General features: G+C 27.3%; 6 protein-coding genes across 7 annotated transcripts; 3 read left to right on the forward strand and 3 right to left on the reverse strand.

Annotated features, from left to right (window-relative positions):
- Positions 1-27,305: 27,305 nt before the first annotated feature.
- Positions 27,306-31,323, reverse strand: LOC135931293 (ribosome biogenesis protein NSA2 homolog). The gene is made up of 7 exons (XM_065468293.1): positions 31,210-31,323; positions 29,496-29,846; positions 29,353-29,437; positions 29,129-29,223; positions 28,772-28,898; positions 28,327-28,392; positions 27,306-27,512 (listed from the first exon to the last, which is right to left on the reverse strand). Exons 1-7 carry the CDS (start codon positions 31,210-31,212, stop codon positions 27,445-27,447), a joined length of 795 nt encoding a protein of 264 aa, XP_065324365.1. The 5' UTR covers positions 31,213-31,323; the 3' UTR covers positions 27,306-27,444.
- Positions 31,324-47,754: 16,431 nt separating this feature from the next.
- On the forward strand, positions 47,755-49,770 carry LOC135931354 (transmembrane protein 184C-like). Its single transcript, XM_065468403.1, has one exon. It carries the CDS (start codon positions 47,866-47,868, stop codon positions 49,342-49,344), a length of 1,479 nt encoding a protein of 492 aa, XP_065324475.1. The 5' UTR covers positions 47,755-47,865; the 3' UTR covers positions 49,345-49,770.
- Positions 49,771-68,353: 18,583 nt separating this feature from the next.
- Positions 68,354-71,631, reverse strand: LOC135931092 (homeobox protein 2-like). Its single transcript, XM_065467966.1, has 4 exons — positions 70,197-71,631; positions 68,643-68,758; positions 68,441-68,569; positions 68,354-68,362 (listed from the first exon to the last, which is right to left on the reverse strand). Exons 1-4 carry the CDS (start codon positions 71,629-71,631, stop codon positions 68,354-68,356), a joined length of 1,689 nt encoding a protein of 562 aa, XP_065324038.1.
- A 3,612-nt stretch (positions 71,632-75,243) lies between these two features.
- LOC135922888 (uncharacterized) lies at positions 75,244-103,014 on the reverse strand. Of its 2 annotated transcripts, XM_065457397.1 has the most exons (17): positions 102,778-103,014; positions 93,769-95,171; positions 93,507-93,655; positions 92,144-92,229; positions 90,984-91,112; positions 89,996-90,144; positions 89,244-89,361; positions 88,120-88,431; positions 87,243-87,542; positions 86,920-87,048; positions 83,546-83,734; positions 82,644-82,823; positions 81,433-81,694; positions 81,216-81,305; positions 80,892-81,122; positions 77,289-77,585; positions 75,244-75,634 (listed from the first exon to the last, which is right to left on the reverse strand). In XM_065457397.1, the coding sequence occupies exons 1-17, from the start codon at positions 102,865-102,867 to the stop codon at positions 75,480-75,482; spliced, it is 4,269 nt and encodes a 1,422-aa protein (XP_065313469.1). In that variant the 5' UTR covers positions 102,868-103,014; the 3' UTR covers positions 75,244-75,479. The 2 variants fall into 2 exon arrangements, with proteins under 2 accessions (XP_065313469.1, XP_065313470.1); XM_065457398.1 differs by lacking the exon at positions 80,892-81,122.
- Positions 103,015-107,007: 3,993 nt separating this feature from the next.
- On the forward strand, positions 107,008-108,132 carry LOC135931102 (galactoside alpha-(1,2)-fucosyltransferase 2-like). Its single transcript, XM_065467980.1, has one exon. The coding sequence runs from the start codon at positions 107,008-107,010 to the stop codon at positions 108,130-108,132; it is 1,125 nt and encodes a 374-aa protein (XP_065324052.1).
- Positions 108,133-109,420: 1,288 nt separating this feature from the next.
- LOC135932033 (galactoside alpha-(1,2)-fucosyltransferase 2-like) lies at positions 109,421-110,834 on the forward strand. The gene has a single exon (XM_065469373.1). The coding sequence runs from the start codon at positions 109,508-109,510 to the stop codon at positions 110,768-110,770; it is 1,263 nt and encodes a 420-aa protein (XP_065325445.1). The 5' UTR covers positions 109,421-109,507; the 3' UTR covers positions 110,771-110,834.
- Positions 110,835-121,896: the final 11,062 nt, after the last annotated feature.

Raw genomic sequence — 121,896 nt, forward strand, 5'->3', positions numbered from 1 at the left:
AACCTTCCTGAGGATCACTCGAAATTAAGCGCATTTTTTGGCCGAGTACTTTGAAGAAATTTAGGGCTTTGGGTCCAAAATAACCGATTGCGTCAGAAACATGGGGGTTAGAGTGGTGTAGGAATGTTAATAATATATTAATTAATTTTTCTAATTTCCATTCTTACTAAAGAAATGGAGCTAAATAAATGGTGCAAACCGATCAATACATGTATAATCCCAGACTAGCTGGATTGCCTTGCTCCATGGAATAAGTGCCATTCCGTCAGGCCCCGAGATTAAGTCCTTTTGGTTCCAAATTTGATGGAATATTGGTGAACGAAGAGTTCTATAAATGATCAAATTTACTACTAGATGGTGTAGGTGGCAGTCTTTTGAGATACGGCAGGGGAGAGGGTGATGGCTCAGACTGACGACAGGGCTCAGAGATAATTTGCAAGATGAGAGTATAATGATACCACAGCCTAAACGAAGGCTTATTCCTATCCGAATTGTAAAGAGGAAAACCAAGGTTGGAGCTAGGAATGGTCTCAAGCCATTCATAGGCCCAGTTGAAATGTTTAATTGATGATGGAGAATCACTACTTTGATTTATTGGGAAGGAGATATCTGAGTTAAAGAGCGAGAGGCCCTTCAAAGCTATGTTCAAGTAAAGAAATTCAACGGAATGCTGGATTAAAGGTAAGCCTCAAACTTGTTGTCCGGAGGATAAAGGCAAGGGAGCATTTGGGGTGTTTGACGTCAATAGGTCTAATGCCAATCCCAGGTGGGGATCTGGAATGGTGGTAAAGATGTTAATAATTCAACAATAGATTTTCATTTTTGGCATTCTGTACACTTGACGTGATTATAATTTTTAAAAATAATTGTATCTTGTATAAATTATATATGTATTTCGACACATTTTTAGACCATCTATCAAGATACATGTAAATAGTACTCTTTTAACAACTCTGGTTTAAATTATAAAATATTTGGAACCTTTGAGTTATTTTAAATTTATATATTAAAACTAAACTAAAATTGCAAGGATTGGCTCAAATATTTTGCATTGTCCCGTTAATGCACATTGAGGATAACATATATTATTAATCAAATAATTCCAAACATCTATTGAAGGTGAGTTAATATTACCTAAATGACATAATATTTTAGTTTGAATTTTTTTTATATCATTTTGATGACATTAAACCCATTTTTATTTAAAAATAAATAATCGATATTAAGTAGAACATTTATAGGTGAAAAAATAAATTATCTGTCAAAATATCCTTAAAAATAAATGAGTTTTAAAAATATACGTAATAAAATAATAAAAAAACATATTCATTTGGAAGAGTAAAATACTTAGATAATTAAATTATATATAATAAATTTAGAGAAAAATATTCTTTAAGATGTATATTTTTAATATGGCAAAATTTTTTATCATTTTTAATTTTCCAAGCAGATATTTTTTTTCACCCTCAATCTATAGAAAATTAGTATTTAAAGCTCTATATAAAAATAATGACTCTTAATTTTCTTATTCCATACACCATAGTCATAATAGTTGTAGGTTGCCTTTTCAACGGTATGGCATTTGTAGTATTCATCTTACGTGGCAACAGAACGGGATTCAGATTTCATAGTGCCAATTACAATTTGTACTTAGGAGCCTTATCAGTCTGGGACACATGCGTGCTAATCTTCAACTTTTCTGTAGGTGTCGGCAGAGCTTTATTTCCCGCTTTCAACGCTTTTTTTTTGCATTCGCAAATACTGTGTTCCTGTCACGGTATTTTAGTGGAATTTTTTAATCTTCAATCAGCTTGGACTATTGTATCATTTTCGGTTGCACGACTCCTCACCACGTATTTACCTTTCACTTTTACACCTAAGAGTCAAGAATCTCGATTTTTTAAAGTCATGGCATATTTCTTCATCACTAACCTATTCTTTTCTAGTTTAAAGCTTTTGGCAAGTGGCTTCGAAGGTAATAGCGTTTTCAAGTATGCACCCTGTAATAAAATCAGTCTTATAGATGGCGGAAATATGAAATCTGTCAATATTACTGGCTATAATTCTAGCCAGCAATACGCTAGGTATGTATTAACACTCTATTATGTGTCAACAGATATTTACCTAGACGTTATCTTATATATTTTAGTAGCTCTCAATACTTGGATACCCGTTATGTGCGTGTTAACGTGCAACATATTCATAGTGAGGAAAATATGGAATACTCATAGCAAAATTCATGCCACCACGTGTGCATCCACAAGAATTAATTCTGTGTCCAGGGTTGCAAACAACAATGAATACAAGAATACCATTGCCATATCATCTTCACCTAATCAGTTACAATCACTATCCTTAAAAATTTCTCAAGCAAATTCATTTATCAAATTATCTGGGATAAAGACAAATAGAAGTTATAATTATCGCAGTGGTTACGATTGCAATACAATATTGATAAAAAACCCTAATGAGATTCGAAATATATCGCTTGTTCTAAAACCATTAATGAAACTGTTTTTTAGAGTTAAATTTCTAATTAAAAAAATGATGGTAAAAAAGATAACACCAAGTTCTTCTGCCAAGGAATTTCGAGCGACAAAATTATTGCTGTTGGTTTCGACGGTCCATTTGATATCTATAACCCCAATAGGTGTTGTGCAAACTTTGGAGTTGGTGTTGAGTAAATCACTCTTTTTAAAGCAATTCGTGATAACGCACCCTTATATTCTCACCAACACCAAAATAGTGAGAATATACCTTTTCGCTCTTTACGAATTGACCTTCGCCACTAATTTCATATGGTATCTCATTTTCCCTTCTAACAAATCATTCAGAAGTATTTCGTGTATAAAATAAATTATTTATATACTATAAAAAAAAGTAGTAAAGTCTATATTTTATAAATTACCATTTTGATTTTTTTTTCTGACGAAATTATTTTTGAACGCAAAACATTCATAATTTAATTTGAATATCTTCTCTTTATTTTATTTTTTTCAAATAGACATATTACAAAATAAGACTTTCTATTTCTAAATGACCAAATAAAAAATTTTTATAATTAATTAGTTATTGTGTTTATAAATAAAAATGTGTGTATTTTAATTATATCGATTTTCTAAATATGATTTTGAATGATTTCAATATAAAACTAGTTAATTTTAGAATAATAGTTAATAGAGAAAAAATAAGGATTAAAGTTAATAAATCCGACCTTTGGGTAGTTATATAAAAAAATTCAACATTCCTATCTAACATGATTTCACCCCCCCCCAACCTCCCCCCCCCCCACAAAAAGACTTATATTTCGTAATCGATAAATGTATATAAATTGTTGCTTAAGAAAAATTGGTTTCTAATACAATCTGGAAAGTATTTTCTACAAATGCAAATTTATTTATTTATTACTATCATTTTTATGTTTGTCATATCTGAATATGCAATTAGTTCAAGACATGGTGGCTAAAAATCCTAACCTGAGTTTCCCTATACATATTGGAATGGAATACTCCATTCAAATCATAAATGGAATTCCCATGGATTCCATAAGCCAATACGCCATATAAAATCTACCAAAATTTAGTTTAGAAATTTTTTCATCTTTGACACTTTTTAATTTGTAAGAAAAAATATAGTTATGAAAAATGTTTTTTTGGACCGGATAAAAAGTTTTAAGCAGTAGATAAGTTTCAAAAACCTTTGAGAATAGTTTGAAATGAATTGTGCCACTTTTCTTTTTACTCTACTTAGGAAAAAGATTTTAAAATTAAATCTTATTTAAAACCCATGTTTAAAATTTTTTTAATAAATATAAGTTTATAATTTTCCAAAAAATATCGTCTTTTAGTTCCAAATGTTTAATTTTTTGAGCAGTAGAAATAGCATGAAACAATTATTTTATAAAAAAATATTAAGTTTAATTATTTTGGTAATTAACTGATTAGTCATATATCTAAACATTGAAATTTTACAAACCAAGGGTAAGGATTTCGGACGGGTCAGGCTAGACTTTGCCGATCTCTGATTTGCATATGTAACACCATCTTCATTTTTATGTAATTCTTCAAGGTTACAAGCTGTTAATATCCTTTGTAATTTATAAAATAAAGTAAGCCGTTGAAAAACCATTTAAATTAATTTGGCTATTATAATATGAATTTTAAATTTGAAAATTAATATTGAATAATATACTAAAAAATGTATTTCATTACAAAATCTACATATTAAAATGCCTCAAAATCAGGCTTGGGCAAAATTTTCAAAAAGGTGTAATAAACTATAGCAAAGGCTGCCCTACAAAAAATATCAATCATAGCTATAACCTTAGGCACCTCCGCCCTAGCCTTCTTCATTAATCTAGAGCATCTCATTAACGAGTCCAGAGTGTTGATATGTAATCTGAGGTAACTTTATCGAGTTCGTATTCTTCCTTGATGGATAACATTTATTAATTGATAGATTTCAATAACCAATTTGTCACATCACCTCCTAGTATCCAAGAACAAATTATCTCATCCAATGATATATGTATACTACTAAATTAGAGATTCATTAATTTAAAATGCCCATACATAGGAATCAACTATAGCGCCATTTTGTGGTATGTATTTTTACTAATTTTCATTTACCATTATATGAATGCCCATTATGTCATTAATTAGATGTGTAAACCACAAAATGGCTATACAATATGGATACTTTTATTGCATTTAATGAATGAATCGCCAATTTAGTAGTATATATATCATTGATCTCATCATTCTATCCTTTTAGACTTAAAACCCTCCCCAAAACCGAGCTCACAAAAGGATTACCCATATTCCTACTTGCATAAATTATATTAAATCTATATTGATACTCGATTTTTCTGAAAATAAAATACAAAATATATTTTGTGTTGTATACCAAATTTGTCTTTGAACAATTGGCATAATGTTAATTTAAAATTTGTCAAAATTTATTTTATTTTTGGCAAGTCATCATAGTAGAAATTATATAATCATTATTTTAATTTTTTAGGTTAAGGTTGGTTCAACCTAAGCTCTTATAAAAAAGATGAATCATATTATTTATATTCAAACGAAAGAAAATTTTAAACAAGCTCATATAAAAAAAAATTACTTATACTAGCTGAAGATTTTAAATTGGGTCGTATAAAAAAAATAAAGATCAAAGTATTTTATATGTGTTTAGGATTTTAAACAATATACAGTATAAAACTTTATTTTTTATTATATGTGAAAAAAAACTTGTGCTATTTGAGCACTAATTTGGAATTCTTTTTTTTATATCAGAAATTAGAAATATTTGAAATTGCCATTCAATTAACATTTTAATGATGTATATATCGAAAATGCGTATCCAGCGGGTAGCAAAAATATTTGATAAAATATCTAAGGTTTTCATGAATTGTAAATTGCAAAGTATTCTATTTCAAATAGGTTTTATTCTATTTAAATTGGCAAAAAGTTAAAATTTATTTAAATAATTATTCATTGTATATAATAGTACTTAATATCCCAAAAATTTTCTGTTTATTTTCTTATTTTTTAACAATGAAACACTTGTTGGATATAAGGAAATTTTATCAACCCAAAAAAAATACTATTTAAGTTATCTTTTACTAATAATTATGATTAGGCAGATTTCAATAGTGTATGAAATATTCAGATATCCTAATAGACAGAATTTTATGAATAGAATTCATTCGGAGACTTCTTGTGCTACAGGAAGAAAGAAATTGCAAAATGCATACCGACATAATGGAACCTTCGACATCACCCCCCACTCGTCCCGTTAAACCAAATTTAATATAAATGTATATATTTTTAAAATATTTCTATATTTATTTGTGATTTCTATTCAGCTACTACCTGTATACTTTAACTAATTCTAAATATGTGACAGCAAACCATTTTTTCAAAAAAATTAGGTGATAAAATCAAATTATCCTAATAAGATATAATTTCTTCCTTCAGAACATAGATATGGCAAAGAAAAGACGAGGAAGGAGTTATAATTCAAAACCTTTAGGAAAAAAACCCAATTAAACCACAATGATTTTAAACAAAATATAACCCATTCAAAAGCCTGCGAATAGTGGAGTTAAAGTCATCCGATAATTAATGGGGAAAAAATAAATCTAATAGTTCCTGTCCACTTTTAAGAAAAATTATGTCTCTCTATACTTCCCGGGGATTTAAAAAAATCCAAATCCTTTCTTTGAAAAATGGATAACTTTGGATATTTAATTCCTAATGTATGAAAAGGGTATATGACTTTGATTCGCCTCTTATTGCTATTAAAGAAGACTTCACTAATATCAAAAAAAATGTAGAGCGCATGTGTCTTTTTGCAGGGATATGTTTCCAGCAGATTTAGACTTTTCTATTTGATCATTTGATTTGTAAGAAGTATTCAATTTAGTAGCACAACTAGATTCAATCTTATTAATACTAAATGACAATTCCGTTAGAAATTTTAGCTAACATTATGTGGAATTAAACTCAGATCGCAGAACCGTTGCCTTGAAATTCTTAACAGAAAAGATTATAGTTGGAGAAATATTAAAAAGCAAAAATAGATTTAGAGTTTAATAACTTAATAATACTAATTTAGCGCATAGTAATCAATCCGCATATAGACAATGAACACCTCTGACAAGACTTAAAAGGCATAAATGAGTATATAATAAATAGTATCAATGATAGGGTTAAGGCTAAAACAACGTAAACTCCCAGAGGCTCATTAAAGTAAGTGGACGAAATGAAGCTAGAGGATAAATTAGATAAATTACAGCGCTGAAAAAAATATACATTTTCAAAATAAACTTCGGCCAATTACAAAGTTTTTAATCTTAATCAGATTTAACTCGGGGTGTATTTATTAATAAGCAGGGCCTATGAAGAGGATAAAAGTGTAGTTTAAAATAAAGGCTATGGAACTAGGCAAGAGTTGTTAAATGAAAATGTTACTTTAAAAATCCTTTGAATATAACATCCGAGTAGATTTTATTTATGTTGGCCACTGAATATTTATGGTTCTCATCCACTCAGGGGCGGCGAAAGTATCTTCCCCGCAAAAAAACATGCGTCTTACGCGAAATGTAAATCTTTTAAATCTCGAAAGATTTTCGCATCCAGCTACCACCGCTTCATCTGAACTGGGATCAGAGCTATCGGTACTTCTTCCACTTTTTTCGATTTGCCGAGTATTATCGACATCTAACCTATGCTTCAAAATACCTCCAATAGGCTTAGAATGGGGATCATAATTTAATTTGAAATCAAAATCATTTTTATCGTATAGCGTTATTTGATCTTGACTGAAAGAAATGCGAGAATAACCGGAACTTCCATCTTTATCTTTATCTTTATTGCTATTGGTGCTGCTACTGCTAGATTTATTTAACGAGATTGAGCGTATCGTGCTCCAGCTTTCATTGGATTTTTTATCTGCTAAATTTTCTGAAGTAATTCCACCTTTGACTCTTGTTTTATACTGATATTTCAATTGATCCAAATAAGACTCGAGCATTTTATAATGACATCATAAAATTATATATTCCAAAAATATATATAATATATTATTAAAAAAAATTTCTTAATATATTTAGTATTTTAGAATACAAATAAGCGCTTTTAAATTGATTTTTACATAAAATTATAAATATTATATGTGTAATGTAATTTTTTTCCTCCATTTTCTTTCTTAAATTTAAAATTTTTTATTTGATTTTTCCCCTAGCTAGTAAGTTTTATTAGTAAATATATAATAAAATATAAAAGTAGATATGATAATTTTTACTTTACATTTAACTAAGACCTAAAAATCTGTGCCATAGCTCGGTCCGGCTGGAAAAGGATATGATTTTTTTGTAATCGTGCTCGGAATGGGTTGGAACATAGCAAATGTCCGGTTAAATTTTTCCCATTTTTAAGTTTTGTTTTTCTTATATTTTCGATTCTCCCTTTGAAACCCATATATAAAATATGATAATTGTTTTTAGAAATTATATTGAATTATTCGAGATTAATATGTTGTTCGTATTCTGTTATTGAAAAGTATATAATCAAAGTGTGACTTATAAATATGTATCATTTTATTGGTAAATAGTACATATGCTATGAGAAGTAAAGTATCGGATCTGTTATGAAGTCATATTGATATGGCTATAATGATAGGGTTGGTATGGTCAAAGGAAAAATAAATTCGCGTTTGTCATAATTTACAATTAATTAAAAACATAAAATAAAATGACAATTGAATCAGAAAACGACTCTTCCCACAGAAAGTGAAAACGAAGCAATATTTCAAGAATGAATCAAAATATTTATACAAATTTAATAATATGTATTTATTTATGAATATAATTTTTGGTATTTATTATAACATATACCCAATAAAGTAAAAGCTGTCATAATTTGGCCTTACTCAACCTATCAAATATCGGTTACTTGACAGAATCGAATTTGACCGGCCAAATACCTCAAAATTATATAAAGGTTTAATTATCGATATCTCACGAAAAAAGACGACTGTTACCATTACTACTTAGAAAAATGTACAATGATTAAAGGTTGTTATATAAAATACTAAATGAAAATAGGAAATAATTACAATAATATCAATATGGGACAAAAATTTATATTGAATTCTCATATATGTTTAATTGGGACATTCTTTTTGTTATATTTTGGGGAATAAAGGGTAGGGGGTAAATGATATTAAAATACACTCACCAAAGCCTCATTTCCCCATATTTTTTAGGGAGACATACTCTTAAAATTTTAAGTGATCTAATATTAATTTTTTTTTTAGGCTGCGTTTATATTAAAAATAGCGATGGCAGTGATATAACATTGTCAATATTTCAAAATGTTTTATTTTAAATAACTTTCAGCCTATTAAATATTTTTTTTAATAAAATGCAAAACATCTCTTTTTTTAACACATAATAAATTTTTAATAATAAGATTTCGAAAAGGGTAAACTTTAAAAGATTGCAAAAAACATATGTTACGTTACGTTACAAATTTTAACAGTTACAAAGCTCATCGTTACATTTTCATAATGATAATTGCAGGAACGGCTAAGTTATATATCCTCCTACCATAGTGCTAATGTAACTTTTATCTTATGTCTTCCCTAAGGAGAGCGACTATTAAAAATTTTAATGAAACACTATCCGTTTCACACAAAAAGACAATAAACTTCAACCATTTTTTTGGTATATATATATTTTTTTAAAAAATTTTTTTATTTAATTTACCATCATCCATCTGTGCTTTTCAGAATTTATTTTTCAACCATCGTATCCAGTATAAAAGATTGATACGTTTTAAACGCAACCAAACATCCGTTTGAGACGTAATTTAAATCGTTTAAATCTTGACATGTTTTGAAACTCATCTCCATTTTCGGAAATTATTTGTCCCGATTTGTCAACTTTACTGCTTATCACGTAATTCTTCCCTTTTTTTTCGATTATGTAACGGGATTTATCGGTGTTGAACGGGGAATATGGGAAATCCTTATTTTTCAGGATGCTTCCCCTTGGCTCTGAATCGGGGTCGTACTTTAAGTCGAAATCACGTTTCGATTTGTCGTACAGAGTTATTTTATTATCGGTAAACGAAACGTGGGAATACGCCGAATCGTAATCGTTATTATAGTAGCCACTCATGCTACTGCTGCTTTTGCTGGATTTACTGCACAAAGTGATAGAGGATCCCGCGGTGCGAATCGATTTATCCGATTGGTTATCTCTTGATACAACATTTTTGGGCTTTGTTTTGTATTGAAAATTCAAGTCTTTCAAATACGAATCAAGCATTTTATATATATACAAGTTAATGCATTGAATTTTTCCTTCCAATATATATTGTGATATATATATATAAAGGTAATAACAACTAATCGCGTTTTTTTAATTGAAATGAAATTTAAATATTTAATTTAAAATATATGTTTAAAGATTAGAATAGCGTTATTTTATTTTATTTTTTTCAAAAAATAAGAGAAAAAAAGAATAGGTTTTTCAAAATCAATTTTATTTTTAAATTTCTTTATAATATCGATAAAAGATTCTATCAAAGCATTTATAAATGTAAGGGAGAAAAGGAGAAGTTTTTAAAAAGTAAATATAACAAAATTAATAGGAATAGTAAAGCTGATTAGGAAGAATTTGTCTTAAAATAAATAGGATTCGTCTGACTGACCGATCTTGTTTTACGCCAAGGTATGAGTACCTTGTTTATTGTTTTGACTGGTGGAATAAAAGATAGATATAATGGAGAAATGATAAGAGTTGAATTTAGCTAGATTTGTATTAATTTGTTGGCCTAACAATCACGCCATTTAAGATATAATTCAACCTAAAATATTAGTAATCGCCTGTCACTTTTTTTTTAGATTGTATGCCTATCAATTTCAGTGCGACGTAGAATTGTCTGAGAACAGTCCCCTAATTGGCAACATGGATTTGCAATTAGGACCTATATGACACTTAGTATTAAGGTATATATAGAAAGACCATGTTTTTAAACCTGCCAAAGTCTTGGCCTTACTATATTGAACTAATTTTAGCACTCGAGAGCCCCCGTTTCTATAATAAGAAAATTCAAAATACTATAATACTAAGATACTTGATCATGATTAGATCGTTTACCTGTTCCCTTTTCAATCTAAACTGATTTACTTGGGTGAAAAAAATAGGTAAATGCTCAAGTGGGGTCTAATAGACCCCAATTTCAAAATCTCTATTTATATGCATTATTTATTTTTTTATGAAAAAATGCTTAAATAGAGGAGAAGGTTACATTGATTATTGCATATCCATCTTATTAAATATGTTTTAATCATCAAAATTAATAATTTTTTTAACTAAAAAAATATAAAATCTTATTTGTTAAAATTTAAAAATAATAAATGTCATAATATGATTAACTTCCTTTGGAATAAAAATCTTTTTAGTGGTTTCAGGTGAGATAGCTCCCGCTAAGTAGCAGGAGGAATATGATTTTAAAATGGTGTTAATACAAGATAAAACTAACCTTTAAAACGTTATAAATATTTATTAATTTAATTTACTATTCTTAAATATAAAAAAAATGTTGAGGTTATAACTTTTGCCAAAAATTTTTCTAAAAAAGGGATTAAAATAATTTTATAGGCTTTTCTTTTTTTTAGGGTCTATGTTCTGGGGTTAGTGCTCAGAGCTGGTTTAATCGAGTTTTAGACCCAAACCCAGGGTCTGGGTTTACATCAACCAATTAACAACACTAGATGTAAGACTGGGAACTCAAAAAATGTTTTTAACACATCGAAACAAAATAATAAGATAACAAGAGTTTATAAAGGCTACACCGCTAACTTCTTTTGGCACTTACGCCCTAACTTTCTCCAAGGATCTATGGAATCGCATTACATCGACTGAAAGTTCAAATAAAAGCTTTTATCTGAGACACAAAGAATAACAATTAACGTAACTCAATCTTAATTATATCAGTTTCCTATTTTTCTGTTAATGAATAGAAACAATATATAAATTATAAATATTTAATTATATTTAAAAGAAGAAAAAAGTTCTAGATATTAATTAGGGGAAGACCGGGGAGCATGCTAGCCCTAAATGGCAAATGTAAACTACTTGATTATATTGAATAAATAATATCTCATTTTTTTCCACTTATTTACTTTTATGGTATACAAAGAAGATAATTTTTTTTTAAATTGTACTTTTTTTAACAATATTAATGAATTATTTTTCTGACATCCCCTTTCCTTTAAGGCCTGGCATAATTCCCTACCAAAAATTAAAAATACGTATTTTTAATTTTTGGTAGGGGATTAAAGATTATTCTAATCTGCTGAATATTATCAGCAATATAAGATTTGCAATCTAATTTTTAAATAGTTAAACTTTTTAAAAGAGAAAAAAATATATTTGGGAAATAATGAGCTACACCCGGGGTAAGGATGAGCTTTCCCATGAGGCCGTTTTCGAGCTGATAATTATAAATTATTTTTATTTATAAAAATAATAAATAATTTATATTATAGCAACTACTTTATTGATAAAAATAAGGCATAAATGGAAAATAATTATAAAAAAATTAGTGAAATTTATTGACAATTTAAATAAATGGATTAATTGCATTAGGAATCCATGCGAAAAAAGGCATTTACATGGGGCAAAGACTCATAAACATTTTGGATGGATTTATTAAATAATTTAATATATTATTTTCTTTTACTTTATTGAATATTTGTCTTGATGAATGTCATGAGTGGGGTTCTTTTTTTAAAAAAATCTTTATTATATTTTTGTTTACGCGCAATAATTTTGTGCCGTGACAATAGAGCGAGAATTTGTTTATATTGATTGTAAGGCTCATGGTGAGTCTTGTTATATTATTTTGAAGCATTATCTTGATTATTATTGTTACTATTTATTTGCATTTACCGTATAAAAAAGAGGTAAAAATTTCCCCCAAAATTATCATTATTATTATTATTATTTGTGTCCTAGAAAATAAAATTTCGTCTTAGAAAATAAACAAAAAAAAACAGTGTAGAGTAGTGAATTAAGAAAAGTATTCATAAAATAATTATTTTAAATATTAATATAATCGGCACAACCAATTAAAAGGATACAATTTTAAATCTTGATGTTCAATCTTAATTTATATCTATTTACATGTTGCATAGCCTAATAAGTTTGTTTCTCCGTAACGGCTTACAAGGTCGGATTTTTATTAAATTTATTAATGATCTTATCATTAGTTGTTTTTCTGCTTGCCGGAGGTCCTATAGACCTCACCGGAGTATTGAAAGTTTAAGGCTAATCTTATATGCACTTTTTTTTTATAGTAAATTAGCGATTCTTATATTTATATATTTGTTTTGGCATTTTTTCCAAAGGCCGAATATCACATAGTGTTTTTATCTCATGATATTTAAACGATTTAATTAGGAATTCATGTTCTTTTGTGAAAAAGAAAAATGTGCTAGCAACATTCATATTTTATCATTCACATCAACAACCCGAACCGTTATATAATAGAAGGTTCGATTATTTCAGGCTCTTAAAATTTTTATCGGTTAGGTGCGGTGCACAGTTTTACTTAGAAATTTCGGTTTCCATCTTATTTTTGTATAATCATGATAAGGTCTCGTAAAGTGGCCAGAGGACGGGCATCAGCCGACATGAAAGATATTAAAAAATATTGGGTGGGTTTTGTGGGTTTAAAAATGTTACGATTAGAATTTCTCTGGGATAAGAACAAAGCAATTTAGTAATTTTTAAATTCATTTAACATTTCATAAAAATCCTCCTAATTTACGTTAATAAAAAAAAATTTTGGGTTGGATCGCACTCGAGACTAAGAATAAATAAAAAAAATTTAAAAACAGCTGAAAATAACTACGAATCATAAATATCCAATAAAGACCTTTTCGTATTCGATTCTTCTGAACGAATCGAATAATTTACTATACACCAATCGAATAAGAATAGTATGTTTTCATTATTCTTATTTCCGGTTCTGTTCAGGTTTTGGATTCCTTGATTCTTTTTTTACATACGTATTATATTAGATATATCACAACATCCAGTATTGTTAAACGGCTCAATTTGAGCCGTTTTTTAAAAACGGCTAACTCAATATTTTATCCAGAAAAATATTATGCAAGCCTAGAGATTTTGCTCATAGATGGCACATAGGATTGAACATCTATTGGCAAAATCTCGACGCTTAAGGAATATTTTCCTGGCTATAATGTTGAGTTAGCCGTTTTCTTAAAAATCGTTCAAATCGAGACGTTTAACGACACTACAACACACATGTTAATAATTTTTACGAATATATATTATACTATCGAATATCTCCGAATTTCATAAAAATAAAAAAATTTGCTAATTTATTTATTTATATTTATATCATTTATGCCCTCAAAGTATTTAAAGTAATACTATAACTTCTAATGAACTTTCAAAATTGTGTTATAAATATTTATATAATTTATAAATGATAGTGATTGCGGTATCTCGAAAATGTAGGGAAAATACAAGGAAACATTCTGGATTGTAAAGGAATGGATTCGGCCATATTGGCGCGATAACCAATGTTGTACTGGTTGATAAGTTTGTCAAAGTTATGAGGTAATGATTTATAGCGGTAATCGGTTTTATTGAAAGTCGTTGCCGGGTATTTATCTGCTAAACCCGTATCTTCTAGCTTAACTAGGAAAGACGACTCACTGGTGGATTTAACTAAAGGATTCGGATGTAAGAACGTCATCGTTTCTATGTTTATGTTTTTTTGGTATTTATTTTTTGGTGAGTGAGAAAAAAAAAATCATTTTTTATATTTAAACCCTCAAGTATACACAACTATTTATTTTTTTAGCTTGTACTTTTCGTTAGCTCTTAGTCTAACCTATGTTAGATGCATCGGTTCAATGAACAACTTGGGACAGTTGTCTCAAATAGGTCTCAGCAAGATATATCAGCTACTATATTTAGTAAGTGATGCGATGTTTAGTAAAATCTATACTTAAAGTTGGCTTCTATTTTACGTATTTCTCATGATTTATCATTATAAATCTTTTTTTTTGTTTTTTGATTGATATCTGTAACTCTGAAGGTGTATAGACTTAAATTAAGGAGGTGCGGCAAGCTATTTTGACCAGAATTCGATGCTCTCGTTGGAAAAAATTTCTTTAAAACCAACTTCTTGTTCGCGTTAGCCTTATGGGAAAAAATAGTAAGTTAGGCATTAATATTTGGTCGTTGTTTAGTAAATTGCTATATACCGTCATGCAGTGCTATCTCCAGTCACGGGCTCATCAAAAAATTCGAGCCAACGAAAAGTTAAATTTAACAAAAAAACTTCATTGGGCCAAGCCTTTAAGAAAAATAAAATAATATATTAATAATATATCATCGGCTGAGTATTATAAAGTTCTATATCCTTTTATTTTTTTAAATAGGAGATCAAACTATCATAAAATAATACAAATATTAAGTATTTTTTCAAAATTATATTTTAATATTTTTTGTTATTGAATATGGAAAGAATAAAGAGGAAAAACGCATTTTGTATAAAAATGTGGATATGGAACACTATAATACTCAGACAGACGAATCAAACGTGTTAGGAAAAAAAAGGAGTATTTTATTAAGTTACTTACTTTTGGTAGTATACTTTTTAACCGTAGCAAGCAGGGCTTCGTCACATTCGCGCTCGTAATCAAAATAATAATCTCCCTTTTTCTTGAAATGCTCTTGGGCGTAAGAATATTTGAAATCCGATGGAGAATATCTTTGCAATATCGAAAATAAATAAATTGACATCATAAGGCCATGTCCTAAATCTGTTTCAAAAATTCGCAAAAATAATTTTAAATATTTTCTGGAATTATACTTAGGACACGTCTTTATTTTAATATTAAAAACAGCTTATTCCCTTTTTTTTCGTTAAAGTTTCGAAAGTTAACTAATCAAATTTTTGATATTTAGGACACAGCCTAATGCCTTTTTTTTAATGCCAACATAGAACCATATTTTTAAAAATGTCTCACCCGAATAAGGACACTATGTGTAGAAAACTAAATATCAAAATATAATAAAATATAGTCCTACAACTACGAGATCGGTCCAAATAGTTCAGGCTAGGCCGGGTGTATGAGCTTAAAAACAATTTGGTTTGGGATCACGGCTAAATAAAAATAATTGTTCGTGGTTAGTATAGGCTTCTACACCCCATTAAACCAAAGAAATACTTCCTACCCCTTAAATGGGAAATCTAAAATAGAAAAAGCTACCCACGCCCTTATACACCCTCTTTCAATTTCAATAACCATCTTGCGTCAAACCTCCCTTTCAACCCCCGTGGTTGAAGCTCATGTGGCTCAAGGCATTAAAATGATAATTGGAATATTCTTCCGTGAATTAGAACAAAGCGATTGGTAATTTTATATTTTATTTTAGTTGACTTTACAATTATTCTTCACATAAATTCTTCATCGCGGAGTCAGATATCTTGACGCTATGAAAAGCGTGAAAAAAAACATAAGGAATGTTAAACCGGAAACTAGTATTATACCTTGATTCTTCCAGGGCGTGAATGTTGACCGGATAAGGAACGTAATTATTAAAGTTTTTTATATTGGAGTCTTCGGCATAACTAATCTCAAAAATGTCCGGATAACTGCGGTATTTGGACTTACTCACAAAATCGGTAGCGGTTTTATATAGCTCGAACTCTTCGTTAAGAAAAATTGAACTCCCGGCATCGCTTGTTGTATCCCTTTTCTCAATTTTCGATATTAGCTTTTTGAAAAGGCTTATAAATGTTTCTTACGTTATGCAAAAAATAAAATTAATAAGAAAGAAAGAAAGAAAGAAAGAAAGAAAGAAAGAAAGAAAGAAAGAAAGAAAGAAAGAAAGAAAGAAAGAAAGAAAGAAAGAAAGAAAGAAAGAAAGAAAGAAAGAAAGAAAGAAAGAAAGAAAGAAAGAAAGAAAGAAAGAAAGAAAGAAAGAAAGAAAGAAAGAAAGAAAGAAAGAAAGAAAGAAAGAAAGAAAGAAAGAAAGAAAGAAAGAAAGAAAGAAAGAAAGAAAGAAAGAAAGAAAGCAAATCGAAAGCAAAGAAAGAATCAAATCAAATCAAATCAAAAATTTTTAATTTTTTTTTACTTATAAATCTATAATATAATGCCAGGCCTGTTAAGATGATGCAAACAATCGATGCTGAATATAGAAAAATATGAAATATTAGAATCCAAATGGTTGATATAATAATAAATTACTAAAAAAAGATAATGATAGAATTCTAATTTGATATATATATTTGTTTTTCTAAAATTGTTTAAGAAATAATTTAGTTTAATTTATTATCTGTAAGGTAGAAAAAGAAACTTAGAGATGAAAAGAAGTGCGGGAAAAAGAAATCTCAATAAAAAAAACTTTGTTGCTATAAACTTGAGATTAAAAAATGTGCAGCTAAGTAAATTTTCCATATTCTAAGGTAGAAATTAATATTTGAGAAAAAGCATCCGGGGTAACCTTTAGCCTTCCGCGGTAAGTGGTATAACGTCTCTTTACTTTTTAAATACTTTTTTAGAAAAAAAAGGATAATTTTGTGCAAATATTATATATAGCACCTGGTAGACCTTGTCCCCTAAAACTGTCAAATAATTTATTTTTAAAAAAAAACAAGTCAATCATGTTCGTCAAAATCGTTGCACTAACTAGTGGTTTCCGGTATTCCTAGAAATATGGTGGAATTTTTTTAAAAAATTAAAAATAAATGGCTGTTAAGAATATGCTAATAAATACTCTGCCAAAGCTTGTCATAGGTCTGCACATTTAATTAAAAGTTAACATACTGCCCTAAAAAAAAATTTCTCATTTTGAGCTTTCCCATTGGTGAGGAGTTTATTTAATTTTTTTGGAGAAATCGCGTCTAGTAAAATTGAGACTAGAATTAAAACTATCCTTATACATCCAGTTCATAGGCATTGTGTGGCATCAAGCCACTCTGCCCCTCTAATTACGGTGGTCTAGGTTTACAGGTCTCCATTATCTATCTCAATCTGTGCCTTCATCGCAAGCCAAAGTGCAGACACTATTAACAACATATATGAGTTCTCGGTCCTTTTTTTAAGTGATGGAACTGACAAAATCAGTTGTAAATAAAGTCGAATTTTCGAATTCTCCAAGACAAAAAGATTGGTATTACTACGTGTGAAACACTTCGTTGATTACTTTATTCAAAGTTTTCCACCTTTGACTAGATACACATTCATGAACTCATTAAGGACAGAGGATACGAATTCTCAGAGGTCATAGTGTCTAAAAATCTCAAATTTTAATAACCATTTTTAGCTACCATATGGAAGCATCAAATTCTTAACTAACGAAGACCGTTTTGCAGAGCATTCTCTACATTGTAACAGTAATCCTGAACGGCAACCCAACATGTTAAATTTAACCAAATAATATCGCTCGTATGCTGAGGTCAGCAGGCTTTTTCTACTACCGTAGTCTCTTCTAATATATTTCCTGAAATTCGATGCCCTGATGAAATTACACGAATCCACATGGATACTTGGAAAATTTTAATAAGGGGATTTCTTGTTATCCAAAAAGTATGCAATTAACAGGTACCAGAATTTAAAAATCGTCAAATATTCTGCGGACTAGTCAGGTCACATGTTTATACCAATAATCAGCTTACCCTAAAAACATATTGTTGGCGAGGAATTTTTCACAGCCGTTGGTCGTGTAATCATAAAAGTGAGGAAACTTCGCATAAACTTTATTTGAAACAAAGGATATAGCTATTCTTAACCCGTAATTCATAGTTAGCATGAATTGTACAAAATACTTTTTATATTTTCCTCTCTGAATTCGCGCTAGCTGTTAATGAGAGGTTACCCTGCATTCACAATTATCACAAATTCGAGACATACAAAATGTGCGCTATAATTATATACCCCACCGTGAATTCGTGCTAACTGTGAATACAGGGTAAGGCAAATTTTATATTTTTTATTCAATGGCCAAGAAGATCAGAATTCTCATATTGTTGAAATTGTATTAATATCCACATTTATTACATGATAAATATTTCACATTTTTTATTGATTATCATTTTATTTTTAATCATAATTTAAATTTTATTATATGATAAATTACATTTTTATTTTCAAATATAAATTACATTTTTTTATCCTCTTACAACAAAAACAATTTCTCTTTATATATCCTTTTTTTTTAAACAATAATAAAAAAAATCACTAATACAAATTAAGGGAATGACTAAAATACGCGTCCCCAAAAACTACGCGTCCCCAAAAACTACGCGTCCCTACGCGTCCCTACGCGTCCCTACGCGTCCCCGGTCAAAACGATTTATTTTTATTAATATTAATAGGAAATCTTATTAAGCTTTATAAGATGAGTTAGAAAATGTTTTTTTTAATTTAAAAAAAATACGGTAACTATATAAAATTTACAAAAATTTATTTTTTTAAAAAATAAACTACGCGTCCTTACGCGTCCCTACGCGTCCTTACGCGTCCCTACGCGTCCCCGGTCAAAATACAGTTTTTTTTAAAAAATCAAAACGGATTCATATTTAGCTTATTAAAAGAATACAGAATATGTAAATATTATATTTTAAACTATTTTATAACTTAGTGATTTTTTCAAAAAACACTTTTTTTTTCAAAAACACTACGCGTCCCCGGTCAAAAAACCGTTTTTTTAAAAAAATAAAAGCAGATTCATGTTTAGCTTTTTAAGGAGATTCAGAAAATGGTATTAATAAAAAAAAAATTTAAAAAGAAATTTTTTCCAAAAAAATTTTTTTTTGGCTAAACTACGCGTCTCTACGCGTCCCCGGTCAAAATACACTTTTTTTAAAAAAATCAAAACGGATTCATATTTAGCTCATTAAAAGAATACAGAATATGTAAATATTTTATTTTAAACTATTTTATAACTTAGTGATTTTTTCAAAAAACACTTTTTTTTTCAAAAACACTACGCGTCCCCGGTCAAAAAACCGTTTTTTTAAAAAAATAAAAGCAGATTCATGTTTAGCTTTTTAAGGAGATTCAGAAAATGGTATTAATAAAAAAAAAATTTAAAAAGAAATTTTTTCCAAAAAAATTTTTTTGGCTAAACTACGCGTCCCTACGCGTCCCCGGTCAAAATACAGTTTTTTTAAAAAAATCAAAACGGATTCATATTTAGCTCATTAAAAGAATACAGAATATGTAAATATGTAAATATTATATATTAAACTATTTTATAACTTAGTGATTTTTTCAAAAAACACTTTTTTTTTCAAAAACACTACGCGTCCCCGGTCAAAAAACCGTTTTTTTTAAAAAATAAAAGCAGATTCATGTTTAGCTTTAAGGAGATTCAGAAAATGGTATTAATAAAAAAAAAATTTAAAAAGAAATTTTCCAAAAAAATTTTTTTTTGGCTAAACTACGCGTCCCTACGCGTCCCCGGTCAAAATACAGTTTTTTTAAAAAAATCAAAACGGATTCATATTTAGCTCATTAAAAGAATACAGAATATGTAAATATTATATATTAAACTATTTTATAACTTAGTGATTTTTTCAAAAAACACTTTTTTTTCAAAAACACTACGCGTCCCCGGTCAAAAAACCGTTTTTTTTAAAAAAATAAAAGCAGATTCATGTTTAGCTTTTTAAGGAGATTCAGAAAATGGTATTAATAAAAAAAAAATTTAAAAAGAAATTTTTTCCAAAAAATTTTTTTTGGCTAAACTACGCGTCCCTACGCGTCCCCGGTCAAAATACAGTTTTTTTAAAAAAATCAAAACGGATTCATATTTAGCTCATTAAAAGAATACAGAATATGTAAATATTATATATTAAACTATTTTATAACTTAGTGATTTTTTCAAAAAACACTTTTTTTTTCAAAAACACTACGCGTCCCCGGTCAAAAAAAATTAATAATTTTCATATTTTTATGGCTAAAACCATAATATTATAACTATAAAATATATTAATATAGTATAAATAATGTAATATTGTTTAGCTAATATTAGAGAAAGTTTGTACAGTTAGAACAATGCATCCAATTATTTTTTTGTAATAACAATATAAATAGTTATTTTTAAGTTTAAATATTACCAATTATTTAAAGTCCTATAATTTGAAATTTTTGACTATAATTATTGAAGGCAAAAAGGCATATAAAAATAAATATATTATATTATTATATAAACTATAAATAGATATCGAAGATGAAAACAACATCATATTATAGTTTGGTCAATGATTGAAATTGGAAAACTAAATCGTGATACGTCGGAAACAACATTCTATAAAGACTACCGTGATTGAAACACCCACATTATTTTACAACAAACGAATATTTACATTTTTTTACCTATTACGATTGTATATAATAATATGTAATATAAATGGTATTTTATTATTGACAAATTATGATTGAAATATTATCTAGATATAATAAATACACATTGAACTTTTCCAAATTATAGAAGAGTGTTTAAAATTAACTATAAAATTTAATTTAGATATAAATGATTATACCCCAGTCTCCCATATACAAAACATATAAAATGATAAATTTTAACTATTAATGTAAGATTAGAAAGTTATTTTAAAAAACTTATTACTAACATAAATGAAAAATAAATTAATAATTATAATATTTTCTAATTCATCAATCAGATTTAGAACCCTCAACTTTGTTTGATTTTTTAGCTTTTTAACACATTGATTTAATATGATATATATTTATCTATCTATAAATGTAATCAAGAAATGAACGTTTTCGTATTTTTTTTCTATCAACTTTGATATTTTCTTAACGTTAATTTCACTTTCCTATCTCCTAATGTTAAAATTTTTTTTTTCTATCAACTTTCCTATCATCTTAATGTTAAATAAATCGAGAGCTATTATTATCACGCTAATGTTAAAAATTTTTTTTTAAATTTTTTATGGCAACACGGGATTCGAACTCGCAACTTATCGTTCGGAAGGCATACGTTCTAACCATTGAGCCCCCCGTCAATTTTATATTTTGATATATTTGTATATATATATATTAAAATTTTTTTTTATAAAATTAATTTAATTTAATCAGAATGACGAGGTTGATGGGTAATTACTAATTAGTTAGGTGTATACGATACTAAATATGCTTTATTAATATATTTCATAAAAATATTAATATTTAGGAGAAAAAGAGGTAAAAATGTTGCAATGTAAGGGTATTAGAAATATCATAATTTACATTTATGATAGAAATCAACTTGGGTAAAATTTAAAATAGATATCCTTGAAAATTTTTTAATTTTAAATATGGGCTAGACATTGGCTTTTTTAAATATTTTATTTGAATTCTCAACTACCAAAATTATTCTGAATCTCCTTGAAAAGCTAAACATGAATCTGCTTTTATTTTTTAAAAAAAACGGTTTTTTGACCGGGGACGCGTAGTGTTTTCGAAAAAAGTGTTTTTTGAAAAAATCACTAAGTTATAAAATAGTTTAAAATATAATATTTACATATTCTGTATTCTTTCAATGAGCTAAATATGAATCCGTTTTGATTTTTTTAAAAAAACTGTATTTTGGCCGTGGACGCGTAGTTTAGCCAAAAAAAAATTTTTTTGGAAAAAATTTCTTTTTAAAATTTTTTTTTATTAATACCATTTTCTGAATCTCCTTAAAAAGCTAAACATGAATCTGCTTTTATTTTTTAAAAAAAACGGTTTTTTGACCGGGGACGCGTAGTGTTTTTGAAAAAAAAAAGTGTTTTTGAAAAAAAAAGTGTTTTTTTAAAAAATCACTAAGTTATAAAATAGTTTAATATATAATATTTACATATTCTGTATTCTTTTAATGAGCTAAATATGAATCCGTTTTGAATTTTTTAAAAAAACTGTATTTTGACCTGGGACGCGTAGGGATGCGTAGTTTAGCCAAAAAAAATTTTTCGAAAAAATTTCTTTTTAAATTTTTTTTTTATTAATACCATTTTCTGAATCTCCTTAAAAAGCTAAACATGAATCTGCTTTTATTTTTTAAAAAAAACGGTTTTTTGACCGGGGACGCGTAGTGTTTTTGAAAAAAAAAGTGTTTTTTGAAAAAATCACTAAGTTATAAAATAGTTTAAAATAAAATATTTACATATTCTGTATTCTTTTAATGAGCTAAATATGAATCCGTTTTGATTTTTTTAAAAAAAGTGTATTTTGACCGGGGACGCGTAGGGACGCGTAGTTTAGCCAAAAAAAAATTTTTTTGGGAAAAATTTCATTTTAAATTTTTTTTTTATTAATACCATTTTCTGAATCTCCTTAAAAAGCTAAACATGAATCTGCTTTTATTTTTAAAAAAAAACGGTTTTTTGACCGGGGACGCGTAGTGTTTTTGAAAAAAAAAGTGTTTTTTGAAAAAATCACTAAGTTATAAAATAGTTTAAAATAAAATATTTACATATTCTGTATTCTTTTAATGAGCTAAATATGAATCCGTTTTGAATTTTTTAAAAAAACTGTATTTTGACCGGGGACGCGTAGGGATGCGTAGTTTAGCCAAAAAAATTTTTTGGAAAAAATTTCTTTTTAAATTTTTTTTTTATTAATACCATTTTCTGAATCTCCTTAAAAAGCTAAACATGAATCTGCTTTTATTTTTTAAAAAAAACGGTTTTTTGACCGGGGACGCGTAGTGTTTTTGAAAAAAAAAGTGTTTTTTGAAAAAATCACTAAGTTATAAAATAGTTTAATATATAATATTTACATATTCTGTATTCTTTTAATGAGCTAAATATGAATCCGTTTTGATTTTTTAAAAAAACTGTATTTTGACCGGGGACGCGTAGGGACGCGTAGTTTAGCCAAAAAAAAATTTTTTTTGGAAAAAATTCTGAATCTCCTTAAAAACTAAACATGAATCTGCTTTTATTTTTTAAAAAAAACGGTTTTTTGACCGGGGACGCGTAGTGTTTTTGAAAAAAAAAGTGTTTTTTGAAAAAATCACTAAGTTATAAAATAGTTTAAAATAAAATATTTACATATTCTGTATTCTTTTAATGAGCTAAATATGAATCCGTTTTGATTTTTTTAAAAAAAGTGTATTTTGACCGGGGACGCGTAGGGACGCGTAGTTTAGCCAAAAAAAAATTTTTTGGGGAAAAATTTCTTTTTAAATTTTTTTTTTATTAATACCATTTTCTGAATCTCCTTAAAAAGCTAAACATGAATCTGCTTTTATTTTTAAAAAAAAACGGTTTTTTGACCGAGGACGCGTAGTGTTTTTGAAAAAAAAAGTGTTTTTTGAAAAAATCACTAAGTTATAAAATAGTTTAATATATAATATTTACATATTCTGTATTCTTTTAATGAGCTAAATATGAATCCGTTTTGATTTTTTTAAAAAAACTGTATTTTGACCGGGGACGCGTAGGGACGCGTAGTTTAGCCAAAAAAAAATTTTTTTGGAAAAAATTTCTTTTTAAATTTTTTTTTTATTAATACCATTTTCTGATTCTCCTTAAAAAGCTAAACATGAATCTGCTTTTATTTTTTAAAAAAAACGGTTTTTTGACCGGGGACGCGTAGTGTTTTTGAAAAAAAAAGTATTTTTTGAAAAAATCACTAAGTTATAAAATAGTTTAAAATATAATATTTACATATTCTGTATTCTTTTAATAAGCTAAATATGAATCCGTTTTGATTTTTTAAAAAAAACTGTATTTTGACCGGGGACGCGTAGGGACGTGTAGTTTATTTTTTAAAAAAATAAATTTTTGTAAATTTTATATAGTTACCGTATTTTTTTTAAATTAAAAAAAACATTTTCTAACTCATCTTATAAAGCTTAATAAGATTTCCTATTAATATTAATATAAATCGTTTTGACCGGGGACGCGTAGGGACGCGTTGGGACGCGTAGTTTTTGGGGACGCGTATTTTAGTCATTCCCCAAATTAATGTATATAAAAAAATGTTAATATTTCACCGATTAAATTTAAATACAAATTGATATATAAAAAAATATATCAATTGCCAAAATAAATAATAAAATAACATCGATCAACATATTCAACACATATCCCATTCAATAATCGATTAGTTAATTTTATGTTCATTTAACTGTTTCTCATATCTAATATTTTTTCAATAAAATTTCATATATATTCTTTACTTATAATAAATATGAATTAATATTGATTGCTTGAAATGATCTGTAAAAATGAGTTGTAATAAAATATGGATACTAAAATTAGCATAAATTTTGTCAATAATTTTATTTACACGATAAAATTGAAATTATTTTTCATGAAAATATTTATTAGTAAGAAATTTAAATTATTCCTATTCATTGCGCAATCCCAAGAATAATCCATAACTAATTCTTTATTAAATCGAGAAATTCATTTAACCTAAGAATCCCTTATTTTATAACTACAGCCACCCCCCCCCCCTTAGAATTTCAAATCTTCTTTCTTTTCCAACTCTATTCCTCTATACTGGGATCCATAAAATAATTTCAATGACAATTTCCAAACCTAAAAAATCTATTGGACCAAGTTACAAGAAATAAAATTTATCCTAAGAATAAACACAAAAACTCATTTCATTGAATATGAGTATCAAATCGAAGGCGACATTTTCTAATCATTGGTAATTTATGATTGTGGTTGATTCTATAAATAATACTTAATAAGAGAAGACATAAAGATTTCTAAAAACGGGTAATAGGAAAAAAAACCCGGAAAAAAACCCCGGAAAAAATACCCTGGAAGAAAAACCCCCAAGAAAAAAACCCCCAGAAAAAAACCCCGTGGAAAAAAATTTAAAAAAAAGAAAATCGTAATTTTTAAAAAAAAATTTCTTGTCAATTTTTCTTAAATTTTTTTCTCAATTTATTATTTTCTTCCAATTTTTGCTTCAAGTCATTGTTAATCTTTATTTTTAACCTTTTCTCAATTTTTTTATTCTCAATTTTCACTTAATTTTTTTTTATTATAACCTAGCAATAATTAATATTAATAAATAATTTTATAAGCGAATGCCACAATCATTAACAGCTAGTAGACTCAAAAAAAACACAAAAATTTACGAAAAAATATTTGAAGTAATAATGTCTAAATGTCAAGAACGGGATTTATTTCCTGATCCATTATATATATACATAAATTTCGAAAAGTCTGCTATGAGCGCGGTTAAAACTGTCATTGGTATGATTTAATATGTTATATTATTTATATTTATTTTTTCAATTAGGATATCACATCATAATCAGATGATGCTTTTATCATTTGTGTCAAATTACCCATAGAAAAATTTAAAAGCTAGTTCTGGAAAGCCAATACAGAATCGATGAAGCCCTAAGCTTCTTTTGTGGAATGGTGGACAGCTTAGCATTTGTTCCTTTATGTGATATGGGCAATGCAATGGTATTCCTTAGATCGGTTACTCCGAGCAATTGTAAGGATATTCTTGAATATTTCGATAAAAATTACATCAATGGAGTATCAAGGGAGGTCACAAGAAGCAATTCTCAATCCCAGACAGGTCGAATTTGGCCTCGATTTCTTCCAGAAACTTGAATCAGACTATATCCTACTAATAACTCATAAATAATCAATGCGAAGGTTCGAATCATCGTTTTTCTAACTGGTTTAAAATAAAAACTTATCAATCTGGGTATTGATTAAAAAAAATGAAATGCGAGATGGCTGCCGGTGAAACCAAACTTGAACGATGGCGTGGTAGGTAGTTGGACACTGAAAACAAAATCGCAGTGCTTAAACAAGAAAAAATGCCTGCTGATATTCAAATTGGTACTGGGGAAAAAAATACCCCAGGAAAATAACCCATGTATTACTTATTTTCGTAAAAATTTTTGCTTAATAAATATAATATCCATCCTTAATTACTATATTAAGTAGACTAAATTTGACAATATTTGCAATATAATCTGTTTATTTTATTGATAAATCATTATTATGTATAAAATTTATTATTAAATTATATTTTTATAATATTTTTTTCTAAAATACTAATTTGTCTATACCTTATATAAATCCATAAAAATATACCTTTATTATTAGATCTAAATTCGAAAAAAAATTTCCTGGGTTTTTTTTTCTGGGATTCCTAAAAACAATAACAATTTGTCATTAAAATAAAGAATAGTATTATCATGCGAGCCAAATGAATTATGGGAATAGTATTCGATTTTATGAGAACATAGGCTTAGCTGGGAGGGAGGAATCCCCACTCAGAAATTTAATTTTCCTGTTCTCGTAAATATCATTCTAAGCATATCATATTTTTATAGTCAAAGAAATCATTGTTTTTAAGCTTATGCCCAAAACAATTTTTTTTGGAGAGATCTAATTGAACACAACCGCAGAAAGTGGAGCGAATTGTGTAAATAGTTATTGGATGTGACAAATATAGATTTGGATTGTCTAAAAAAGGAAGGCTTGAATTAAAATGGGAATATGTGATAGAAAGTGAGATTAACATGATTGACAGGTATAAATACCGAAATAGAAATGTGTTTAAGACTTTGGAAAAGCTGAAGACGACCAGGTTAGGTCATCCTAAAAATAACACGAATAAAACTATTTTTTTTTAAATCAACTAACAATTATGATTTAGAAAATTTTTGATACGAAAATTTGATAAAGAAAATTTTAAAAAAAAAATAATGAATAATCAGAGAGTAAATAGTTCTAATTATAAAATGAGACTAGAACGTTTAAATTTTATTATGTTTGTAATAAATAGAACTCACATAAAACACGCTTACATTTACATCTATTTCATTTTTTACAAAAAAAAAGATTTCGTATGATAAAATTCAATGTATTTGCGATTGATAATCCGAATATTTTAAACGAGAAGAACTGCATTTATACAACCATCATTTTCTGGAACATTCGTGACTTGAGCATATTTTCCTATATTTTAATTTTTTAAAAAAATGATGTAAAATATTATTTATAATTCACATACTTTCTAACATATTATCGGTAAGAATCTCCTAATTTATTAAAGAAAATATAGTATAACTCGTTTATATAATATTTTTAGATTCCTAGAAAATTTAAAATGTCTCTCAAGTTTATTATCTTCTTGGTTTACGTTTTTAACCCCTTGAAAAATGTTACAAGTGGATTATACTGTGCTCACCCTCGACATCAATCTCAACGAAATTTGCCGTTACAACAGCTGATTCGTTTAAATTTCTATTCGTTTTTTTTATAATCAAATGCTAGGTTTGGAGGGCTTTTAATTAAAAATTAAAATAAATTTCATTCTAAATACTAACCTACATCTCTCAAACCTTTAGATATTTCCTAACCCATAACTCTCTAACCTGTTATCCCACACCTAAGTTCAAGTTAATTCATTTCAAATATATTCCACCTAATTAAAAAATCTCCAGTTGAACATTTCTTGAATCGAGTAATTATCACGTGAATAATATGGCTTACAAATTCAGTAAAAGCTTTTAACGTTTTTTTTTAAATAAAACGCCTAGTTACTGTTGGTGTGATATACATTTAATAATAAAGTAATATAAAACATACTAATATGGACGATTTCATATAAAATAATACAGCAAAACAAAATGGCTTAAATTTGTAAGGGCTAATATAATGGGAGATAGAAACAATCTGTCTTAGAGGGCAAGAATATTTTAGAGGGATAGAAGGTATATCCTTGCAGTAAGCAGTGAGACTAAAAAATAAATTTAAAAAATTAAATTACCCCAGACTATTTTTCCTCCAGGTGTAACGAGTCCTAGTTCACTCACGTTTACCTCAATAACAGTTCCTTTAACAAAATATTATAATATAATTTTTGGAAGAAAAAAATAATAGAAGGAATAGTATGCAACATATTAGATACATTTATTCAAATAAAAAAATATTTACACTAACTTTTTTTTATTAATATATTTATCGAAATTTGTGTGCTGTTAAAATAATTAGACATGTAAATATTTTGTCCGATCATTTATATTAAAAATGATGGGTTATATAAAATATTTATAAAAGTAACTTGTAATGTAATATTTACTTTTCAAAAGTAACTTTTAACTTAGCTACAAAACAAAATGAGACGAGATACAAATTTTATCAAATAACATTGGAGTGGGAAAAACAAAGATCCAACGTCTAAATTCTAAGCAAGAAATTTATGTAAAAAAAACCTTTTGTGATGACCCCAAGTGATGTATAAAGGGCGGAATTTGGGTTCTTTTTAACTCCGATGATGGGTAGCTGAAAAGTGGCTTTTAACTCTGGATGTGTCACATGAGCTTTGTTAAATCTTAAACCCTATATTAATGATAGATTTTAAAAATATAAATGTATTTCAAATTAGTTTGATAAAACAAACTATTCATTAAGTTAATAATCAAATATTAATCCTGGAATATTTTAAATTATATTGATTAGGGAGCACGATACCTGAATTTGGCAGACTTATTTAATTAAGAAAAGTGAAAAGGGAATCAGTATATTAGTAATTTATATTAAAATATTTTATCATTGCAGTTATAATTTACCATTGGCCTTATGAAGCGTTCAAACTTTGGTGGTTTTCTTGTAAAATTTTCGCCAACATAACATACTTTAGTAACCATTCTTTTCCAAGCTTTTTCTAAAAAAAATTTTAAAAAAAATTTATCAAAAATCAACTCTTTATAAATAGATTAAACAAAAAATATTATTATAATAATAATAAATTATATATTTGATTTATTTTTTTTCTAATATATCAGGCTAATACTTTTTGATTTCCCAGTTCGGATAACTTTAAATACTTCTTTTTCTGAAATTCCTTTGACTTTGGGTATATGCACATCCCATTTACCCTACATATTTTAGTAATTAATAAATTTATCTCTTAAAAAAATATTCAAAAAATCATACCGCTTTTTCTTTCCTTTTTTGTTTTATCATATTTGATAATACTTTAGATGAGTTTTGATTAAAAGCTTCTCTATCCAGAAGATATGGTGGAACAGCTCCTTTAGGTGTCTTTTGTTCATTCTTGGATTTATTATTGGTCTGTTTCAATTGATGTGATTTAATTGTTTTTTGCAAGGCAATTTTTTCAGCGTGAAGTTTTTTGTTGTAAAATTTAGCTCTTAAACCCTTTAATTTTTTAGCTTTTAATGAGCGTTTGTGACCTTCTCTGGATTCTTTTTTCCTCTTTCTTTCTTCATAATCAAATCTACGACCATGTTCTTTTCGAAACCGTTCTATATATTCGTTTTGTGGCTAAATATATATTATATAAAAAGTTATTCATTTTAAAACAATTTTATTATAATAATGAAAACTAATCTGTGCCTTAGTTTCAATTAAATATTTAAAAAACTAAATCACAGGTACCTATATTGCCTGGAAAAACAAGCATACCCCCCTTCTCCTTAAAAGAATACATTTAAGATTCTTTTAATTTCATAGCTGAAATTTTGTTTTAATAATGGTATCAATGCAGTTAGTGTTAAATGACTCAATTTGTGCCGATTCTTGAAATGTCTAACTTAATATTTTCGCCAAAAAAATATTACCTAAACCTTGGGATTTTGCTAATAGGCGTCCAAATCTTTTTGCCATCTATGAGCAAAATATTAAGATTTTCTAATATTTTTAGGATAAAATACTGAATTAACTATTTTTTAAAAATCAGCTCAAATCAAGCCATTTAACAACACTATGCATCTTAACAATTATATAAGCTTCATCTAGCTAATATGGTAAAATCATCACAATAAGTTTTATTTTAAATAGTTTTTTGATAAACTTATCAAAAAAATATTCATGACCCATTACCCTTTCCCCTTCCCTCCCAAAAAGTCTATGGGCCATTATGCTAACCAATGAGCAGCTTATTAACAGTCTATATAGTATTTAATGACCTGATTTTAATGTCATAGATTGAAAAATTTAATGGGAAATAGAATTTATAAAAATTAACTTTGGATAAGTTAGAATTTATTATTTGATTTAATCATATTTGTTGTGAATCTCTATAATAAAGGTCTATAAGTTTTAAATATCTAATTAAAAATTGCAAAGATATTGTAAAATTAAAATCAAAATATTGAATCAATTTTAAGAATTTGAATGGATCAAGTACTATCTAAGGTTTAAATATTTTGAATACATTTAGTAAGCATCAATGGTATACTTCCAAAAAAATCAGGTAACATATCATTATAGCAATAAAATTTTGTGTTGTCAAATTTATTTTGCCATATTACCACAAAAGCCTTGCCATCTTATCAAGGGTCATTAGTAAATAGTAAAAACCACAACTTTTAATAACACCTTAATAGCACCTATACTTAGGATGTTTGGTTTATTTTATTTTGGTCTAATGAGGCTATTCAATGATATAATTATTTCATCCTCTAAATAAAAATTTTATTGTAAAAGAGCAAAACACCTGCCAGATAACATAATTATTGGCCCTAATTTCAATTAAATATGTCGGCAATCATTGTAATTTTCTTTGAAATGAAAAAGATTCTATCACTAATCTATAGTAATATTTTCCAAATGGCAAGCGAACAAATGAAACCATAAATTTAAATAGCGGAAAAATAAAAAGAGTTATTTATAAAATTACGATTACCATGGTTCCTACGGAATATGAATATAATAATGACACCTAAAAATGATGAGTAAAACCTGCCTTCTATCGGGTGTAACTAAACTGAGAGTTGACAGGCAAACTGAGAATAGACAGGTATAAATTTATTTATTGCCCATCAGTTATATTTTAAAAATATAAATAATGTATTTGTATTATGTAAATCAAATTTATTTTCAAAATTAAAATTATCTAAATATATAAAATAGAATATAGAAGAAATGACTTTTTCAATCATTACAATAATCTTAAAAGGGTGATAAATTTCATCAAAAACAATTATAACAAAGTTATCATCAACACGAGATTCAATTCCCCGCCATTTAAAAATCATAATAAGATAAAGATGAATAGCAATAGTCAACTAAAGGGTTATTTTCAAAGATTAGGCCAATTTGCCAATATTCAACCCAATCTCGGTGATTACCTCAAAGCTGCAAGTGACATTTAGCTCGAGTGTGGAATCATTTAAAGCTTGCAAAAGCTAGGAATCCATATTCGATAACTGCTATCAAAATTTTTGGCATGATCCATCCAAAGTAGAATCATCCGATAATGTTAATATGTTGAATTAGTCAGATCTAACGAATAAGATCTTGATGACCTACTAGTAACGTTAAAACGGATCCTGCCAAGGCATCAACTCCTTTAAGATAAAAGGGCAACGCCTTTTCTTCTAGCATCACCTCGTTTAATAGTTATATCAAAAGAAACAAACTTAACCAACAAACGATCCCGGTGCCTTAATATGCTATTGATAAGTGGACAGAAATTGATTTGGTATAAAAGAAGTGTATTAATCCCATTCTGTTACTCCCTCAGCATTGACATGATAAACGCCCAACTTTGGTGTTATACAAACGCATGCAGCGTCTACATGAGCGGGAGGGGTAGGAACAGTTTGCATCCTATTTTTTTGAGGGGGTAGGCTGCTTTAATGGGGGTATGATAAATTTTTTGGGGGGTTATCTATTAAATTTTGAGATCAAATAGGACAAAATTTATTGCTGTAAAAATTAATACTTTTATTATAGAATTATTATAATACAATTCATCGACCAAATCTATATATTGTAAACAATCATACACATTGTTTTCCACATAAAACTTTCTGCTATTCTTTGTAATGTAATTTAAAAGGTTTAGATATTTTAGCAAACTCATAATGCCATAATAATTAATTCATTGTTAATAATGGAGCTTTTAATTGAATTTATTATCTAAAAAATAAATTCTTTATATTCACAAAATATCGATAGTTGGTAGTAGAGATAGATTAATTTAAGTTATACTTTATTAATTCTCTAAAAAGTGTATCAAAAAATTAAAAAGGTGAAAATAATAATGGGGGGGGGGGGGGGTAGGCACAGGTTTTTGAAGGCGCTTTGCATACAGTGAAAATCCTGTCATGTAGACGCTGAACGCATGGATATAGCCCCAATTCTTTAGTCTTTCATATTTAAACGTATTAAAATTAAGAGGGCTCTGATAGTAAAAATGGACCTTTATCCCGCTTTATTTTTTGGTGCGGTTCAGGCAGGATGCTGGTATTAAGACCATGAAAAATATCGAGCATCTCAATAGGAAGCTATACAATTATTAAGGTTATTCTAATGGTATTAATATTAATCTCGCAACTGGTACTAATCTCTATATTATTTAATTATATGATAAACATTCAACCATGCTATGCTTGATTTCTTAGTTTCTGATATAAACTTTGAACAAGTAAATCATAAAGTATTTACAATTTTGTGATATAATAGATTTTAATTGCCAAAACGTAAAATGTTATGATAGAATCAATTTACGCCATTACTTAAAAACCTTTATTAATTTATATCTTGATTTTATTTTTGAAACTTTATTAAATATTTAAAACCTTATCCAAATTTAAATTAATAAATTTAAATCAATCTTTAAAACATTTATCAATTATTTAAAATAAATATAAATAAATAAAGCGATAACAAGAATAAACAGCAATTATAGATTAAAAAATTTTTCCTTATCGATAATATTATATTATTATCATAAAGAGTTATAGACAATTCATTGTAGATGGTTAAATTATTTATCACAAGATTTTATCCGAAAATTTAATGCAAAAAAAAAAATTTAAAAAATAACTGACTGATTAATAGAAATATGAGTATTTTATCTATTTCTAAACAGGGCAGTCCCTCTGTCTTATTATAATTAGGCACTGTCATAGCCGTAGCCAGGGGGAAGGACAAGCGGAAATCCCCCCCTTCAGAAATTTATCACTTTTTGTGAATATCATTTTAAGTTAATAAAAAATACACCCCTTAGTCCTCCCTTCATTCCCTGACCCCCCAAAATGTATTCATATATCTCAAACAATAATTTGAAAGAAAGAATGTAAAAGTTGATATTTTTTTAAACAAAACTATTCAACATAATTTATACATTTTTGGAAAAAAGCATTTATATATAAAAAAGTGAACTATAAATGTTTATGAGAAATGGAATATAAGCCAATGAAAAGTCTTAAGACAAAAGTGAGTATTATAATATAATATATCCATAAAATTACTTATTATATAAAATATATTTTTTTATAAAGTGACAGTGAGTAATTTTAATTTATTTATATTAATAAAAGTAAAATATAATTATAAAACTATTGATAAAATTAAATAAAAAATTAAATAAAAAAATTAAAACACAATACAAACAGTGGAATATTATATGTCGTAGATTTAGAGTATATTTAATTTTATCAATTATCGTAAGACAATCAAATAATTTATACCAATATAGCAAATTTTATATTTTACAGAAAACTATAAAATATTGATAAGGACATTAGAAAATATCTTTTAAAAACATTGTGGGATAAATAATATGAAGATTAATTTTTAATATCATTTTTTATTTAAATAAATAGATGGCGTTAAATAATTGAATAAAATTGTTGCTATATTTATTATCAAGCGCTTTGATTAGTAAAATTTGTAAAATATTAACTGTAATATATTGTCTAACTGTCAAATATGCCTGTAAAAGTGGGATTTTACCTAGTATTTTGTAACTAATTCTATATAATATAGGAATATCAAGTATATTTCTACTTACTTTTTATAAATTCTTATACTTGTTTGGAATAAATTATTACCATGCTTTTATATTAACGTATATACAAGTAATTTATTATATATTGTATAAACTAATAAAAATATATTTCATATTTGTTCCAGGTTAATATTTTTTATTAAAATAAACCTCCTATCTTGTAAAAATATGTTAAAGCTATATATAGACCAAAATAACCGGGCCGATGGCCCACCCAAAATGGGATCCCCCTTAGGAAAATCATGGCTACGCCTATGGGCACTGTTTTAACCACCTTTCACAGTTAGCCTAAATTTGGGTACAAATATACAAATTTGTGGAAAAAAGAACATACAGTATTTTTATTATTGATCTTATGAGAGAAAAAAAACCTAAGCATAGTAAGTAATGAATATACGAATTATTATACCTCCTTATAAACATTCTAAGGCATATGTGTCCATGCAATAATTGTATCATGATGTGAAATGCCTTATATTAAACCATGTTTCTTGCTGTTCTTATTCATTGAGCCTGGTAAAGCATGTTTCAAAATGCAATATAGTAACTATCGTTTTTTTTTATTTAATTCTTCAGCTTTTATTTTTTCATCCATCGGTTTATAGAGATAGATAGAAATGAAATGCCTTATGTAAATTCTTGTTATGCCTTATAAGAAGTCACGTAGTGATGTAACTCAATAAGGCTAATACTCGGAAATAGCTTTGAGGAGAGACAATCTTTAAATTATTACCTTAAACATTTATATTAGAGTTATCATTGAACATCTTATTTTCGTAAACATTTTTGGACTAATGAAGTGACTACGCTATGAAATCCTCCTTAGCGTTGATTGGTATGACTATATACTTGATTTGGTAAATTGCATTGCTAAAAACCAATTAATCATAATCAATCAAAATTTTATTATAAAATGATTTTATAAAAATAATTTTCAGAATTTTTCTAAATACACTTAAATAAATTTTTTATTAAATAAAAACTAAGATTATATATAATTGTATTTTTATTTAATATTAATGGAAAAAAAAATATATTTACTAGCTTATTACATCTCAAATTTTATTTTTCAATTTAAAAATTAAACAAATATATATCCATAGGATAGGAGAGCGTTAAATGCATAAATATGAAAATATCATTTTAGAAAAAAACAATGAATATTGGTTAGCGCTTTTTTTATATTTATACATGTGGAAAACCTAAGAATTAAAAAAAATAATAGGTTTCTTTGACATTTAATTTAAGAGTAAGTTTAAAATCTAAAAATAATAGAAAACTGTAAAGCACATATTGCTGACGTTATTGATCAAAATTTATTCATTTTTGTTTCCAATGCTTATATTTGCGTGTAATCCTAAAAAATCTTTTAAAATATTTTTATTTGTGCCAAGCTCAAAACCCACCACTTACTAAATATTTCATTTTTCCTTTATTATATATAATCATAAGTACGACATCTTAAAAATGATTGAATAGACTAACTTTTTATTATTTTTGATGAGATATAACAACGAAAAAATAAAATCTTTGTAAGTAATCGGTTTTGAGCTCGGCAATCGGTCCTATCATTATATTTTTAAAATTTTATGGGATAATGTTTTGCATGTAATTATAGAGATACAAAACAAAAATGAACATTTTCAATTGATATTATTAGCAAATTTGTTCAATCAAATATTTAGTAAGTGGTTTGGTTTTGTTAGGCAATCGGTTAAATCAAAATATTTTAATAAAATTATTTAAAGATAATGCTTAACACGTAAATATACGCATATAAAACAAAAATGACGTTTTCCATGAATAACGCAGTCAATGCAAAATTTAGTCATCGGGTCTGTTACGAGTCGGTTATCGGTCATATAACAATATTTTTAAAATATTTTTTGGGATAATTTTATACACGTATTTATAGATATAAATTTATTTATTTATATGCATAATCCTCCAAGAAATACAATGGAAGCATTGCATACTTTAAAATATATTTTAAAAGTTTTCCAAACATATTAGAATTATTATATTATGTATATTTAATTTTATATTTTATTGTGATTTACACGCTGTTTTATATAGCTATAATATTTTTTAAACAGATAATATTTTATTATATGTTTTAAAAATTAACATATTTTTAAATATGGCTGATCTAATAAATTTTTAATACTCCAAAAACAATCATAAATTATCCCGCCCCCCTTAGAAAATTTATTCTTGGCTATGCGCCTGTATTTACCTACTCTACTTATTACAGTCGAAAAAATCAGGTAAACATTTAGTGGTAGTGAAGAACTACTAAAGTACTTTCAATTGAAAATAATGTAAACCTTTTGTGGCAGGCAGGGAGTTGAAAAATTGTTACACTAAGGAATTTTACAAAAAAATAATAACCTTAAGCACCTCCCCCACAGTGACCCCTACAACGAGAGGAGTCCGAAACAACTGTCTAAAAATTTAAGTGGTAATACTTTTATTGTTTTGTTATATCCTTAACGAAGTGATTTCTGCTTTATGGTATCGGACTCGACCTCGTGATTCTGTTAATACATATTAAATTAAATAATAAGTGAGATGTCTTATTATTAAATTTTGATAAATTTTAGTCAATGTTAGTCAAATTTTTGAAGAAATGTTGGGAATATTTACAAGAAGGCTAAAACGGAGGTTGTAATTATTACACATAAAGAATCTAAACATTTGTCAGATTCTGAGAATTGTAAATTTATTTAATTAAAATATTTTTACTAATACATTATTTAGCTACTTCTTCTTCTTATAATAATAATTCTGAGTGTCAAAATATGTGTAACCATTTTCTCAGGGGGGGGGGGGGATTTTTTATGGGATATTCTGCTTCCGTCGCTCAGGGGCCAATGCTCCCTCCGCCCTCCTCTCTGGAAATGCACAATTTATAAATTTATAAATAAGAATTAAAATGCAAATTATTGATCTCATCAACCTGTTCTTTCTTGACTCGTGCTAAAGGCAACGGATTTGGGTTATTACTACATATTGGAAAAATATTTTAAGCTATATATATTAGCCCATTTAAAAAAAAATATAATATAGTCTTTACTCATATAGAAATTGTAGGTATAATCAAGCAAATAAGATAAAGAATCCTATATTAAATAAATTTATAAATTATGCAATAATATTTGTAAACCTATGGGATCAATTATAAAAGTCATATGAACAATCATAAAAAGCTATTTAAACCCGATGCAACTAGTTTTACTTTTGTAATATTTTAATAATTTTATCTTTAAATTTTAATTATCGATATGATTCAAAATAATGGAAATGTTAAGCATCTTCTCAATCTTGAGGAAAATTCTTTCAATAATCTTGATAAAGCTTTATCTCAAACAAAGAAACTATTTGACAACATTAAATTAGGTACACATGAAAAAACACTTGATATTAATGGAATTATTTCTTCCGATATTAATGGAATTATCTCTTCCGAGAAAGATTCTATACTTAAATCAAATGGTATTTTAAAGAAAAAACGAGATATTTTAGTTGAACCTGTTATTCAGATAATGGATAAAAGTTCCCCTGACATTGATAGCCTATATTCCGAATCTCATAATAGCAACATTGCTCTTAGCCAAACAAACGTAGATAAGAGTAATGAATCACATTTAAATAATAATGACACCACAGTTTTAAAAATGGACCAAAGAAATAATTCCATGAAAAACAAAATGGGTGAAAAATTTATACCTACTACCTTAGATAATGAGGATTCTTTAAAAAATGATTTTAAAACAAATGATTGTACTCTTGATATTGAGTGTATACCCACAACTGAATCATATTCAAATTTAAAATCAACTACCAAAGGATTTAAATGGCCATTGTCTACTATTAGGAGTATATTCTTTTTTATTTCATTATCACTTCCAATAATCTTATCATTCACATTTATTTATGTACTTCCATGCCCATCTACTATACAATGTAGTAACTGTTCTGGAAATTTTTCAAATTTATTATCTAATAAATTAAATACAACAAACAAATATCAAGTTTATCAATATAGCAAAACCTTTCCTATAACTTTTAACCAAAATGAAACTGTTAAATTGATACCTAAACCAAAGAGAGTTATAACATCTAATAGGAATTCTAATAATGTTGACAAAGAGTTTAACTCCAATCTAAATGTTGAGACAATATTTTTAAATACAACTCCATTCCTACCAACAAATAAATTATTATAAATATCGTTTTTAAAATCTCTTGATAATATTTATTTAAAGCATGAAATCATTTTAATGTCCAAATTATTTATTTTTATTCAAATTGTTTATATGGTATATATTATGTATCTGAAGATATTTTAAATAAATAAAACAATTTTTTAGTCAAATACTTGGAATTCTAAATAATCATTATGGCTGTGCTAGAATATTTTCATGGACCAGACCAAAAACTGTATAAATATGAAAGTCCTACACAATTTGACCAAACTCATGCTGATCGTAATCTGACCTTGTTGGAATTGATAAATTATATTTTGGATCAAACTCACCAAGTGCTTTTAATTTGTCAAATTTTGATTCCAAAATTTTTTAACAGTCCAAAGAAAAAAAATATTAGATAAAGTTTTCTATTTTAAAAATAAAATTTTGGACTTAATTTGTTAAATAAAATTTTTATGGGATTCTTTTTATCTTTTCTATTTCCAAGTGTTAAAGCACACTTACTATTTAGTAATTACTTTACTAAACAATGGCTAAACTAAATGTTTGAGGGAAAAATTATATATTCTATTCGTTTTTTATTTCACCATAACTAAATTCCACAAAGTCTATTTGACCACATTTTTATGCTACCACTTGGATTGTTATCGATTTTTAAAAATCACTTGATTAAAATCTTAGCCAAAATAAGGCAAATAGAGGTCCAAACCTTTCTCCTATCTATGAGCAAAATCTCCAGGCCTTCCATAATGTTATTTTATCTAAAATCTTAATTGGGTCCTTTCTAGTTGGGTTTTTAACAACCCTACTAATGCTACTAAATTATAAACATATCAAATACTATAATCAAAGACTTGAGTCTCATATTATTTAAGATAGAAAGTTAAATTTTAGTAATATATATTTGCTATATTTCGTTTATTTAATTTATTTTTTTAGTTATATTTGCTTTAGTTTGATTCTAAACTTTTTTTTTCTGCCATTGAATCCTGATATCAATTTTAGAAATTTTTCTTAATTTTTATTTATACTGCTATTTATCAAAGCATTAAGATTTTTATTTCGCTCAGAATAATTAGTGAAAGTCTGAAATTTTTTTTTTATTTCTCAGAATTTAAAGATACTTTAAAGCTCACAATTTTTACTGTAAGATATTTTTCTTAAAATCTAGGCCGATTTTCTGAGCGCCTCCAAATATTTTTTCTAAGAGATTCCTTCTAATATGAGCATGTCAGTTTTATACCTAAAGCTATCCCAACATTAAGAAATAATTCTGAGAATTCATTATTTTTTTCTGAGCGTCCTTTAAACTGTCTGCCAAATGGGTTGAAGCGGTAAAAGTGTCTGATTACGTCATAAATATTGATATGGAGTTAATGCTTATAGATTGGTTATCGTGATATCCCAGATTTTTTTGGCTTATTCGGTCACTTTTCTGTAATTGGCGAAATTGACTGAAGAACTATAATTAATAAATATTAATGCAACCCATATATTTAGAACTTCTATATTCTCTGTTCAGATATGATGCCAATTTTAACAAATTTTTTTCTTATTTTACCAATAATTTTTTCTTTCCCTTTAAACCATATGCTAAACAGATAGCAATAAAATTTATTACGTCTTAATAATTTGGTATTAAAATTTACAAAATCTTGGCTCACTTCACTCAAAGCGTGACATCAGTTTTCATTTTGTTTGTAACTTTTTTTACATGGTCCGCAAAACTGATTAAATAGTAGCGCAAACCATATATTTAGTTCTTCTATATATTTGCTTTTTGGCATGATACCAATTTTGACAATTTTTTCTTAGTTCGCTAATAATTTTTTCTCTCTTTATATTGTCTACCACAACGGATTAAAATTAATATACATTTATGTACTAAACATTCAGTAACTTTTGACTCATAAGGTGAGCCAAAATTTGTTGCTATCCTTTTATAATGGCTACTATATTGATTCAAAGAACTCATATGTACTAATAAGGCACAAGCACTGTCATAGATTTTGGAATGCTTCCAGTTGTTTTATCGTGGACGATATATTTTTTTTTATTAAATAGGACCTGGCCTAAAACAGGGTGAAAGTAGGTTTGCAGGCGAACCCCTCCCTCCCCCAAATCCTGACAACGTCATTGGCTTTATTACTTACTTTTTATCCACAATAAACAAAATATAATTTTAAAAAAATTTGGGTATCATTCTCGATGGAACAGTTTATGCTGTACTGGAATGAGTTCTCTTTTATAAACCGGGAATTCGCCCTTGAATGCAGGATTAGGTGTTTATTTCTCTCCACATAAATTTTATTTGAGGCCTTTAGGTCCACTTATTGCAGGGCTTTTGGCTAAATTAGATTTTTTTTGAAATAAAAATTAGTCAAGTTTTTACTTTTTTTTTAAATAAAAATTTTGAATTATATAGTATTTATTTTAAAAAAGTTAATAACTTTAATTTTTCTTTCAAATACTGATATAGTAGTGTATACATTTTTGGAAGAGGGGGGGGGGGGGTGGGGGGTTGGGATTGTTTTTGGTAAACCCTCGCCTAGCTACGTATAAAACAAATGTTACAGTGACTCTTTTTTGAATTTTGCCTATATTAAACCATAATATAATTCAATATTCAAATTATTAAATGAAATTTCTATCTCATATGAAAAAATTAAATTTTTCATTATTCATCACTCAAGGGCTAAATTGAATTTTTTTTTAAATTATCGATTTTAAAAATTAACGTAATTTTAGATAAATTTGAATATTAATGTCATTTCAATTTAACTGAAAAATTCGTATAACATTTTTATTTATATATAACGCAAAAAAAGGCTTAAATGGAAAATAAAAAAATACTGCTACAATTTTTCCTCGAGGGAGAATTTTCGTTTTATCGAATTACATCAATTAAAGTAAATTTGTTGTTTTTTTTTAAAAATCAAGAGATAAGCCGTTTGATATTTCAAGATTATGACAAAAATGTAAATAAAATATCAGTCTATCAAACCCCTCAGGAAAAAAAAAATTTAAATAATTTAAATGACCAAATATTTATTGATTTTAATATTTTAATAAAAGAAGAATATTTTCTAAGTTTTCGCCACTTTTTGTTTATCCATGTCAAAATTTCTGCCAATTTTTCTCGCCCAGAAAGTTTTTTTGAAATCTTCCTGTGCTGATTCAGAATCCCTCAATTTTGGATTATTTGTAAAGGGAATTTTTTAATAAAATCTGATTTTACCAGAAATGAATTCCAGAAATATTTTGCTGAGAATTTTTGAATCAATTTAAATTTCTTATGTAAATCGATTTTTTTTATCATATAAATATTTTTAAAATTAAGAAAAAAAAATATGGCGAAATTGTTTAAAAAATTAATATGGTAAGTGTACTCTTCAAAACCTAAAAATGAGTCTTTTTAGTCAGTCTCTTGAGAGTAGTGTTGCTAAAAAGTTCGATTAGGGTCAATTTTTTAAAAACGACCCTAATTAGATTAGATCCAAAATAATATTATGTAAGCCTGAAGTTGTTTCTCATAAATAGCAGAAAAGTTTGGACATCTATTTACCAAATTTACAATTGGGCAGTTTTTAAAAATCGACCCATATCGAGCTTTTTAACATTACTCGAGAGATATAATAAAATTAATTCATAATATTGATGTTCTGTGTTATTGTTATAGATTACAAGTAATTATATATTTAGCTTACTTCAGGCCCGGCCCTTAATCCGGCCCAGGCTATATTTTAATTTTTTTTAAATATCCAGGCCGGCTTGAGAATTCTTTTTTTTTAAATACCCATCCGGGCCTGAAATTTTTTTTAAAAAAATACCCGGGCTGGGCCGTATATTTTAAAACGAAATATTTGAAATCGCCATTATTAGCCATAAAAATCAAAAATAAATATATAATATAAAAATATCTGGGCCGGACCTGAAAAATAAGCCAGGCCTGGCCGAGTCTGAAAATAGAAAACCAGTGCCGGGCCGAAAAAGTTTTTGAAAAAAAATCCTGGTCGGGCCATGCAAATGCTATCTCTGCAGGTCTCTAGTAGGATAGTCTGGGAGTAAACGATAAATTGGGTACATATGTTAATCGCTTGTAATATCTCTTCTTTTTTTTCTTTTCCTCGTGTTAAAAAAAAAGGTTCACATTTTGAGGTTATATATATTTTCATGCTATAAAAATGCCATCCTAGTTTGAAAAATCTTTTTTCATTAATTGTTTTCAAACTTGATTTAATATTAGATTCGAGGGATATCTAGCTAGACTATCAGATAAATGGTGTTCCCGAAGTTTTTACCTCATATGGGAATGGCTCTAGAGTTATTTAAGTGAACTTGGAGGCGGGTAAAACGTATACGTTTTGATAAAAAAAAATCTAGAAACCTTGCTTGGAATTGATTGTGCACAATTTTTGTTTAACCTTGAATTCATAGTGGCACGATTGCGATCGCGATTTAACAGCTGATCGATTTTTAGAAGCTGTTTGTGAGATCGATTTTTCTTTATTAAAATCATTTAGATTACTATTATGAATTGAATTAAAGATTTAAATTAATATTAATAAATAAAAATTGATATCATAAACACATTTTAAAAATCGATCAGCTGTTAAATCGCAATCGCGCCACTATGAATTCAAGGTAATGCAATGCAAATATATAAGTTATTGCTATGCTGTGGATAAAACAAAAAGTGAATATAAAACTTTTTTTTTTAAATCACAATTATTTTACTCCCAGTGTTGTGCCGTTTTACTAGATGGGTTGGCAAAATGCCCGATTCGGGTCAATTTTAAAAAAAATGACCTGATTAAGATTTTAGCCTAAAATATTTTAAGTAAAATGATTTGACATATAGAGGTTCAAACTTTTCTGCCATCTATGATATAAATCTCCAAGCTGGAGTCGTTTTTAAAAATTTACTCGAATTGGGCTTTTTAACAACCCTACTTGGGGATATAAACTAATAAAGTATTTTTAAATATATCTAAGGGTATGTTCAGGTTCTACATGTTTTTGATACTTAATATTGTTAGCCAAGGCCAAGAAGCTTTTGAACTAGGAAACACTATTTTGGTAGGTTTTTTTGGTCTATTTTAAGTATTTTATTTGGTTGTATTGTTATTTTTCTTTTGGTTCATTTGGTTTTTTAGGCTTTTTTAATGTTTATTTCGTTTTTTTGCTATTTAGGCTGTTTAGTCAAAGTTAAATAGTTTAGTAATAATAAATCGAACCAAGATACCCTAAGTGTTCAGTATCTTCCCTAAGATAGTATTATAAACATTTGTTAATACATCATAGACGTAGCCAGGATTTTGTCAAAGGGGAGAGGAGCAATATTAGATGGGGTCATTCCCCGTGAATTCCATGGGATGTAGACCTTTGGCTACATTACATTAAATTTATATGAAAATAATTGAAAAAATACTGAAAGAAAGAAATAAAAATTTTAAAAACTTTGCATTATAGTAGTAAATTTTTAAAGTTATCTTCTACTAATTTTTCTTTCAAATTCTTTATTATAGTAATATATTGTAAACATTTTTTGGGGAGAGGGAGGTGAAGGAGCATATATTTCTTAGCTTAAAATGATATATACGGAAACGAGAAAATTTGTGATGTATGGGGGGGGGGCAATTATATATCACTCTCCTCTTTCCTTGGTTATGCACCTGAAATGCATTTAATCTGTACTGTATGGAATCCATTGGGGTTCGAAATAATTTTTTGTTTAATCATTTGTCGATCAATATTAAAACTCGATTTAACAAGTGTATTGCAACATGTCTAGAATACCTACCTTCCATATGAATTTCAGACAGTTTTCACAATAAATCTTTGGATATATTTTAAGTAATATAAAAAATTCATATAAAAAATCGATATAAATTAAACAGATAAAAAGTTCACAGCAAAGTTATTTGATGTCATGCTGAACTAATTTCCGGTTGTCAGGTGCTCTCAAAGTGATTTAAAATTAAGAGATCTGGAATCCCCATGGATTCCTTATCTCAATATGACTTATTCATACATTAAAGTCCGCTGTTAAAATTCATTTAGCCTAAATGTTAATATCGTTATCTAATAGAGCCAGTGAAATTTACAGCTGATGTCGTGTAATGTATGTGAACTTTTAATAATAGAATCTTCAGTAAGGTTAGTATTAATATTATTGGGCGGCGCACTATTTTTTTATTCAATAATTTCGCATACATGAGCCAGCCAAGGAGTTACACCAGCAAATATTTTCAAGTTATAATGTATAGTTTTCAATTATAGGTAGAGAAAATTTTTGGAAATAATATTTTGCAATGCTCGATTTTTGGCTTACTATCTTTTAACAATATAATCTTAAGTCTAAAACTCTCTGAGAAACAAAAAATGGAGTTATTACTCCTAAATTTTAAATCTTTATATTTTGTTACATTGGCTATGAGATTCATTAAATATGGTTAATAAATAAAATTTTAATATCATATGTACAAATATTAATACTTCTACCATATTATATATTGGATTGAAAATAAAATCATTTTACTATTTCTAAGCAGAGTATTTAATTTCAAATAAGTATTAAAATAAGTTTAGTATATTGCATAGATTTTTAAATCCTATCTTTAACATGTGCCTAATCCTTTTTAATGAAATTGGCTTTTGACGAAATGGATTTAAAAATCTGATTCGTCTCCACTATAAATGCAAAAGCCAAATATAATAATACTTTTGATAAAGTTGATTATTGTTACATGTATGTAACGTTTCAATTTAAAGTTTTTTATCTATTATTGTCTTAAGCGTTATTATACATGTCTTAAATGATTACTGTTTAAGGCATTATGTTATATTTGGACTTGTTATTATATTATAAACAATATATTTCATTTTATAATAATGTTTATTTTAGAAATCACGATTTAAGACTTTACTTTAAATGGATAAGTTTAAACGTTAATTGTTTTAATCGGAAATGAAATACGTATATATATATATATATATATTATTTTAGAAAAAGATTATCAGAAAATCTTTATACTTTCGAATTTACTTATTGTTAATTTATAAATACTGTGTTGATAAATAGTTAATAATAAAACATATATTTTCAATCAATACTACCGATATCCAAGTTCTTTTATTATCAAGCACTACTACCGATCTACAACAAGCTATTTCATTAATAATAAAGCAAATTTTTATAAGTGTAGGTTTAGTCTTAACCGAGGAGAGAGATGCCCAGCCACAAATGCGACATGCAACTAATGTAAAAAATTGATCATTATACAGTTTGTTTTAAATCAAAAAATTTAAATTATATTAGAATGTCATAAAGTGATTCCATTCATAAAATGGAATATTGTTGTTAAATGGCTCGAGCCGATTTTAAAAAACTTCTAACTCAATATTTTATCTAGAAAAATATTATGCAGCGCAAGCCTAAAGATTTTGGGGTGGTACAAATGTTTGGACATCTATTACCCAAACCTTGAGGTTTAGGCAATAATTTTCTGACTATAATATTGAGCTAGTCGTTTTTTAAAATCGACTAAATCGGGCCGTTTAACAATACTAATATGGAAGATTCAACAGAATCGAGCAAATTTAACTGCAGATATGAATGTTTTATTTGATAGTAAAGATATGGTATTACATGGATTAATAGCGTTAAGCACCTTGGCGGTGGAAGAAAAAAGAACAAGATTCCTTTGAAAAAGTTAAAATATTATTGTCAATAGAGGAAACGTCAATTTCTTACAACCCGCAGTTGCCGATAATTATTGAATGTGATGATTATGAATCAGGATTAGAGTGTTGTCACATCATTAGTAGATAGAAGGACAAAACTTATCGAGTTCACATCACGTACTTTATTCGAATCGGAAACACTATGATCTAGATATAGAACCTCATACACTTTATTTTGGAGTGAACTTTATTTATTTAATTATGATAGGAACTGATAACAAACCATTAAGGCGATTATTTAGAGAGAAACGGTCTCTAAATTTCTAACTGGAAGATAACTTCTTATGATTTCCAATCGAATATAGGCCCGAAAGTAAAAGCCTGGCAGATGCATTATCAAGACTTCCGATATTGAACGAAGCCTTGGAAGATTCGAAGGATAAAATTAGTGGATAACTTTTAAAAATAATTATATTCCTCACCCAAAATTTCTAATGTTTAAAATTAATTCAATGTAATTTTAAATATGAATTAGTCAGAAAATAGTTTACCAAAAGATTTGAAGTGGACTTAACATTAAAAAATATAGCATGTCATATTGAGCAAAAATAAGTTTCATCGTCATAAGGATGAAGAAAAATTTAGTTATTATAATCAACGGGAAGAGTTATCTGTCGATCGTGATATCATAGAATGGAATGGGAGATTTGTGTATCCAATAAATTAAGGAATACACTAGAAATAATTCATAAAGAACATCCTGATATAAATATAATTAAAGCATTTTTTAGAATTGTGGTGGCCCAAGTGCTAAAAGATATAGAAAATTTTATCAAGACTTGGACCAAATGTAGAACATGAAATTGAAGAAGAAAGTCAAGATCATGATTTACATTCGAAAGGGAGGGAATTTAAGATTTTACTATCTGTTATGAGAATACGCTGGAAGAGGAGTGATAAAAGAGAGGACAGGACAGGATTATATTCATATATCGTAAAAACTTCCAAGAGAACTTTGCGGAAACATAGAGATCAGCTAAGAGATTAAATTATTCCGAATGAAAATTCATTAGAAGTTACAGTGTTTTGTGCCAATAAATGAAGCAGGTATGAATACTACATTACGTTGTTCAACAAGAAATCGTAAATTAACAAAAAAAGTTTATTGAGGAGGTTTCCCTTAAAAAATGTTTAGAGGGAATGTAATAAATGAGCATTTATGATAAAAATGAATATTCTAGAAATTGATTATTATTATTATTATTATTAAAATGTAGAAATAGAATATTTCAATGTAATATTTATATCTGAAAAAACTATGAATGTAACAAAATAAAGTCTCTAACGGCTATTATGTTAGTTTACTATAGCAGTCCTATATAGATTTCTATAGTTTTTATATTATAATGTAATGTTATTTGATTCTTTCCTATTTATATTAATAAATGGCTCCTTTTAATTTAAAATAGTTTTTTGAAAGCCATCTAAATAATGCCGATTATTATCATATGTTCCAACCGCAAATATATTTTCATCAAATTTTTTTTAACCAATATCTTATTTTTCTTCTCTAAATAATAATGTTAAAGTAAAGAGATAAATTTGTTGATTTCTAAATAATAATGTTACAATTAAATATATTTTAATGATGAAAATGAAAATTATATTTATTCGATTTATAATATTTTCCATATGGCTCTCTATATTTTTAGGAGCAGCCTTCATGATTTCTAAAGAAATCAAGACTCAGAAATTTTCAAAATTGATCAAAATATGGATGGTGTCAACGATATTTATTCTTTTAGCCATTCCAATTTCTTTACTTGGCATATTACAACATTTGCTTAATTATACTAAACCATATCTGCAACTTTATATTATTCGAATTTTATGGATGGTCCCAATTTATGCTATGAATGCATGGGTTGCTTTGAGATTCCCTAAATCTGCAATATATCTTGATACACTTAGAGAATGTTATGAAGCCTATGTTATATATAATTTTACATCATTCTTATTAAATTATCTTAAATGTAGCTTGGATTTAATAGCAACTCTTGAAGAAAAAAGGGCAGTATCACATATATTTCCTGCAAATCTTATATTGCCAAAATGGAAACCAGGATGGCCATTTATTCAAAATTGTAAAAGGGGAGTATTACAATATACTGTCATTAGGCCTCTTATGACTATAATAGCATTGATCACAGAAATGTTTGGTGTGTATCAAGATGGTATTTTCTCATTTCGCTATACTTGGATATATACTGTAATTATTAATAATATCTCTCAATTGTTTGCTATGTATTGCTTAATATTATTTTACAAAGCCACATACCAAGAACTTAAACCTATGAAGCCCTTGGGAAAATTTTTCTGTGTTAAGGCAGTTGTTTTTGCCTCATTTTGGCAGAGTGTACTGATAGCTTTTTTTGTTCATAGTAAAATTTTAACTGAAAACAATACTTGGAAAACATATGATTCTCAAACTTTGCAAGCTAGTCTACAAGACTTCTGTATTTGCATTGAAATGCTCTTTGCAGCTATAGCTCATTATTTTTGCTTCTCTGCCTCACCTTATGCTCTGCAAACAATAAGTGAGTATTCAAGCAATGATAACATGCTATCTAATAATGATAATCTCAATTATAATACTGATAATATAAATAATAAATTTAAATCCTGTAATCTTGGGACTAATGAATACAATGTAAACCAAATCCAAAGTTCTAACAATTATTCTAATATTGATCAAGATAGCATTTTGATTGCTGATAATAATAATATGAATAGGTCCTTTTTTGGATCAGTTTGGCATTCTGTCAAGTTGATGTTAAATGTATCAGACGTTTATGAAGATGTACATCAACAAGTTAATTATATGATCAAATCAAATAATTTGAAAAACCGGTATCGAGATAAAGTTGCACAGAATACCAATATTATGACAGTATCTACTGTTCAGCCAGATGATAAAATCCTACTTAAAAATAATTTTGATACAGATGATGACAATAAACTTTTTATGGATTGCTGCTCTAACAATCATAACACAAACATAAAAAATGACAGTAAATATACAGTTAAAAGAGACCCAAATGGATTTAAAAATCAATTAGCCTAATTTTTAAATCACAGTAAAATATATTATATTCTCTAATATAAAAAGAACTAAATGATTTATAATATGAAATTTATATGATCACACAGTATCTAGTTAAATATTCCATTTTTATGTCATGTATGATAAATACTAAATCAATATTCAGTCCAACTCATATTATTTTATCGCGAAATATTTTTTCTGCCATTATTGATTTTAACCAGATTCCTAAATTATATGTTTTTTTAAAATCAAATTTTCAAAACACATACTCTTATATCACTATACTGCACCTGTGAAAAGTAATCTGTATATTTTTTTAGTATTAAAACAACAATTTTATTTTTTGCAATATAATAATATTTTGTTGAATATAATATAAACATAAATTTTTTTTAAAATGAACACGATATATCATCAATAAAGTTATAATATATTACAATTTTTTACTATTTTAATTTTAATAGAATTATATAAAAATTCAAACCTTTTCACCCCAAATAGATATAAAAGACTGGACTAGAACAATTATTTTAGTGTAGTGAAAAATCTCCATTTATTCTTTAATACTTAAATAGATGTCCTAACCTTTCTGCTATCTACATAGTGTTGCGTATTTGACGAATTTTAGTAGTACATGAGATTTTTTAGCCACGTGACACTACATCTACAAGAAAAATCTCCAAGTTTCATAATTTTTTTTTGGATAAAATATTGGGCTGACCGTTTTCGAAATCGAGCCTTTAACAACCATAGTTGGAGGTTAAGTTTTGATCTATATAAAACATGTTAGATATTTTAAATCGGGTGAGTGAGCCAGGAATTTGCTCGGGATGAGGATGTAGGGATAATCCCTAAAAAAAATCATCTTTGAAGTTTTTATTGAATATCTAAGATTTTCTAAAAATTTATTCTAGTAACTAAATATTTGGACAGATACTGATCTGTAAATTTACCAAATATTAATTCAATATATAATTTTATTCATAAAAAATGCTGTTTTAAATGATTAAATGTAAGCTAAGAATATTTTTAGGCTAAAAAGAAACGGCTAAAAATGCAGTTATTACTATTATGAATCACAAAAACAAATTTGTACAAAAATGAATTTTTTTGAGCATTTAAAATGTATATAAATTTAGAAGAATTACTTATTAGATAAAAAAAATGGCACATTTATGTATAAATTTTGAAAAAAATTTAAATCTTATAGATTGAAACATTGCATATAAAACAACCAATATATTTACAAATATATATATATGAAGTCTCCTTTGTGATTGAAAACATTTATTTCATAAATATTTTAAAAAAATTACTAGATATCTGAATTTAAAATTACAAAAAAATTCGTAATTTGATAGTTTTCTTAGTTACCTTAAAATTAGACTTATTCTTGTTTTAAGGTATCTAGTTGTTAAACGGCTTAACTCAATACTTTATCCAGAAAAATATTACCCAAGCCTAAAGATTGCTCATAGAAAAAACATAGGTCTAGACATATAACGAAATCTTGAGACTTAGGCAATTTTTTTTTGGCTAAAATATTGAGTTAGCCATTTTTAAAAATCACCCCAAAACGAGTCATTTAATAACACTAGAGGTTTCATTAATTTTTACCCATGATAATGGTTAACTTTCAATACGTACAAATATTTTAACTAATTATACATGTAGGTTATGATCATTATATATTTTGTTAAATTAATTTTTTTTTAAAAAAATTTTGCTAAATAATAACAAATTTAAGGTTTTTTTTGGCTCTTATTATTACATCCTTTATATAATAAAAGCCTTTTGTATATTAATCATTATTTCCTTCTTAGTTTCTATTTACTATTTTTCCTTTTTAGAAATCCTCCTTTTAAAATCCCTTATTCTTTTTCCTAAATTCTATTTTTTTTTAATATTTTTTCGCCGTTATTAATTTTATCTTAGAAAAAAAAATTAATTATAATACTTCATTACATTTTAACAATATATTATTTTATCAGTTAGTAGAATTCAAATAAAGAAATAATTGCATTGAAATAAAATAAAATAAATTAACTTATGTTCATTTAAATAATTAGGATTTAATAAAATTAATTTTTTTTTGTTATTATTGGATCAAATTTTTAATATTTTTAGCGCATTCATGTATAAGATATGTAAAAGGCTTAATTAACATTAATAATAAATATTATAAAAAATGAATACATTAATATTAATTTTATTTTAACATATTAATAGGGACAACGGTTCATCAACCTCATGTTGGCAAATTTGAGAATTTTTTTTCTACCTCGGTAATGAAGGGTGACCACGAATTAAATATTAACTACATTTTGTAGTGTGAGATAAGAAATGCATTGTCCTCCTTCCCATCTACATTATGTGATTTGCCTAATTTGAGTTCCAAAATGATGTGCTCTGATCTGAGAAAATTTTATATATACTTAATTTAAGAAAATGGCTAAAATTTTTATTATTTACAAACCTTAATTCAGTTTTTTTTATAATTTTTCTATCAGATCCAGACAATTAGATTTTTCAAATTTAAAAGATTCTTATTTAGTTCGTAAGATGAACTTTTAGAAATTTTTGCCTTGGACAAATTTCACAGAAAGATGCAGCTGAAATTCAGTGTAAGGATACTGATTCTGGAATATATTTCCGGTCACAGATTTTTTAAATTAAAATATAGTGAATGGCACTGAGAAAATGATTTAAAAGCGATTCCGAATCCCATAGATTCCATATCCCGAAGACATATTATGTTTTGAAATATTAATAAGACTTAATATCAAGGACCCTTCCAGGACCAAAAATTTCATATTTTCGAGAAAACTTTAAAATGGAATATTGTCCGGAATACCTTTTGAAGGTTCTAGAGTTTTTAGGTTTTCCCATAAACCATGTTGGCTTCTCGTAACTTTTTTGAATATGAAACTAACGGAAACTTAACATTTTTTTAAAAAAATTTTTGGAAAGCGGTTTCTTAGGTGTGTTTTCGAAAATTTTTAAAATTTATTTCCAAACAGATTTATAATATGCAGAATATTTTTTTAATATAATATTTAATTTTTCATCATATTTTAAGCTTTTTATCTAAAAAATTTTTTTTCTAAAAATAAGGTTTATTTAATTAATGATCTTATGTTATAAAATTACTTTCATAATTGTTGTATTAAGAACTACTTTCTTTCTGTCTTTCTTTCTTTCTTTCTTTCTTTCTTTCTTTCTTTCTTTCTTTCTTTCTTTCTTTCTTTCTTTCTTTCTTTCTTTCTTTCTTTCTTTCTTTCTTTCTTTCTTTCTTTCTTTCTTTCTTTCTTTCTTTCTTTCTTTCTTTCTTTCTTTCTTTCTTTCTTTCTTTTTCAAACAACCAACACATGACTAAGTAAAATCAACCATTTTTTTCCTTTTTTTTAAAACAATTGAAATATAATTCTATATTTAATACACATAAGACGATTCACAGTTTCTATCTAAATATCGACCGAATTTTTAAAATTTCATCCATTTTATATTTGCTCGCCAATATTTTAGTGTCCACGCTTTTAAGTTTTGCCGTACTTTTTTAATAAAAAAAATCCCTTGTTTAAATCGAGACGGAATTTTTAGTGTTTGTTATAGAACAAAAAAAATGATGTCATGGTTTTTAAGGCCAAACGGTAATTTGGCCGATTTGCACTATACGATTTAAAATGCATTATTTGTGTTTGCAACATGGCGTTTAAAAAGGTAAATTTTTTGCTCAAACTATAAAGAAGGAGATACTAGTAAAATAAAATTATGGTATCATCCTTTTTTAAAAAAAACGTGATATAAATCAGGGATCCAAACCGAACCGTTAAACCGCTAAAAACCGGTATTTTTTATCAAACCTAAACCGAACCTAAATCTCTAAAAAATTTCTAGTCGAACCTGAACCGAACCGCTAAAATGCCTCTGAACCAGTTTGAGTCTCATAATTTTATGCTTATAAAATAATGTGTAAGTTATTACTAGAAGTATATTGCAAAAATTTTAATTATATTCAAATTGTTTTAAAAATTATTATCAATCACATTTGATTGATAAACCTCAGTCATAATTTTTATAAACTTTAGTATATTGCCATTTTACAACATTTTTTAAATATTTTAAGCTTATAAATTATAATGCCTAGAAAAAAATTAAATCTAATATATAAATTATTTACATATAGTATTATAAATGACACATCAAATGTGATATGCCAACTACCCAACTTAGTGTGGAAAGATGTTTTTCAACAATTTAATTTATATTATCTCCTTATAGATGTAATTTGGGTGAGACTAATTTTGAAAATATATTAATTGTGCGGCTTAATAAAATTTTTTAAGTAATTGTTCATATTAAAATTATTCATTGATATATTTATAAATTTAATATTATTTTATAATGTGCAATTAATAAAAATGAAGGTTTTTATTTTAATTATGAAATAAAAAAAAAATTTTCCTTATACATAATCCTAAAGTAGGTTTGAATACAAAAGTGTTCAAACCGGTGTTTAGAGGTTCGAACCGAACCCATATTTTTATTTTTTGCGAACCGAACCTGAACCTTGAACCGTTATTTTTATCCGAACCTGAACCGAACCGATATTCGTTTCGGTTTGGATCCCTGATAATAATACATATGTACTCATCGAATGTTTTGAATGATCGCAAATCACGAAATTAGAGATGATTTGCAATATTAGCTTCATATAGTGCTTTCTGAAAAATTATATTATTTCTTGGGATAATATTTATATCTACTAAAAAAAGAAAATGTAGAAGATGTCTTTTTTGGTCATCTTATGCCGCATCTTTAATATTTATATGGTTAGATATTTAAGTCCCTAGCAATATTGCCACTGAATATCTAAATTTGGTGTGTGGTAGAAGCGATTTTATTGTTTTGCTTGGAGAGGGGCCATTCGTAACCAATCTTTTCTATAACCAATGAACGGAGGTTTGCAATCCGTGCGTCGTTACTCAAAAGTAAATAGTCAACGGAGCGCGATACGATAGCTACATTCCAATGATTTGGTGAGCTGACTGTAGGATAATTTGTTACCACTGTTACACTTGGTAACCAGTTAGATAGCTCTAGATTAAGCAACAAATCTTCGTTTAATTAGATTAAAAATAAGTTCTTGGTTACTTAAAGGAAAGCGCAGACCAAGTCCTTCAGATTTTTTGGGAAGGATAATTTGTAATATGTATTCTGACTAAATTTTAGATTAAATCCTCCGACATAGATTTTGTTTTATTTTAGTAAATTTGGATCTGAAAATAGGAATACTCCCATGGCAGTAAAGAATTTTGGGAATGTTTATAAGGGTTTTAATCATTAATAAACCTGATACGAAGGTGATATTTTGTATTGATGTTAGATTCTCGAGGTTCCATTCGGAATGTTTGAGTACTGGTCGAGGAACTTATTGGTAACTCAAAGACGTGGTCTTTGCTCATAGGCTTAAATAAGTTTAGGTCGGGAGTAGATTATTTTGAGGAAAATGCTCACTGTTATGAATTTACCAAATCTTGAAAAAGATTTGCAGTCAAATTCTCTCCCAGGTTTAGACAGATAAAGTTAACAAACCTGTTTCATTCAGTTATATTTCTGACCTAGCTATTGCGAATGAAAGAACTGAGATGGATAAGGGTCATCAATATGGTTAATGAATTAAGTCAAAATAAAACTGTCGGAACATTCCGAAAAATAATTTTATAATGATTATTTTAATAATTAATTATAGTTTGTTATATATTTATTTCTTCAAATAAATTAGATAGATCTCGCATTGAAAAAAAATGACTAGCTTAGGATGGAAAATCCTAGGAAATTGGGAAACAGGGATTTCAGGGTTTCTATCTGCAATATTTGTTGGCGTGGCTCAATATATTTGCCAAATATCACATTATTTTAAGTCGCGAAATCATATTTTAAATTTTACCATAATTATTAAATAATATGCCATCCATTTAAGATATATTATCTTTAATAATTTATGGAGAAATATAAATAGGAACATAAATAGAAAAAATTTATAAATATTAATGGTACAATAAAAAGAAAACTGCCGATTGCAAAAAATAAATATGTGTTTTCTAGCTGTATTTTTTAAAAACATATTTTAAAATTATTTCATACACACCTTGCCTCACCTAATTTGAGAATTAAATTGATTGATTTTTGCTTAAAATTAAGCTAAATTGGGCTAATATATGATACAGACAGATGATAGAATTAGAATATATTATTTTTAAATTTCAAGTCAATAAATTAGTAATAGTCGTAGACGTATTCAGGATATTCATAAAAGGAAACAACTTTTAAGTGCCCACCCCTCATTTATCTGCCAAAAACCTATGGCTAGATTACATTTTTTCAAAATAAATCTGGATACACCTTTTTTTAAAAGATATTATTTTAAAAAATTAGTATTTTTAAATTATATAATATAATGACATATTTCATAAGATACCAAATATCATATTCACATTATTAATACATGAAAATCAATGGGAAATTAATACTTTGATAAACATATAACACAGAAGTAATAAAATACATTAATTTAAGAAATTGATAGCATACTAAGTTTTATAAAGAGGTGTGACTTCGTCTTTAGGAGGATAAAGAAAAAAACACCCTAAATATCAGGAGTCATCGAATTAATTAAAATAAACATAATTAGCCTTAAGAATGGCTATCGATCCTCTACTTTAAGTAAATGCCTACACGGGGCTCCCCAGAATTATTCCTGATTTGGGGGCCGATTAAATTTTTGCTTAGCCAAATCCCCATAGGTTGTTAAAACGGAGCTAATGATCGGTACGAATATGTAATTAGAAAAATCAGCGCTCTATTTGGCGATCTCAAAATTTTGCGCTCTGTTTAGAGCAATTTTGTTAAAATTTGTAGGGGAGTTGGTGTTCAGGCAAAAGCGGAAGGTAGGGGAGAGCAGGGAGTGATTTTTTTTATTAGCAAAGAATGATATTTACGAAAATTTTCCAATTTTAAATATACAATGGAATCAGAGTTTCTTTGACATGCTATTGCAATAAAAGCAACAAAGAGGTAAGAAAACGGGTGACAAGAAGAACATCAGATCACATATTAGAAAATCAAATCCGAAACAAAAGTTTGGAATCGGAAATTGAATCTAAGCTAGAACACTCGGAACATGGATTTATGGAACTCTGTTTTAAAGTTTATAGGAACCTAATTAACACATTTAAAAATTTCAAATAATCGTTTCTAGCTAAAGTGCAAATAATTTATATGAAATCGTTTAAAAATGTGTTGTGATTTCATTTTAGAGGGTTTATATATTGCTGAGACTTTTTGATTAACAGTTTGAGACAGTATCCAAAACTTTCGGAAAGACGTCAAATTTAAGAACCGGAACCAAAACTCACTAATCAAAACTTTAGAAACCCAGAACCAATTTTTTTTATTTACAAATGCAGAATCGAAATGGTGGAGTTTTTTCCATAACATTACACGGAACACAATATGAGCATCGCATATGACCTTCATTTCAATAAATAAATTATCATGCCCTCTGTAAGGAATTTTTGAATATATGCACAGACCTGTGTGCCACAACGCCATCTGGCTAGTTTTTAATACTAATTTAAAAATTAACGCTAATTGACGGCATAGCATAAGAAAATTATATTTTTTGCTATTAGATTTATAATTAATGCATTAATATTAATGATATGATTGTTAATTGTTTTAATGATATAATTTTTAATTTTATCGAAATTTATAAATATAAATGTTTAAATTTATGGAAAAACCAGTATATTTGAATTCGATAATTTTTTTTCTAATTTATATTAAATATTTCCGTGAAATTTGTATTAACAATACAAGTTTAAATTATATAATTATTTCTTTATAATTCCCTTAGAAACTTTAACATCTAAGAAAATATTAATTGTATCGGAGATCGAATGTCAGGGAGTCCGGATAGATAAATATGAACACCGCTTATTTTTGCCCCAGTGGTTGGAATCAAGAAAGCCAGTAGAATAGAAAAATATTGTTTAAAAAATTTGAGAAATTATTGTAGCGGTAAGATTTAAAACTTCAGAAAGGAGTAATTGGATATGAAAATAGAAAATGCGCAGAATCATCCACTATAAGATCTGGTGAAACATTTATATTGAAGAACGTTATTATCAATGTCATAATGATGCTAATAAATGTGAAAAAAAAGCCGATACTTTAAAACGAATGTTTCCACTTGGCATAACATTTTCATAAGCTAAAACCTGACGACTAAAAGTTTAATTGCTATCATAGAATGGAGAAATACGAACAACAAAAATTTTGAATTGTATAATTTAAGATGTGATTTGTAAGATTTCTTGAAAATTTAATGATAATGAATTTTTTATCAACTCGAAAAGAATGTAACATAAATTTGCAGCCAACCATTTGACCGCCACTAATAAAGACTCTTCTTATACATAATAATTAGGATGATAGATTTGAAATATCTTCTCTAAAATATCACAGAGTATTTGCATATTACAAGGTATTAGCCATTATTAGACTGCATGTTGCAAAAGTTAAATATCATGACGTGAATAGAATTTCGGTACTAGGCAGAAAAATATTATATATGTATATCCCTATCCCCACAAACATTTAATAAAGTGTATCTTTTATTGATCTGCATCAAGCCTAATTTTGCAAACCAATTCCGTTATTTTTTTTTTGGAAAAAATTTGTCCGGCCCCAACCCTATCCTGAACAAATATTTTTTATTTCGCCTGAAAAGTTGTACCCGAAATGTAAATCAAAATAATTTGTCCAACCTGCCCGAATTAATTTATATAGACAAATTTAATATTTTTTTAATTTTAAAAATAATATTCTGAAATAAAAAATATATTGTCAAATAATTTTTTTTAAAATTGTCATCTGCGATTAAATTATTCCATCTCCCCTTGTAATTTTATGGGGTAGCAAATTTTAAAAATATTGTTTTTGTTTTTAATAGGATGGTTAACCTAACCTTTATTGGTGATTTTGTTTTAAATATTTTTGACGGGTAAATTCTCTCTTTATTTCAATAGTTGCTGATATAGTATAATTATAAAAAATTAATTTACAAGTCATATTTGACCAAAAGTGGATAAGGTGGAATAACCTAATTCTTGGATGGTGATGATATGTCATTTATTTCACAAAATTAAATTTATCCTGGCCAAATTTTTTTAAAAAAATATTAAGCCTTAACCATACCAAACTAAATTTTTTTAAATAGCCTGGCACAAACCTGTTACAACCAGTGTTTGCAGATCTAATGCTTATATCCTTGTATGAGCTAACTAAAATACTAAATCTATAAATAATGTAATAAATACACAAAAAAATGAAGTTATTATATGATCCCATTACAAATATAGATATTAAACACAATTGATTAATAAAAATTTAAATATATTAAATCAGTTTTTTTTAAAGTTGGATAGTATTTTTACATCCCTAATTTAAATATACTAAATGGATTTTTACAATGTTGGATAGTATTTTACATATAACTACTTTTTTTTAAACAAAACTGCCAAGGTAATTATAAATCTGTTTTTGGGTGAATATTAACACAACCCACATATTATTCCTGATAATTTTTATCAATAGAAATATAACTTTAAAATCCAAATTAAGCCCATAAGATTTGTGATATCTGGTGATTTAAGTGCAAAATAAGATATTATCTCTAGAAAAAATAATTGTTATTTTTTAGGCTCGATAATATTTGATCTATGTAAATTAAAAGTATTTAAAAAAATATAATTTCTTAAGAATCACAAATATAGTGGGTAAATTAATAATTTCTTAAAATTAATTTATTACAAGTTTAATATAGTGAGTCAAAATTTAAATAAGTTACCTAGTCTAAATTTTTTATTCTGAATTATTTTTCAAGAGCTACCCATCTCATAAGTTTGGCAGTTCTCTAGTACAAATAATTTATGAAAAATATTTACACCATGCATTAACGAAAAATAATTTATTTGTCCATAATTTTGCACTTTACTTAAAATAATTTTACAGCTCAACAGATCTTTATAACTTCTATTTAAATTCATTCTCCTTATTCTATTATGGCCACTCTGGGAACAAGGATCTAATATGATTAAAGAACTAAGTATCCACCCTATTTTACTTGCTCTATATATTATTCAAAGTATCAAATTACAATATAAGATCAGTGTATAATGCTATGCATTTGTTATACACAATGTCCTTGTATACATTAAAAAAATTGTTAATTTAATATCTAATATAAAACATTCAATAAGCTTTATATATTAATTGAGACCAACACAATTAGGAAAATATAAATAACATTTTCTAAGCTTTTATTAAAATATTTTCCATATTTATGCTTTTCTAAAATTAATTCAACAAGACAATTTATTTTTTAGTGTATTTCTATAAAAAATATATATCTATATAATTTAAGCCTTTATTGCAAATTTTCTCATTGGATAAATTCTTTCTCGTCTTATTTGTTTTTTGGTCTTGAGGTTTAATTCATGCTTTGTCATATGTCTTCTGATAGCTCTTGTTTTCTTTTTTCTTAGATCTAAAGGTAAACGTTTTTTCTTGCGATAAAACTTCCTTAAGTTCTCTTTTTGAGTTTGATTAATAATAGTATAGACTCGAGCTATGGATTTTCTGGTGGTTCGACTAAAAATAAATTGAATTGATTATTGCAAACCTATCAGTGAATCATTTTTACAAAAAAGTGACAATGGTTTTGATTGCAATTTATATAGCATAAATTTAAAAAACTATAGCAATTGTGCTATATTTTGGTAAAGATTATGCAATAAAAAAATAATTAATAGTATACTTACATTTTTGAAAGTTTGGATGGGGCTCCCCCAGTGACCTTAGCGACGCATAATTCAGATAATTCTTGCTTAAGATCATCTATCAGCTTAGTTAATTCAGTCTTCTTCTTTCCTCTTAAATCTCTAACTTTAACTTTACCCTAAAATTCAAAAAATAACAAATTGTGAAGAAGGAAAGTTTTACCATTTAGTGAGAGATATTTTAATGTGGTGCGTTTGAGGAACTAACTCGGAAAATTATATTTTTTTTATAGTATAAAATTTTTAAAATTATTTATTTTAAATGAATTAACTTATAATATAAAAATAGGTAAATTTTTAATTGCATGATAATATGTGTGATAGAATTTATTTGTGGCGAGTTAAAGATATATGATTATTTAAGAAAATATAATATAAAAAAAACAATTATATATCCTAGTTATAAAAATAGTCTGCCCTAGGCTATTTTTAATTAAATTCAAATCTTAGGCTTACGCTTAATAAATAAAAATTGACCAATGAGCTAGGAAAGTTATCACAGTTTCGGCAATGTTAGTTTTCAATTGTTTTAAATTAAAAATGTTGAATGATATAATTTAAAATAATCACTGAATAATTTCATTAAAATTTCTGTATATTACATAAAAATGATATAAAGTAATACTTAGGCTCATTTAGGGTTCTCATAGGAATGAAAGGGGGGTCTTTTTCTAAACATTTTTTGGATTAATCATCTTTGAAAGATTTAAGTCAAATTATATTTAAAAAATTGTGATTTTACATTTTCTTAATCCGCTATTTATAAAGCCTTTTACATTTCACTAGCTATATTTGACTTTTAAAAACAGTCTTAAAATTTTTTTGCTTAAAAATGTTACAAAGATAGATGTTTATATTAATGAAAAATGAAAGTAATCTAAAACTGCCTTGGACGCAGGGTAAAATGAATTTTTTCTGACAATATACCATGCATTTAACGCAGGGTTTCGAACCGTTAAGCATAACGGTTCGGTTTGTTCCGGTTTTTAGTTTAAAATTTTATAAAGGTTTTGTTCCATTTCGGTTTTTTAAAAAAAAATTCATATCGGTTCGGTTTATAATTTATAACGGTTCATTTCGGTTTGTTCAGGTTTTTGTAAATTTGATTTTAAAAAAAATTAATCATTAACCATGTATATATTAATTTTAGAGAAAAATCTTTTCAATTTATAATTCCTTATTTAATTTAACCATGATAATCTAATAGATATTTTTATTAAACTTAGTAAATATAAATTAGACAAATTAATTTTTTTATTTCATAAATAAATAAGATATAAACAAACATGAGTAAATACAATGATGAATAAAATAACACATAAATATAATAAAAGGTATACTATTTATGTTTAAAAAGAGAATTAGAACGGATGACTAAAATATTGTATAATATTTCAGGATTTAATTTAGTTCCCTGCGCAGAGAGTATAATCTTAAGGCTAGAAAAGGCTCTTTCTATAGATACCTGCATAACTGGAACTGCTAGCACAGTTATAGCTAACTTATAAAGTTCTAGCATACTATTCTTTACATTTTCCCAATAGTTCAAAAGATTAGTATCTTTTTCTAATCTCTCTATATTATCAAATGACCGAATTAATTAATATATTTTTATACATTTATTATAATTTCTATGCCCTGAGAATTATTCTTATTAAGACTTCATGCGACTTTAATAAATCTTCAAAATCATCATCTAATTATCTTTCGAATGCGAACATGTAGGCATAGTATTTAGAATTTTAATATTCTGATTATTTAGACTTTGTATAAAGTTCCAAGTTTTACAAAGATGTTTTCTGGCGATCTCTCTTTCTTCAAATGTTAAAAATATTATTTTAATAATAAATAATTATAATGACTTAAATGAATATTAGAATTCTGAATTTAAAAAAACAATATGATTATAAATAAAAAATTATCATATCATAAAATATGCTGACCATTTTATTTATTGTCATTTAAATTCTATGATCCAAGTTTTTATAATGAGATAAAAAATAAACCATATAATATAAAAATGAATGTAAAAAGTACTTGATTTCTATTAGAATAGTAGATTTATTTAATTTTTTCCTAAATTATTAGCAAGTGTTATTATAAAAGCTTATTAATAACTTATATATATAAACTTGTTAATTTAGCCAAGAATAATTATGTGTGATTTCAAGATATCTTATCTAATTAACAGATTGCCTAATCTCTAATAAAATAAGTATTTAAGAAAAAAACAATAAACTTGATATTAATTGATATATAATGTTTAAATATAAAAATATTTAATTTGAAAATAAATCACCAATTTAAAAAATTCAACCAAGGAAAATTAAAATTTCAAATTTAGGATAATAATTTAAATTTTTAAAACCGTTTTGAACCGGTTTAAACCGGTTAAAAATATTTATAACGATTCGGTTTGCTCTTTTTATATTTTCTTTATAACTATTCGGTTAAGGTTACGGTTAAGAAAATCATAATGGTTCATTCTGGTGGCGGTTCGGTTTGAAACCCTGATTCTACGATCTAAGGACTACTTCTGTTTTTAAATATCCTGATGAAGCGGGAATCAAGAAACTTACCGAAGAGATCCTAAATCTTAAGTTCGAAAAAATAGCTTGGGTTTAAGCTTTTTTCCCAAAAAAATTTGGCTTCTTCATCAGATTTCCTTCTGATTTAGCTTTAACATCTTTTATCTTAAGTTGCTTATTAAGAAAACCTATTGTTACCGGTCACTCTCCTGTGGACGATTCGTCGTGCACTTAGGCATTAGATCTATCTTCTTAACACCCCTTTTCTTACTACTTGCAAACAAAAGGAATGGGTATTCTGGTTGCCTGCTGCGTCGTAACTTTACTATCAAACAAGCAACTCATAGATCTTCCTTTCTTTTTGTCACTGCTAAATGGCTCTGGGCACGAGTTTCCTATCCCTTCTGTTAATCTCAATTGCAACTCAATAAAAATGAACTTACTCATGCTATTGGAATCTGTTTTAATTGCTCAATAGCATTACCTTTGCTCTTGATGTAATGTCCCTGTTGACACAAAGGGACGACAAAGCCTGCACAGCCATTCATGCAAAGTATGTATTCCTAGGCCTAATCATTGCAATTCCGTTTTCAACGTGCCCTTAAATTTGAGCAGATTTCTTCAATCCTAGAAGCTAGTTGCTTTTTAGATCTGATGAAAAACGTCAAAATGGCATTACCCAAATTCCTTAAAAGAGAAGTGAATTTCTAATTTGAAACTATCCCTGAATAGATCCCCTAGCTCTTACAAATCTTTGCACAAACAGATCCAAAATTAATAAATATTCAGAAATATATATGAACACATTTTTATATCTATTATCTCCTCTACATTAGCCACATTTAGTAGCCTTGCTTTAACCTTCCTCAAGGAACTTGGTTTTCTTGTTCGTAAAATCTTTTATGCACAGGGAAGGTTTTTAGCTTAAGCAAAGACACTCCATTGCCATTCATAAATCGAATTAATATCAATTTCATTGTAAGCCTCCTTCCTAAGGAGCTAACCTAACTATTTTTTGAAATCCTCTTTACATATTTTATATTTTTTTGTATATAATCATCCTTTTTACATTTTTTATTATATGTTCTTATTTTTTAATAAATTTCCTTATACTTATAAATTTATTTTATATATTTTTGGGAGAGAGGATGGGAGAGCGAATGTTGGAGGAAAAATATTATTTCGTTGGATAATAGTTGTGCAAAATGGCGAATGTGCTTGTATATATAAATTATTTAGGCCATTTATAAATCCATGGCATAGTTGTCAAAGGAAAAAGATCAAAGAATCGACGATCCTGGATTCTCCTAATTTTATCAATTTACCCAGATTTATGATTTTCTCTTAAATTAAGGATCGTGATCGAGATCATTTTATTAAATCCTTCTTTTAAAAATTCTATCTCCATCATATTTTAGCATTCTCCGCCATATTTTATAATTTTCTCATAAATTTTATCAAGCAACATTTACGAATTTGATCTACAGCCTACAAGTTTTAGTTGAATTAAAAATATAATAAATAATTTTAGGTATTTACTTTGTCTATTATAGATCTAAAAAAAAATACACATATAGTTATTGAAATGACAGCTATAAATGAGAACATTTTACTTTTTCCTCAGCTCCGTATAATAATGTTAGTTATCGTTTCTTAAAATATAGATTTCCTTCATTGTCTGAGGACAATAGCATATTAGCAGCAACAATTCACCCAAAATTTATTCTTAATTGGCCTTATATCAATCTGCCACAAAATTTGGAAAACCTGCAGGATCAACCACATGCAGATGCTTATTCAAATAATTGTACAAAAAAATTTTCGCAAAATGCACCTTCCCTTAAAATTTTTTTTTTATTCAAATGATGATTCAATTATTATTTTAAATATTGATATAAATAAATAAAATATATAATTTGCCATTAAGCGCTAATGTGGATCCCTTGATTAATAACGCTAAATATACTTTTAAAAGGATCGATTAACAAACCTGATCTATAGATATAGGGCTAAGTAAACTATGGATAAGTACTTAATTATATCTATCCCAGCATTATTAAACCAACCCTCTCTATATAAATTAAAGATGGATAAGGAAGATGAGGGGAAAAGGGGGAAAAGTAAAGGATAAGAAGGCGATGAAAGAGGGCACGAAAAGGGGGGGGGGGGAAGGGAGAAGCAGTAGAAGACGAGAAAGGCTGGTGATTGGTGCTATTAATTCCGATTTTTTATATTTTTTAGAATAGTAAATGCTAGATCCCTATGGGGGTATGAATTAAAGATATTTTTAGGCTAGTAATAATTTATGACTGCTACCTACACTATAATTTCTCATTAAAAGAATCACTCTGAATAAAAGAAGGAGATAAAGCATAATGCATTTTAATCTGTTGAAAGTTTTCCCCGGGTATAATTTTTGACCATCAATTCTGGTTTGTGAAGTTAAAACCCATCATGCTCTTTTAAATCTATTATAGCTCTAATTTATCTTTAAGTTCTTACTTTCCATCTTTTTAGTTAAACACCTGATAGATAACCTCATTTACTTCTTTTTTTAAAAAAATTTAATAATAGTTATTAAGATGGCCATAAAAGTAAACGGGTTTTTTAGCGCATCGGCTTGATATATTTTGAATATAAAAATTGATTTATAAGCATATTATATCTTTGTAATTATTTGTAATTTAGATTTATTTGTTTAATTTCTTTTAGTATGGATCAAATGTCTATTCGGAACAGGATGTATGAGCATTTGGGATACTTTCCTCTAAGATATAACACCATTGGAATCTTTACGTTTCTCAAATAATCTCAAAACAAATTTTTTTAGAAGCAATTTCCTTAAAAAAAATTCAATTGTCACATCTTTTGAAAATAAATATCGTTAAGCGATCTTATAGAACTAGAAGAAGGAATAGATGACGACATGGGAAATATATTTAACAAACTAAATATAGTAAAATCCTCGAAAATTTTATATTTTTGTGGTTAATTATAAAATAGTTATTGTTAAGCACATTTATATAAAGAAAAAAGATTTAATAGGTGTACTAGATGTCTGGCATTAATAATAAAAAAAATTGCAAATCTTCATATTAACTTGGAGGACAATAATTTGTCAATTACATTTAATTTTATTTCCATCCTAACAAATTCTGACAGATCTGAAATCAAAAACATAGAAGGAGCAATATAATATTATAGATTTTTTAGATGAGATAAAGTATAGTACTAATGAAAAATTTATCAGCTGTATTAAGCAATTAACAGTACACATCAGTGAAAATTCCTATGTGAAAGAGTTTTTTTAAAAGAATAAATGCCTCTCTTAAATAAAGCTTTTGGAAATATAGAAGTGCCCTCTTTCTTAATAAAAAATTATAACATGATCAGTAACTTGTTAAAATTATCTTACAATAGTGCAAAACAATTTACGGGCTAGGCCCAAAAACCATATCAAAAAAATCGCTCAGGCTAGTATCATTGTTGAGAGCATACAAATGTATTTTGGCTCACATAAGGAATAATTAAAAAAAATTATGAATGTGTTTGAAATTTTCAAAAGAACTATACGCTCACAATGTTGCCTACCTATAAGAGCCCCAGTATAAAAGTCAACATCACGTGAATAATTCATTTAGCGAAGCTTGGGGTGATAATGGTGAATGAACTATGGCGCAAGATAATGAGGTAATCAACCATTTTAGCTGATATTATATATTTTTGATGTAGAAACGATATCTCTGATGTGGAATATGGTATAATCAATATATAATCATATATCGGCATCAAGTTGATGGAAGGAAATTTGTCCTCCTTACCCTATAAGGATAGAAAAAAATATGTTATTAACCCTTCCAAGTTCTACTTCTTCAGAAATGAAGGGGCTCACAATACAAAGAACAGAGACCTATTAAAAACTTTGCCTACAGGAAAATTAGTTATAACTTATAATTAATTATTTATAAATGAAATGGATAACGATTATATTTTTCAACCATAAAATTATTAGGAGAATAGAACGACATACCACATCCAGTGTAGCATATTTAAGGCGTCTTGTCCAAGATATAGTACTTTCGTTGCGATTAAGGTAAGGAATTTTTAAAGATGCTTTCATTTAAAAGAAAAAACGTGGATAACGTTTAATATATTTTAGATAGACATAATTTTGAATTTACACCAACTACATTCATTCATTATATTATATTATTGAAAGTTTTGAAATTAAAAATTTGTCGGCTCGTAACTTTTTTTAATTTTGGGATTTTGGTATTGTTGAATTATATATAAGTATACCTACAAAAATATGAATCGAATCGAATATTTGCATTGGTATTCGTAGGAATCGAATAATTCCTTATTTGTATTCGTAAAAATAATAAAGACATTATTCGATTTGATTCGTCGAATATTCGATGTTCAGATTTGAAAATTGAATCATTTAAAAATATTTTCAAAATGAAAAAAAAATCAGAAGTATGAAAAAATCTTAAAAATTTAAAAAAAAGGTATGTGATATCTTGAAAGATTTCTTGTGCATGAAAACTACAAAAGTACTAATAAAAGATTTTTTTTTACTATAAACATATTTGGAATTTTAAGTAAAAATCAAAAATCTTCAAAGATTTTTGCTCAAAAGATATCATTTCAAACTCCGGAAAAATTAGATCATTAAAATTTAAAATATGATTATTTATAAGATGTAGAAAATAAAGTAAAAAAAAATAAATTTTTTATAAAGAACAACTCAAATTATACGAATAATTTTATGGAATAATGGATAAAAAAATTAAACGACAAATAATATATTTCCCTTATTTTGGCAATTTTTAAGTGACATTTTATTGCGAATCGCAAGTGTAGGACGTGATTCATCAAACATTAATTACCGGTGTCTTTATTAAATTTAGCATATAATAATATAAAATATTTTTATTATAACTTTATTTATTTATTATTATTATGGTAATATGTTATAAAATAATTTCACATGATAGTACAACACACAGCTTCGTGTTTCTTCTGCATGGGAAAGGCATCAAGGACTAAATCCCCTTCTTTATTAATCCCAGAATCCTCAAAATACTGGGTTAGAATACAATCAGACTGATAATTTATCTCATTCTTTTCGGTAGAGTTTTGGAGCTACAAATTTTATTTTGTAAAAAAAATACAAAAAATTAACATTTAAAATATTTCGTTGTTGGAAATTATTTATGGGCTTTTAAAGTGATATTCTCATAGTTTTTGAAATTTTGATTCGACTCGTAATAATTAAATTAATTTGGTTTTCTTTAAAAAATTGCAAAATTTTAAAGAATAAATCCAATGTAATAGATATTGATCAATTAATTTTTTACTTGTTTAAAAAATATATGTATGTTTTTTACCAAAGACGTTTGTAATTTATAAAAATTAAAATTTCAAAAATCATGCTTATTTTAAATTTTTTTTAATATATACTATTTTTAAGAGAACTGTTATGATAATAGTATTTTATAAATGATGTCTTTTTTGAGCAATGATACTTTGATTTCTTCGTTATCGATTGACGCTGGTTTAGGGATTTGTTTGAATTCCATAATTTCTAGCTTATTTATTCTTTGTATAAGCAAAAAAAAAGAGCATATAATTGTTTAAAATTAGAGATATATTTAACTCTTCTAAAATTTCCTTAACTGGAGCTGGTTCTGAATTTAAAGATATCTCATAAAAATTATTTATTAGGTCTAAGGAAGTTCTTGTCGTAACAGCAGTTGTGGTGCCTTTATCATCAGCAACAATGTGATTTTCATTTTTATTATCCACCTTTTTAAGGTAATAAATTCAAAAAAATTTTTTTATTAGTAAATTTAGAAGCCAAAACGATAAAACATTATACCTTCTGCTTTATAGGTAAATTAGTTGCGCATTTATGGACCTGAGGAATTTGGTGATTTAGGTGTTGTTGTTTGACTGCTAAATGATTGGCGTTCTTGTCAATAGAGTTGTACCTTTCTAGCAAATTACCAAAAAATGTTTTAAAATTATTTTGTGTGTATCATCATGAATAGATTCAGATTAAATAAAACATAGACATATATAAAAAGGGAGAAGGGAGGTGGTAAAAGGAAATCTTCTCTTATATACCTGTTTTCGGAAATACCATTTTTAGTTACCCCCTATACACTCATTACTCCCTCCTTCCCCCCCCCCCAAAATTGTATACAAGGGCCAGGGCTAGACAACGTCTGAGAATTTTTTAATAGGCCGGACTGAGCAAAATTTAGATTTTTTTTCTGTATATATGTTAGCAATGTGTTATTTTTTCAACTTTCAAATCATTTTTTGAGCATGTTTTTAAAAATTTAAAAATATAATTTTACCGAAAATATATGCCATCATGTTTTGAATACCTACCCTACGAATTTCAGACAATTTTTTTCCATGAACTTTAAAATCCATATATTTTTTTATATAAATTATAAATAACTCAAAGGTTTACAACAAAATTGCCTAAAATTCATGAGATAGGTATTCCAATGATAAAATACATTTCAGGTATAATCCGATTTTTAAATTTTTAAAAACGCCCTCAACAAAATGATTTAAGTTGTAAAATATAACACATAGACGCTAACATATATATATTTATATTTAATAGAGTGTTTTTAATTTAACTACTCCCCCAAGATTATAAATGATTTTTTTTTATTTTGGTATTCAAAATATATATTTTGGTTAGGACCTTGGTAATTAAATTTTAAAAACTAGGTCGGGCAACCTTAGCGAAAAATTAAAATTCTGTCCGGGCAAAACCCAAATTCTCAATGGGCCGGGTTTGACCTGATAAATTTGCCATTTAGCAGACCTCTACAATATAATAACTGAGTTAATGAATTTTTAAAAATAATGACTATTTAATTTAAAATATTTAGAAAAAAAAGTATATATATATATATAATGTTAGCATGAATGTGTTCTTTCCGGCAATGTTTTATTTTTTCAACTTTAAATCATTTTTAAGCGCGTTTTTTTAAAAAATAAAAAAATATAATTTTATCGGAAATTTCCATCATGTTTGGAATACACCTATCTTATGAATTTTAGAACAATTTTGTTGTTAACCTTAGAGTCATTTATAATTTATATAAAACTTTATGGAAATTTAATATAAATTTTATTAAGTTCTAAAGTTCGTGGCAAAATTGTCTGAAATTTATAGGGGTCCCCTTCCCCTTCTTAGCAAAATCCTGACTACGTCTATGAAATAAGCATCTATTAACAAATAAATGTCAGAAATTTGGGTCAGTGTATGTTGTACTAAATTCTACAACAAGCTAAATTTAATTTTCAGTAAATATACTGATATTCTAAATAGTACTATCTTGAATAGTTTATAATTCGTTATTTATTCCTTAAGCTTCTAAATAAACTTTTTAGATTAAAATTAAACCTCGTTTTACATCTGAGTTGGTATATTGACTAAGCTTGACATTTAAAGGTGATGCAAGACCGCCATAGGAACTATAATTTTGTTGAGTCATTGAACTGTTCCAACCATTATCATTAGATGTAGTAAAAATATTATTACCATTATCATTACTAACACTTTGGTCAAAATAGCGATCTCTATCCCAATAAGAATCTGCCACTTGTTCATAACTGTTTGCACTGAAAGGTACTACATAACTGGTTCCTTTAACGTTTTTTAGCTTAAAGTATTCTCCTTTAGCGTTGACAAACACTTTAGCCTCTTTAACCTTCTCATTCAAAACTTTATAAGCCGTTAGTCCGGGCAAATCTTTACTAGTAGAGGTTGCAGAATTTACTTTGTTATATCCAGAGTCTAATGCATAATTCGCAGAGGTATATATCCCATTTTTAGGGGCATTAAAATGAATATTATAAGGGTTATAATTTATTGTAGATGATGTTAAATAAGTGGTGGTCACGACATTTTTATTACAATTATCATTTTTTGAGGGGTAGGGTTGATCAATATGGGTATTGATGTCGCCATAGTTATTTTTGATATAGTAGATCCCTTTTATGTTGTTTAGGTTTCTGTTATTGTAAACGGGATTATTGACAGCCACGTGATTACGGCTTAGGCCATAATTATTGTAATTAATATTGTTATAGTAACCGAAACTATCAAATTTTGGATAATGGCAGTATGCATTGTAGTTATAATTTCCGCTCGACATATATTTTTGATCGACGCTTAATATACCCGGTTTAACCGAGGAGTTAATTTTTGCATTAAAAGAAGGATTCAAAAAAAGAAAATTTTGTGGGTTTTGATGATTAAAATAATTTTGACCATGATCGAGATTGGCGAGAATAGGATATTTATTTGTGCCAATGTAACTATTAGCGTATTTACTGTTTACACAAAAACCTTTATTAAGATTATTATTGTGTGGATACGGAAAATTGATGTAATTTATTCCCCAACCCGAATAATCATTAGTATAATTTCCATAACCATACGAGTTAGCTTTAACCCTCATATCCAATAGAGGTTTGGTCATTGTAAGATGACTTTTAGGGGTCATTTTAATTGGTCTGCTAATGGAAATTGGCTTACCTCCCGTAACACGATTACTATTATGACTGTTGCTAGACATTTTGATAAATGTATTGCTTCTCCTATTTATAGAATGGTTAAAGCTTTTAACAGATGTTGTAGGGGTTGTTACCAGAGAGGAAAGAGAGGAAAGAGATGTTTTCATGTTTTCATCATTCGAGTTTACTTCCATTTCACAACTTTTATCATCTGAACCATACAGGGAATTATGATCAGGATTGTCCTTTAATAAAATTTTTGAGTCCAATTCCAATTCGGAATCTAATTTAGTTTGGAATAAAGTTTCTAAGGAAGTCATAACAGTTAGGATAGAATTTCCCCTTTTTTTCTTCAAATGTTAAAATGAATTTAATCCAATAATTTCTTAGGGGGGGGATCACGTTTTCTGAAAAAAAAATATATATACTCTTTTACAAATTATTATTATTTTTTGATAAATTTCAAACTTATGGCTATATTTTAAAAAATAAACAATAAATTGTTTAAAAATTTTTAATTTAACTGTATAATATTTTATAGAATTTATATTATTATTAGCTAAATACTAATCCTCATAAAAACTTCATTTTTAAATAAAACGTTTATATATTATTTTATAAATGTGAATGTCCTTCTTCAATGAAACGATTAAATTTTAAATTTTAAGTTGGATTAATAAATAAAAAGAAATAGATTATTTGATTTGAAATTTTTTAAATTAAATGAATAATAATATTAAATACCAAAAATTATAGATAATTAATATTTTTTAATAGATAAAATAACTTGAAAAACTATAAAATAAAGTTTTCTTTTTTCTAGGTGATTATGATAGACAAGTAGAATGTGCTGATTATATAACTTGCGATTCAGAAGAAGAAAAAAACAGCTGTTATTATACTAAATATAAATAAATTTTGCATGTTATTCCATTTCTGATTCAAAAAAAAATAATACAAAATCCTGTTATTCCATTCAAACAACTTTTAATGAACTGTAAAAAAAAATAGGTATTAATCGCCTATAAGCGCCATATATATAACAGTTATATATATACAACAAGAGCAAGCTTGGTTCTCTCATGAAAGCCCATCAGACTGGGATAAAAGATGGAAAGAATTAAGAGGACCATCTACATTTTTTTGGCAGACCCCAGCTACCTGAGCGCGCAAGAGGCAAAGCCACTTACTTAAACGGCCATGGGAAATAAGAGGATAGGTAAACGGCCATGCCCGATCAAATAACAATTTGAATATGGAAGGATTTTGTTGGCATGTTAATTTTAATTTAGCATTGTGAGAACCTAGAAATAAACATATGATTAAGAAAAATTAAAAACACCAGTACAGATACAATCACTTATCAATAAAACTAGTTATATATATACAACTTTTAAGATAATCAATAATTCCATATTCAATATCTAAGGTAGAGGAAAACCCGAACCCGAACCCAAACTTAAAAAAATAAAAAAATATTAAAAGTAAATAGCAAAGAGTTTCTAGATAATGGAATAGAACGAAGCTGGAATAGAATTACTTCTTATTTGTCAATGTCTTATATTTTTTTAAAAATAAAATTATCCCTCGAAATCGACATCCTCGGCTCTATGCCTGACATATCTTTTAACTTCCCTCTCCCGCACCTCCCCCCCCCTCCACTTTTTAAATATTTTATATTTTATATTTTATATTTTTTCAAATTTTAAATTTTAAATTTTTTTAGTTACATATTTTTTTTAATAAATATTAATTTTTTAAAAATGTTTTCGACATTTGAAATCAATATTTGAAATTGAAAATAAAAAAAATGATTTGGTCAATAAAAAAAAAAGTCAATAGTAAAAAAAAAAAAATTATTATAATAAGCGAAGAAAAAAAAATTTTGGAAAGATATAAAAGGTTTTTAGATCAGAATTTATTGTAGAATAAGGGGTGGATTGGGTTCTTATTAGTGTTGTTAAAGGCCCGATATGGGTCTATTTTTAAAAATCGCCGAATTAAAATTTTTGGCAGAATAGTATCATATAAGCCTCGAGATTTGGCAAATAGAGGCCCAAACCTTTCTGCCATCTCTGAGCAAAATCTTCAATATATACATTGCCTTTGCTTATATATTTTTTTCAAAATATACCTATATTATTTAATCCTGGAATACTTAAAATTAGTAAATTCGACGATAAATCTAGTTACTGAAATGAGACATTCTTTTAACATGAATTTTAGCTTTTAGATACATATTAACATGAATAATTTAAAAAAAATATGGCAAGTTCCTAGAGTAAGATTATTCTTGCATCAACGGCGCTGGCTTCTATAAACCTTTAAACAAAAATCTAATTCGTAGAAAGTTTGAAATGGGACAAATATATATGTCGTATCACTATCACTTCGTTCTGTGCATCATCTACACACTCGCAACTTTTAACTCTCAAGCCTAAGATTTAATCTTTAAAATCTGGGTAGATGAATGTCGGTCTAAACAGACGACCCGAAAGAAGGTCCCTACCTTCCTCAAAGACTTGCAATCCAGGTCATCAAATCAAATATTATTTGTCTTATTAATTCATCCCCTATTTTACTTTCTCTTTATTATGATCTCTTCCAAACCTTTCCTCCCAAACTAAAACATATTGCCTACCCATAGAATATTTTTTTCCCAGAGGGGGGGGGGGTATTATTATTTTCTAAATTCAGCTTTAGTTAGCAATAAGAATATAATTAACTTAAATCATGGCCCCCTTTATATATATAATCATTTATTAATTAAAACTATATATTTTTAAAAAAATAATCGAGTTTGATAATCGATTTTTCGATAATATTTTACTAGCGATAAGTCAAAAGGTATCAAAATGTTTAATATATTTTGCCTTTTCTCATTTTTAGGAATAAATAATGTTACCTGTATATTTAAATGATTTTTATTAAATCTTGAATAATTTATAATCATAATCATATACTAAAAAAACCATTTCTAGGCACATTTTATGGTAAATAGTCATAAAATTCGGGAAGAATTGTGGTTATAAATTTTAAGAAGGTTTTGTAAATAAAAGTATTCGAATAATTTTTAATTTTGATAGCAAGGATGAAAGCCAAAAATTATTGTACATTAGAAATCTGGAAAAGTAGGCCCGACTCGTACCCGGCCCGGCAAACGGGCTTCGGGCTGGGTCCGGGCCTAATATTTTTAAAGAAAATTCGGGCCGGGTCGGTTGGGCCTTAAAAATATTTTAAAATATAATGTTGAACTTTTAATGTTAAATAAAAGTATTCGGGCTTGAAAATTAGACTCGATGCAGATCACTAGTGTACATATCGAACGATTTTCAGATTGTATCCTTCTGAACAATGACTATTGACGGCAAATCAGTGTGATCATTGCAAACAATATGATATTTTTTGTGCTCAATTACCTAGCGAATTATTGAATTAAAACTAATAGATAAAATTATTTTTCACTATATTTATATATTTTCTATAAATCTGAGACCAGCAGAGACACCTTTGCACGGCTCGGCCCAGGTTTATTACAAATATATTACATTTATTATTAATTTTTTTTTAGCTAATAATGACGATTTAAAATATTTGGTTTGAAATATAGGGCCCGGGTATTTAAAATTTTTTTCCCTTATATTTAAAAAATTAAAATACCGAGCTTATCGGGCATACAGATCTGATATAAATTAAGGATGTATAATTATTCTGGAAAACAAATTCAAAATTTTGTTTACTAAAGTTATAACCATAAATGTTTAGTTCGATTTTTACGAAGATTCCTATCTGTATTCATTTTAATACTAATTTTATTTTTTATATATTAATATAATTTATAATAACATAATCATAAAACATTCGTTCCCTAATATATATAATAAATTTGCATTTTTTTGTAAAAAAAAATAAGTATATAATAAATATTTTTTTTGTAACAATAAATGTAGGGGTAAGAGTAACATCATTGTTCAAAATAAATGTATATAATTTAAAGCACGTTTGTGGTTAATGTATAAAAACATATTTATTTGGCCATATTTGTGGAAGAGGGGCAGAGTGAATCTATTTAGCTTAGAGACCATAAATTATGTATTTTACAAAAAATTACAAGTTAAAATCCAGAATTTATAAACTTAAATAACACATAATTTTATGTTATTTAGCTTCATAAAATCGTGCAAAATCTGGATTGGATTTGACTCCTCAAGTGATTACGGCGATCAGTTATCATCTTGACAAAGGAAAAGCGTCTGTGTTCATTAAGAGGAGTAATACTACCTTCTTTGTTAGTTGGCAACGGCAAGGCGTCTAGTGAACCGGCTGAATAAATTAAATTTTTAGATGAATCATTAGACATTATTATTATTAATATATATATATATATGTAATTAAATAGATAATAAGTCAATTTTCAAAGATATAAATCATTACCCACAGTATTTTACCTGGTAAAATATCATTTCAATCTTATAAAGTGTCATAAAAAAGAGATATTTAGGATTTGGTGTTGTTAAACGGCTCCTTTTGAGCCGATTTTTAAAAACGGCTAACTCAGTATTTTATCCAAAATAATATTACGCAAGCCTGAAGATTTTATTTGTAGAGGGAACAAAGGTTTGGATATCTATTAGCGAAATCTTGAGGCTTGGGCAATATTTTTCTGGCGAAAATATTGAGTTAGCCGTTTTTAAAAATCAGCTCAAAACGAGCCGTTTAACAACACAATTTAGGATTATGATATAGTAAGATCGATAAAAAGAAAGGTTTGTGGGGGGGGGGGTAACTTGAGAAAGATTTTGATTAAACTTACTCACCAAATACGGTGGATAGATGTGTTTGGCCTCAGGGGAAGGTAGGCAAGACCGGAATCTGCACCTCCATTGCCCCACCCCTCATATGAAATAAATGCACATTTTTTTGAAATTTGTTCTGTTCTTGTATAAATACGTATATGAATACTTATTTTTATGATTTAAAATTATTTTTGTTATAGACGATGTTAAATTTCAAATATTAAGAACAAAAAATAATTTTATCGGCCGAGTTTAAAATCAACCTACTATTTTAATATCTTAAAATGAATCACCAAAAAAAAATAAAAAAACAATTCAGAAAATAAATAAAATAAATTAATTTTTAATTATATTCGTTGTAAAATATATATTAGACCTTGTCGCATTATTCGTTAACTTTAAATGCGTTTGATTTATTGTAAAATAGACCGTTTTATGTGACATTTTTCCCAAATAAAATTATATTTCATACCCTAATCCCGTCTGTTTTATGCGTTGATCATGATTAATTCGTCCTAAAATTTTATTGTTTCACATATTTTTGGCAGACAAACTGTTTAAAATTTATATTAGATCATTTTTAGGTTGCCCCACCATACTCCCCCCTTTATTTTTTGAGCCTACGCCAATGGTGATAACTAGTGTTGCTAAACGACTCAATTTGAGCCGATTTTTAAAAACGGCTAACTCAATATTTTGGCCAGAAAAATATTGTCTAAGCCTCGAGATTTCGTTAATAGATGTTTTCAAACCTTAGTGCCACTTACGAGCAAAATCTTAAGCTTGCATAATATTTTTCTTAAAAAAATATTGAGTTAGCCGTAAAAATCGCCTCAAAATGTAACGTTTAACAGCACTCAAGCATTAATGACAAAAGGAAAGGTAAAGGAAGAAAGAAAAAATAAGCCTATTCTAATTGCATTTTACCTTGTAAAATATCGTTCTCAACATGAAATGTATCATTTCAAATTTGAAAAGTATACTCGTGTATCATTTCTAATATGCAAAATGAGTTTAATAAAATAATACTTTACAGATTTGAAATGAAAGTTTATAGGGTAAAAAAAAGAGGCTATATAATCTATTATATTTCGTAATATATATACAACTTTTATATGCTTATGTATTATATATGAAATTTAAAAATTATTTATAGAGAAAGAAAGAAGAGAAAAAAAAACTTATTCCGGTTTGATGGTGTTTAGCAAACAAGGACTTATTTCTAGAAACTTTCAATTCTCTCTTATTCTTTTCCTCCACAATTTCTTTGTTATTTATGTTATTGTAATCGGGCTTGTCATCCTTATCTTTGAGATCCTTCTCTTCCTCTTCCTCTTTCTCCTTCTTCTCGTTATCTGTATCGGGATTACTAGGAATATCATCTTCTTTGAGATTGTTCTGGCCATCTTTTATTTGCGAAGAATTTTTTCTTTCTATAATCATCGGGGTCGGTAAAATTTTCACTTGCATAATTTTTGCTGGTAACAAATAAATAAATAAGCAGATCAATTTGTAAGATATAGAAAAACTCTAAATAAAAGATTAATTTTTTTTTTTTATAAAAGTCTCTAACATCATCTAAATCGATTCCAAGACAGTTCTGCATATATACACCTTCCTTTAATATAAAAAATAAAATGGTATCTATAATATTTTCATGAGATCTGGAAATCTATGGGATTCTTAAAATCTAAATTTTAAATAATTTTCTATGGGCGAATTTTAAATTTGAAAAAACAAAACAAATATTGATTTGAATTATACTATTCATTTACTCCCCCCCCCCCTCCCCGGACTAGTGTTGTTAAAAAGCACTATTCGGGCCTATAAGGTTATAATCAAAATGATATTATGTAAAGCTAGTGTTGTTAAACGGCTCGTGTTGAGCCGATTTTTAAAAACGGCTAACTCAATATTTTATACAGAAAAATATTACGCAAGCCTAAAGATTTTGTTCATAGAAGGAACAAAGGTCTAGACATATATTGTCGAAATCTTGAGGCGTAGGCAATATTTTTCTGGCTAAAATATTGAGTTAGCCGTCTTTAAAAATCGGTTCAAAATGAGTGGTTTAACAACACTATAGAGCCCTGGAAATTTTGCTCATAAATGGTAAAAAAAAGGTTTGGACATCTATTTGACAAATCTCGAGGTTTGCACAATATTATTTTGGGAAGAATCTTATCCAGGCCATTTCGGGCCAAATTGAGCTTTTTAACAAATGGGACCACTCATTATAGATTATTATTTTGAAAAATGTTTTTATTATAAAATAGCAAATATATAAACGAACAAAAATTTAATATAAAAATTATTATATTTAAGAAGATATCAAAAAATATATAAGGATTTGAAATGTGTAAACTCTATTTCAAAAGTATTGACCTATTTTAATAAAATTATATATATCTACCTTTGCCTTTATAATTGCAGTGATTCTTTGTGGAATTGAATAAATAAGATTTTGGCACATATTGTGGGATATTTATTTGCAAAACTCTGATTTATTCTTCAATATATCCTCTTTTATTTTATATACTGTCTTTTAAGCTTTAATTTAATTGAAATTTTGAGAATGGTAACAGATGGATATTGTGATCTTTGCAAAAGTTATTGTAGGCGATAGGCGCTATATTCTTGCTGTAATATTTGCATTCATGTCACATTAGCCGAATTGAGAATCAGTATCGTTGAGTGTATCTTGATATTTAGTTTGTTATAAATCAAATACATCCTAGGTCTTTTGCATTTATGCAACCTCATATCATTATACTATACGGAAACTTCGAATCTTAATGAATATATAGGAAGCTTTTTGCTTTGGGGTCTTTTAACCATATTTCTTACAAATCAAATATTTGTAGTTCGTGATTGCATCTTTATTCAATTAACTTAAAACCCTAATTTAATCTTTTATTCTTGTTTTATGTTGTTAAAATGAGTTTCTTCTCAGGTTATATTAATTGGTATTATAATTTTTTTTTCTCTTCTGGAATAAAAATATAAAAATATAGTTTTCGTTGATAAGTTGATATGGAAACGTCTCCCAATTGCAAAATTTTCATCTAATCATTATTTTTGAAGTATCGACATGCCGATTTTTAAGAACAATTATTATAGAATCCTTTCATCTTCTTCTCTTTTGAATTAGATATCTTTAGATACTCGAAATACCCTGGCAAAAATAGCCCGCCATTTTTATATTTATCCGAGTATGAATATTTGAGATCTTAACTCTACCTATTAAAATAAGAATATTAAATAAAGAGCACTAGAAGCACTTGAACCGTCATTTGAAGGGGTTTTTCATTTTATTGCTGTTAATAACTTTCGATTTTTCCAAAAATATATCTCAAGTTTCGTGACCTTCATTTATTTTCAAACTATTTGGATTTTCACAAAATTCCGGTTCGCCCAGAATAATATTAAAAATTTGATTAATGGATTTTTCCTATGATCACTTTGACGATTTAAAGGCATACTCCTGGGCCAGAAATTTACTCAATGTATAGAGTAATGAACCAATATCTGCATTTTAGATTATTGCGATGACTAAATTATATTCAACCAGAAGTATGAGTTGGTTTATCATAGTTTTTATAGGATCTTTGATTATCTACTAACTAATTATGTAAACAAATATCTCTAGAAAATAAATTTTCTCAATTGCTGATTAAAAATATTAACCTAAGAATATTAATAATAAAATAAAAGGTTATAAAATCAGAAAACAACGTAGTAACGGTCTTTTTAGCAAAAATCGAACTATTAATACGTGCTTGTGTTTTTAAACGGCCTAATTTAGAAAATGGCTGACCCAATATTTTTGCCCAAAAAATATTATGGAAGGCCTGGAGACTTTGCTGATGGCAGAAAGGTTGATATCAATTAAGAAAATCTCACGAGGTTAGCGTGCTATTATTTTGGCTAAAATCTTGATTTAAAATTGGGTAAAATGAGCCGTTTAACAACACTACTACAAATATAGGAAACCTGTGTTTGAAAATAAGTTTATTACATTGTCCAAAATATATGCAAAATCTAACAGAATTTTTATTTTCTAATTATATTGCAATTCATATAATATTTTTTAAAAAAATCATAAAATTAAGTGAGAATAATTGCAGATATTTTATGAGTATAGACAACCGACAATTGACGGTTTTGCTGTTTTAGATATGACAAAGTTTTGGTGCTTCTAGTGTTTATAAATTGATTAAATTAAATATAATTTTTTTAAAAAATAATAAAACGGACGATATTTAATTTAAAAAAATTGAATAGATGAATTAACAATGAGAAAACATTTTGGCGATAGCGTAAGTGGGCGGATATTTATGCATAAGGTGCGATTTTTAAAACACATATATTATTCCTATAATTTTTTAAAAAAAGTGAAATTATAAATTAAATTTCTACATATATTGATATCATATATATTTATATTTAAAGTTATTAATAAATTTTTGAATTTGAAAATTAATTGATATAAGCTAAAAAATGAAAGGTAGCTGAATATCAATGAGATGGGTTGTATATTAATTAAAATTATTATATAGATTTTTCCTAAATATTAAAAAAAAACACAAATGTTCATTGCAAAAATAATTATTCCTCTATATATGCTGGAATTTATTTACGGTTCAAATCATATTTTTGAAATTTAAATATTGCCCTCAGTAAATAATTTATAATTGCCAAACTGCGAATCCCTATGCGATCTAATATTCCGCTGATTTAAGAGTATCAAAAAATGTTACAAAAATTTCTATAGGAAAAAAAACCAAAATTATGTATGGCTTCATGATTTGCGTCTTCTTGTTTATTTTGGGTGTCAATTTTATCTGTATTGTCAAGTGTTTTACCCTCCTTAGCATGAATAAAATCTTTATTATTTTGATTATCATTTAGAATTATGTTATCGTTGATTGGATTATTATCATCCGCCATTATATCGAGATTTGCTTCACTTAAATCAGGGATTTCCTTAGCATCTTTTTCTATTTTCATTACCTCTTTATAATATTTAAAATATCGTTTATAAAAACGATAAAATTTTATTAGTGGTAAAAACTGAATCGCAAAATGATAAATATATATATATATACCTCTCACAATTTGGTAAGTGTTGGAAGATCTAGGATCACTCATTTGCGCCAGATGGAATACCCACGTGGAAAAGTCTTTGTTGTTTATATCTTTGCAAAAGTTAACCAAATAGAAGTATAATGCAAATAAATCAAGCAAAGCTAGCTTAGTTTAAGCATTTAAATGATTTAATTTTTTTCAGTTTATGGTATAAATTTATTTAATTAAAGACTAAACTATATGTTATGTTTGATATTTGATCGATGATGCTTGAGTTCTCTTCTTCGTTAAGTGTTGCAGATGCTTCCTTTTGGACAGAATTTTCGTAATAAACTTGGAAAAAGTTTTTAAAAGTAGATTCCTCATAAGGATCTTTGGAATTTAAGTTGATTGTTGAATCAATATCTGCCTGAGCCTCCGGAGAGTTTAATTCTGAGGTGGTATCGCTGCTTAAGATAAGTTGGCTTTGCAGTTGATTGGGATGACATTTGAAATAAGTCTTTAATAAATATTAGCATACTTAATTTTTAACTTTTTTTTGATTGAGTTATCATAAATTGATCTAACTTTAAACTAAAAGAAGAACTTATGAGTATGAATAATAAATCCAAATAGATTGATTATCAACCCAAAAATATATTTTATAATAATATACATCAGATACCTATAGGCTCGGCCCTAAGCAGGCTCGGCTCAGTCCGGAAACACGGGCTGGGACCAATTTTTTAAATTTAAATACCGAACTGAATTTTAAATTGTCATTATTATCTATAAAAATTCTAAATAAATGAAATATATTTAAAAATTGTGTATCATAGAAAAATATATCACGTTCATTCACTTATCATATTTCCTATTTCCATTTTTTCGATCCTAAGAAAATATTTATAGTAAAATAGTATTCAAATCAATTATTCAACTAATCATTATTTTAGGTAATATCCAATCAAATTAAAAACAATAAAGATACACCCAATATTCAAAATAAAATATACTAACAGGAAAAATTTCTTTTAGATAAGTATAATTTTATCGCACTATTTATCTGTCCCAAATTCGGGCAATTACTTATTCTGCCAGGGAGAGAGAGCAAAATGACTGATACATATTTAAAAGACTATATTAAATTAGAGGAACAGGAAATAATGGAATTACCATCGACCATACTAATTGAAAGTGTAAGTGATATGCTCTAAGGCCGTAAAAATTTTACGTCTTGACCATCTCACATCCGGGCCGTGCAAATTTTATCTTTGCAAGTCTCTGATATACATTCTAACATGATGAACATTATATACATAAAAATAATATTTTCCTGGATTTATGACATGATTGCAATATTTACAATTTTCCCTTTTATTTATTTTCTTCGTGACTTCTAGGCATTTATTTTACTTTTTTTTTTGATTATTATGTTATTAATTATTATCAAAGAATTTATTTATCACTTGATAAAAGCATCCGGGGTAAAGTTGCAGAAATTTCTCTATCCACGTCAACAACTTAGCCATCTCCCGACACATGGCTTTTACCAATCTCAAGTTTCTGGTGTTATCTGATATCTTGATATTGGGATGTATTACATCTATGGATATTACATTATCTTCTAATTTGATAATTTCCATGATCTTTATAAAATCATATTTAAAGGATTATAAATATTAACATTATAAAAAAAATATTTTTTCATTATTTACTTCAAATAATTTTTGAACCGTTAACTAAGTTTAGAAATGGAATATTTCCTAAAGTTAGATATTTAATTATTTTATAAGACTACATCTATTTGGTATGAGTCGTATAATAAAGGGTATATTAATCAACAAATTGAATAAGTAGAAATTGCCATTTGAATTGGCAAGTGTTAATAATAATATATAGCTATTTATCCTTGTTAGTCAGTACAATGAATTCCGGTGCGTAATCAGATGGGGGGAGGAGGAGAAAATTCCTCATTTTTAAATTTTCTTATTCTCATAAATATCATTTTAAGCTAATAAAAACTTCCCCTCTACATAAACCCCCCCCCCTCCTCTCCCGAATTTGAAAGAAATATTAGTAAAAGTTAATAACTTTTTGAAATAATTACTATAATTCAAAATTTTCAGAAAAAAAATCTTTTTATTATAACTTAAATTTTTTTACCTGGCTACTCAATATAAATCAATAGCAATATAATACGATTATATGGAAAATATTGTTTAAACTAATATCAGGCATTGAAAAAAGTCTGTAAGTTATTATAGTAATAAAGAAACCCATAAAAAAACTAGTACATACCAGCCCCATATTACACATCGGGGTAGACCTATACTATATATAATATACTTTTCTAAAAAATAATAGTTACTTTATTCTTTTGAATCACGAATGTATTTCCGTTAACGAAGATTGATTTTGTAAAGGATTTTTCCATGAATTTCATAATCAAGTAATTCTTCATATAAAGAAGTAAATATTGGTTTTCTGGCATCCAAAATCGGTATTCCCATGAAAGGGATAATCTATTTGATTCCGCCATTTTGTCGATGCTATTAACCTTGTTTTTTAAATAAAAAATGTTTAAATGTAATGGAATACATAATGTATTTCATAAAAAATTTTTATGTTAATAGATTATATCCTTTTTCAACCTATTTCCCAAACAGCCCGTTGATAGCTTCGACTAAACCACCTAAAAAGTTAAGAGAAAAAAAAACAAATAAACGAAAACAATTCCAACAAACATTTAAAACAAAATCCAAATAGGGTGTCCTAGTTCAAACGCTGTTTTACTATTTGTTCTTTTAAACAAAATTTAAAATATACTTATATATTTAATGATATCATCGGTCTCCCATAAAAATAAAATAACAATAGAGTATACATGAGATCGCGAATATGACACGTGGGTATAAAAATCCGGATATAAAGATATAATGGCAGAAAATAAAAACGCCTAATGTTGTATGAACCAAAGATGAGTCGTGATTTAGTCATTATTCACAATTAGTGTGGGTAATCAATGATTCTATTCAAAAAAATTTATATGCAAGGCTGGGATTTTATTCATCATATATTAATAAAAAGGTTTGGCATCTATTAGAAAAATCTCGAGGCTTGCCTAACATTATTTTGACTAAAATCTTGATTTAAAACTCGCTAAATCGAGCCGTTTAACAACACAAAGAGCAATTACTTCAAAGAAATCTTGGGGAAATCTTATAATATATGTGTCCAGAGAGCCCTATCTAATATTGAAGAAAGAAATTAGAAATGTGAACAAAATTATGACGTCATATCTGGGTAAAACTTAGATTTGCAGCAAAAAATGTTGCCAATGAGATCCAGATGGCGTGCAATTTAAAAAAAACTGGTAATATAGCATATAGAGAAAAAATGGTGAACATCTAGAAAATAGTAAAAAAATAATGTAGAAGTCTTTCAAAGAAAAAATATCGCATTTTAAAGATAAAAAAAAGAAGATAATAAGAGGTGTAAGAGGAGAAGCAAAAGCAGTAATATATGTAAGCATTATAAACAATCTGGTAAATATGACGTAAAAATAGTGTTGTAAACGAACGCGTTCAAAATGAACGCGTTCGTGAACGAAGTTCATTTTTTTGAAAAAAGGTGATGAACGGCGTTCCTTTTTTTTGACGAACTTTGAGCGTGAACGCGTTCCTTTTCTTTGATGAACGCGTTCAATTTTACGTTCGTTCAATTTTAAAAACACTTTTTATTTTTATTTATTTGAAAAATTAATATCGCATTTTTTAACAAAAAAGTCTTATATTTTTATTTATTTGAAAAATTAATATTTAATCCAATTTTTTAACAAAAAAGTCTTATATTTTTTAATCAGCTGTTTTTACTTTTTCCTTTTTCATATTGCAATTAACGTACCATAGTGCTGCTGCTAGAGAAGATAAGATTAAAGTTTATTAATTTGAATATTTTATATTTTAATTTAATAGATTAGCATTTGCATGGATATAAATATTTCATCATCAGATTCTGAAAATCAAAATTCAATATTAGATGAATTAGAATTACCATGGCCCAAATAATATCAAAAATATTTCACTGTTTTAAAATCAATTCCGCGATATCCTTTTTTTTTGACGAGGAAGAAGAGGGCAGATTGGAGGATGATAACATAGCTCAATTTTTTGAAACAATGGATAAAGCATTAAATGTTTTTAATAAATTCCCCCTTTTAAAAGAATTGTTTATCAAGTATAACACCGCAATCCCTTCATCTGCCCTTGTTGAGCGAGTTTTTAGTATAGCTAACGCTGTATTAACTGACAAGCGTTCATGCCTATCAGATGAAAATTTTGAAAAGCAATTATTATTAAAAATTAATAAGAAAATTTTTTTATAAATTTATTTTTTTATCGCTCTATTATATTATATTGTATTTATAATTATATTATCAAAATAAAACTATTATTTTTTATCATGGCTAATATATTGTGTTAAAAAATATAAGGCATTTATTTATATTAAATTTAATTTTAAAAAAAATTTATCATAAAATTTTGAACGTATGAACGCGTTCATGAACTTGAACGCGTTCCTTTTTTTGAATTTGAACGTGGACGTGTTCGATTTTTGTCAATGAACGTTGAACGCGAACGCGTTCGATTTTTTTAAAAATGTTTACAGCACTACGTAAAAATCAATATTAGAAATAGGTGAATAAGGAGGCTAACAACAATGTGTACAATATAACACCGACAAAAATGGGACAAAAGATGAATATAGGAATATACTCATAAATAAAACCTAAAAATAGTGGAAAGATGGAAAATATATAATAATGAATTTAATAAAGGAATAATAAGTAATAACAATAGAAACTAAAGGATAACTTAAAATTTTAAACAATAATCATTATCATTGGAAGATTCTGAAATGAATGCTCTTAAAAATATAATTTATGAGTCTTGATGACATTGCCATATGTGTTTTTAAATCGGGGCAGGAAGTTATTATTTAAGCGAACGGCAGAAAAGCTTTTACAAAAATATAAAGAAGAAACTGATGCTTATGACACAAAATCATTTAAAAATATTTGTGGAGCATTTAAAATTGACGACAATTGTTTTGTTTTTATGCTTGGTAAATCATCTAACTTAAAGAATTGCATGGTGCTTACTTTTATCTATGATACGGTGGAATTCATGGAAAATAAAGTTTTGATTCTTTATATTATGTATGAGAAACAAACTAAATCCATATACTTGCCAGTCGAAAAAATTAAAGTTTTGCATATAGATTTCCGAGAACATAGGATTGCTTTCTTTATTATTACTATAATAGGTTCTTACAAAAAAATCTTGGAGTTAATATGCATCATTGATTGTAAGTAAAAACAAAATGGCCGAAAATGAAAGAGTAAAGACGATGATAACGCAGAGATAAACTTAAAATAAAATTAAGACCAATGGATGATTGTAAAAACTTGGAATCCACATTAATTAAAATAAGCATGAATGTGGACTGGATGAAATAGTTAAGTCTGCCCTCCAGTTATATGTGGCAAAAACATGCCAGGATATTAGGGAGCTTGAAGATGGTTCCCTCAAAAATGGGACCACACACTAAAATAAAAAGACACGTAACGATAGGATCAGATTATTATGTTGTAAATTCGAGAATATATACATTGAGTCAAATGGAATGAGGGAACGGATGATTGTGCAATTTTGACTAATATATTACTATATGAGATAAAACCTCAGCGAGTTGGCGTTTAATGTTTAAGTACTCATTGTATAACTCCGCGTTTGTGGCATTAACTTGTTTCGAACTGAGTTCGATCGTTATTAGTCCTAATTGTGTGGCAAGAGTTTTACATGATGCTATCTTTAAACATTAAAATAGACATAAAATTTAAATATTGTAAATTAAATAGGTTACTTAAAAGTATAACTTCGCCCTCTTATCTTTATCAATCTTCGTATAATATGTGTTTAACCAAATTTAAAATGATTATATGTGTATATTAAAAATGGATGAATATGTGTTTACCGAAATAATATTATTAATAAAATTAAAACCTCCTTTTCATTCATAATATTTGTATCATTCTCCGTGTTCGATACATCATAAACGGGAGCGTTACTATCATTGTTAGATATTCCTGATAGTCCTGAATAAGTAGACCCCATGTTTTCATCCATATCATGAGAAGTCAATTGTACTATGGAATCTGGGTTGTTAAGTGTTTTCGATAGGACATTCTCCCAATGATTAAGTCCAGACACATAGTCATGAAATTTGAGGGAGTCCAATATCACAGTATCTATTTGGGATGGTCGAGGAAAGTCTTTGAAATATCTAAAGGAATCTATCAAGCCCTTAAAATAATTATTTATCTTTAAATATAAAATATTTTGCCGAAAAATAAGATTTTGTCAATTATTATTAATTTTATGCGCAATTTTTGGAGGAATTTCTTTTAGAAATAGTTTTTGGTAGGTTTGGAGAAGTAGAGTTTATGCCAACCGAAGATTTGGAAACCTTTTAAATTTATCGCTTAATAGAATATAAGCACTTTCGATCATTCCATGTATATATGGAAATATATTTAAAAGAAATTAAGTGTGGCCCATAATAGTGAATATTTTTTGTAAAATATTTAAAGATTGAAAAGTTTGGTATTTTATTTTTAACTGTCATTTCAAACTTGTAATAACATGCTAAAGTTTAAAGCGCACAGAAAAATTTTTATTTTTAAAATTATTACGCATATTTGAAATTTTACACTTTCAAGTTTAGAAGAGCATACCTTAATATTATATATCTAATTCCAAAAAAAATTGAATCCAATTTGCGGAAATAGAGAACGTTAACAAAAGAATTAAAAAAATATATATATAATAACTTGAAATATTATATATTTAAAAATAATCTTTGGTGAAGGTGGCACAAAACCTTTTTTATCAGTGAGTGTAAGCCCTTTTCCAAGTCAAGATCATTGGAATACATGCATTGTATCTTCCATTTGCTTCTGCATTCTTTCCAGTTGGCCAAGGGTACGTCACGCTTTTTAAGTTCCATAATTAGGCATAGAAGTAAGAGATCGTTAACATTGACCACATTTATCCCGTCATTATATTGGTCCCCTTTGTCTGTTAAGAAGGTGGGCCTTATATTGGGCACATAATCGTCTACATATTGGTCTTGTATTACGAAGTTTAAGCTTTTGATTATGTTTAATAGCTTTCTGCCTAACATATCTTCGTCCTTAATTTTGCAATTAATATAAACTATTGAAAAAGAGGGAAAATTTAACGCTTGTATAGCATATGTTGAGTAGGGGAAGGGGTAAAGTGTAAACACGTCAACTAAAACTCCCCTTGATAATTGGAAAATAGTGATAAAACTCGGAGATGGGGAGGGTGGTTGAAAAGAGCTTGATTTCTGAGTCTATAGAATAAAGAAATACCAGACCCTTAGGAGATATTTTGGCAAAGGTGCTGATAAACGTGCTTAAACATTAATTTTTACCTTAATATTTAAATTAAGATTATTTTATTTAAAGAAAATATAGTGCCAAAAATTTTTGGTAATATCGTTTATAATCTCTCCAAATTATCCTTATTTTTTACAATCATTTCCAATTTATATATTAAAATGGTTTTATTGTTAATTTTAAAATTAATAATAGTTTAAGTTTAATCATTTATTTATTTTTTTTCAAGACAATGAAAGTGAGATATTTATGAATTGAGAAAATATTTTAAAAACATTCTTTTAAAAATAATAAATTTATAGATTTTATGTTATAATATTGTTGTAAACATCGATTTAGCCTATTATAAAATGGATATATAAAGAATCTATCTAAAATAATATTTCTTAAGCTACAAGATTTGGTTAAAAGAGTGAAAAAAACCCTTTTGTCATCTATACGTGAAATCTCGAGGTTCAACAATATATATATTTTTTAAGTTAAAATCTTGATTGATGTTTTCCAACAACGCTAATTTCATGAGTTTTAGGGGAAACGTGGTAAAGTTTAACTACTGTATTATACATTCTAATTATTTTTTTACCAATATCCCTGGTTCATATTTTTGGTCAATCTCTAGTTTGATAAGGGTAGGCAATCGTGTGAGCATATACGCTAATTTCATATATCTATTTTGGCACATTAAAGACTTCGTCAATTTTCTTTTAAATATATAGTATTAATATATAATATATATATCTTATTCAGCAGAATCGCTAGCTTTTTCAATCTAAAAAAGGGGCTTATTTTTTATAAAATATTTCAAAAATTACCAAAAAAATTAGAGGTTATTTTATCTAATGATCACTAAAAAGGCAATTTTACTTGAAATTATCAAAAAAAAGGAAATTCATATTTAAACATATATTTTTCGGGGGGGGGGGGTGAATGGCTCCATTAGGAGGGTTTGAAGCGCTCCTCCATAAAATCGTTAATGTTTACAGAATCATTGATAAACTTATTAATTATTATACAAAATAATGTTTTCGTGTATATATTTTATTTTATTCGATATTCCCCTCAGATGCTTAGCAGATCTCTCATAGGCAAGATGTGTAATTAGTTTTAATATCCGAAGCATATTATAATAGAAACAATCAGAATCTACTTTAAAAAAAATCCTTAGCCCTAAGTTCGAACTTCGAGATTGTGATTAGTATAAAGCTTGCTAGAACTGTGACTATATGGGGGCTAATTATTTAGATATCTTAAAGATCTTCTATTTTACCCCAAGGAAGAAACTGAGGAATTAAGATGAAAAAAAGATATAATAAAATAAATGAATCCAGAATAAACCTTAGGAAGTCTATTTCTTGATTGATGGAAATCTCCAAATTGGTAAACATCTTTTCCGTTCTCTCATACAGACTTTGAATGTCAGACGATCTATGCTTATTTTCTTCATCTTGTAGTATATCAAGAATCAGGAAAGTTGAGCCTGGATTCTAATGATTGTTTAAACGTGTAAATATAAAAGGTCTTAAAATTAGACTCAAAGAATTAATAAGTAAAATATTTAGGCATTTTGGCATGTATATGTCCAAAAAATGCTATTTTTCAACGAGTTTTCAAAACCATTTTAAAAAAACTTTTAATTTACTTAAAAAAAACCTTATTTTTCATGAAATAGAAACTCAATAAAATATTTGAAAATTTCTGACACAAAAATCAAGGGAAATAAAGCCAAAATAATAACGCATTTTATACATGGTTTTATCTTGAACCCTGATATTAATAAATATCATTATCAGATGAAGAAAATAACATTGCTAGAAAACTCCTTAGACATACTCGGCATGTAATTAAAATGATGATAAATGTATAATGATATGCAATTCACTTCCTTCTAGTTCAAGACAAATATAATTAACCCGACTCTGAGGATGACTTTGAATTCTTTTGCATAAAAGATAAAAAAAAATAATCAAAATATATACTTTGCTATAATAAATTCTATTGACGGTATCGAAAGGATTAAAATCACCTTCTTGTATATTGAGAAGGAATAAAATTTTTGCAATTTAAACTTTAGATATTAGCCACAATTGCCCTTTCTGTACTAATTACTATGGTCCATAGAAAAAGATTTTTTAAGATTGAAATATATTTTGTAACCTACAAAGAACAAGATTGGACATTCGATTATTTTAATCACACGTTCTAAACAATCACTAATTTTTTAACCCCCCCCCCCCACCAAAGTGCCGTTACTAATCAAGTTGTATTGTTACTTTTCAGCACTGATATAAATATATATATATGCATTATTAAAGGTGTGGATTACTCTGGTTTGAACCGATTGCATAAAAGATAGGAGCGAGGAGGTTGAAGCGTTATCCTGCTCTTCGGGTTCACTCAATATCACGTATATGGAATTATTGAAGGATAAATATTCAAGTTGTAAGCTGTTTATCTAGATACATAAAATATCCAAGGATAAATAAGTCTTATAAAAATATATATATAATGAATATTTATCTAATTAAAGGATCTTAATAAAGGGAAAAATTGATCCTTAAAGCTATTTAAACCTTGAATTCGAAATATCAGACTAAAAAAGGAACAGAAATTTTGTTTAGTTGATATAAAATATAATTCACTATCATAAATTCGGAATACGTAAGGATTAGGAATATCCTAATTTTAAAATTTTAACTAGGGTGATGGAAAAACCCGATATTACTGGAAAAGTTTACTTCAGCAACCATATGAATTTCAAGCAAAATTTTCACGAACTTTTGAACTATAATATATATATTTTTTTGTGCATTAAAATAAAATATACTAGAGTTCTTCAGCGAAATTGCCTGAATATTATAGGGTAGTTACTAGACACACATGCTGGAATACCTTCCATTATAAAATCAGATTTTTCTATTGTATTTTCTAAAAAGTAGGAGGTTAAGTAATACGGTACGTTTTACATTACTCGTTTACTTTATATTTTATTATTATATATTTTAATCATTTTATATTTTATTATAATTTATTTAAGTTAAATGAATACATTCTTTGGGAAAATCTTAAACAATTTCCAAACATTAATAAGTTGATTTGTCAAAGTAGGAGCAAAATCAGTATAGAAATGCCAATTCCAATTTTCCACTTCAATTAGTTTTTTTCTAGTGATATTAAACGGCTCGATTTGAGCCGATTTAAAAAAAAGGGCTAACTTGATACATAAGCCAGAAAAATATTGCCTATGCCTTGAGATTTCTCTAACAGATATCTAAAACTTTGTGCGAATCTATGAGTAAAATCTTCAGACTTCCGTAATATTTTTCTGAATGAAATATTGAGTAAACCGCTTTTAAAAATTGGTTAAAATCGAGCCGTATAACAACAATATATTTCTAAAAAACTTATTGCTATTTATACATCAATAGGCAATTTATTTAGCTAAACTTAGCGGATATTTTTTTAAATAATTTATAAATATTATACCGGATTTAGATCAATGAGCCATATTTCGATGATGATTTGATTTTCAGAAAACCAAATATCCGTATTATTTTCCTGATGTATTACATCTGATTTTTAAGTTGATTTATATTTAACAAAAGAAAGGATATAAATCAGCTCGAAATAAAAGGTATAAAAGGCCATTTACTACAGCTGGCATTAGCATCTACATTAAATGGAAGAAATAAAAATGTATTTTGTTTTTTAGTGATAACCACATATTTATATAGTTAATTAATAGTGCTCATAAATTGAGCGCCTACGTTTTGCCACACTTTTTAAATTGAAAGTTTAAATTGAGGTTGCCTATTATATTTAGCATCGATTCAAAATTAAATTTTAACTAAGTTATAAAAAAGAATTTATGTAAAATCGTCTGCCTATTTATTCCATTAATATTCAATTTTAAAAGATAAGTTATTTTATTTTATTACATTTATATAATATTAAATTTACATGTAATTAAACAACTATAAAGAGATTTAGTAACTTCGCGCACCCCCCCCCCCCCTCACCCCTTCTCTTATTATTCTTATCTGGGTAACAAGGTTTTGTCTTGTTTCTTGCGGGAAAAAAGCTAGTTCTTTAAGAAAATGGCTGCTAATCAACGTGCAAAATGAACGAATGAATAAAAGAGTCTTGGAAAGTGCAAACCAGCAAGCAGTAATTTGGTCAATTTGCACTAGACCATTTAACTTATTATTTGCCCTTGCAATTTAAGGATTCGGATAAATTAAATAAAAAAATTTTTCCCATAGTACGAGGTATAGTCACTTAGTACACAATAAATATATAATAATTGTTTAGAATAAATTTAATTTTAAAAAAGTGGTGTGACCAATTTTCGACTCCCCCAAGTTATGTACAGATAAAATATTTCAAGCTGATAAAATTTCTATTTCCTCGAGTTATATATATATATTTTTAAATCAAACTTGATTTATACGATTGCCAGGGTGTGGATTTTTTATTTGTTTTTAATTAGTATTGTTAAACAGCTCGATTTGAGCCGATTTTTAAAATGGCTAACTCAACGTTTTATTCAGAAAAATATTATGCAAAACCCTAAAGATTTTACTCATAGGTGAGTTTGAACATCCATTAGCGAAATTTCGAGCTTAGGCAATATTTTTCTTGCTAAAATATTGAGTTAGCCGTTTTTATAAATCGGCTCAAATCTAGCCGTGTAACAATACTACTTGCAATGCAGTAATCAGTTAATGCGATGGAATATATTGGGTCGGATTAGAGTTTTAAGATAGTGAGATAAAAAAAAGAGGTACATTTTGCCTCCCGAAAAATATGAATTGACACAGAATTAAAATTTTAAAATAAAGATTAAGACCAGGAAGTAGGTCTGGCCACCACAGAACGATTTTCAAGTCTTTACGAGTGGCTAACGATTCTAAATGACCCAAAGTTTCCAAAATTCGTAAAATATCGCAATTGTATTTCGTTTTGAAATGAGGGTCCTCGATTATAAATATTTTGATTCTGTAAAAAAAAATAAATAGAAAAAGGAGTTAAATAATTGCCCTTATACAAATTATAATAAATGTAACCATCAAAATGAAGTATTAATATTATATGTGTAAAAGAGAAATTACCTATTGAAGATATTCATTCGTCTAAAATATTTTTGAGTATCCCGCAAAGATTGTCCCATATGGAACATGCGTGTGCTATAAGTGGTAAAATCGACATCATCATTTGAAGTGCTAAAATAGTCATCATAATAATGGAAGACGTATATATCGTCATTTAAGCCGAGAGACTTCTGATTCAGTTCCTTTCCGGGTTCAAATGAATAGGTATAATCGAGGCCTTTATCTGACCATCGAAAAAATTTAAGATATTTTAAAAAACAAACCGCTATAATAGGGCATATTACTATTTCAAAATCTTTCATTGATTCGATATCGCTTTCTTTCCACAAGGCAGACTTTTTTATCAAACCCGTATTTTCCATGTTTAAGTACTGTAAATTATTGTATCTGTATACGATAATGAACCTTAAGGAGTCAGCTGTGACAAGTTTGCAATAGGATACATCTAGGCTATTTAATCGGAGAAACTTTTTAACGAAGAGTATTATACAGTTGTCGTCCACCTTTGCACACCAAGCTACCTCCAAGGCTCGGATAGAAGTACAATTTTGGGCCAATCTTTGAAAGCCTTCGATAGTAAAGTTCGGAGAATGATTGAGAACCAATTTGACAAGTCCTTTGTTATTATGGGATATGGCGTAAAGCGTTTCATCGGTCAACAATAGGCACTCGTTCAAATTAAGATTTTTGAGGTATGGGAAACATTCCGCCACGTAAGCCACACCAGTGTCATTTAACCACCATTTTTTGACCTCTTTGACTAATGAGAAATTTTGCCACACACTAAACATGGAAGCTCGAGTGCTAGTAAGCGATTGCAAACGCTGATTATTTACATAGAATTCTGGATCTTTGAGAGAAAATCTATTCTGATTAGCATCTATATTAAGAGTCAAGGAATATAAATTCGAATTACAATGTTTGACTATAAGATTAGCTATATTATCACTATCCTCCATCTTTTCTTTGCTTAGTCTTTTGTGCAAAAGGTTCAGAGTATTATTTTTAAAGTTTTCATGGCCTAGTTCTTTAGATATTTTTGGTGACGCTCCCCCCGGGTCACTGCCCGACCGTAATCTGGTTACCATATTGTTTGTTATCCCATAGGCTCGATAATCGGGAAACTTGAAATAAAATTGTTTAAGTTTGTGGCATTGGTCCAAGCTTTTTATGATGGTTCGACTAATCAAAGGACATGTATCTAATGATAGCTTGGTGAGTTTTTTGCATTTTTTTAACAGGCCCGATAAATCCTCTTCGCTTATATAGAGATGCTTTAGTTCCAGACTAATCATATCGAGATTAAAATACGGCATGATATCTCGGAAACGATGTGAATTTATACTGTAAGTGGTGTTAAAGTTGTATTTATCTGTCCTTTTCTGGTGTTTCATCATTTCGACCTGAAATTTAATTTTAAGATGATTGTCAATTAATCCGAATAAATAATTAGCATAATATTATTTATGTATTAATGGCATTGTGTTTTTTTCCGGCAATGCATTATTTTTGCAATTAATCTGATTACAGGAAATGTATTACATTTTTTGAATACCTGCTCTTGGAAATTGCGACATTTACGTCCATAGATTTTTTTTATATAAATTATAAATGACTCAAAGGTTAAAGGCAAAATTTTTACAATTCATAAGATAGGTATTCTAAACATGCTGTAATACATTTCCCGCAAAATCCGATTTTTAAATTTAATAAAATAACACATTGCAGGGGAAAAAAAACACATATTGCCGATTATAATTCAATTTATTTATAAAATGAAATGATATTTTTTAAAATTCTTTGATATATTAGAAATAATTAAATATATTTATGGCATGGCACTAATAATTTTATATCAGGATCTTTTATTTCTTATAAATCAACTTTCTAAATTTATACGCAACAAATTTATTAAAATTATATACGGTGAATTCCATATCAATTCAACAAAAAAAAGTCAATTTTCAACCCGACCCCTTTTAATTTTTCTTAAATTTTGTATGCTGGTAGTATATACTATAACTAAGAAAAAAATGAAATTTTACCTTCCAACACTGTTTACCCGGTAAGATATGGCTGTTTAAAGCGCGGAAAAATGGTACATTTTTGACAAAATGCACCTCATTTATTTTCAAATATCTCGAGTCATAATTAAGTTAGAAAAATAATTTAAATTTATTTTGTAGCTTAATAAAAGTTCTTTAAAATGACATAAAAAAAATTTGATGGACATTTTATTAATATCGAAAAACCGATGTGTAAAACCAAAAATGGGCATAGAAAAAAAAAGGTATTTTTTTTTTCAAAATTTTTTTTCTGTAGATAGATATCACACTTTATATATGTAAAAAATCCTAGACTGGGATGGACATGGGTTTAGGAGTTATCCTTCTTATTATGGCTAAAATTGAACAAATTTAACATTAATATCATCATATTTTAATTTAATGAATAATTATGAAATAATGTAATTTAAAAATTATGTTTAAATGATAGGCCCATACTTTTTTTTTCTTTATCAAAATTTTTGAGAAGTGGCTAGAATAATGAGCTCTATTTAACACTTTAGTTAAATTTTGTCTAGAAGTTACTTGGCAAAATAATTCTAAACATATTTATAACTTTATTTGCCTCAAATTGCAATACATATAATACAATCAAAAATTTATAATTAAAATATATCATATATTATAATCATCCAACGAATATTAATAAATTATGACTTTTGTTTTCGTCTAGGGGAATAAAAGCTTGGAACTGTATTCCAGAAATTGCTCTCAAAAATCTGCTTTCAAGATGACTTTCTATGTTCATATATTCATTATTGCTCACGAATATATAATTTACCCCTTTGATATTATTTTTCTTGCATAGTTAAATAAATCTATTGTTGTCAATATATAATGTTCATATGGACGTTGCAAGCTTGCTCGAGCTACTAACCGTTTAGTAATGGCCCCCAAAATGTCGCATAGTTTTTACTTTATGCGGTGTTAAAAAATGTCACTCAGCCTTTATCCCAAAATCGTTTTCATGATTGTAGAGATTAATGAAATCTTTTATTTTTATATTGGTTACTATTCCATCAGAAAAATAATAAATTTTAGCCACTCTATTAAATCCTTCCTTCATGAATACGATCAATTTTTAAAATAAATAAAATGCACATGCGTTGTGCTTTAAACAATCTGATATAACCACTAAATTTACATGTTTATGTTGTTCTCACATAATATATTATAAGGGTTGATAGTGGTTTGATTATTGGTCTAATTTAATCCTTGTGCATGGTTCTACACTACAAATGCATAATTTTCTGAAAAGTCTGCAATAACTAAGAATTCGCCAACATTTAAATTGAATTTAAAAAGTTTCGAATTAATGATTATCGTGAAGCTACAAACAAATGAGGAATCAAATTGTTAATTATTCAATTAAATAATCTACAAATTCGTCAGCGGATTTTGTCAGTGTTTCGAGGGTAGTTCGATCAACTGCTATCCATTGTTTGAATGTTTTATAATCTATAGAATTCTCGTCAAATGCCTTTCTTTTAATTTTGAATATATGGGGGAAAATTTATTGTTGAATTTTAATTTTGGTAGATTATTTTATGCTAAATAAAATATTAAAATTATTTTCTTAAGTAATTTTAATTTCGAGATAAAATTTAACTTCGAGATAATATTTAACTAAAGTTTTACACAGCTCATTATCCCAGCCACCTCTCAAATTTTTTTTATTAAGATAAAAAGTAAGGGCCTATCATTTAGACATAATTTTTAAATTAACATTATTTCATAACTATTCATTAAATTATAATATGATGATATTAATGTTAAATTTGTTCAATTTTAGCAATATAAAGAATGATAACTCCTAAACCCATGTTCATCCCAGTCTAGGATTTTGTATAAATATAAAGCAGTGTGATATCTATCTATAGAAAAAAAATTTTGAAAAAAATACCTTTTTTTTCTATGGCCATTTCCGGTTTTACATATCCGGTTTGCAATATTAATAAAATGTCCATCATATTTATTTTTATATCATTTTAAAGAACCTTTATTAAGCTACAAAATAAAATTTAAATTATTTTTCTAACTTAATTATTACAGAGATATTTGAAAATAAACGAGTTGCATTTTGTCAAAAATGTACTATTTTTCCACGCTTTAAACGGCCATATCTTAGTGGATAAACAGTTTTGGAAAAATTTAAGAAAAATTGAAGGGGATCGGGTTGAAACCTTGGTTGAATTGATATGGACCATATATATATAACAACAATTTGCTATTTTAATATGCGTTATTCTCTTACAACATATTTTCACGGCTCCCGTTCTAAATAGCTATAAAGCCAAAATCGTTAAAAATTGTAAATCTCGCTTCTCTTAGAAAACTTTTAAAATACATTTGAAATTAATACTAATAGGTGCTAGGGAAGTAAACATTTGTATTTAAATTAAGTTTTTTAAAAAATTACTAAAAATGAAGGAAATATTATCATCGCTCCCAATTTTATATAAGCGAAATTCCCAATTTATAGCGATTTATAACCTATCCCATTTTCACTTCTTAGTTTTTTTTATTGTTTCATTGACGCTAATGAGCAGGTCAAAAGATAAAGTGCGTTGATTAATTTGTTTATCAATATGAATTTAGCATAAAATCAATTTTCGTGGGAAATCCAAACAGGGCTAGACAAGAAGGTCAAGTCCTTTTAAATTTTTTTCTTCTCGTTTTGATTTTTTTGATGATATTTTTAGATAAATAATAGATTCAAAAAACATCTGGATGTCAAATAAAAGGTTCAGCATTCTTCATGTCGAGATAAAAATTTTACTCTAGAACTTTACGACAACCTATAAAATGGAAAAATTCGACGGCCTCTATCTCTAATAGTTTAAGAAGCTTAGCAGCATAAATATGTGAGAGATTGACAAATTTTTCAATTCACCCCAAACCCGGGGTAAGGGGACAGTATATCCGGGGTAAAACACTTCAGGTAAACTCGAAACCCCGAAACACTTTTAATATGCTAGAATACATAGAAATATTAAAATATTTATAAGAAATACCTAAAATTTCGATGTAAAAAAGGTTTTAAAAAGTATTTCTCGATTGGATATTTCCCAGTTCTTTTTAAATTATACATATATAATAGAAAATATACAATACCCTTTAATACATGGCTCAGGTTAAAAAGTTATTGCCATTATTTTTGTGGCCCCCTTCCTCCGTTGCATCCCCATCTACCCTTATTTGTTATAATAAATGGATGTAATATAAAACCGACCTAAATTAAGTAAAACGTAGGCCTGTTATTTTATAGGTTATACACTTAAGTTTAAATAATTAATAATAAAATTTATTAAAAATAAAATTTTTGACTTCAAACACTTTAAAGGATGGATCCACTTATGTTAAATATATTGTTAATCTATAAAAAAAATTTATTTGGAAAATCATTGATTATATTTATTTTTAGCAAAAAAAAATATTATTAAGTTTTTTTTTATAATACTTATATATCTTTATTTATATTATAAAATAACATAAACTATATAAAATATTTAACAAAAATATAACCTCATTCTATAAAAACGGAGGTGAAGTGAGACTACAAGTTCCCAAAAAACATGAATAATTGTATTTTAAAATAGTAATTTGTATATTATGTTTTAAAAAATAATATTCTTTAGGTTCTGATATAAGGGTTCTTATTTTGCCGCCTATATCTTTAAAAATTTTTAAAGTTCCACTTGACATATGTCCAAGGGAAGACATAACGATTGGTAAAAAAAATATAATTTGTTAATATGGAATATTTAATTGTTTTTATTTCTCTGCTATATCAATAGTGTTAGAATTTAAATTTTTTTGGAAATGAAGATAGGCATGTGAAGTCCCAAATTAAGGATTTTCCTAAAAACCAAGGCACAGAAGGTAAGCCATCTGGTCTTACGCCCTGATCTAATGATAAATTAGCAGGCTTCAGGATGTTTGGGATTCAGGCCCTGGTAAGAGAATGGCTAATAGCTGAATTAATTTCCGCATGTCAGACCATGTCTCCCTTTAAAGTTAACTAATATTTTACATTTGATGCATGTATGTGGTTGAACTATGTTACACCCCATTCGATGGCCTATAACAACCCTTAATTGTTTATCTGATAAGAGGTTACCTAGTAGGTTACGACTTTGTAATGCTTCCAACCAAGTTGGTATAAAACAAGTGATTATTTATAAAAGGGAACTTAATAAATATTACTTAATTTATGCATTTGAAAACAATATAAATATTGTGAATTTTAATAAAGATATATAAAAAATTTATATATTTAATTGTTTTTTGTTGACTTCGATACATAGTTTTACTATATACAAAAATTACTTTTCGTTTTCATATAATTATTATTATTTTCTAATTTTATTCAATAAATTAGTGAGCGAATCCCTACATGGTGGAGGTTAGGGACATCGATTCCCTTACCTCTCGCATGACATTTTTTTTTTAAAAAAGGCAAATATTAGTTAAATTAGAGTTTTTTTAAAAAATAAAAATCCAATTAATTTAATGGAATTTGGACTAAATGTTGAGAAAATATAGCTTATGTATATGTAATAATATATATATATATCATTTTTTAGATTTAAAATTTTAAATTACTAAATGAAAAGTTTTATCCTTGAAACTACTGTAATCATAATTTCATAATTATATTATAATAAAATAAGTGTTTTATATAAAAAAATAAATAATTGTAACATTTATTAATGTCTTTCTAACCTAAGTGGTTATTAAATTTAATAACGAATATACTAATTAGCATAAGTAAGTAATAAATTATGTTTACTAATTTTCCTTCTTCCCTATTATAGTCATGTCATGATATTAAAAAGAATTGCTTAAATTTTCCTATTTCATTGCTTATTTATAGCCCATTCCTATTTTTTTTTCACCATTATAATATTATATGAACCTTGAACTGAATTATAATTTTATTTTAGCCTGAATACAGCCCGTATTTGCATATATGTGACAAAATTTATTCCCCCAATTTATAATTTCAGATCTGGCAAACATGGCTGGAATATGTTATCAGAAAATAAGCCCGTTTTTTTTTTCGAATTTACAAAATTGAAATCATTTTTTTAAATTTTTTTTTTAAAAAAAAATCTAATTAATTATGCATGAAAAATTTAGAAATTTACTCTTGTTTATTTTATATATTTATATTTTTTTGAAATTGATCTTAATTCTTGAATAAATTATTATGAATCATATGGGGTAAAAATGTCACGGACCCCGGACTAAAATACCGCAAAAATATCCACGGATTTGTAATATCCCCCTTTGGCAAACAATTCTCAGGATTATCCTGAAAATGATTTATACATGTGTAATCCCAAGCAAATGAAAGGGCTAGAAGACATTTACGCCTTCGCATTGGAAAGGTGGTATAATTTTTTATGATGTAAAAAGTATCTAGCAGTTAATGAACTTTGAAGGTAGTTAGATGTCGCATCCTAAACATAACTAATGGGCAATACGTAGTGTTTATCACTAGTCTAGAAAAGTTTTACATAAAGCAGGAATCGCTGATAATTCATTCATAGCCGGATTTTAGATTAAATTAAATTTATTACTTTTTATGTGAAATTGATCATTAGAAGTGAACTTGTTATTAAAGAGACTGTCAAACGTCCGTTCTCATGACGTTTTTTTAATAGGATGAGGCCCACCCCACAAATGTTATCCTGGGACGGAACACCTCCTAAGGGCGCTATATTTTAGACGGGTGCCTCCAAGCGTCCCTTCTGTTCCGAGCGGAAATTTGACCAGTTATTCTTGTTAGCATATAATAATATCTATTAAAAATTGGAAGATAAAAAAAATTGCTTTAACCACTTTTGTGTGTAAAGTCATTTTTTTAAAGAAAGGGTTCAGCTTTAAACATTTTTTTAAAAGACCCTTTAAAATCACCCAAAGCTATAAATCAGAATTTATTATGTCGATATATGAAATCTACATCAACATTAATTTTATTTATATTTTTTGATATAATATTTTTGACACTAAAATAATTTCTCACATTTTTTGACTCTCTTGGCAAAAGCTGTCAAAATTTTTCTTGAAAAAAAATAACAGGTAATGTCAGGAAATTAGAAGTTAATTTAATATAATCTGTCAAAAAATATTAAATTTACATCTAAGCTAATTTAGATATAGCATATATCTAAATTAGAATGATTACGCCATAGCGTAATATAAATTAGAGTCCAAATGACCCCGCCATAGCGTATCTATAGAGGCCAAATGACCCCGTCTAATCTTTCGAGCGATTTTTTATCGCCAGTTATTTTGAAGGGTCAATAAAAAAAAATTAAGTCAAGCTTGACGTGGTTTAAAAAAATATTAATTACGGGGCGAAAAAAATTGTGTCGTAACATTCATCAAGTCAAAATCGGAAAGCTTGGATCAAAACCTCCAATAAAGAAATATATATGTTAGCGTCAATGTGTTTTTCCGGCAATGCGTTATTTTTCCAACTTTCAATTATTTGGATGAAGGCACTTTTTTTAAGAAATTTAGGAATCGGATTTTACCGGAAATACATTCCATCACGTTTGCAATACCTATCTTTATGAATTATAGGTAATTTTGCCGTTAACCTTTGATTCAATTATAATTTATATAAAAAATCTATGGACGAATTTAAATTTTATTAAGTTCAAAAGTTTATGGCAAAATTGTCTGAAATTCATAGGGTAGGTATTCCACAAACATGGTAGAGTACATTTCCGATAAAATGAAATTTTTTAAATTCGAAAAAAACGTGCTCAAAAAATGATTTTAAGTTGAAAAAATAGCACATTGTCGGAAAAAACACATATACATATTTTTTTTAAAAAACACATATACATATTTTTTTTAAAAAACACATATACATATTTTTTTTAAAAAACAAACAAATTTCCATAATTTTTATATATTTATAATTTACCTGAATATATTCAAATTTATGGGAAGAGTTAAATGATAATTCAATGCCACTTTCCAAAACCGTTGGGGCAGTTGGCTTTGGCTCTGCCATTCCTTCCCTTCTCTACTTTTCCACTCTTATAAATTATGGAAGAATTATTTCGAATTTGGAGATCATTTCAAAAATTACAAAGAATCTAAGAAGAAATTCCTTTTTTTTAAATATTATTTTAATAATGTAATTAAATAGTAATTTATATATTTGTCTTCAAAAAAAAAATTAAAATAATAATTATCAAAAAAACTAAATAAATTATAATTTATAATATATTTTCGTTTTTTCATTTTATTTTTCAATCCTTTTTCCTAATATTTTTTTTTTTAGATATATATATTTATAAATATTTTATTTATTTTATTTTTTAAAATCAATAATAATATAAATGTTCTTGTCCTTACTTTTTCTTTTATAATTTTCGATAATCTTTCCTTCTTATTTTTATTTTGTATGTATAATAATTAGCTACCTTTTTTCTCTTTTTTAATTAGGAGCGGGTACATAATTATTTGGTTATAAGAAGAAAAATAATATATTTTTTTTGAAAAATAATATATTTTTTTTGAAAAATAATATATTTTTTTTCTAGGTTTTTCATTTATAAAAATAAAATATAATAACGAACGAATATAAATGAATCGTAATATATTTGTGCTATATTTATAATAACTTAATGATAAATTCTTTCTAAAAGAAAAATGTATATATATATATTTATATAAAAGATTCAATTATTTTTAATATAGTGAATTAACAAATCCTCTTTCTAATTAATAAACCGTAAACTTGGTTATAATGAAAATTTAAATTTTAACAAGATTATGACATCAAAACGGTTAAATTTTAAATCTCAATTTATTTTATTATATTTTTTTGGTGGTGGGGGGGGGGGCAGAATGATATAAAGAGATCAACACATGTTTTATCGATAAAGAAATAATAGAAGGTTTGTCCGATTAAGGCAATTAGACAATATGCTTAATAATATCCTATTAACATAGGCCTGAAAGTCTACAAATAAACCCTCTTATAGATTTTGTGCTGTCACCTTAAACAGTCATTTCAAATGATTTTAGACTCAGGACGATTGCACCTGTGATCATTTTAAACATGTTTCTGTGATAGCCCTACTTATTAAAATTATTTCCTTGCTGACTACGTCTAGCGAGCCATTAATTCTATCATCTATACACCATGATTGTGGGTTGAGCCTAGACTGCGATTGATGTCGATCATTTTGTTTATTCCTACACAATAGAGGATAGGTATAAGAAGGTAGGCCTCTATCTGTTGGGTACCTTCTATTGAACAAATTTTCATCATTTTTAAAAAAATGAGTGTGTGATATGATTGTCAGGAGGATAAATCCCTAAAAATACAATATTTAACGTTCTATTTAAAATGTAATTAAATTGCTAAATGTTTATTTAATATTTTTTATTCAATGAGACCATTCTGTTGAAAAAAAATTCAAAAAATGAAACAATTAAATATCATTATTAGCTGACGCATGCACACCCGACATAATTGCCCATTTTGCAACAAATCCAGAAAGACTTCTACCATTTCAATGAACCAGAGGAATAAATTCCACCTATCTAAAAAGTCCATATTTATCTCCGTCATATTTTTTTAATCTACTTCTATCAACAAATCCATGTCTTCCTTCTCCCTCCTCAGGTTCTGCAGGATGCGGCTCAATATCAACTTCAACCATAACACTTAATAATGCCATCATGACTAAGGAAATAGCAAATAATCATTTGTAGTTCATTTAGATGTGTATTAGATATCTAGGAAAAATTACTTTATTATACATATTGGGAAAAAATTATATCCCCTTAATGACTCTTTCAGATATTCTTCTTGATCTAGTTCTTAGCAATTACTAGCGATCCTGCGCTTTACCTCTACTATGTTAGAAGCCGCTGGCACCACCTAGTGTAGCCTACTATCGAAATTAGTAATTTACAATGTTATGCAATCTAAGCAACAAACAATTGGGAATTAATGTAAAGGCGGCTGGATTTCATTCTTGAAAGATTTTTTTATGCATAAAATGTACAAAAGAGAATTTTTAGGTATAAAATTTGATCAAAAATCTTTACTCCTTAAAAGATTTTTTCCAATTTTTTTTTGTTATGAATTTTCAAACTCTGGTCTGCAATAAATAGCCAATTTATTATCGATCACTTAAGAACAATATTTAAATATCTAATATAATCCAAAATTATACCAGATACTAAATTTTTATCTTTTTGTTGTAAAATCTAATCCTAAGATATTAATCCTAGCCTATTCCTCAATAACTAAATTTTGCCTTAAATATAATATAGCAGAGACCCGCGGAAGTGTTCATGTCAAACGGCTCGATTTGATCCAATTTTTAAAAACGTTTAACTCCATATTTTAATCGGTAAAATATTGTCCTAAACCTTGAGATTTCCATAATAGATGTCCAAAAACCTTTGTGTCACCTATGAGAGAAAATCTTCAGGCTTGCGTAATATTTTTCTGGATAAAATATTTAAGCCAGTCGTTTTTAACTCTAACATATTATTAAGCCTGGTCTGGATCTGTTAATACTTCATTATTTCTTGATAATTAGTTTTTAAAAGAAAAATTTTGAAATTGTATATTTTGTAATTATATTGTACCATCTGATTAATTAATTAATATAATTTTAAAATTTTATTTTATAAAATTAGACCGACCCTGATTTTGTAAATAAGCCCAGCCCGAATATGTAAATAATTATTTCTAGGTCCAATAATTTTTTTTTGCGGAGAGAACTTGGAGTTTTCGGAACCGGCGAAACCAATTATAAAATTTTCTGAAACCGATCCTAACAAAAGTTGCAAGTAATTTTATATATTTAGTGTTTATTTATAAAATATTGGGCGATTTCATTTAAGTTAGGTTTATTTATTATTTACAATCCGAGGTCTGCAATGGGCGGGTTTTTAGTCCGCCAGCCTAAGCCCACCCAATCAATCGGCGTGAGCGGGTTTTCTAAAATATTTACAATTGGGCGGGTGGCGGGTGGGTTAAAAAATATTTTTAAAACATTGGGCGGGTGAATTTCAAATATTTTCCCCGGCGAAATGAGCAGAACAGACTTTTTTTTGTTTCATTAATATTGCATGCTTTTAATCAAAATTACGACTAAATAAAACGGTCGATAGGTCAAATAAATTTAAAACAATGAGTGGGCGGGTTTTTTGTTGTTTAAACCCCATCGTAAATTTCCTTCTTTTCGTAAATATCATTTTAAGCTAATAAAAAAATGAAAGAAAAATTAGCAAATAATAAATTTTAAAATTAACGGCTATAATTCAAAATTCTTAGAAAAAAATGCATTTTTAACATAAAAAGCGAAAACCCAAAATTATTTCTATAAAAATCTAATATAATCAAATGGCCTAAAAGTCAAATTTATGGGGGGAAAAATCCAATAGTGCCCCCCCCCCTCCTTCCCCATAGTAATTATTTTGTTTTTAAGGAGAGATATGATCGAGTTTGAAATGTTTCCTCAAAATATAAAAAATCTCAAACATTTTTGATTTTCGAATATTTGTTAAAATGAAGATGTTTTTGAGAATCTCAAAAATTTTTGATTAAATTTTTTTTCTAAAATTCCAATTTTTTTTTTATAAATCTTATATAAAAGATTTTTAGGATATTACAATATTTCTGTTTTAGTTTATAACTTTGAAGGTATCTTTTTAATAACCTCTTTTTATATAAAAAAAAAATTAAAAAATAAATAACAAATAAGTATAAATAAATAAATAAAATTATCAATTCTTGATAGTGACAATAACCATAAAATAATATTTAATAAAAGGGTCAAGTTCACATTATGTGATAAAAATGAATGGCTGGATAAAGTCACAACAATGCAATGCATTATTAAATAACGATTTTTTTTATTTGTAGTTATTTTTCTCATTATTTTAAATGACTTTTTTTATAGATTTATACATTTTATTATAGTCAATTATTTGCAATATTTTCAGATTATCATGAAGAATATTCGCGGCAACTATTCAAAAGATTGTGATTAACTAAAGTTGATTAACAAATACAAAAATGGTAAAAAAATAAAATTAAAGTAATAATGATTTTTTTGAATATAATTTTAAAATTATAATAAATATTTACGTGAAAAATAAAAAGTTTTTTTTTTGAAAGATGAGTTGGAATTTTTCTTTTTTAAATCCCAAAAAACAACCCTGCAAAAGGGTATTGGTATTGATAACGATTAGCATTTTTATATTTATTATACCCCTATTTTTATACGAGGATAAATTAAAATACCCAGTCTCGATCACTGAATATTACGGAGAATATTTTTATAAGCCGCCACCACGAGACATTATAGCCTGGCAAGCCAGTGGTAGGTTGGGTAATGTCATGTTTCAATGGGCCGTTGTATCCGTACTGGCATTAAGAACAAATAGAACTCCTGTCCTATTACAAGAAAGAGGAAATACGGGGGCAGTGATCAAACTATCTCAGTTTTTCGAAATGAGAGTAGAGCAAATCGATTCCTTGGAACTTCTCTGGAGAAGGAGTAACGAAAATAATCAGAATCGAATGAGTATCGTTACTTATCAAATAAAAGGTCATTTCGACCCAACTCTAGAAAGAAGAATCAGGAAGCAAGATGTTAGGATATTCTTTGGGTACCCTAACTCCTACAGATACTTTATCGATGATCTTGCTCTAGCCTATATCAAAAATATATTTCGTTTTCGGGGTCACATTAAGACCAAGGCTTTAGAAGAACTCGATATTATAATTAATGGGTACCCTAAATCCCATAGCAAAAAGTTAATAGTCTCCTCGAACACCTGTCAGGAGGGTAGAATAAAGAAATACGAATTCGTAGGGGTGCACATACGTAACGGAGATATGGCAGGCATCAATGGTCGATACGAAGTAAGGTTTAATGTGAAGCCCTATATAAATCGAGCTATTCAATGGTTTACCGCATACTTTTCTGGGCTCAACAAAAAATCGAATGAAATACCTTGCCTAGAACCATTGTTCGTGATATGCGGTGATGACTTAAATTGGACTAGAAATTATTTTTACCGCCATGTAGGACATGTTGTGCTATGTCGCCAGAATCACTATATAATAGATATGGCCTTGCTTAGCTACTTTAATTATTCTATCATAACCCAGGGTACCTATGGATGGTGGGCAAATTTTTTAAATCTTCAAGAGTCACACATAGTGCTTTACCCGTCAGAGATGAGCGGATCTTACGGAAATTTTATGGATTATTTGCCCCAGTGGATTGGAATCTAAAAAGTAATTTATAACAAACATTTTTCATAAATAATAACAACTAAAATTATAATAATGACAATGGTATTAGGGTTACCGGATCTTGAGAAAACATTTTTTAAAGTATTTTATTAGGGCATGATAATATTAAATTGATTCTTAAGATTCATTACAAATTTTTCACTTCCTGCTACTTTTCTGATATTGGCACAAAGATTATTTAAAATTATACTATCGTGGAGATAAGATAGTATTTGCATTGATAGACTCCTCTTATAATCGATTCCTTTCATTCCCCTTGTTAATTCTTGGGTATAGAAGGATATTTTTTTTTATGTTGGCAATTTGGATCATATATAGAAAAAAGAGAAGCCGCTTTAATGAAAAATTCGCTGTGTTGTTCAGGAATTGGCAGATCATTGAAATAGTTGAACCCATTTTTGTTTAAGTGAAAGTTTTGCATATTAAATAAGGTTACAAAATACAACATTTTTTTTTCGAAAATATTCTAAGAATTATTCAATCTTTGAACATTTAATTTTATCATTATTTGAAACATTTAAATAATGGTAGAAATTTTTAGCCATAAATCAAAATAATCAATTTGACGCGCGCATGTTCGAAAGTAGGTTCATAAAATCTGCGTTTTTTTTAAACAAACTTTCTATGAGTAATCAGAAAATTACTGAAACTTTGAACAGCTCTTAAAAAAAAATATATATATCTATATTTCATAAATAAAATAAAATACCTCAAAATTAATGGCGAAATTGTCTGAAATTCGTAGGGTAATTATTTAGAGATGTTGCAACATTCCAAAATTCTAATTATCTTCTTCTAAATGGCATTAAGGTAGGTAAGTCACAAATAAATTTTTTAAAATCATTCCCGAATTTATTTTTGGTAATATTATATAAAACTTTTTCCAGAAATAATTTCTCTTGATAGTGGTAACCCTATAAAAAATAAATTGAGGCATACGTTAATATATTGTTATATAAATATAAAACCTTTATATAAACACAGAAAAAAGGGTATGATGACCTTAACGGTTAATATTCATATTCTACCATACTTATTTATATCGTAGATGTACTTGTTGTATACTTGTATAATTATTTTATAATAAAATATATATTTATGGCCCCCCTAAGACATAAAATCTTAAAATATTGTTTTAAAAATAATAATAGTTTTTGAAAAAAAATCTTAGGTAATTGGGCAACAAAAATAGATTTGATTTTATATAGTAAATTTTTTTTTGAAGTATATACTTATAAATTTTGGTTTTTATGTTCTAGGAATTTTATAGCCCCTCACTTATCTAGAATTTCCACGAGATTTTATAATAGCGCATGAATCAGAGGCGATCACCTGACTAGGAGACAATTACGACATGTTTCGCGAAAAGAAGAATTTGTCGTTATTAATCTCGATTTGTCTATTCTTATTCTTATTCCTTTATTCTTTGAGTAATTATAGTAATCACCCATGGATATCCACAAAACTGAATATATTATTTGTCAAATACAAGGATTCCAACGAATTAGCACCGAAAAGTTCCCCGAGGGTTCCTAACTCGGGAACATTCCCGAATAAAGAATCGTATAATAATTATATAGACAAAACTTCTAAGTTAGTCTTCGACAATAATATGATATACGACGACGAAACTGGATTTACTTGCGCTCCAAACAACAATTACATTGGATGGAAGGCACGAGGAAGATTAGGCAATTTGATGTTCCAATATGCCACGTTGTACAGTTTGGCGAGGGACACTGGAAAAGTTCCAACTTTATTGGTGGCGACTGGGAAATTAAGAGGTAAAAAATTGTCCGATTTTTTTAAAGTGACTCATCGGGAAATGCCGGAATTACCGACAACGTGCGATTATACAGCAGCCTCTGCCTCTTTTGTCAGATCAGATGAGAGGAAAGTTAAAGTGTATAAGGTCATGCAAGCGTACGATACCTTACTCAAGGATAGAATAAAAAATGATGGGTACAATGTATTCGAAGGGTTTCCTAATTCATATAAATACTTTGAGAAATATAAGAAGGAAATAATGAAAGAGTTTACTCTCAAACCTAAAATCAAATCTAAGGCCGAAGAATTTTTGAGAAAAGTAAAATCGAGTTTTTTTGCTTCGCCTATCCATCGCCCAAAGTCGAAAGACCGATATTTGACATTCGTAGCCATTCACATTCGAAGGACGGACATGATCCGATGGATCCAAATAAACAAAGGAAAATTTTCGGGATTAGCCTACATCAGAAAAGCTATGAATTGGTTTAAGGATTATTTTACGAATTCTAATTATTTCTCGAAACATAGAAAAAACAAATCTAAAAACCAAAATTTTGCATTCATAGCGTGTAGCGATGACCTAGAATGGTCCCGGGAACATTTGGGAAAAATTAACAATGTATATTTTTGCCCGGGGAGATCTCCGATCGAAGATTTAGCCATACTCGCATCTTGCAATCATTCGATTCTCACACAGGGTACCTTCGGCTGGTGGGGAGCCTATTTGGGAGGTGCTAACATAACCATTTACCCTTCAAATTATTATTCAACCTCATCGCCTCAGCTGACGACTAAAAAATTTACGTATCATCTCAAATACCCCCAAAATTGGATAGGCCTGTCGATATGAATTCGAATAGTATTGGATATTCATTCATATTGTCATAATAAAAAAAATACAATTATTTTTTTTAGTGTCCAAAAACCATTTAAAAAATTCGAAAAGTTTCAAAACTTTCTCAAATTTTAAAATTTTAATAAAATCATATGTTAAATTCTCAAAATTTAAAATTTTTTTAAGAAATTATGTTGGACATGTTTTTATATTTAAATAGCTTATTGATTTATTTTTTATTATTTTGGACAACACAGTTTTACAAATAAATTTATAACTTAATTATATTTAAAAAAAATTATATTCTATTAAATTTAAGTGTTGTAAAAACTAACAACTAGGTAATGGTAAATGGCTAATTAAAAATATGAAAACTGTATGATTATTATAAGAGCTAATTTAGTTGTGGTCTATTTATTCCATTCTATTCTGGTTAGATATAATTAGTTAGAGGATTCGAAGTATATTATTAAGTGTAAAATCGATAGTGTTATTGAACTCATCAATTTAAGCCAATTTTTAAAAACGGCTATCTCAATATTTTATCCAGAAAAATTAACGCAAATATAAACAACTATTAGCAAAATCTCAAGGTTTAGGCAATATTTTCCTGACTAAAATATAGTTATCCTTTTTTAAAAATCGGCCCAAATCGAGCCATTCAACGACACTAAAAATCTAAATTAATTTTAATCAAGATATCATTTATTTTTCAAAGAATGTAAAATCTATTTGGACTAATTAATATAATATAAATTATGACTTTTGACATGTCTACTTTAAAAATAAGGTACTAAAATGGTAGTAGCTAATTGTGTTAAAAGGAACCATAATTGTATTTACAAATTTTTATATGAATCAGTTGATAAATAAAAACTAATAGATTAAAAATTTATTAATATGATGATCAAAAAATTTTCTTAAATTAACATGAAACTATAGATTGGAAAAAATTTCCATATTTTTTAAAATGATAATATTCGATATTTGCAGCGAAAGAGGACACATATGTTATAGTCCCACATTCGCGATTTTCTTAAGACACATTAAATAGTTATCAGCGATCAGCGTCTAAACATAAATTATTGATTTTTTGGTGGATTATAATGTGCACAAATTGAGCGTTTCTAAGACAAATTATCGTACAAATTAGTCAATCGCTTGACGTTAAAAACTATGTACTGGTTTGCATTTTTCAATACTTTTTATTCATTCATTTTACATGTGGTCTATTACCCGTTCTTTAAAAGCTCGGTTTTATTTTGCAAAAGAGCCTTCAAAACCTTTTTACCCCAATAAGAATAATGAAGAGGGGGGGGGGGGTGGCACTAAAAAATCCTTTCGTAAATTAAATTTAATATTATAAAAAATGCAAAATTATAACTTATTTAAAATGGAATATTTATTAATTAATGAAATATAGACGATAATATAATTTACAAAGTTATTTTTTATAACTTAGTTAAAATTTTGAATTGACGATATTAATTAAAAAGGAACCTCAATTTAAACAAGAGATGCATAAATTTTTATTAGAAAAAGTAAGGCAAAAAGCAAAAGTTCAATTTGTGCGCACTATTATGCGATATTGCATATATATTATTGATAACCTTGACTTTATATACTGTTGAATCTAGTGTTAAGTTGAATTTAAAACCGATATTAAGTTATGATATATGGCATCTGAGGCATAAACGAATGGCAATTCTTCTTTTTGGCATATGATAAGACATAACAAATTATTGACTAAAAAATGCTTTTAGGCATTTACATTCTCCACAGTCTGTCATCCAAATGTGGGAATCTCTCTAATATATTATATGGGAAGATTGGAAATGTTTGCCTGAAAATTTTATACTATGTGATGAAAGAAAAATTTGATAGCAGGTTAGCTTCTAATAATTTGATCCGTGTCAGCTCACAGCAATTTTTTATTTTTTGGAAAGATAGAGCCTAGGATCATAGAGTTAATCATTTATCCGGAGGAAATTTGGTGACTACATATGGTATATATTTAGCCAACTGAAGCACATGCCATTTAAAAAAATTATTTTTTTTATAGATAAGTATAATTGATAAACGCGTATGTTTCTCCTTCACTTAACATTTACGGATATACAAATTTGATTGGCAGACATTTGATAAAATATTTTCCATCTCAAATTTAATAAAAAAAATATATTATAGTATATTCCTTTTTCTCACGTGACTCCACGATAAAAATTAAATCATATTCAGTTGGTGGTTAAAAAATATTTTGAAATAAATAGTTTTTACAAAAGAATGATTGATGATGGAATTAATTTTTTTTTATTACAGTGATATATAAATTTTGAGTAATAATCCATAAAAAAAACCAAATTATTAGACCGTATTCTGGTTCATTTTATTTCTAAACAGTAGTCTATTTAACCAGCTATATAGCTTTCTCTAAACAGTCCTAAAAAAGAAAGAGGCTATTTAGATCCACGTAAAAAGAGTAAAGGTTGTCTTTGGGGAGGGGGGGGGAAGTAAAAATAAGAAATAATATTCATTTAAATGTATAGCACACTTATAAAACCAACCAAAATATGGGTGTCCGTTTAGCCACACGGCCTTATTATTTTATTTCGCATTTATTTTATACATGAACTTTAATTATAAAACGCGCGTGATCATCTTTAAATTATTTGCCCACCCGATTCAAAAAAAATTTATCATGTGGGGTTAAAAGAAATTTAATACTGATATTTAGATCTGGATGTTAACCCCGGAATTTTATATAATTCGAAATCCTATTTAGTACACAAATTTAAAAATACTACTTACTACTACATCAGGTGACTAACAATAGGATATTAATTGTTTTTTTAAATATTAGTAGTCACACAAATTTAGGAATCGCTTATGCAATATAGGAAAATAATTGAGGGTGTGAGTTCCATGCGCAAAAAAAAACAAAATTTCTTTTTCTCAATAACTTTAGGGATCTCTATATCCGTAAAATATTAGCCAGACCCCAATGGATATATATATATATATATTATCGACAATGCCTGTATTGCCTGATTAATGTTTTAACCAAACCCATATAATTCTTAGTATACAAATTATAATAACTCAAAAGTCATAGGTGTTGTAAATACACTTACTAAAATTACATTTTCTGGCGAAATTAAGATCTTCAAATTTAAAAAAAACGCGCTCAAAAATATTGATAATTATATTTTTCCAACTTTAATATTTGTTAAAATGAGTCTAACTAGCTTTAACGGAAATAAATTCCAGCATATGCCAAATACGCTAATAATTTAATTCAAGGAATGTTCAACTAGAGATTTTTTAATTGGATGAAATATATTTTTAAATTAAGCATGAAGTAAGGAGTAGGATTAAAGATAAGAGAGGTATTTGTTAGGATTAATTAAAGATCTGAGAGAAATAGGTTTAGCAGAGCTATACCGAAAGCTTTGACGGCCCAGGGCAAATAAATAATTTGAGGGCCCAAAAAACACCATTTACCTAAGCTTATTTGGTAATTTTTTGCAATGAATATTATTTCCAGTCATTATAGCTTTCGCTTGAAAATTTGTTTGTCAAATTTTAAAAAAGTTTAAAACAAAAAAAAAATATATTAAACTTTCTCTATCGAGAACAGTAACCGATGATTAATTGATTATTGGAAAAATTTTGCATATGGAACGAATCATAAAAATGTCTACCATTTTTGTTTAGTGGAATATAAAAATACTCTATTCGTTGAGGACCTTTTTCTACGAAAAAACATTCGCAGATTATCAGTTATCCATAATAGCCATTTACTTATATCGCCCCAGTTTGTGTTTAAATTTTTAAGAGGGATTATTGTTAACTATGTTCTAATCTGCTGTGGATTCCTCTATACCATGAGAAGGATAAAATTTTTGAACCAAACCTCTGGGAGCTCGTCATAGTGAGTGAAAGAAATATGAGAACCAGTGTTCTGTGAGGTCGTCATGATGATAAAAAATATGAGAACCAACGATCTGTGGGATCATATGATTGGCCATAAGTATATTAATGTGCTCCGAGATGGATATCGATTTCTGGCACTTCACTTGTGGCGTATGGTGTCACATTTTCATTTTTAAGGCGTTTTAAAATAGTCCTCATTTGAGAATTAATAAATGTAGCTAGACGTTTCTTTCTTTTTCGTTTCTCAGCACCTGGATCAAATTTGCTTTTTTCTCTCATTCTTTGGTTATGAAATAAAAGATTGTATGGCGTCTCCTAGTAAATCTCCTTAAGCACTATTTATATATTAATCTGATTTGTCATATTTAGGGTCTGAAATTACCATTTAATTATACATTTAATACGATTCTAAATTAAAATAATAACTCAATCTAGATTAGAGTTGTACCTACTCGAAAGTTCTATGAATCAAATGAAGACTAGTGTAAAATTTATTATTTTAAAATAGACTAATCAGAATATTCACAAAGAATGCTTCATAACTATTACAACCACAAAAACAGGACCTTTACTTGAAAATATACAAAATATTAATCAAAATAGTCATTTAATAGAAATCATTTAAAAAAAATTATTATTTATTTTTATTTACCGATTACCTTGTTTCTCTGCTAGAAAAAATTTAAATAAATTGTTAATAAAAGATTATTTATAAATAGAAAAAAGTGAAAATTTCAATAAAAAATAAAATTTCAAAAATAATGAAGTTTTTATTTACTATAATATAAATCAAATTTTTCGTTATAATACATAAGGCTAACATGCTAAACTTTTTTTTCAAAATTTATACATAGATTTTTTTTACAAAAATTCTTATTTTTCAAGAGATTATAAATAATTCAGTAAAATTACAAAATTTGATGGCCCCTAAAATTGCCTAATTTCGGCGATGGCAGTTGCCCCGCTCGCCCCCTACCCGCCTGCATGGCCCCGAGTTTGGGTTTAGATTGGTTTTAAATAAAAATACTTTCTATTAATAAACGGTCAAATCTAACATACAGATCATGTGAGTATAAATGGACGAAAATATACCAACTGTTGTATAGACAATTTTCTTGAGCTCTGAACCTAAATCGTAAAAAATGCCTTACCCTTATAAATTTTCTAAATTTCCAACAATTTTATAAAGTATAATATCGGTTCCATTATCCTATCATTTTTTAAAGTAAAAAAAAATTATGATAAATTTTGACATTTAAAACAAAATACATGAAATCGAGTTATCTATGATTTATAGTTTAAAACAAAATCGATTTATGGAAGTCTAATTATTGCATTAACAATAATAAAGCAAAAATATATCGCAAAGTGATAAAGTCTGCGAATATATATATATTTTTTTAAACAAATACACAAATATTGTATATTAATAAAACATGAATAATTTATTAAATATATATTTAATTTGAAAAATATTAATATGTATTGATTAATTTAATTTTCAGGCAATTCCATATACGATCATAGGAGCGCCGGGTCTATAGCATTTGTGGAAATTCTAAAATGAGCGTGTTCATTCATGTTAAACCGGCAATATAAATATTTCATCAATCTATATAAATTTAATGTATTTATATTTAGTATATAAATTAAAAAATAGATTAGTCACAAATTGTTGGTTGTATTTTACAACATATACTAAAACATATTCTGCAAAATCAATATCTCCATATTTAAAAATGTGCTCAAAAAAAATTATTCTGCAATTTTTCAAACTTTTAAATCATTTTATTTATACTATTTTTTTTTGGAAATTTTGAAAAAATAAAATCTAATTTTGTTGGAAATGTATATCGGCATTTATAATACCTATCCTTTAAATTGATGATATGGCCGCCCGTAACCATTACATACATAAGTATTTGACAATAATTAATTTGTCATACACTCATAGTGATATCAGCAATCAAGTTAAGAGACAAAAATGACCTTTTTAAAACTGACTAAATTTTAATAAAAAAAATTGTTTTTAGTGCTATCCTATATGCAAACATCTGCGAATTAGCTGTGTAGTATACAAAATATGATAATTTTACATTTATTTATAATTCGCCAGGCAATTTCGGCAATTGTGAATGCAGGTTAACCTAGACTGATAAATGCGTATCATTACAATTAGGCCATTATGGGTTGTCCAACTAAAATTGCCGTTAGAGCAGGTCATTTATTTATATTTCTATTCGTCTATTTATCTGACTTGTCAGATTTAACAGATTATTAATAAAAATCATCATATTTTATTATATCTTATTAACAATAGCCCATATCTTTTTAAGCTATGGATTACTTGTTGAATTTTATATACATTTCATCTAATTTAAAAAAAAATCTCTTTCATTCAACATTCTTTAGTTGCGCCATTATCGAAAATCGGTTTGGGACGCCATTTTAAAAATTAAATTTTTATGAAAACTTAAACAAAAAAATTTCAGTTTTGTTTATGCATAAAACTTTTATACGGGAAAAAAATGGCGTATACGCCAGCTGACTTATATTCAACGATTCTTCAAAATCCATTTTAAAAATGAATAAATCTTCCAGGTAAGTATTATATGATATTGGACCAAATTAATATTTTTTTTTCTACTGTCTAACACATCAAAACATAACTATCCTAATTTAATTAAAGATTTTCTATTTTACAATTCAAATTTCTTAGATTTATCTTTAATTTTTGTAAAAATAAACTTATATATATATTATAATATATACCTCATTTTATTCGATCGATAGTTATAATCTACTAGTTGAAAATAATAATTAAAAAATGGCCTCAAAATTAAAATGGTATGGCGCGACAATTTGTTGCGGTCATTTCGAATATCAATTTAATGCGGTCAGTAAAATACATGTCAATTGAACATTTCTCAACGGGACATATGTCAAATGAAAGCCTGTTAATTCTATCTGGGTTATTTCGACCTGTGACAAATGTGCAAAGCGATAATTCTGCAAAACAAAAATTGATAAAATAAAACCGTTTAAACGCCACCACAAATTTAAACTGTTAAATCGGGGTCACGTAAATTAAAGGTGGAAAATTTGCCGTTATTAATTGAGCGCGCAATGTATGACGCGGTGCGCAAATATTTGACTTGAAAAAAAATTATTATTTCGACCATTTATCAGTAGAAAATTATAAATAATCCTTACTATCTAAAAGAATATACTAAGCATATAAAATATTTAAATAAATTTTTTGACAGTAACCAAACAACGAACACCAATTTTTTTTAATGTTTATTTTATAATATATAGTTTTGAGTTATTTGCGTAATTTTCTTGAAAAGGTTATCTTTATACGATTGAGTCTCTGACCCTGAATTCACAGCTAGCGAGAATTCGCGTATTTTGTGTATTTCGCCGAATTCGGGTTAACTGTGAAGGCAGGGTTACGGTGGATTCATAGTGGGAACGATCCGACACGATTTAAAGCTGAGTGGATTTCAAAAATCCCCTTATGAGATCAATTTTTCTTTATTAAAATCAATGATTTTTAGATTATTAACATGAATAGAAATAATATTAAAAATTAATATTAATAAAAATTGATCTCATAAATTGGTTTTAAAAATCAATCAGTTAAATAGTATCCCGTATCCTGCTATAAACCCAGCATTATTACTCATAATAATTTTTCTTTTATTTTAAATATAATAAAATAAACACTAGTAAAATAAAATGGATTCGTTTAAATTTTTCAGTTATATGGTTATTTATCTAAATAAGTACAATTTTTTTTATTCATAACATAAATTAATAAATGATAATAAAATTTTCTAATAATTGACATTTGTTATAAAATGACAATAAAATAATAGTATAAGTATATTAGACAATCAGTTAGTGTTTTTAAACGGCTCAATTTGAGCCGATTTTTAATTAACTCAATACTTATTCTGGGCAAACATTATGCAAGCCCTTTAAGATTTTTCTGATAGCTGGCACAAAGGTTTGGAAATCTATTGTGAAATCTCGAGGCTTAGGCAAAATTTTTCTGTCTAAAATATTGAGTTTGCCGTATCTAAATATCGGCTCAAATAGAGCCGTTTATCAATAATGCAGTTTGAAAACAAAAAATCCTTATGCTAACAGCATGCCGGTAGTGGATTAAATATTAAAAAAATAGTTATATTTAGTGTATGGAATATGAAATATAAACTATTTATGGATCCAATTCTGGTCATAATTCGGTTCCTCATTTTACCCCTGATGAAAAATCTTATAAAATTCATAGTATATCACTGGTGTTTAGTTTATACAATACGGCAGAATCAAAGATAACTATTGCAAGAATATTCCATAAGTAAGAACTATATGAATTTAAGCATTTGAAAAATATTGTGTTTGTATTCCCATGTTGATTGATTTAAATCTTAGTGTCAATTGGTGTATTGCCAATAGATAAATTTAAAATGATTCAGAAGTTCATAATCATATCTGAAATTTAATAGGATAATTTATTTATTACTTGGATACATTTTTAGTGTAAAAAAACGCTTTGCGTTATTTACAAACTTATCATTTGTTTAGCCCGTTTTTTTAAATTTAAATAATCTAATTTTTATTTTATTTTTGGGATTCCAGCATTTCTAGAATGCCCATTCTCTAAATTTCTAACAATTTTTTGTAAGATGTCAATTTATTTTGAGAAGTCAAGCGTTATAATTTACTACGCCACTGTCATATTGCCAAACATATAGTGGCATTTTTCAAAAAGAAAGTAATATCTTAATGACTAACTAAATTAAAATGGTACCTGTATAAGCATTTAGGACATATAAATTACATGGTTCTTTGTATTTTATCATAAATATATGTAATGAAATTTAATAGAAGTTATATTAAGCAGCACCGAACCCCGCCGCCGTCATAAGAGTTATTTTACAATTTTGCGACACCGATTTCTATCGAGTACCTACAACTGCCTATATTAACGGCAGCGTAGTAATTCTGTGGGACCCCTATCTCTGATAGTAAAGTTAAACGCAGTCTCAGACAATATTTTTTTCGGCGCAGAGGTCTAGAAATAAGTAATCCATAAAATAACTAAAGATAAAATATATACTCAGAAATTTATTTGGTAATGATACATTTGTGTTTAAAACCCCCATTAACACTAGCGTAACTTTATCATGATTTAAATATTATATAGACACAATAAATATTTGGGAAAAAAAACTTTCTCATAAATATCTAATTAAAAATTTAAATTTTATTATAATTTTTAATTATAATCTATAGACAGTCAAAACTTTATAATAAAATTTTTTAATAGTTATTTTATATTAAAATAATATTTATGTGACATGGGGATTTAACGAATCGTGGTTTCTGGTAAATTTTTAACTTAAATCATTAATAGCGCGCACTTTTTAAATTTTGAAAAAGAAAAAATGAAAGAATAAAAGAAATAAAGTATTGAGCTAATCAATTTGTTGTATCATCGATTTTTTTTAAAAATCATTTGATATTTTAAATTTTTGTTATATAATCTTATATGTTTTACTTTATTCTACTTTAAATTTATATTTAGATTAAATCTAAAAAAAATGCAATAAATAAACTTTATAAAAAGTTGAAAAGATCAGTTGAAATTAAAATGTAACATTATTATTTTTACGATATGTACAATTATAAATTTTTTAAATTACAATAAATAAAATTATCATTATGCGAATCTCGAACTTTCCATCATGGTGGCTAGGATAAATTCAAATCGCGCTCCTGCAATAATTACAATACATTCCTTCTAGTTTTTTATTATTAGGGGAATTTCGTGACAAATAAAAAATAAAATTAAAAAGTTTAACAAAATTAAAATAGTTAAAGATAACATAAAAAGAACCAACATCAAAAAAAATAAGACTATTATCACCAATCATGCACTGCTTGACATTCTAAATCCTAATTCAAAATACATGGACATAAAAGACAATACCATCTTCAAATTTCCCAAAACAACAGCAACGACAGCGTGTATATTGATAAAGTACAAAGCTTTTTAGATACAAGCAAGATTTCTGGCGGGGAAAGGTTGCTTTCTGCACTTAACAATTAATTCAATCACACTAAGCGGTTTACACAGAAGCACACTTTATGGACCCCATCGCTCTTCTAGGTAAATTTAAATTACGACATATTTCCAACGAGAAAGCCAAACTCATCGAATTCTATGCTACCGTTTAAGTTGGTCACAACCAGACTAAATCAAGACTGCAAATTTATTGGAATTCAACATATCATTGCAAGATCAGGGTAACTACAATTTTTAAAGAGGTGAGGAAAAAAGTTTTAAATACTTTTACCAAAGAAGATATCTATAACTTAGGTCTAGAGGAAGAGATTATAGTAGTTAGTGATCTCAAACTTATGGCTAAGTTCGATGCGATACATTTAGGTGAATCGTCACAAACAGAAGGGTAGATAAAACACATGGTAAAGTTAAGAGAAGCTATAAGGTCGAAGGAAGAATTAAAACAGGATATGAATGAATACAATAGATTTCTATTAAAATATTATGTTAATACGAAACAAACACAGTTCTATTCGATGACGTTCGTCATCAATGGATTCCTCGTCCATATTTTGATTGCCATGGATGCAGTCATCAAAGCCACAGCCCAAACAATGACAGCCAAAGATGCTACTACTATAATCACACACCATGTTACAACTCGCCGAGATCTCAAGAAATAAACGACAACCACAGACCTATATATTATGAGCGCGATGGTCTACATAGCTATGACAAGAGTACATTATATCCTGGTTTTCCAAGGTTCTAACCGAGAAAGAGCTACAATTAAAACAAATTTAGTAGTAACAATAATCACCTTAAAAATAATTCTCATAAACGGTTTTGGGAACCAAGAAATTACTAGGATATAATTCTATTATACGTAACAACCAAAATTATAATAATAACAATAGACTCAATGCTATCTATACTACAATAGCAAGTTATCACAGGATAACTCCAACTACAATATAAATGTGAAACGTCACGATTTACAACGTTGAGAACTAAGCTTGATACTTAAATAAAATAAATTCATTGAATATAGATTGGAATCAAAATATAATATTATACTTTTTACGATAAAATGAATTTTTTGAATTACAATAAATAAAATTATTATCATGTG

Source organism: Gordionus sp. m RMFG-2023, chromosome 1 (assembly GCF_954871325.1).
Source record: "Gordionus sp. m RMFG-2023 chromosome 1, tfGorSpeb1-WG-v2, whole genome shotgun sequence".
NCBI classification, from domain to species: domain Eukaryota; kingdom Metazoa; phylum Nematomorpha; class Gordioida; order Chordodea; family Parachordodidae; genus Gordionus; species Gordionus sp. m RMFG-2023.

What these genes read in the sequence shown, in the direction of transcription:
- LOC135931293 (XM_065468293.1), bottom strand. An exon ending in ACTTGGGGTCATCACAAAAG is followed by an intron (nt 28,393 to 28,771) that starts GTTTTTTTTACA and finishes ATTTTGTTAAAG; the next exon opens with GAACTGTTATTGAGGTAAAC. An exon ending in TGGAGGAAAAATAGTCTGGG is followed by an intron (nt 27,513 to 28,326) that starts GTAATTTAATTT and finishes ATTAAAATATAG; the next exon opens with GAAAATATGCTCAAGTCACG.
- LOC135931354 (XM_065468403.1), top strand. Translation starts at nt 47,866, where the DNA reads ATGATGAAAATGAAAATTATATTTATTCGATTTATAATATTTTCCATA.
- LOC135931092 (XM_065467966.1), bottom strand. Translation starts at nt 71,631, where the DNA reads ATGACTTCCTTAGAAACTTTATTCCAAACTAAATTAGATTCCGAATTG. An exon ending in CAACTCAGATGTAAAACGAG is followed by an intron (nt 68,759 to 70,196) that starts GTTTAATTTTAA and finishes GTAATTTGCTAG; the next exon opens with AAAGGTACAACTCTATTGAC. An exon ending in ATTTACCTATAAAGCAGAAG is followed by an intron (nt 68,570 to 68,642) that starts GTATAATGTTTT and finishes TACCTTAAAAAG; the next exon opens with GTGGATAATAAAAATGAAAA.
- LOC135922888 (XM_065457397.1), bottom strand. Translation starts at nt 102,867, where the DNA reads ATGGCAGAGCCAAAGCCAACTGCCCCAACGGTTTTGGAAAGTGGCATT. An exon ending in AATATGAACCAGGGATATTG is followed by an intron (nt 88,432 to 89,243) that starts GTAAAAAAATAA and finishes TGCAAAATTAAG; the next exon opens with GACGAAGATATGTTAGGCAG. An exon ending in TCGTGATTCAAAAGAATAAA is followed by an intron (nt 82,824 to 83,545) that starts GTAACTATTATT and finishes GATTTTATAAAG; the next exon opens with ATCATGGAAATTATCAAATT.
- LOC135931102 (XM_065467980.1), top strand. Translation starts at nt 107,008, where the DNA reads ATGAGTTGGAATTTTTCTTTTTTAAATCCCAAAAAACAACCCTGCAAA.
- LOC135932033 (XM_065469373.1), top strand. Translation starts at nt 109,508, where the DNA reads ATGTTTCGCGAAAAGAAGAATTTGTCGTTATTAATCTCGATTTGTCTA.